At 40.2% G+C, this 144179-nt stretch overlaps 2 protein-coding genes across 2 annotated transcripts; one reads left to right on the top strand and one right to left on the bottom strand.

The window, feature by feature from the left end:
* Positions 1–25041: 25041 nt before the first annotated feature.
* On the top strand, positions 25042–37663 carry lto1 (LTO1 maturation factor of ABCE1). Its single transcript, XM_072381094.1, has 5 exons — positions 25042–25143; positions 33035–33140; positions 33260–33330; positions 34994–35111; positions 36840–37663. Exons 1-5 carry the CDS (start codon positions 25085–25087, stop codon positions 36909–36911), a joined length of 426 nt encoding a protein of 141 aa, XP_072237195.1. The 5' UTR covers positions 25042–25084; the 3' UTR covers positions 36912–37663.
* A 29103-nt stretch (positions 37664–66766) lies between these two features.
* ccnd1 (cyclin D1) lies at positions 66767–73301 on the bottom strand. Its single transcript, XM_072381093.1, has 5 exons — positions 72914–73301; positions 71343–71558; positions 70342–70501; positions 69796–69944; positions 66767–69702 (listed from the first exon to the last, which is right to left on the bottom strand). The coding sequence occupies exons 1-5, from the start codon at positions 73109–73111 to the stop codon at positions 69547–69549; spliced, it is 879 nt and encodes a 292-aa protein (XP_072237194.1). The 5' UTR covers positions 73112–73301; the 3' UTR covers positions 66767–69546.
* Between the last annotated feature and the right edge of the window lie 70878 nt (positions 73302–144179).

Here is a 144179-nt window from a genome sequence, read left to right as displayed (position 1 = left end):
CTGAACTTCTCAATCAGTTTAGAGACCAAGATTAGCCACCTTCCAGAGAAAACCCATTTGAGATGCTTGTGACTGTTTTACCTTGGATTTCACAAAATGGTCATAGTCATAAGTCAAGGTTAAGATCTAGACTGACTAAATTGTGAGCTTTGTATTATGGCACCAATCCCACTTTTCTTCCCTCCTTGGCCAAATTACCTAAAAATTATCTAAAACCAGGAAACAAAAGTAAAATAACTTCCCTTGGATCAATGATCACACTTAAGCCCTCAAAAAACTGAAAAATCTTAACATCAGTAAATCTGAAGTAAGACACAACGCCCTTAAGAATGAAATATTAATTGATCACAAAGCACTTAGGGATGCAAGATTAGATCCTAGAATAAAGTTTAAGTTTAAAGTTTATTATTGATAATAGATACTTTTCAAGAATCTGATGCTGAGCTGCCTTAAAAATTCCCAATTAATTTGATAAACTTTCTCAAAGTGTTCACAGACCTACTCACTGCCTTAATCATACCCTTGACCTTGTGCTGACTTATGGCATTGAGAGTGAACAGTTAACAGTGTTCCCTCATAACCCTGTCTTTTCTGACCATTTTTTGTTAACTTTCGAGTTTACATTACTTGACTATAAAGCTCCTGAGAAGAAATTTACATATAGAAGGGGTCTATCAGAGAATGCTGTCACCAGATTTAAAGAGTTAATCCCATCACCATTTTCTTTACTGCCTTGTGCAAATATGACAGGACAGCTACATAAATCTTTATTAAACATTGGAGATCGACCGATTATCGATATTTTCAGCATTTTGACGCATATCGGTATCGGCTTTTTCTTTAATCCGACGGCCGATAAGAGATACATTTCAAACCGGGTTACTTTGGCTCTGATGCAGCCGCGCCTCTCTGCCTGTAGTCTCGACTCTGTTTCCAGCATTGTCCCACCCACAGCTCCATCGGATTGGTTACACACAGAGCCAGGTAACAGCCAATCAGCAGTGAGAGCTGTGCACCACACTGCTCACACACGGCAGAGAGGAGCAACGGTTTTGTGGTGTTGGGAAGTTCGACTCTTTTTACTGACAGTACTTTTTAGAAACTAGCCAACTCTCTGCTGCCGTATGATTCAGGACTCATACCCGACTCCCAGTTCACAGGCAGCTCACAGCTCACTCGCTCTCCCTCCGAGCTGTAGGAACTCGCCAACCAGAGCTCTTAAGTTTTAAATGCAGGCAAGAGTGAGATCTCTCTCGCCCCCTGTTGGGCAGGTCGTAGGAATGGGGGTCTTTCATTAATAATAATATTATTAGTGTTGTTGTTATTAATAACTGCTCAGCTCAGACTCACGGGAGGCGTGCTTGTTTCCATAGCGATAGCGGCATGCCAGAGACATTTATATTATAATTTTTTTCAGCGTGAGAAATACCATGTGTGGCGTGTGAACTTTTTGAAACGCGTGTGTCTCACGCTCATTGCGTGAGACTTGAGTGTCCTGTTGCCAACTCTCTGGTCCGCTCAGTTCAGGACTCGTTATACCCGACTCGCAGTTCACAGGGAATTTATAGCTCTCTCGCTCCCGGCTTCATTTTGAAGGAAGCGAGAGTCATTCATTCTGTACATAATTATTTTATTCTAATGGTGCACTGTTGAATGTTAGAATATTGTTAATTTTGCACTATTGTTTAGGTTATTTAAATGTTCTATTTGTGCATAGTTTCATATATTTCATTATAATTTTGCACTGTGTTGCACTAAATGTTAATTTATTGACTGTGTGGGTTATTTGCATTTATTTAAAGAGAAAAAATAAATAAATATTTTGCCTTGGAGACTTCTTGATTTTTTTTTTATTTTTGAATGACATTGTCCCTGCTATCACATGTTAAAACATAACATTTACATAATAAACTAACTTTATAAGAGATGCTGCTGAGCCTTGGAACTCCCTATACTTTTTGTTAGACAAAATACATTGTTTTAAAATTCTAAGAAAAAAACCTATAACATATTCTGTTATCTGAAAATCTGTTTAATAAACATATTCTTAAAGGCATTTAAACAAATTTAAGTGTTGGCGTTTGTGTTATTCAAAATTTTTACTCATATTTACTGCAAATTAATATCGGCTCCTAATATCGGTTATCGGCCTCCTTGAATGTTAATAATCAGTGTCGGTATTGGCCCTGAACAAAACATATCGTCTATCTCTACTATATATATATATATATATATATATATATATATATATATATATATATATATATATATATATATATATATATATATATATATTTACAATAGAAATAATATAGAATTAAAGTTAATATTTAGGCTGTCATTTTCAACATCTACATGAATATTAAAGTCACCCACTACAATGACTTTATCTCTACTCAGCACTAACTGGGATAAAAACTCTGAGAATTCAGAGAGAAACTCAGAATAAGGGCCAGGTGGACGATACACAACAACAAACACAAGAGGTTTTTGTGATTTCCACTTTGGGTGGGAAAAACTGAGAATCAGAGATTCAAAAGAGCTAAAACTAATCTTGGGTCTAGGACTGATTAGTAACCCTGATCTGAAGATAGCTGCCACTCCTCCTCCTCTGCCTGTGGTTCTAGGAACATGAACATTTAAATAGTCAGAGGGAGTTGATTCATTAATGCTAACATGATCCTCCTGCTGCAGCCAGGTTTCTGTAAGACTAAATATATCAATATGATGATCACAGATCAAATCATTCACTAACAGAGACTTCCAAAGGAGAAATCTAATATTCAGCAAACCACATTTAATATGGTATGCTTATTATTGAATTTGGGTAGTGTGGGAGCAGACACAGTCATTATGCGGCTTTTGTGGGGGTAGCAGCAGGTGGGAAGCCACAGAAGTGTGTAAGACTACAACTCTGCATCCTGGTCTCAACTCGGGGTTGTCATGTTTTTGGATGACTAAAAAATTCATCCATATTTCTAGAAATGTTTGATGGATCTTCGCATCAGACCAGGTTTTCTCCAGAAAGATTGCCAATTATCTATGTAGTCGAAGTTATTTGCTGGACACCACCTAGGCAGCCAGTGATTGAAGGAGGACAAAGACTCAACATGTCATCACTGGTCAGATTTGGCAGGAGTCCAGAGAAAACTACGGAGTCCGACATTGTTTTGGCAAAATTACACACCGATGTAACATTGACCTCCAATTGGTGTAACTGGGTGTCATTACCATCGACGTGAATAACTATTTTGGATAGTGGTTTTTGTTGTGTTTTTTGATTTGCCGTTGTCGTTTTTCTTTTGCCATTGTAATTTGCACTTCAGGGCCACCATATTATTGGGCAAAAAAAAAAAAAATTCTTATAAATTCTCTGAAAAGCCTCTAGCTGAACCAAAATGCTGCAAGCACAGTTCTGATCAAAATGACTCCCCTCATATATATAAACATCTTAATGACCAAGCTTCTTCAAATTTAAAAGATCCCATAGTGTGATATTCTCCCAACAGAGCACTTCGCTCCCAAACTGCAAGTTTATTTCTAAAAGTAGAGTGGGAGGCAGAGCCTTCAGTTATCAGACCCCTCTCTTGTGGAACCAGCTGCCAGTTTTTTGTTCAGGAAGCAGCAGATACCTCTTAAGATTGGGCTTAAAACTGCATGGCCACAATTCCTGGTTCTGTCAGAGGTTTCTACCTGGTAAAAGAGATTTTTATTTCCACCGTGGCCTTAATCAATATGGGAGATTGGATTGAAAAGAAATTTTGGTGCAATCTGTTATTTTTCTTAGCTAGGCAACTTTATTGACTTTCTATGAATTAGACTAATTTGGAATTTTATGAATTGGGATTGATTGGAATACAATAAATTGGCTTGAATTTGGCTTCATCTTTGTAGTGCCTTTAGATGACATTTTTTTGTGATTCAGCACATATGAATAAAACTAAAAGAAATTGAAAACTGTAAAAAAAAAAAATCACCTTGAGACAATTTAATAAAAACATGTAATGTATTTCAACTGCTAACTTTAAACAAGTTATGCATGCTTTTTTCTATTCTATTGTCTAATTTTCTCAGTTATCAATCAGGGCTTTCTCCATTGTCGCCAACTGATTCCTGGGACAGAAAAGCATGAACACTTTACCGCTGTGCTTGCCTCCCTGCATTGGCTCCCTGTTAGATTTCATATTCATTTTAAAATCTTACTGCTCTTCTTACACCTAAGACTTACTGACCTAGTATGCTCACTCCCAACCATTGAGATTCACAGATACTGCCCTGCTTGCTACTCCTGGATCATAGTTTGTGACAAAGGGAGATCAGACCTTTTCCATTAAAGCCCCATCTTTTCCCACTGGATTCAGACCCACCAAGTCTGTAGCCACCTTCAAATCCCTCCTTCAGCAGTGTGTACATCAGTGCAGATGGCGATGCTGTCAGGGGCTAAATGCTAGGGACTCAAGGCAAATAAGTCTGGGTGAAGATCTTGATAGAAATTATACATTAGATCTCTCTGGATGAGAAAGAGATAATTAAATTGTTACCTATGTGTTACATAACCAATTGGGGCCAGCAAAAATTGATGATGTACAGGGGCCATTTAGATCCAGAAGAAGTAGTGATCTGGAGCAATGTCAGCTAATTTTCTGTTGGAAGTGTGGAAACCATAGGCATCCCAGTTTTCAGATTAATTTGATTAAAACAGCACAATTTGTTATACATATAGAACTATAAGATAATATTTCTATTTCCTGATTAATGCAGAGTTTTGCACAACTCTTTGCTCTTTGGTTTCAACAAGATGGACAAGGGTCAATTCTCTAGACAAGTCTCAGCTAATTATCATAGTAGTTCCCCAGATCTCAGCAGCTGGACAGGGAGAGACAGGATCACTGGATAATCGGCTGTCAACTGTTATAGTGTCTGGTAAGAATATGTCTAACAAATAAACTGGGTCATATGCACTGCATCTTCATAGTAAGCTGGGTAATATAATTTATGTGTATTACAGAGCCTTGGGGTGTCAACTGGAGTGAAAATAATTTCTCTAAGTGATTAAAGGTTACCCTTCTCTCTTTTAAACTATTACAATGGACTTCTTGAAAAGCCCATTTTTCTTTGCTTCCAACATTCTGTGAAAAGGCAGTGCAGTTCAGCTGCCGTTTGCACAGCTGTGTTCATCTGGATCCCAGCCAGAGTTTTTGAGTCCACACTTGCACAGTAGTAACAGAACACAACACATCACTCTCAGATACACACAGAGATTCACACAAACAGAGAGAGAGAGAGAGAAGGCGAGAGAAAGAGGGAAGAGTTATATTTCCAAGATTTAAAAACATTTATTTAAATCACTGCGATTTAGAACAGCCACCCCCAACCCAAACCTCATTCTATAAGGTCAATTTTCCACCCACCCTGAATCTGATTCTTGTTTAAAAGGAATTTTCTGAATTTATTTGTTGTGAAAAAATATAGCAGCAAACTCAGATTGGACATTAAATTATCTTCACAAAGGATACAGTTGGCATTTTTAGAAGTTGTCTTCTGTTAGAGAACTACATAGGGATTGGAATCAATGCAAATCTTGCAAATGGGGTTGGTTTTTATGTTGCTTAAGGCAGGTCCCAGTGTAACACCTGTGTTGGTGATTAGTTAGGTTTGAATAGTAGAATGCATTTACATTGCATTTTTTTAAAAGTTTTTTTAAGCTATATTTACCCATTCAGCGATTTTTAGTCTGTAGAATCTCACATTATTCTATCATACACACATGCAAATGAACGAAGGACATGTGCATCGATTGAACCACTGACCTGCTGATTGGCGGATGACCGCCCTTCCCAACGAGCTACATTTTTAGCCATCATGAACATGATCAAAGTAGGATTGAACAAGGCAAAACTGAGGCAAGATCAGTCTTAGATCTGGACTAAGTCCTTCATTTTAAACATGTTGATCAAATGGAAGACAGAGCAGACAAAAAATATGAACTTTCAGACTGTGCTGGAGGTGCCAATGATACAAAATACAGCCAGAATACAATGAAGAAAACAATCCTGCACATGGCTTTAGTACAGGCTAACTGTCAACTAATAGATGTCCTCACAAAGCGAAGTGTCACCCCCTGTCGAAAGTGTGTTCTCAAAAGTTACATAAATGTCACAGACCCTACTTACAGATGCCTCTGCTATCAAGCTGAGAACAACCGCACTGAAAACAATAGAAGCAGTCATGCTGGAAAGGGTGACAGTATGCAGTGCAGTCTGTCAGAAGAAGACCGCATAGCAGCTGAATACTGACAAATCAGCTGGTTTGATCTTCTGAGGGAAACCTGGAAGAAATGGTATGACTCTTGGAAGGAAGGCTGATGAAGAGTGGATATTGAATTTGTGTAGGGTTACACTAACTTACCTAAGTTTGCATTCCACTTTTGTTGTTGGGCCGTGTTTTCTCTGCCTATAATATGTGCCATTAAAACATCAATCTTAGATATAAAAAGGAAGTATTTTGTCTTTAAGTGTTGCTCAGGGGGCATTGTTTGTTCTCTATGGGACGTTGTGACCTGAAAGGAATTTGTGTTAAAACACTGATGAGTAGCCTGTGTCTTACCTGTAGTAGTCAGAAGCCAGACTACTTTAATTTGGAGAAGCTGAAGAAAAAAAAAGACATTTGAAAGCCCCCCTACAAGTCTGAACCTCAAAATCAGGCAAACACTTGAGCTCCCTTAAAGGTCTCTCCAGGTTAGCTTGTATTGTGTGCTAGTGGTGTATACAATAAATATAATTTACAATTAATTAGACTAACAAATTAACTAGCACATTGTCTGTCTTTGGACTTGTAGCTTATATGTGACTGGAGACAGACATAATGCAAAAAGGGTGAGGGAATTAATGGAAGCCTCAATAGCAGCTAGTACAGGTGACTAGCAAATCGCGTTCCAGACATTTATCTCTCATGTCCACTGCTCCACAGCCTGGTGCACGTGTCATTGCTTAAGAGAAATATTTACAGAACTCAATCATTAATCTGTGTTAATGCTGCTGATGGCTTCATATCCAAAACTTCCAGCTGTGTTTTCTCAGCTGCCAGAAGGAAAACAAGAAAACACTGATATCAACAGAAAACACTTCTGGACTTGGAACTGTTCAGAACTCTTTTATTCCAAGGTTAAACCCCGTCACCAGCACTCAGGACACACACATTTTCCTTTGAGAGCACTCTTTGAATAAAAAGGTCAGTTCAGCAGATCTACAACCACTAGTAAAACCTCATGCCAATTGTCTTACAGTGCCCTCTGCTGTTAGAAAATGAGTATGGCATCTTCTACTGTATTGATTCCATTTGATTAAAAATGTCCTGTTTGTACAGCCTCCTGTCTACTTATGTTATTCCAACATAAATCTTTTCCAGTGTGAACAACACCATCTCTTTAGAAATGCTACCATCACCAGGGTATATGGTAGTGTCATGGGACAACATTTTCAGTCAGTCAGTCTGGACCTTTCATCTCATCGAGTTCAAAAGTACTCAAAAATAGTTGTTTAGATGTATCAGGAGACAAAGTTGAGGAAAAAATTATCTCCTGGAGACAGCAATGTGCAAGCAGCGTGCATTTATTTAGCCATTATCAGAAATCCAGGGCAAACATGCAGATGGGACAGCCCCAGGGCTGACTGGCTTGGTTTCCCCACAGCTCTGCCTTTTATCCTCTAAGGGACTTTTCTTAATCACCTTCCCCTTGCTTAGATCTCTTTGTTTGCTGTCTGTGGCCTCATACATACTTATGATCAACCCTATTATTGTTCCATCCAACTTGCTACTTTTTTTTTTTAAATATAAAAACGGTATCATTACGAGTGTCCTCCCCGTTGGGATGCTTCCCACCATCTTTATTTACATGGTCGTAACAGGTGTCTCTATAACTTATCATCTTAGGCCATCCTCTAGAGTGCACACTCAGCACTTTCTAAAAAAACACCCAAGAATGTCTAATCAAGGTTGCATAATGTCACGTAGGTTGTGTGGCATGGTGGTGAAGGAGGACCTCAATGCAGATATTCAAATTAAACTTGATTTATTTCAAAGACTGCAACAAAAAACATGGTTGAGCCAGAATGCAAAAAACTAAACTGAGACTATACAAAAATTGGATTAAGCAAAACAAAACAAAACTAAATCTGACATGGACAACAAGGACAACCCTGATACACAGCATGGGTGACAGTGAGGATCTGGCAAAGGAACATGGATAAACTGGGAAACTAAATATGGAGGAAGGTGATTAGTGATCGACAGCAGCTGAGGGGAGAAACACAGGCGACGTGAGTGAAGCTGATAGCAGGGCAGCAGAAGCTGAGGCAAAGAAAACACACAGAACATGACACATAAGTAAGCATACATGAGCATGCATGAATATTCTGGACTCAAACTGTTAAAAAGGATGCGTATGACAAAATACATCTGTAGGGTTCATTCTCAACAGTAAACTGATTCATAGAGTTTACATAATTTGACAAGAAATCTGTCCATCCATTGATTTTCTAATGTTTATGTATTTATCAGACGCTTTTATCCAAAGCGACTTACAAATGAAGATATAACAAGCTATATAAAAAGCTAACAATAAACTACATAGAAGGATCCCACTAGTCTGACTCTGTCAGAGGTGACAGAGTAGAGATAGGGTGCAGGCATAGAAGGAAGTGCAGAAAGATAAAGTGCAGAGATAGAGGGGGTAGGGAAGTACAAGGTAAGTGCTAGGATAGGAGGTGCTCTCTGAAGAGCTGGGTTTTCAAGAGATTCTTGAAGATAGACTGTTCTGGTAGCGCTTGTTAGGTCATTCCACCATTGTGGGACGACACATGAAAAGAGTTTGGATTGTCTTAGGCGTGGTGTAGGAGCTGCTAGACGACAATCCTGGGACGAACGGAGGGACCAAGTTGTGACATAAGCCTTTGCAAGAGCATTCAAGTAGATGGGAGCCGTTCCATTAAGCACTTTGTAGGCTAATATCAGTGACTTGAATTTGATGCGGGCGGCTAAGGGTAGCCAGTGGAGTTCAATGAACAGAGGGGGGGCGTGTTCTTTTAGGCTGATCGAAGAACAGACGCGCCGCCGCGTTCTGGACCATCTGCAGAGGTTTCATAGTGCAGGCTGAGAGACCAGTTAGGAGAGCATTGCAGTAGTCAAGGCGGGAGATGACCATGGCCTGCACCAGGAGTTGGGTGGCATGTTGGGTTAGGTATGGTCGGATCTTTCTAAACCCACTTAAAGTTGCAGTTGGTAGCTTGAATAAAAGTAGCTTCTTTTGATATTTCCTAAAACTGTCTCTATGCCCAGGCAGTAAGACATGAGGCTTGTAATCTGTTTTTAAAAAAAGCAGCTCCATTGTACCCACCTACTCCAAAAACTGAATTTACCGCGACCGAGACAAAACAACCAATCAGAGGCAGAGCAGCATCTGACATCTGTCAATCACTACTCACACTAACAGAACAGCTCTAGTGAAAGCTATGGCGGAACAACAGCCACCAGCAAAAGAGAAACTGCCCATACTTGTCACAGTTTAGTCATCCAACCATCAGTAATTTTCCATTGATCCTGCTTCTGCCCCACTCAGCCTGTCAGCCACACACACCTCATCAGTTCACTCCACTCACCTGTGCACACAGCTGCCTCTCATCACATGCAATCAGCTCAGCATATAGTCACCAGCTCCACACTCTATCCTTTGCCAGATTGTTCTTTGCCATGCATGTCTTTCCAGCGTTCTCCTGCCAGCTTTACTGGTACCGACCTCGCCTGTCCCTGATTCCCTGCTTCGTCTGCCTCCTGGTAATTCTACCCAGCTTTCTGTCCCTGACCAAGAACTTTGCCTCTCCTCTCCTGATTTCTGTTTGCCGGTTTCTAAACCGTTTGTCTGTCTGCCAGAGTCTCAGTAAAGCCTTGAACTTTTTACCACTGTCTTCTGACTCCTTTGTACTTCAATTGGGTCCATACACCACCCGTTACAGTACAATCTGGCCAGATATGGACCCAGCAGGACCACCCTCACCACAGGATCGGTTTGAGAGGATTGAGAACGCGCTCATGCAACATCAGCAGAGAATGGAGGAGGCTGATGCACACGCCAGACGAGCTGCCAGACGAGCTGCAGAGGCCAACATCAATGCCTTTGCAGCCCTCTCCACCCAGTTGCAACAGCTGATGTCCACTCGCCCTCCTGCAGTTCCAGTTCCCACACCGGAAACTCCTGCTCCAGCTCTGCCACAACCCAGAATGATCTCCGAGCCCAGAGTGGGGAACCCCTGAGCGATATGATGGAAACCCTGAACTCTGCAGTTCATTCCTGACCTCCTGCTCCTTACTCTTCGGCCTGCAGCCATACACTTTCGCCACCGAGGAGGCCAGGGTAGCATACGTAATTAGCAACCTGACCGGCAGAGCCCTCCTCTGGGGAACAGCAGAGTGGGAGAGCCGGACTTTCGCCTGTGCATCATTCCAGGCCTTCTCTAAAGAACTACACAAGGTGTTCGGGTTGGGCGCTTCCGGACCTGATACCGCCCGTAATCTGCTCTCCCTGCGCCAAGGGAACCAGTCAGTGGCTGACTTCTCCATCGATTTCCGGACCAGGGCCCGTCAAAGCGACTGGAACACTGCGGCTCTGCGCGATGCTTTTCTGCATGGTTTGGCAGACTACATCAAGGATGAACTGGTTTCCTATCCTCTACCTTCCACACTGGACAGTCTCATTGAATTTACTGTTCGGCTGGACCTCCGCATACAGGCCCGGAGAAGGGAGAGGAGACAGAACACTCCTGGTCATCTCGACCCAGCCCGCTGGCCAGGTTACTTCTTCTGCTTCTGGTTCCTCTTTACCCGTTATGGATAATGGTGTAGAGTCTGAGCCCATGCAGGTGGGCCGCACCAAGCTTACATCCGAAGAGCGAGAGCGCCGCCGTAAAGGGAATCTGTGTATGTACTGTGGACAAGCTGGACATTTTATCTCCCGCTGCCCGTTAAAAGACAGGGCTTCACCAGTGAGTGAGGAAGTCCTGGTGAGTCACACGGCAGCAAAGTCTTCCTCCTCAAGCTTACGCCCTCTGTTCCAAGTCAAGCTCCTCCTTCCTGGTGGTGCACACACCCTGCCCACTTTTATAGACTCTGGTGCAGATGACAACATTTTGGCCGAGAGCTTAGCCATACAACTCGGACTTAAGAAGATTCCACTTGACACCCCAATTCCTGCCAAAGCCCTTGATGGCCATCTTCTGGAGACTGTCACTCACCAGACTTCTCCTGTCCACATGCTACTTTCCGGTAACCACCATGAGACCATCCAGTTTCACCTCCTGTCATCTTCCAACATTCCACTGATCTTAGGCTACCCTTGGCTACGTCGACACAGCCCCCACATCGACTGGGCCACAAGGGGCATCCTCGGTTGGAAGAACTCCTGCATCCAGGTCTGCCTTAAAGAGGCCTCTGTACCCCAGCAGACAACGCACTCCAGTTCCTGCCCTGACTTGTCCAGAGTTCCTGCCGAGTACCATGACTTCCGGGAGGTGTTCAGTAAAACTAAGGCGACTTCATTGCCCCCTCATCGGCCATATGACTGTTCCATTGACCTGATGCCTGGCACTTCACCTCCCAAGGGGCGTCTGTACTCCCTGTCTGGTCCTGAACGGGAGTTCATGGAGTCTTACATCAATGACTCCCTGGCTGACGGTATTATCCGACCCTCGTCGTCTCCTGCTGGGGCAGGATTTTTCTTTGTAGAGAAGAAGGACAAGACCCTGCGCCCCTGCATTGATTACAGGGGACTTAATGACATCACTATAAAGAACCGGTACCCTCTTCCCCTCATCTCCTCAGCCTTTGAGTTACTTCAAGGAGCCATGATCTTCACCAAGCTCGACCTCCATAATGCCTACCACCTTGTCTGCATCCGAGAGGGGGATGAATGGAAGAATTGCCATTCGGCCTCACCAATGCCCCGACAGTTTCCCAGGCCTTGGTCAATGACCTCAGAGACATGATCGACAAATATGTTTTCGTCTATTTGGACGACATCCTCATTTTTTCTAAGTCCTGCGAAGAACATATCCACCATGTCCAGACGGTCCTCCAACGCTTGCTGGAGAACTCCCTTTTCGTGAAGGCCGAAAAGTGTGAGTTTCACTCATAGACTGTGTCATTCCTGGGTTACATTGTGACTCAGGGTCACCTGGAGATGGATCCTGCCAAAGTGGACACAGTTAGGTGCTGGCCAGTCCCTGAAACCCGTAAGAAGCTGCAGCAGTTCCTGGGTTTTGCCAATTTTTACAGGCGCTTCATCCGGAACTATAGCTCCATCGCTGCCCCTCTCACAGCCCTGACATCCTCCAAGACTTCCTTCCGAAGGTCTCATTCTGCAGATGCAGCCTTTCAGACCGCTTCAGTTCTGCACCCAACCTCCAAGTTCCTGACGCCGAACGACAGTTCATCATAGAGGTGGATGCATCTGACATGGGTGTTGGGGCTGTGCTGTCCCAGCGAGCAGCCAGTGACCAGAAGATCCACCCATGTGCCTTTTTCTCTCGGCGTCTTTCCCCAGCCGAGAGAAATTATGACATTGGTAACCGGGAACTCCTCGCTGTTAAACTGGCCCTGGAGGAGTGGCGGCACTGGCTGGAGGGAACCAAGCAGCCCTTCCTGGTTTGGACGGACCACAAGAACCTGGAGTACATTCGAACCACAAAGAGACTCAATTCTCAACAGGCACGATGGGCCCTCTTCTTCACTAGGTTCAATTTCACCCTCTCCTACAGACCCGGCTCCCGCAACGTCAAACCTGACGCTCTGTCACGTCAGTTCCAGATGGAGGATGATGGCACCAGTGCTCCTGATACCATCCTTCCGTCCCCATGTGTTGTGGCATCCCTGACTTGGGAAATTGAGGAGAAAGTGAGAGCTGCCACAGAGGGTCAGCCTGGTCCAAGTGCCTGCCCTACTGGTTGTTTATTCGTGCCTGCAGCTCTGAGGTCGGATGGACTCCAGTGGGCCCATGGTTCTAAGTTGACCTGCCATCCTGGGATCCAGAGAACCCGGGAGGTCCTTCTACAACGTTTCTGGTGGGCCACGTTACAGGAGGACACCCGAGAGTATGTCAAAGCCTGCCAGACCTGCAATCAGAATAAAACATCGCGTCAAGCACCATCTGGCCTCCTGCAGCCTCTCCCAGTGCCACATCGCCCCTAGTCCCACATTTCAGTGGACACAGGCCTGCCACCATCGAATGAGAAGACGGCTATTCTTACCATTGTGGACCGCTTCTCTAAGATGGCACACTTTGTGTCCTTGCCTAAGCTCCCGTCAGCTAAAGAGACAGCCCAGCTGCTCCTCAACCACGTCTTTTGCCTTCATGGGATTCCTGTTGATGTGGTCTCAGACAGAGGGCCCCAGTTTTCATCAGTGTTCTGGTGGGAGTTCTGCAGCCTCTTGGGAGCCACGGCCAGTTTGTCATCCGGGTACCACCCGCAATCTAATGGCCAGACTGAGAGGAACATCCAAGAAATGGAGACGGCCCTCCGGTGTATGGTGTCACAGAACCCATCCTCTTGGTCCCAGCATCTGTTGTGGGTGGAATATGCCCACAACACCCTTACCAGCTCCGCTACCGGTTTGTCTCCTTTCCAGTGTTTCTACGCTTACCAGCCTCCTCTCTTCCCAGCCCTGGAAGGGGAGGCCTCTTGCCCTTCAATTCAAGCCTTCATCCGTCGCTGTCGTCGGACCTGGAGCCATGCTAGGGCCTCCCTCCTGAAGGCGGCAGACCGATACTCCTCAGCAGCTAACTGTCATCGCTCTCAAGCTCCACAATACCAGGTGGGCCAGAAGGTTTGGCTCTCCACCCGTGACCTTCCTCTGCGTGTGGAATCCAACAAGCTGGCTCCCAAGTTTGTTGGGCCCTTCGCTATCGAGAAGGTCATCAATCCTGTGGCAGTCCGGCTCAAACTCCCTCGGTCTATGCGGGTGCACCCGACATTCCATGTGTCCAAGGTCAAGCCGGTCAGCGAGAGCCCGCTGGTGCCTGCTGCTCCACCCCGCCCTCGCCTTATTGAAGGGGGACTCACATATGCAGTGCGCCGCATCATTCGCTCTCGCCGACATGGAAGGGGCTGCCAGTACCTCGTCCACTGGGAGGGCTACGGTCCGGAGGAAAGATCCTGGGTTCCTGCTCAACACATTGTGGACCGGGGTCTCATCCAAGTCTTTCACCAGCAACATCCGGACCAGCCCTCCCCCAGCAACATCGGCAGGGGCCCTCGCCATAGGACGCCTGCTGCTGGCCCTTCCACTGCCCCGGACCAGTGGGAGGATTCCCTGTCGGAGGAGTAGGCAGTGGACCCGCCGGCGAACTCGCCTTCCTCACAACCTGATGATGGGGAGTTTTCGGGTTCTCCCGAGTTTTTGTGGAGGACAAAAAAGTGAAAAAGAAAGAACTTGACCGAACCAGAGATAAAACAATACCGGAGTAGCTTTTCAGAGGTGGTGGGAGCTGCGTGACCTGAAAGGGTTTAAAACCGATTCCGAGTTGGCAACGTTTCTGCTTGACAGAAACCCCTGCTTGATTTATATATATATATGTTTTGATTTTTTTGGGGGAAATTGTTATAGTAAACCTCTACGGTTGCTTCGCCTACCCGCCCGTCTGCCGGTAGAAACAGAGGGGGTGTAGTCAGAGCCCTGCGTGGGATTGTTTTCTCCATCCCGCTCCCGCTGAATTTCTGACCACTTCCACCCGCACCCACAAAACTTTGAGAATGTATGCCCGCACAATAATAGAAATGCATTGATTTTGTGTCTTCTCCCGTCCCACAGGAGAAAACACTAATTTTATAGGCTATTAATAAAGAGATTCATGGACAATTGAGAAACTTCTCCAAATGTCAAATCACATTCCAAACAAGTCCACAAGTCCTCTTCCAAACGCTGGGAGAGGACGCTGTTCGCCGCTTCTCCAGCCGAGCCAAAGAACGAGTTACAAATAAGGATCACACTTTTAAATTAGCAATCTTTTTAAAGTAACCTTTTTACTACCTGTGCCGCAGACCAACTGTCCAAACCTTTCGTTATCAAGTCTCAGCTGCCTACCAACCTGTTGCTTGGAGACACCCTAAATCTGCATTATCACCGCTACCACTGTGGTCGGAGAACCTCCGTTTTGAGTCTTGTACTTGACAGCCTGGATCCTGCTCCTCCCTACCACTGTGAAGTGCCCCTGGGAAAGCATGATGCCATCCATTGCTATCACCATCACATAGCTGGAACTCCACGTAGCATCCTTGCTATCAGCTACGTGGCTAAAAGTGAGTGACCATGACATCGAATATGAAAAGATGAGTGAATTCTGGCGCGACCTCCACTAGCTCACCTGCTCTGCCTCGGCTTTCAAGCCTCACCTGGACTTGCTCACCTTGACGCCTAAGTTGCCCGTTTACACGCCAACAATGTGGTCCGACAGGCTATACATCTGGTCCGTGTTTGACGGGACTCACCTGTCGCTTGCTCGCCAGCCTGTGACGGGACTGCTCCAGTACTCCACCTACCCGATCCTCCGCCAACCGCACTCCCTCTCCACCCGGACATCGCTTTCCTGGCCCGTCTGAGATACATCCACCGGGGGTCCCGCCGGAGCTTCCGAGTGGACTCTTCAAAACCAATCAGGTCCATCTGGTCCAACTCCCGTCACTCTCCACCTAAAACCTGCCGTGCTGTCAACTACAGCGTGCTAGCCAGCTTAGCCTGCGCGGCCAACACAGCTGTTAGGTACAACACCTCCACTGTCCAATTCGGTCTGTTAAACATCCGTTCACTCACAAACAAGGGACATCTCATCCAGGATCTCCTCAGTGACCATAAGTGTGACTTCATCTGTTTAACTGAGACATGGCAGCAGCCCAATGACTTTTCCCAGCTCAACAACTCAACTCCTCCAGGGTTTGTTTACATCGGCCAGGGAGGAGGTCTCGCAATGATTTATCGCAATACGTGGAAAGTCTCGCCGCTGTCTGTCCCTGGCTTTAGCTCCTTTGAATCCACTCTCTGTCAACTGCCTGGACCTACTCCTACAACTATTGCAACTGTTTACCACCCCCCGAAACCAAACAGCGAGTTTATAAGTTACTTTGCTGCTTTCAACACACACCTATCCATCCTCTCCCCAAACACAATACTACTGGGAGCTTTTAACATACACATGGACAATACAAACCACCCTCTTACCAGAGACTTTACATCCTGCCTTGAGAGCTCTGGATTTCAGCAGCACACCCACATCCCTACACATTCCAAAGGACACATCCTGGACTTATGCTGCTCTGGTGTCACCCCCACTGACTGTGCAGCAGCTGAACGCCCCATCACTGACTGAAGGAGCCATAAATGTTTTCTTTATATTTTTGATTTTCATTATGATAAATTTTATGTGTATTGGTTTATTTTGATTTGGGTTTTTTGTTTATTGGTTATTATGCGATGTGGATGTGGTGCTGGGCGTGTGTGGCGCACAATTAGAAGTCTTAATTAGTCCTACCTGACACCTGCGCTTCAATTCAGTTTGGCGTGGGGTGTGCACGGGGGAAGGCTATTCTTTTGTGTACTGCACTCGCACTTCACACATTGCATGGACTCACTGAAAAGCCTTGTTTTGCTCTATCTTGCACTTAAGGCTATTGGAGTGTAGAAAGACTATTGGAGTCTTATTGATATGGAGAGCAATAAACCAAAGAAACCGGAGCGAGCGTGTGGACATTGGATTATTCAGTGCGCGTAAGACAATTTGATTTGCCCCTGGCTTCTGAACAAAATTGGTGAGTTGGATCTGATAGCCGCATTACTGACCATTTCCTCCTCTCATTCAATGTGGACCTCACTCTCTCCATCACTAAGTCCATCACTAAAGCCAAAGGCCGGCAGCTTGAGCGGCTTCATTGTAAAACTAGACTGACTATACACAAAGAAATGTACAAAAAACATTTTCTGCTTTAGCAGGACTGCATTTCTAAATCCAAATCAAACTATTACTCCAGTATAATCTGTTCAACTGTACGTAACACCAAGTCACTGTTTTCACTGTTCAACAACATCACCCGATCCTCAGTTTCTATACCACTTCATCTGTACTCAACTGATTTCTGTAATTCTCTCATGTCCTTTTTCAACAACACAATCCAGACAATCCATCAGGATCATGGTTCAAACTCCTCCAGTGACAGTTCACAACTCCACTTCCACCTATCACTCAACAATCTGTATGAACAGTTCCAGTCTGGTTTCCGTCCACTCCACAACACAGAAACCGCACTTGTTAAAATCACTAATGACCTCCTCATGGCAGCTGATTCTGGTTTACTCACTATACTCATCCTTCTTGACCTGAGTGTGGCCTTCGATACCATCAGTGACCCCACCCTCCTCAACTGATTACTTTCCATCTGCATCACACTCAACTTGACTGGTTAAGATCCTACCTCTCAGGCCGCACTCAGTTCATTCAACTCAAATCCTTCACATCCCAGTCTTCTCCCGTCACTTCGGGTGTGCCCTAGGGCTCTGTCCTAGGGCCCCTCCTCTTCATCATTTACCTCCTTCCCCTTGGTAACATCTTCCGCAAGTACAACATCACTTTTCACTGCTATGCGGATGACACCCAGCTCTACCTCTCCAGTAAATCCACTTCCACTCTCCCACCCTCGTCCCTTGCAGACTGCCTAACCGACATAAAATCCTGGTTTTCTCCCAATTTTCTCAAATTAAACAGTGATAAAACTGAGATTCTCCTCATCGGTTCCAAATCAACACTATCCAAAACCGACAGTTTCTCAGTTACCATCGACAACTCCACTGTCTCCCCCTCCCCACAGGTTAATAGTCTGGGTGTCATCCTCGACAGTACCCTATATTTTCATTCACATATCAATAACATTACCCGGTCTGCATATTTTCACCTACGCAACATCAACCACCTCCGCCCCTCCCTCACCCCCCATACATGTCACTCACAAATCCCTCCATAAACTCCAGCTAGTCCAGAATTCAGCTGCCCGCATCATCACAAGGACCCCCTCCACCCACCACATCACCCCTGCCCTACAGCAGCTCCACTGGCTCCCAATAAAATTTTGAATTGAATTCAAAATCCTCCTGTTAACATTTAAGTCCGTTCCCAGCCTTGCTTCTCCCTATCTATCTGACCTTGTCCATGTTGCCACGCCCTCCCACACTCTTCAATCCTCCTCCTCTATCCACCTGACTGTCCCACCTGCCCGTCTCACCACCATGGGGAGCAGAGCGTTCAGCTGCTCTGCTCCTCGTCTTTGGAACAGTCTACCACCGGAACTCAGGAACACTACTTCACCCCCACACTTCAAATCCAAACTCGAAACCTACCTTTTCAAACTTGCCTTTTCCCTGTGTTTTCATTTGCACTGTGTAATTTTACACAGTCATTGCTTGTGTTACATTGTTTTTAACCTATGTACGGTGACCTTGAGCGTCCAGAAAGGCGCCTATAAATAAAATGTATTATTATTATTAATAAAGAGATTCATGGCCAATTGAGAAACGTCTCCAAATGTCAGACTTGCCTTGCTTTGTCTGTGTGCTGTAAAGACCTTTGAGTTTCCTTTCCACATTATTTATTGACATCCTGTCGCTAGGCTACATCCCGATCCCGCAGTGTTTTTTTTTTTCAATCTGCCCGCTTTCGCCCCCAGCAAAGTTCATACCACCCGCTCCTGCGAGATTTGAGACCCAATCCCAAATGCAGCCCTCTAAGTGTAGTCTTCATCGCAGCTCTGCCGTTCGGTCTTAAAACTCTAACCGTATCAACAAATACACGTCCCTGAGTCATTTTGCAAAGTAACAAACGTAAATAAGCTTCTCATTTACTGGCTGACAAACTACTGTAATAATGTGCTTGGCTAAATACTTTGTGTAAATAGCGTGCATAACAAAACAGCTGCCAAAGCGTGTGAGGAGGGCCACACCCATGACCATCAATCTGTAAGGTATATAAAGGTTTTAGTGCAACATATGCTCCAATCCAGTTTTTTTAAGGGAAAGCCTTGTATATTTCAGCAGGACAATGCTGAACCACATACTGCAACAGCACAGCTTCATAGGATAAGTGTCCAGGTGCTGGCCTGACTGCAGTCCAGAGGGGTGTTCCATGAACGCAGCTAAAGAAAACCAGGCTGTATCGGGAAAGCCTCGCTTAAACTAACACCATCTCCCAATTAAGCCTCAAGTCGTTCCACTTAGACATTTCAGCTGCAGCTAATCGAGGCTGATTCAAGCGAGACTTACAAAGCTGTGCCCGAGGAACTTAAGACGCCCTGACGAGTAGATGATAGAAAAAACAAAGATGGCTGAAAAGGAGAGCAAACCAAGAGCTGTACTTTTCTTGTCAGCTGAACAAAAAATACTGATGGAGCTGTATGATGAGTTTAAAAGTGTAATCACCAGAAAAGGTAATACAGCTGCAATAAATAAAGCAAGGGAAACGGTCGCAAACAATGGCCGACAGACTAAATGTGTAAGTTTCATACCATTTTTACATGTTTATTTCACTGTCCTCGTGTATTTATGCTCTCCTCTTTGTGTTATATCTTTTTTACATAAAGCATGCTGAATTGTCTCCATATGAGATGTACTGCACAAATATACTGGCCCTGCTCAGTTGATTAATAACGCAGTAATCAACACGCATCATCATACTTTGTGACTATATGATCGTGAGTCTGTGACCCACATATTAATTCTTCACTGTTACATCTCAACAGGAGCAATCTTAACAGCCAAAGTGAACCTGGCAGTAGGTGAAAGTAAAGTACAAGAACAGAGTGGTAAGTAGCCTTTGAAGAAATGTTTGTCCAAAAAATGTGTTGAGCTGTAAATATGTTGCACTGTAGCTACCAAAAAAAAGACAAAGCCCTCTGCCACTGGTGGGGGTCCTCCACCCAAAAATCTCACACCAGCAAAGGAACTTGCTCTAACCAGCAATCGAGGGCAGCCTCTGGTGGAAGGAATAGAGGGAGGGACCTCCTTGGGATATGTTCCCAAAATTGTGCGGGATTAGTATGTAGAAGGTGTTGATCACTTTCCCTCAAAATGTCATTCTCTCAATTATAATGATGGTGTGCCTATATCTGTCAGTGGTGGGAGACGCCATCTGCCTGCTTGATCCCCAGACCACAGAGGACATCCCTAACCCATGGGTGAGTACTTGTATTCAATTAAATATTCTTTAGATGGAAATACTCTGCATCTCATGCATCCCTGTGATCTCCTACTTCAATAACTGCAGCGTTTCTCCGTTTGCAGTTTGATGGCCCCAGCACATTTCAGGCAGTCGACGATGAAACTGTGTCTGTAGATGCATAAATGCCACAGGTAGGCTATTTATTATCCAAAATGTGAAACGGTTTAGATGCGTCTGCAGTCTACCTATTCTATACCAATAGGCCTAATTATCACCAGTACACTTTGCTGCAGGTTACAAAAGGAACCCAAATTCCAGCAGCAAGGAGTGAAGTAAGTAAGTCTCCACATTACTATCACTACCTACATACTACATCCCTTAATCCAGTTTTGTGGAACACCCCTCAGGTCTGTTGAGCAGCTAAAAGCCTAAATCAATCAAAAATAGGACTACATTCTTCTCCCAAAGCACCAGCAGCTGGTCTCCTCGGTTCCCAGACGTTTACAGACTGATGTTAAAAGTAGAGGGGATGCTAGTTGTAAACATGGACCTGTCGCAACTTTTTTAAAACATCCTGCTGCTATCAAATTCAAATTCAAGATGAGCCGATAAAATGGTAAACTTTCTCACTTTCAGCATTTTTCTGTTTCTAAGTGTTATTGCAAACAAAATATTGATTGATAATTCCTTTAAAAAAGACTGAAGGTTCCATCTCAGCTCTCTAATGAGAGGCCAGTAGACATTTCATCAGATGTTTGTAAGATTACAGAAAATTAAGTCTTTACTTAATGCTTTACATATTCTGTAGAAAAAGGAGGCTCACAGGCTATGGGGATTTCTTTTTATTGAAAACTATATATTGAAATGATCATCTGTATGTGATTATGGCAATGCAATATTTGCTACCACCTCAAAAACTATTAGAAAAAGTTAAATCCCATGCCAACTACTGGAAGAAAGCAACAAGAAGCATCTACTGGGGCCCGCTTTAAATGGCTTAAAGCACAAGATCCAACACAAGTGGTAATACAGCAGAGCAAAGTAGAAGGCATGAGTTGTTTTCACACATACACTGCAGTCCTGAAATGTTTGTGGTTGGGAGGAAAGTGAGAAAGTGTATGTCCACAAACATTCTGTCCATGTGTGAGAACATTACTCCCAACACATTCAACGAGTTTAAAGATCCAAAACATCAGACAGCTAGGATGGTTTCATTACTTCAACACAAGAAAATAGTTTCAGACCATGTGTGAGTTTATATACCACATCATTGTACTTTGGGGCCTTCAGTGGGTTGAGGAATATAAACCGGGAAACATATTAATTTGTTCTGATTCGGCTTCAGTTCTTAAGGTCCTGATATCTGTAACTGCAACAACCACAATAACCTCTAAAGAATTGCAAGAATATTCCAGATTACATCAACAAGATATGCAAACAAACTTCATAGATTTTTTTTAAGTTGAAGTTCCATTACTCAAATGAGAGGTTAGCGTCATTGTTTAAAGAAAGCAAGAAGCGTGGCAAGAGAAGATGAGTAAGTGGAAAGTTTCTGTACAGTAATGGCATAAACAACAAGGCTATATAAAAAATACAAAAAAAAGTGGTCAAGAAAGAAAGCTTTTTTTCAACTGAATATGATTTGGTCATTTCATTTTAAAACACCACAAAGATTAACAAGAAAGCTTCTAATAGTGAGCACTGGGACCATGGATACACCTGTGACCTTAGCGTGCAGCAAGCATGATTAAGAAAGACAAAATTGGAGAAAACTGAGGAAAAGTTGAGTTTAGGAACTCAATATCAAGAATTTAATCAATCTGTTCAGAGTCGACTGCTGATAAGGAAGCAATGGCCCACTCTCCGGAGCAAAGGGTGGCGGTAATGCAACTGAAACTCCTGTGTAAATAGTTGTTAAACAGCAAAGAAGAAAGAGCTCTGGTGGTGGTTTGGCAGAACAACTAGCCCAACAGTTCTGTGGACAACAATACCAAAATGGATGTTACAAGAAATGAATGTAGATTTAAAAATGTGGAACATTAAGGAAAGAAATAAAGCAGCGGACCTAATACAGGAATTTTATAACTATGTAGAGGTAAAATATAGAGAATATGTGTTATATACACTGATGGGTCGAAACAGCAGGTAGCAGGAGCAACACCAGCATCAATGCTCGGATCATTTAAGTATATATGCAGTGGAATTATGTGCAGTATTGCTAGCAATAGAATGTATGGTGGGTGTGAGGGATAGGAGAATAGTTATATGTAGCGATTCATTTTCATCACTCTTAAGTATTAAAAATGCAACAGCAAAAACACATCAGGAAATTTTATATGAAATACAGTTAAAAACATCCAGGTTAATGCAACAGGGGAGGGAAATAGTGTTCATGTGGGTACCAGCTCATGTAGGAATAAAAGGAAATGAAAAAATAGGGAGGGAGCAAAGAAAGAGGAGGTGGAAATGAAAGTAAAATGATCAGAAACAGAGGGGAAAAGTTTAGTATGGAAAGAAATAAACAATCAGTGGAATCAATATTGGAAGAATCAGGAAAAAGGAAGACATTTATATAAATTACAAAGTGTAGCACGAGAGGCAGGCTGTTATGGACAGAACAGAAGAGAACAAGTCATTATTAGCAGGATAAGAATAGGTCATTGTAAACTGAATAATACACTTAAGATAATGGGGAAACATCCAACTGGGCAGTGTAGCTGAGGGAGACAGTGGAACGTGTGATGGTAGCGTCATAGATATGGAAGGGAGAGGGAAAGGATGAAGATAGGGCTGCAGAGGGCAGGAATAAGAGAATGCAATCTTAGATATATAGTTGAATCTGGGAAATCTAAAGGGGGGGGGATAATGAGTTTCCTGCTGTCAACCCTTAAACAGGCAACGTGCACCACGAGATACAGACTCTTTAACATCCTGTAGGGGATGTGCTGGGAGGTTTTCACTAATCAAGTTAGCATGTATCAAAAGTCTTGTCTGGTATTAGCATCAAGGTCACATGATTTGGTTCAGGCTATCTTTCATTGTTTCGTCAGCCTGATCAGAAAACATCTTGGCCGCCAGTGGTAGAGAGCCTGCTTCCTTGGGGGTAAGTAATCATATATTAGTCATACTTATTTTCAATAAAACAGCAATAAAAATTCCTAAAATTAATTAGGACATTTATCTAAACATTCTGATGAAGAAAAAATGTTCCAACTGTGTTTGTGGTGTTACTTAGCAGCTTTTGAAATGTACGTATCCTCTGAGATACGTTGCCAGATTAGGGTTAGAAATTTGGTCAATGTGCATTATTCAAAATTTTGTTTCAAACTGGAAGGCATGTCAATAAGTGATTTGGAGTTGGAGCCAATGTTGTCACTCAACTCTGCAAGACCATTAAAAATCCATCAGAGTGTGTTGTCTACTTTGACAATTTTTTCACTTCACTCCCACTCATTGTGCATCTGAAGGAGTCCATTGGTTTGCGAAGTCTGGGAACCATCCGCAAGAACAGGCTTAAAGGATGCACACTTGAGGATGACCGTGCTCTGCTGAGGCAAGGAAGGGGCAGCTATGACTACAGGGTGGATAATGAGGCAGAAGTGGCTGTTGTAAAATGGTCTGACAACAAAGTTGTCACCTTAGCTTGCTCCTGTGCTGCAATCAGCCCTCTCAAGGAAGTCAGGCGTTTCTCCAGACAGGAGAGAAGAAGAGTTGCTGTTCCCTGTCCAAACATTGTGTCACAGTACAATGTCCACACGGGAGGAGTTGACCTTGCTGACATGATGGTGGCCTTGTACCGCACCCCTGCATAGTCCCACCGGTGGTACCTGTGCCTCTTTTGGCAAATGGCTGATATAGCCATCAACAATGGATGGCTGCTGTATCGCCGAGATGCCAAAAGCATTGGTGTGCAAAAGCACAAAAAGCTCAAGGAATTCAGGCTGGAGGTTGCAGATGCCCTTATCCACAGTGGAAAGAAGAAGGGAAGGCCTTCCAGGGGAGGGGAGGAGAATGTGCACAACCCCACCAGGTACATACAAAGGCCAACAACCCCAAGACCGATGGCTGATGTCCGCCATGATCAAGTGGATCACTTCCCAGCTTTCACAGAGAAGGGAAGGTGCAGGCTTTGTCCAGAAGGACAGACAACAATCTACTGCACAAGATGTGGTGTTCGTCTGTGCATCGTCACCGGGAAAAACCCGCGCAACTGCTTCCAAGCGCTCCATAAAAAATGAAATATACTTAGGAAATGAGGGGCATTGTTCATAGAGTTCCCACCAAAATGAAAATGAAATTGCTGTGTTGTTTTGTTTTTATGTAATCTTCAGTGCACAAAAAGTTCATCATGAAATGTTCCGTTTTTGTGTCACTTTTTTATGAGATTGCTAAACTGGATTGTTAAAAATGAATAAAACCAACTTCAAAGTGCTATGTGTAATGTAAATGACTAAGGAATACAACAATGTATAATTCATCTTCATCAAACTGAACATTGATATGTTTATCATGTGGGCTCTCTTTATACCTTAATAGGGCAACGTATCCTGGCAGATACAACTCATAAAATCCAAAATATTGAATATATACATATATTGAATGTGCAAATATTTTTCCTAGGGCCTAAAGAGATGAGTGATAACATCAAATAATTTTTTGCAACTTATTTTCCACTCCTGTCTGTTTTAGGGTTAAAAGAATATAGGAAAAGAAGAATAAGAAAGAAGTTAAGTCCAGTAGATGGCGGCATATGCAACATCAAGGATGCCAGCTGCCATTAAAAATCAAAGAAGAAGAAAAGCTCTGGTTGTTTCCTGCAGTTTATTTTGCGTCAGTTAATCTGAAATGGCACGCGGACAGGGGACGGACGATCTATTTGATAACATTCTGTTGGCAGATGAAAGGTGAGTTTCCAGGACGAGTGCTGTCTTGTTAAACAGGGCGCGTGCTCATGGGGTGGGAGACGGGTTTCGCACAGAGCTGAAACACACAATAATAACAGTATTTCGTTTAGGGTATGTTCACTTACCGATGGAGTTGATACTCCGTGCGAGGAGCTCATACGCGAATGTTGTCACGCAAAGAATAAACTCGCATCATCTCGCGGGCGGAGGGTTACAGAAAGGTACCCAGCTGAATGACGGATTTACGGTTCGGGAAAGCTGGACAGATATTCCCAGATTCGCAGTTCCCGGATCAATAGGCTACCTCTAAAATGAAACGTCTTCATAGAACAAATCATACACTCCCAAACTATGACGGGATAAATACTAAACTACACGATTTTTTATCTAAGTGGACTGTCCGAATACCATTACGTACAGGGGCCGTTCACACCGTGTAACCACGCTACAAAAGTAAAGTATTCAGTAAGCTATTCTACTGTCACCAAAACCACTTTTTTGCTGTTGACTCTTCAAACACAGCCTGTCCTTAATTTGGGGTTGGTGTATGAGAGAGTGCCTTATTATGAACTAAATATTTAACAACTTCTGTATTATTCTTATTAGTACAGACTGTAGTGTCACCAAAGTCACCACACACATCAGCTGGTTACACTACAACACAGAGCCTTACACAGTGAGAGTTACGAAGCTCCCTGAACTAACCGAAACACGGTCACGTGGTTCATGTAGCCCCCAAAAGTTCCAAACAGCTCAGCGCTGCCAATCGGTTTGAATGGGCTGCAGCGCAAAAACGAGCTACACTTTGTCCTCCTATATACTGCCAGTGGTTCAGAGCTCTACTCCAGCTTACCCTCAGAGCTGCATCCTTCAGCAAAGCAAGCGATATGACTGTCTGTTCCCAGGATTTACTCCCAAACACTCCATCTGTTGAAGATGTCCTTCAGTCTGTCTGTTCTAAATTATTTTAAAGAAGCTTTAAATGAGCTGGGTGAATTCTTTAAACCAAACATTTTATTACACAATATCATGGAAAACGTAAAACAAGCCTTAATAAATAAGTTATTTACTGCTATTTATACTGTTGGGTAGTTTAAACTGCAACAACAATGAACTGTATTTGATCAAATGAAAGGGTTTGGACATTGTAGAAATGTGCTAATGAGGGTTGATTGTTGGCAGCATGACAGCAGCGACCATCTGCTGACCTCCCTGACAACAACAGCAGAGAAACATCGTTATCTCAGTTGCAAAGTCATGCTTAAAAAAAGTGGCAATATGTGTTGCTTTGAAGGAATTAATTCATGTAATCGGAAGAAAATGAAATAAACTTCTTTGAAGGGCGACCGATCTTACATTCGGGCTGAAATTAATGAGTGATTCTGATCAAATGAAAACACCCAGATTACTCTGGAAGGTGCTGTAGGTGTTCACCCAACTGTCAGAGAACCCCAGCCCTCATTTATTTCCGTTTCCTTCCAAGCAGCCAGACTTTCCTGTAATCTTTAAAGTGTCCTGATCAACAGTTCTTCAGCTTTCTGAAGCTCTTTCAGAGTTTTTCTTTGGACATTTTCTGCTTTTTCACTCATTTTCAGTCCAGTCCCTGTACCTGAGCTTTTTTTAGAGGAATGTGTTTTTTCTTTGTTCAGCCACTGAACTCTGACCCATGACTCATTCAAGCAGAAAAAGGGCTCCTAACTCAAGGGATGAACCAGTGTTGTGTCGACACAGAACAGACCACAAAGAAAATGAAATGTATAAAGAAATGAGGGGTGCACAGCACTGTGTCAGCAAACACAATTCAGATTACTTTACATCATTATTTCATCTTCGTTTTAGTGTTCACTGTCGAAGGAAGAACGAGAAAAGTTTATAGTCTAATTGTACATATTACTTTTTTTTTTTTCATGTATACTTATAACATCCACATGTCTGCTGCCGTCTCTCAGGTATTTGCCTGTCAAAGGATGTATAACTCAAACTAAATTAACCATCACATCAATCTTGCAGATCAAAAGCTAAACATGTTTTCTAGTTGAGATAGGTCACTACCAGGAATTAAAGGTACTGCTACAGTCACCATCAAAGAAAATCTTTATATGAAAAAAAACTGCCAATAACTACAATAAATTTGAGATAATTGCAGGCTTACTGACGATGTCTACAGTGGCTTAAGTCGTGCTCACATTAGCTAACTGCAGTTAAACTACAACTAGCTGGTTAACAGGATTAATGAATTATTTACTGGCTACATGAAATGACGCTGTTGATTTAATTTGTTTCAGAGCAGTCAGATTTTATGTCTACGAATGCAAAAAATGTTGTACTTTCATCAATTTACCAGAGAAAATACTTCAGAAACACCGAGAATGAACGGCGTTCAATGCTGGAACTGCTGGTGTTTGGAACTATCGGCAGCTCCGTGACCCACGTGACTTCTGCATTCCTTTCTTTCTATAGAGGTCTGTGGGAGTGTCACCCTTCTCTTTTTACACCACTCTGCTACAACAAATATGTCAAGCTGAAAAACTGAGGGCTTGATTTTTCTTGTAATACTTAACATTATTAACACAAAAATTAAGCCCCAAAATTGAGTGGCCTTAGGACACGAACTGTAACCCTGAAAAGGGTTTTAGTAGTCAACTAGATCAGAAAAGTGCTGTATAAATAGTCAATTTACCATTTTACACATTACCATATTGCACTGCGTAAAATGATTAAGAGGCTACGTTGTGTATGATCTCAAACATCAGTACTACAACATGTTGCACCTGCATCACAAAAATACCACAATGGCTGTCCTCTCTCTGGAATGTATGGCTTATTTTGCCGGGCTGCCATTTGATGTTAACCCAGTCCTCCTTTCCAAATCTGTTTCTGCGCATCCTGCAGTACTGTCTACGGGATCAAAGAGGGGAAGAAGACCGTGAAGTCAGTTTGTATTTTCACTGGTTTACCTTAACGAATCACTCACTTTTTTATTATCCAGCTTTTCATATTACCCAAATAAGGATCAACCACATAAATGTGGTTTGAAAGAACATGAAGGTACAAAAAGGGACATAATTTGATGTCATCTTAAAATATATATCACCAAAAATGTAATAAACAATATGCTTAAGTCTTATGCTTAATGCTTAAGGGTTTCCATTGTCCGGTAAAATCTGCCGAAGTCCGGAATTTTTCTAACCCCGTCGGTCAAAATGTTTGTGAAAATATTCCCTCCAGGTCCGAGCACAATTTGAATGTAAACAAACACACACACACACACACACACACATCTACCCTGAGTGGGCTAAAGTGGCCAAGATAGCCTCCGAGATCGCCGTCTCCAGCGTGCCTCTCTGCAGAATCGCATCAAAACTGCACAGCGAAGACGCCTGGGGGAGACCAAAGTCACACGACTGATACGCATTTCAAGCTGCGTGGAGACACTGCACACATTTGATTTTAAGACAGGAAACAGCACATTTCTCACACGCGAAGATGCGTAAAAAGTAAAAGAAAAAAAGAGAACGTGTCAAGACATTTTTATTTAGTTTGTTTCTAGAGTTTTTATTGCAAAGCAGTTGACTTATTGTTATTATTATTACTATTATTATATGAAGTTGCCAGCACGCCGCGTTGTAATGAAATGAGCCAGTCCAGATGTGTTTTGTGTTTGTTGTATTTGAGAATAGGCCTTCAGTTTCTTTTTGTTCTTTATGTAGGCTATGAGCGCATGCTTGTGCAATATTTATATTAGAATTGACATGGTCAATTGAGGGCACTCATTTCATACTTGTCAATGAAAAGGATTATTGATTGATATGCTTTGATATAATTATTTTATAACCTGCATATCAATTATCCTTTCAAGCTCAATAAATTCAGACAATATTTAACTGGTAATTTCGAACATTTGTCCTGTAAGTTGAAAACCTGGTGTTTTTTTCTAGCGGAAACCCTGGCTTGAGTTGTGTCAAACTTCAAAACCACACTTTAGAAATTACATTTGAAACATTTAAGATCACACCCATGGTGTAGTGATTCATGAGGAACAGTCAGCCTCCAGCATCCAGTGTAACATTCTATTGCCTTTTGGAGAAATTGCAGTTGCAGTTATTCCTACACAAATGCCTGTATTTGTATATGTGATATAGAAGCTATAGAAGTGATGCCATGTTTATTTTAGAGAAGGATACTGCAGTTTTTCTCGGTAAACTTCTTTAAACTAATACTCAATACCTTCTGGCTCATGTTATGCACACAACTCATTTTCACATCTTTTTATATATATATCAATTTAAATAGACAAGTTTTGAATAAACAATCTGGTAGAATCATAACATTACATGCATTTAGTGGAGCTTTTTAGCCAAGGCAACTTTTATAAGTTTAGAACATTGGGGCAAAGTGGAGTTCAGTGCACCTTGCTTAAAAAAAATTATAAATTAAGTTGCAGTATCTTTGCACAAAGGCACAACAACATTTTGGATTGGCAAAGTCAGGAACAGTATTATTCATAAGTAGTTTAAATAAAATACTTACTTTTGCAATAATGAGTTAATCAGGCCTCAGACCTTTGGGTGAATTTCAGCCTCTGTTCAGGGTTTTTAACAGCCACCACAACTTCAGTTGCCTCGCTTGACCAAAGGATATCAAACTACAAGGGTGGAAAGAAAGAAAGTTAAAAATCACAATGATTTCAGAGACTTAGCTTTGTAAAGATGGCATTACTCTAGCTTTAAATAGTTTTATCCTGGTAAAGAAAACTCTGCCATTTCAACTGTATTTATGCTTATTTTCATACAAAAATGTAATTAAAAATGTTTTGTATTGGATCTTTGAAGTTTTCCATGCGAGATGGACAGTGTTTTGGGGTGAACATGACAGTGGACAAATGTTCCAGAGTTTTTCTACTTATTTTTTGTGGTTTAAGGTTCTAGACATTATAAATCAGTTTTAATATGTCAATAGCATGCATTTAAAATGAGTTGTCATAAAAAACAAAACGGTACATTTGTTAATCTTAACAGGTTTACATGAACAGCAAGCATAGCACCCGAGCACAAGTAACTATGTTAAGAGCGACAATGAAATGTAAACTAATATAAAAGAGAACTTATGTGTAACCAAGGAACTGAACTGAAAACAGATCTTAAAAGTGCCCAAAAAAACTTGAAATTGTGTAAGATTTGATTCACTACGATAGTCGCTCCACAGACTTGGGGTGGAAGTAAGCCCAACAAACCAAGCACAATTGTGGAGATAAAAGAGGAAATATCGTAGATATTTTGGACTTCAAAAAGAATGAGAGCATTTTCTGTTGATTACTGATTACTCATTTCACCTGCGCTTTCCTTCCAGTGAGAAGTTAACATTTCTGTATTAAAGAATCAGTCCAAGTTCAATTCAATTCAATTCAGTTTTATCATCTCGAGGCACTTAAATAATATAATCCAATTCAAGACAGTTGGAGTTCAATTCATTGTAATCATAATCCAATTCAATCCAATTCATTCATATAGAGCCAATTCAAAAACAATATTCTATCTAAGGAAACCAACAGATTGCTCCGAAACTTCTCTTCAGTCCAATCTCCCGTCCTTAAGTGACATCCCATTCCTAATCCATAGAGTTTAATATGACGTCGGCCCACCCTTTGCAGCTATAACAGCTTCAACTCTTCTGGGCAAGCTTTCCACAAGGTTTAGGAGTGTTTCTGGGAGTTTTTGACCATTCTTCCAGAAGCTCATTTGTGAGGTCAGACACTGATGTTGGACAGAAGGCCTGGTTCTCAGTCTCAGCTCTAATTCATCCCAAAGGTTTTCTGTCGGGTTGAGGTCAGGACTCTGTGCAGGACAGTCAGGTTCTTCCACACCAAACTGGCTCATCCATGTCTTTATGGACCTTGCGCGGTGCGCAGTCATGTTGGAACAGGAAGGGTCCATCCCCAAACTGTTTCCACAGAGCTGGGAGCATGAAATGGTCCAAAATCTCTTGGTATCTGAGGCATTCAGAGTTCCTTTCACTGGAATTAAGGCGCCAAGCCCAGCTCCTGAAGAACAACCCCACACCATAACACACCCTCCACAAAACTTTACAATCGGCACAATGCAGTTTCCTGGCAACCACCAATCCCAGACTCATCCATCAGATTGCCAGATGGAGAAGCGTGATTCATCACTCCAGAGAACTCGTCTCCACTGCTCTAGAGTCCAGTGGCGGCAGCTTTACACCACTGCATCTTTGCATTGCACTTGGTGATGTATGGCTTGGATGCAGCTGCTTGGTCGTGGAAACCCATTCTATGAAGCTCTCTACGCACTGTTCTTGGGCTAATCTGAAGGCCACATGAATTTTAGAGGTCTGTAGCGACTGACTCTGCAGAAAGTTGGCGACCTCTGCTCACCATGCGCCTCAGCATCCGCTGACCCCGCTCTGTCATTTTACATGGCCGACCACTTCATGGCTGAGTTGCTGTTGTTCCAAATTTCTTCCACTTTGTTATTATACCACTGACAGCTGACTGTGGAATATTTAGGAAATTTCACGACTGGACTTGTTGCACAGGTGGCATCCTGTCACGGTACCACGCTGGAATTCACTGAGCTGCTGAGGCGACCCATTCTTTCACAAATGTTTGAATCTGAAATCTTCTTTATTGTCATTATACATGAGTACAACAAAATTAGAAGTTGGAATGTGAAGAGTTGCAAAGAATGGGCAGAGAGGGGAGAAAAGGGAGGAAAAAAAGGAAGAGGAGACACTGCGTCCAGACTATGGAGAAGGAGAACAATGTGGAACCAGGAAAAAAACCTCAGCAACATCAAGAACAGCAAACATTAGCTCACCATCCAACACATAACCTCAAAAGATAATCAAACATTTGCTCGCTTCACACATAAAAACGCAAAACAACTTGAAGGCGTGGGATGGGGGTAAGCCCAGAGAGTTGCTATGTTGTCAATCCAATCAGCAGATAGCCTGTTATGATGGTTCCGAATATGTAGATCCTCAATGTCCTCAATGGAAAGGATCGCCAGACACACGACTCTCCACTGCTCCCATGAGTCCCTCATGTAACCAGCCGCGAACGTTCCATCAGGACAGGTGGGTTCCCCTGGACCCGAATTTTTCATTGAGAAAATTCTGTCAATTGCGTTGAAAGACCAGTTGACCAATTCCATGATTTTAATTTTGAGAGCAATGCAGAGAGAGGCACCAAAGTTTGAGACAGGACAAGACAAGACATGAAGAGAAGCAGGGAAGATAAGGGAGAGGGAAGATGGAGAAGAGAAGAGAAATGCGACTGCCTTTGTTGAGAGCCGGAAGAGAAAGAGAAGCGGCCTGCTTTTTTAAAAAAAAAATTATAATTGGCTCTATATAAATGAATTGGATTATTTTGAAATTAATTAATAGGATTTCATTGGATTATGATTAGAATTAATTGAATTCCAATTGGCTTGAATTGGACTATATAATTTAAGTGCCTTGAGATGATAATTGTTTTAATTTGGCGCTATATAGATAAAACTGAATTGAAATGAATTGCATTCCTAGGTGTTTGAATTTATACACCTGTGGCCATGGAAGTGATTGGAACACCTGCATTTAATAATTTGTATGGGTGAGTGAACACTTTTGGCAGTATAGTATGTTCCTTAAGAGCCTTTCTCATTTTAGATGAATAGATAAATGAAAATCTGCCTTAATTAGACATTCAGATATTTTTAGAGAAAGATTGCTGATAACCAGCAAGCAGAAGAGTTGCCAAATGCTGCCTGCACTGAATCTAAGATCTGCATTCAAAGAAAGCTGTTGATGGCGTTGTAAGGGCATTTTTACTAATTTTTTTTCTCTCCCTGGCAAACAAACAGAAGATGTATCTTAACGTGTTGTTTTCTAGGTTCCGAGATGAAGGTTATCAGGAAGGATTTGAGAAAGGCACCCAACGGGGTCTGCGGGACGGCCACAGACATGGAGCTTCACATGGAGCCAAGCTGTCGTCTGAGGTGAGGAATCTCAGTGAGGATGGCAGATGATAGATATTGCATTAAAAGACCTGCGGGTTGTCAACTGTTAAGGAGCTTAACTTTACTTAATTGGTTTACTGTCTTCTTTTATCTGTCAGATTTCCTTCTATTATGGTTTTGCCCTGACATGGAAATGTCTCCTTCAGCATAACACAGATGAAAAATCAAGGTATGGTCTCAATAAATAGATCATGAATTAATTCAATAAGATATATGTCTTCATTGTACTTTACATACATGACATGAAGTGTATTTTTTACAGGTTACCATGGTGATAAAGTTGATGCAACATTTTGGGCGATTTTGTTCACACTGGGCAGAGTAATTTGGAACATCCTTTCAAATTAGGCTGTCATCTCTGCAAGTGTCCACATGATATGAATTTAATTTAATTATGAATTTGCTTTAATTTAAGTGCAGATTTCATTAATGTGCTGCCAAAAATATGTAGAAATATATGGATTTTATGCACTGCAGCAGTTGAGTAATGCATTGTTTTGGGAAGAGTTCATGTGACGATATCCACACTTTTAAAGTAAAATATAGATAGAGTTAAACTATTTGTAAGAATTTGGAACTGATGCTGCAGTGGTCTTATGGCTTGTCACTCAGTGCGGTTACATGAGTGCCATCGGATTAATGGCTAAATTACATTAAGATTGAGTTATTCAGTTCATGTAGACACCTTAATCTGACAAAAAACGGATCGGATCGGGTTACTCACGATCGAATTAAGACCCCGAGATAACTCGATCCAAACGTGCACTGAACGTGCATGTAGACGACAGTGGATCGGATTGAGCGTTCTGCGCATTCTCGAGTTTTTTTTCCCGCGATCGTCACCCGGAAGTCGAAGGAGACGATATTCCTGTTGTTGTCGCCGCTGTCGGAAAGATAAACAACACGATGGAGAATGCGCCGTTGTACATAGTGTTTATGTCATAACCAGCTCATCACAAACTAAATGTAGAGGGACGTAGCTTCATCTTGCTCTTCGTATGCCATCTTTCTCGAATGTCTGAGTTTTGTTGTTGTTGTTGGTGGTGAATAGGTCAACAGGAAGTGGCTCTATTAGCGATAGTTGAAATGGGGACAGCGCCACCTATCGTACCGGGGTATGACATGCTTTGTGCCTGTGATTCGATTCATTCACCACCATATATCCAAGGATAATTACCCTTGCTATGATAAGGAGCATAACCCAACTATAGCTATAATCGAGTTAATCTCATCATGTAGACCCACTGAGTGTTCCTCAGACGCATCCATGGGAGCCCTGTGTGTTCCTCTCGTTTTGATGCGACGGGCACTGCCCTCCACACTAACACAATCCATTAGGTCGAATTGGGACTTTCAGGGGATTCAGATTTGAAGGCATCATTAGCTTACAGTGAAGTACCATACATATATTTCTCTTTATCCCATCTCTTTACCAAAATTGTCAACCCACGTAGAGAATACGTCCTTTTTATCTAGAAGTGATTAGCAGCTGTAGCTCTGGAGGAAGAGCAGTTGTCTTGACTCCCCACTTCCTGGGACCACATCCCATCCTTGGGCAAGACACTCAACCCCATGTTGCCTACCAATGCATCCATCGGTGTGAGGATGTGTGTGTGTGTTAAGAAAAAAAAAGCTCTGTCTAGCCTGTAAAATTGTATAGATTGTATATGGGCATGCTATACGACTGTGTGAATATGACTTGTAGTGTAGAGGTGCTTTATAAGTACAGTCCATTTACCATATTGATTGTGAATAAGTGTGTTTTTCTTGGAGTTTTAGTGAAAGAACAAGTAACAGGGAAATTTGAATCCAACTTATCCATTTGTCATCAGAAAGCGTGTGAAGGCACTGGAAGTTCTCATGGGTTTGATCCAAAACTCACATCTTGATGATCCGCAGTCTGTGAAGCTACAGGACAACACAGAGAAGCTTCGAGCCAAGTTCAGGCAGGTACTTGATTTTTTTTTTTTGTCTTCAACGAATAATCTGAATTTCTAGCGTGCTCCAAAAACTTTTATCAAAGGCAAAACATGACAAAATGGTTGGCAATGGCCTGCAATATTATATTTAGAAAAAGTCAATTACACTTTGATCTTGAGATAGTCAAATAGTCCTACATTTCTCAGTTTATTGAAAATAATCAGAGCAATATTTCAGAATTTCTCTCCACAAAATGTGATTAATTTGGTGTTTTCTTCCTATATTAGAAAGGATACATTAATTTCTTCTACCTGTGTATTTCATTCGGCCTCACCATTGGTCACATTTGCTGCCAAGAATTCATTGTCCACGTACCAGATTTAAATTCTAGCGATTTGGAAGATATGATTCAGTAGCTTAAGTCTTGGTTCTTTTGAGACAAATCTGTCTTTAATTGTTCAAGAAAAGAATAAATATAATTAACTGCTGTCTGTGGAAGCTTCTCTCAAGTGTGTTGTAATCACTGTTCTGCTGCAGAAAAACAAATTAGATCTGGTAATCAGTGATTATGGACCAATTTCTAATGCTCTGTTTCTCAGCAAAAAACTGGATTGTCTGTCAATTCATTATATATAATGCAGTGCAAAACACCTGCGATTAAAGTGATCAGTGATCTCAAAATCAGCAATGACTCACAGGGACCCTCCATTTTAGTTCTGTTAGATGTCTCGGCTTCTTCACACTCCATTATTCAGTTAGCTTGAAATGTCAGTTTCCTCATTGGTTTTCATCATAGTCATAAGATTAGTTTTCTTGTTTCAGTTGGTAGTTTTAAATCAACAGAAAGTCAAATTCTTTCTGGAGTTTCACAAGGCCATTTCTGTTAACTTGATACAACAGGACAACCATCAGAGTGTATAAAGATTAGATCATCGATAACTTTGACCAGTGATGATCACCAACCAAGTCCTTTGCTAACAGAGACTTGGACGATCTGATATCCAGAAAAGTTTTTTTTTTTAATGTTTTTGTTGATGACATTATATTTGTGCCTCATGTCTGAGCACGAAATGGGAAACTTTGAGCGCAGAAAAGTATATTGTGCAAGAACACAAATTATGTTTTAAACATGAGTTGACAGAACTTCTAGTTGAGTAAACAAGAATCCAATATAACACCATATTTTCTCAGTTAAGTTATTTGTCTTTTTTTATTCTGTGTTATCGTGACTTGCTCCTGTTTTTATTGATTTGGGTAGTCTAGGAATGGAAATTGTTCCTCCCCTTCTTTCCCCTTTTCTTCTCCCCATCCTGTCATCCAACATACTGAACCAGCAAGCAAAAAATCCCTGTAGTACCCTGGCCTCTTATATAGAGGCACATCAGGTGATTGGGTGCTTCACGTGTGTATTCCCACTCTTATGAGAATCCCGCCATATACATCCCAGAACACCTTTAAATGTCCTATGAGCAAACTAATCTTAGTACTTTTACACATGTACTTGGATCCACTTGTGCTTGGATCACCCAGGGAGAATATTAAAACCTTAATATCAGGAAGTAGCTACTTTGCAAATAATAACACAAGATATTTGATGTATCAAACAATGTCTTTATTTCTACTACTGATTTAATAACACATTAAGATTTGTAACAAGATTGACTTTCATTTAATCTAATATGGAAGTCTTTTGGACTTGTTTATCCAAGGCTCTCCGGCATGAACAGAGCAAGCTAACCTTTATGTGCTACCTTGCAGGTTTGCTCAATGCTAAATGTCCCCACGGATTTCAAGGATTACATCAAAACAGCAGAGGGAACTTCATTCTGAATCTGAACTGGTGATGCTGCGGAGCAGAGCCAACTTGTTCATTCCATATGCAAGGAAGGGTAGTTGACCTCACATGAAGTGGCGAGTGACTGGTCTGCAGTGGAGTGGTTGGAATATTGAGAGTGGGAAGCTGTGACTGTGCCTGTCAGACATAGTCTTTGAGACATGTAGAAAGTCCATGGTCCTCACTATATGAAAAAAGTGTGCAGAAATTAAACGGTCTGCTGTGCTCCAGGTGAACTTAAAAAAATGGGATTATGAGGAAGAAATGGTTTTGTGTGTAATTGCTAAGAGTGAATTTATTGCTGTGACTTAAGACATTTCACACAACCTGTTCAAGGTGGGACTTTGCACCTTACCGTTTTGTTTGTCAGATGCAAAGACTTAATGGGGACATGTTGATATACCTCTGATTTATAAGTTATAAGTTATAAGACTGATTTGTTGTGGGATTATTTTTGGGTGAAGAGTACTTCAGCATGACTCAGGATGTGGCATGAAATCAAATGATCTTACAGAAACAAAAGACTGGTAGATATCTGAGCAATGCTTCGGTTATTAGAGAGCTGTGGTAAATGATTAGTTTGAACAGTGTATGAATTAGATACTTTTACTCGTATGCATAATTGCACTCAAGGCCAAATATAAGGAGAAAGTTAAGAAAATGTGATGCATTGTCACAAATGAAAGACAAATCAAACCCATCAACTTTGCTACTGTACTTTTTAATAAAGTAACATTTTGTACCTGAATTTTCCTGATTGTTTTTTCAATTTTATTTCGCTAGGTAGTGCTACTGCTACTGAAAATGCCACAGTAGTTAGTGAGAGGAAGAAGCAGTTAACCTACCAGGAAACAGGTTACAATTCTGTTGGATTTTTTTGCTGTTGGAACCATGCTATGCAAACAATGGACAGACTAGTAAATTAGCCATCCATCCATTTTCCACATCTGCTTAATCCAATTTAGGGTCATGAGGGGACTGGAGCCTATCCCAGCTGGCACTGGGCGAGAGGCGGGGTACACCCTGGACAGGTCGCCAGTCCATCGCAGGGCCACACAGAGACAAACGAAACACACAACCATGCACACTTAAACTTACTTCTAGGGTCAATTTAGAGTCACCAATTAACCCGATAAGCACGTTTTTGGACAGTGGGAGGAGGAACCAAAGAGAGGGAACACTATCACAAGGAGGTGTCTGTATCGGCAGGCAGCCCCAAAAACTCGCCTGCCCGTACCGGAGCCGTAAGCCAAACCCAGACAGGTCAAGGAGCCAAACACCACCGCAGCAAGGTGGATGCATGTACCCACCAAAGTCTGAGGTGAGCGGCCCCTGGGTCAGTGTCACAGCAACCAGGGCCAACAGCAGCCCCCGATGCAAAGGGCTCCCTGAGGAAGTATTTCTGAGGAAATACTGGAGATAAAAACTAAACGTTAGCTAAAATGGGTCACATAAAAATCCTGTCATATAAACTGGGTAAAATGGAAATAAATATATCAAAGTAAAATTAAATACTAAAAAACCAACAGAAATAAGTCCTATAAATAAAAAAGATAAATTGAAAAGGTGGGTATTTGAGACTGCTTTTAAAAACGCCAACACATTCTGCGGCCCTGAGGTTCTCTGGCAGGCTGCTCCACAGATGTGGGGCATAATGCTGGAGGGCTGCCTCACCGTGGGCTCGGTGTAATGAGAACCTGCTTTCTGGTCCTCGTCAACACGTGAGCAGCCGAGTTCTAGAGCAGCTGAAGGTGTGAGATAGATTTTTTGGAAAGACCTAAAAGCTGGGCATTACAATAGCCAATGTGAATGGAAATAAAAGCATGCATCAGCATCTCTGTGTTAAACTGAGATGGAAACGGGCGGACTCTGGCTGTTAAAAATCACATGAGACTCCACCCTGTCTGGACCACACCACGCCTCCGGAGGTTATAAAGACCCACCCTCAAACTTCAATCTTTTCCCTCCACACCAGATAAAGGAACCCACTGACGTCTCCTCTTACCTTACAACATTTAATTTTGGATGCATTTATTATAAGTGAGTTAAGTTTAAATGTCCTGATTGATATTTTTTAAATTATCCAGCACCTTTTGTTCACCTTTGTTCAGCTACCAAATAAATTTACTGAACTGATCTCTGGATCTGGTGTTTTAATGTGCACACCACATGGATGTTCTGTGAGCCAATACCACCACTACTAACCCCCAGTGTAGTTTCTTCATGGTCCTTCAAGCCAGATGCGAACATTCATGCTGGAAAATGGATCCACGGACTGTTCTGCACCATGAGAGGCGAGAGCAAGGAGAAAGACCACAACGGGAGAGAATGCCTCCAAGATATCTACAGGATTATCAGACTGAACATTATGGCAAGCCTCTCCAACAACCACAGGCCAGAGCAGCGCCTGTATCAGAGCCTCCTGAAACTTTCTTGCTAAGGCAGGAAGTTGATAAAAAAGAAACTAAGATGATAAAAACCTGTTTTAACCACATGCTTAAAACTAAGCTCAGAGTAAAAAATGACGCAGGTTTTTTACTTGATCAGATGTCTTTAAAGACAATGCATGTAATTTTGACAAGTGTTTCTCTCTTAGCCTCTGGACCGATAATTAAGACTTAATTTTTGTCCTGGTTGAGTGGAAAGACAATTTCTGCAGTCCAGGACTTAATGTCTAATATGCAGTTAAAAAGGGCATCCATTGGCTGTGTGTCTTCAGGAGACATGGCAATTTACAGCTGTGTATCATCAGCACAGCTGGGAAAATGAATGTGATGTATTCTAATGGCATCCCCAAACGGAAGCATATATAGATTGAAAAGCACTGGGCCTAAAATTGAGCCTTGGGGCACACCATAACTGATTTCATAGATCCCTGAGGAGCATATATCCATACTTACCATACTTATATGTGAGATAAGACTTGAACCAATTAAAAACAGTGTCAATCATGTGTCTAAGTCTGTTCAACGGGATGTGGTGATCTGTTGGATCAAAGGCTGTGCTTTGATCCAGTATCACCAATTTTAAGTTGCACCTCAGATCATTGACAAGCTTTAACAAGGCTGTCTCTGTACTGTGGTTCATCCTAAAACCAGATTGAAAATTTTCACCAACATTATTCTCTGTTAAAAATTCATTCATTCGTCTGAATAAAAACAAGTTTCTCTAAAATGTTGCTTGAAAATGGGAAATTGGACACAGGCCTGTAGTTTTAGAAAAACATCAGGATTCAGATTGCTCTTCTTCAGAAGAGGTCTCACGCCGTTTTAAAGGCAGAAAGAAAGATAGCCGTCTGAAGAGAGCAATTTACAAAGGATTCATAAAAAGTTTTCAAAAGTGTGGAAACTGGATCTAAAAGGCAGGTGGCTGGATGTACTTGGGAGAAAACTCTACCAAGCATCTTGGCATCAACCGGACAAAACTGTGCAGTGTTTCCTCAGGTAAAAACAGTTTTTTGTTCAGATAAAATGCTGGATCTAAAAAAATCAATTTTGCTTCTGAAGTTGTCTGCAAATTGTTCACATAAAAATGTATTTGTACAAGGTCTATATTTATTAGACCTATATTTATTAGACACAGGGAGAACATGCAAACTCCACACAGAAAGGCCCCAGCGGGGATTAGAACCGTCTTCCTGTGCGGTGATGTGCTAACCGACTATTCAATTATTATTTATCTATTTTTATATAGAGCCTTTTGACAAGAGAAGGCCTTTCAATTTACTTTACAAAGATGGCAAATACTTTCAGTTCAAGTCCAGTAAAATACAGTCAAATTCAATATAATTTTTGTGTAAATTAACTTAATAAAAACCTAGTGCAGCTAAAGATTGTGTTATCTTCATTTTGATTGAGTCCAGAAATGATCTTGCATCAGATGCTGGGTGACAGTGGAGAGGAAGAACACTCTTGCAACAGGGGGAGACCTCCAGTAGAACCAAAGTCAGAGGGACACGACCAGGCAAAAAGGGATAAGTATTACAGGAAAGATGAAATTAATGGCCACAATAGTTACATAAATACAGGGAAAAAGAAAGCGTAATAAGGGGTAGGTGTGTTATAGCAGGTCTCCAAGCAACAGAGGTCTATAAGAATATACCTAAGCGGACTGCTCTGTGTTATCTGTACCATCAAAAAAAATATTAGCCTGGAGTTTGAGAGACAAGTGCTATGGTGAGAAAATATTTCCCCACCTTACAGTTAGGAACTATGAGGTATTTAAGATATGGTTAACTTGGTCAACAACGGCTTTATGTGTGAAGAGAAGGATTTCTGGTTGTGGGTTAATCAGGAAGCCAATGAAGAAGCTCAATATTTTTTGGTGGGGTGGGTAATGCTAATTCTTGCATACTGGTGAAAATTTATAGATCCTGTATTGGCCAAGAATTGTTGATTCTGAGCCTTGTGAGACTTCATTGTTCATGAAGGTTTCATTCCAAAAGAAAACATTTGCTATGTCCCAACTGCAGCATCCTAATTGAAAATTGGATCCAGTTCAGACCTGGTGCTAACGTCTGTCCTGGGTCATCCGATCACACATAGACAGCGCTATGTACATCGGTGTACACCTGGCTTTGCAATCCCTCCTTACATGTTTCCTGAGTGACCACATGTGATCGGATCTTAGTTACACACTGAATAGAAATAATCACATATCCTACATCACACAGTCAGATGTCGGCAGAGGAACACAAACAGAACACCATATAGTTTAAGCATCTCTAAACAAGCTTGTTCGGTTGAGGTCTGTTAAAGCTGGACTCACTGCTTTGCTCAGCCTCTGTTGTGTGGATAATTCATCCCATGAGTACTGACACTCCTTTTTGCAAACAATTGTTTTCACAGGCAAATGGTAGAGCTAGAGAACATTCTGTTGGTAAGTCTGCTTGTACGTAGGTCAGTAGGTGGTCCCAGAATGTGTTAATGTGTTCCCAGGTTGGACTGCTTTTAGATTATCATGAGAATACAGACAGAAGTGTCATTGACCACATATGAATGTGGCCTGAGTGATTGGATCTGAATGCATGCTTTTATCTGTTTTTAGTAAATTCCCACCAGTGCTGTCCACTTGTGATCAGATCACCCAGAACAGATGTTAGTGCCACGTCTTAGCTTTAATTCACCTGAGGACAAAATACAAAAACTTTATCCTGTCTGAATTCTGAAGCAAAGATTTACAGCTAATCTAAGTAATTCGTTAACTGTTTTTTTCAGCTTCATGGATAAATATGGCTGGCTATCAACAGCATAACAATGGAAATACACGCTGTGCCTTTTGGCAACATGAGGCAAGGGATACATGTACAAAGCCCGAAGTATTGGGCCTTTCATAAAACCAGGCAGAAGTGTTACTGAGAGTGACTGTGTCCAAATTTATGTTTATATTGTTAAGGCGGGGTTGAGAAGGGTGTAATGGCATTTTATCACTTTGGTATTCTGACTAAATCATGTCACAGACATTTCATTAAGACATGAGGAAAGGTGTCAACAGCTAACTGTAGAAGGCAGATGGAAAGCTAGCTATTCTTTAGTTACTGGTATACTGAGGAGCCATGTCTTTGGGAAGTTAATTGTGAGTTGGTGTTTGAAAAAGCTAAAACTGCTGTTTTAAAAACAACTAACAATGGCTACGTTCATTAAAAGTGAACAAATGAAGTGTTGATATTCAGGAAAGAATATCTTTCCATTTCCATGCATTGGCTCTGTTTTTCTTTTCTTTTTTCTTTGAACACACAAAATTATCTACATTTCAGAACATGTTTTATTTCAAATAAATAATCTTTGTTGCAGAATCAATGATGTATTGACCAAAGCAAACTAATGAACATGAAGGAGAGACTAGTTTCTCTTAAGATGTCAGTTTAGACCCAGCTACACAGTTTAGACCCATGCACCTCACTACCACACCTTAATTTTTATGTTTTGTAATATATTAGTGCATGTATAATTGCAGCAAGTGCAGTAGGTAATAGCTGAACACTCAGATTTGTCTATAAGTTCTCTTTACAATAGATAGTTTTTAAAGAAAATTATATTAGTACTTATTTTGAATTAGTTCTTGTTTCAGTATTCAGTCATCCTTACTATATCGGCCAGCACGCAATCTCCTCCAGAAATCCTTTTCCTGTACAAAGAAAATTTTGAAACTCTAAACATAGAAGGAGGACTGTCTTCTTTTTACAGTGGATTCATGTGAAGGTGCTATCACTTTGAAGCCTGTTTAGCGAAACTGATTATTATGACCTTTGGATATGTTGAAAATAAACAGAATCTAAACATGCAATGTGGTGCATTCTTTATGAATCATGGATGCCACAAGGGGACAGCATAGGACCCCTTAAAACATATCTATCCATTTCCTATACCCACTTAATCCAATTCAGGGTTGCAGGTGTGGGGGGCTGAAACCTATCCCAGCTGCAAGAGATCGGGTACATCCTAGACAGGTCGCCAGTCCATCACAGGGCCACAAAGCGACAACTATGCACGCTCACGCTCACTCCTTGGATCGGTTTAACTACCAGTTAACATAACATGAATCCTTAAAGTCAAATTTAATCTGAAAACAAAAAAAATATATTGTAATTATATTACTGCAAAGGCTGTGCGAAGCAGGACTAGATTCAATTCAATTCAACTTTATTTATATAGCGCCAAATTACAACTATTGTCATCTCAAGGCACTTAAATAATATAGTCTAATTCAAGCCAATTGGAATTCAATTAATTGTAATCATAATCCAATTCATTCATATCGAGCCAATTCAAAAAATGATATCCTAGCTAAGGAAACCAACAGATTTCACCGAAACGTGTCTTCAGTCCAATCTCCCGTCCTGAGCGTGCCTGTGGGGACTATGGAAAGGAACGACTCCCTTTTAACAGGAAGAAACCTCTGGCAGAACCAGACTCAGGAAGGGTGGCCATCCGCCTCGACCAGCTGGGGTTTGAGAAGACAGAAAAGAGGGAAAAGAGGGGGGAAGAACACCATAACACCATTCAAAGGATAACTGTTGGAACAGGAAAACACAAGTTAATAACCACAATAATGTCACATGTACATAATATCAATTGAGAAATTAAACAGGGGAAAAAGAGAGCAAAGTGAGGAAAGGTGTGACAGATGAGGTACCCCAGCAGTCTAAGCCTATAGCAGCTTAACTATGGGATGTTTCAGGATTACCTGAGCCATCCCTAACTATAAGCTTTATCAAAAAGGAAAGTTTTAAGCCTAATCTTAAAAGTGGAAAGGGTGTCTGCTTCCCGGACATTTACTGGCAGCTTATTCCACAAGAGAGGGGCCTGATAACTGAAGGCTCTGCCTCCCATTCTACTTTTAGAAACTCTGGGAACAACAAGTAAACCTGCAGTTTGGGAGCAAAGTGCTCTGTTAGGAACATATCTTACAATGAGATCTTTAAGATATGATGGAGCTCGGTCATTAAGAGCTTTATATGTGAGGAGAAGAATCTTAAATTATATTCTGAATTTAACAGGGAGCCAATGAAGAGAAGCTAAAACTGGAGAACATGATCTCCCCTGTTAGTTCTCATCAGAACTCTGGCTGCAGCATTTTGGATCAGCTGGAGGCTTTTCAGAGAATCTGTGGTACAGCCCAATAATAAGGAACTAGAAAATTTCTGAAGAAATTTTGATGGTTGCCAAGCTGCTGCCCGTCCACACAGAGACACAGAAAGGCTGCACACAATGGACCACTTTACATGGTGGCAGCCATTATGTTTACCTGATTAAGGAGGAGATTTTAAACAGCCAATCACCTGCTCAGTTACTGGTCTTTTAGCCAACCGAGTCCCCTTTTGGGGGGTTGAAGCAGAGATCCCATCTGAACCAGAGGAGGAGGACAGTAAGTAATGTTCAGACATACTGACAGTTTAAATGTGTTTATTTAGCAACAACAGCTCATTATAATTCAGTCAGTTTTTAAACTGATAAACTTTAACATGTCACAGTCTATAAATGTAGATACAATGAAACAATGACAGAAATATGATTGGAAAACAGAAACTGATGATCCTCATGTCCCTCCAGGCTCTGCTCTGCGTGTGGGGGGGTCCCTGTGTAGAGAAATATCTGAAAGCATTCACCATCACAGTAAGAGGAACATATGAGGATATTAAACCCAACAACATTCAAATCTTACCTCCGTCCTATGGTGATAGAAACTCCTTCTTCATCGGAGTCCTCGGTCACATCTGTGGTTGCTGAAGGTTGTTTGGGTCACTGCAGCTGATGGGAGTCCTTCTCTGCTTCATAAGACAAAAAGAGAGGAAACCAAATGTTGAGTTTCTCATGTCAATGTAGATCAATTTTCTTGTTTTTGATTCATCACAAAAAATATCTAAAGTACAATCAATGTATTGAGTACAGATAAAAACTCATCTTTTTTTATAGTTCTTCTCCTTGGACACGTCACGATGCAGTTTGAATCCTCCTGTTGAAGCGTAGGGGTTCGGTTCAGCAGGACCTCAGATGGAAAGCTGGACACATAATCACAGCATTAATCATAAACACATACATCCTTACTGTATGTGAGCGGTGAGGGGAAGTTTCAGTACTTACTTTAGACCTTTTTGTCTGTCTCTGCAGCATCTGCATGATGACTGTAGTCTGGATTCATGCTGGTTTCCATCTGGTTGCTCATGTTTTAAAAGCTGGAGACAACAATCATGAAATTAGCACCAAGCACACATGATGAAAAGCAACCTATTGGTTTCATCTGTTTTTTTTTAAGTACAGCTGAATATCATCAGCATAACAATGGAAATTTATGCCATGCTGTCTAATAATGTTACCTAATGGAAGCATGTACAAAGTAGAAAGAATTGGTCCAAGCACAGAACCCTGTGGAACTCCATGACTTACTCTGGTGTGTGAGGAAGATTCTTCATTTACAAGAACAAACTGGAATCTATCAGATAAATATAACTTAAACCAGCCTAATGCAGTTCCTTTAATCCCAATAACATGTTCAAGTCTCTGTAACAGAATGCTGTGATCGATCGTATCAAATGCAGCACTGAGATCCAACAGGACAAGCACAGAAACAAGTCCGCTATCAGAGGCTAAGAGGAGATCATTGGTAACTTTCACCAGTGCTGTTTCTGTGCTATGATGCACTCTGAATCCTGACTGAAACTCTTCAAACAGATTATTTCTATGTAAATGATCACAAAGTTGAACTGCAACTATTTTTTCAAGAACTTTAGACAAAAAGGGAGATTGGATATAGGTCTATAATTAGCCAACACTTCTGAATCAAGAGTAGGTTTTTTAAGTAAAGGTTTAATTACAGCAACCTTAAAAGTCTGAGGTACATATCCTGTCAACAAAGACAGATTGATCAAATCCAATATGGAAGTGTCAATTAAGGGGAAAACCTCCTTGAACAGTCTGGTTGGGATTGGGTCTAAAATACAAGTTGCTGGTTTAGAAGAGACTATTGCTGTTGTTAGCTCAGAGAGATCAACTGGGCCAAAGCCGTCTAAATATAAATCAGGTTCTAAAGATAGTTCTAAAGCTGCTGCACTTGATGATACATCAGTGATGATAATGGGAAGGATTCTATTAATCTTCTCTCTGATAGAAACAATTTTATTGATAAAGAATCTCATGAAATCATCACTGCTCAGAGTTAAAGGAATACATGGCTCAACAGAGCTTGGACTCTTTGTCAGCCTGGCAACAGTGCTGAAAAGAAACCTGGGATTATTCTTATTCTCTTCTATCAATGATGAATAATAAGCAGTTCTAGCTTTACAAAGGGCTTTCTTATACGTTATTAAACTATCTTTCCAGACTAATTGAGACACTTCTAAATTAGAGGAATGCCACTGTCTCTCCAGCTTTCTTGCAGTCTGCTTTAAGGCACACAGCTGTGAATTATACCAAGGAGCCAGTCTCTTCAGACTGATTACCTTCCTTTTCAGAGGGGCAACATTGTCCAGTGTTGTACGCATTGAAACTATAGTGCTGTCAACAAGAGAGTCAAGTTCTACTGGAGTAAAACTTGGTCCTCTGTCATATCTGCACATGGCAGTGAAGAAAAGGATGAAGAAATCAACTCTTTAAATCTGGTTACAGCATTCTCTGATAGACACCTTCTATATGTAAAGTTCTTCTCAGAAATCGTATAGTCAAGTAATGTAAATTCAAAGAGATGAATGCTCTTAATGGGACGAGACAGGTGTGGTTCAAATATAGTATAGACCTCCACATGATGATGTTGTATTCAGAAAACACTCCAGAATGAAAAGTGTATTGTGGGATGAGACCTGATCATCACCCTCACATTTCTGCCTGGAAGTCCTACCAACAAATTTTATGAGAGGCCGCTTAGGAAATAATTCAGATTTGCTCTCACACTTACGATCATACTCCCTCACTAACACTACTATAGTCACACACACTTACTACTATAGTTACTCACACGCATACTTACTATCATAGTCTCTCACACATACTATCATACTCTCTCACAACCACTATTATAGTCACACACACTTACTATAATACTCTCTCACAAACACTACTATAGTCACAGACACTTACTACTATAGTTACTCACACGAATACTTACTATCATAGTCTCTCACACATACTATCATACTCTCTCACAACCACTATTATAGTCACACACACTTACTATAATACTCTCTCACAAACACTACTATAGTCACAGACACTTACTATCATACTCTCTCACAAATACTACTAGTCTCTTACACGCACTGCTATACTCAAACACACACACTACTATTGTGTGTGTATTGGTATAATTGTGTATATGAGAGAGTTTGGTAGAGTTGTGCAAGAGTATGGTAGTGTACATGTGAGAGTATGGTAGTGTGTGTGCAAGAGCATAATAGTAAGTGTGAGAGAGTTTGATACTAAGTGTGAAAGAGAGTATTATAGTAAGTGTGAGAGAGTATGATAGTAAAAGTGAGAGAGTTTGATAGTAAGCGTGAGAGAGTATGATAGTAAGCGTGAGAGAGTATGATAGTAAGCATGAGAGAGTTTGATTGTATTTGTGAGAGAGTTTTATAGTAAGCATGAGAGAGTTTGATAGTAAGCGTGAGAGAGTTTGATCGTAAGCGTGAGAGAGTTTGATAGTAAGCGTGAGAGTTTGATAGTAAGCGTGAGAGATTTTGACAGTAAGTATGAGAAAATATAACAGAAAGTGTGATAGTTTGATAGTAAGTGTGAGAGAGTTTGATAGTAAGCATGAGAGAGTTTGATAGTAAGCGTGAGAGAGTATAATAGTAAGCGTGAGAGAGTATGATAGTAAGCGTGAGAGTATGTTAGTAAGTGTCAGAGAGTTTGATAGTAAGCGTGAGAGACTTTAATAGTAAGTGTGAGAGAGTATGATAGTAAGCATGAGAGAGATTGATAGTAAGCGTGAGAGAGTTTGATAGTAAGCGTGAGAGAGTATAATGTGAGCGTGAGAGAGTATGATAGTAAGCGTGAGAGTATGTTAGTAAGTGTCAGAGAGTATGAGAAAATATAACAGAAAGTGTGATAGTTTGATAGAAAATGTGAGAGAGTTCGATAGTAAGCGTGAGAGAGTTTGATAGTAAGCGTGAGAAAGTATAATAGTAAGCATGAGAGAGATTGATAGTATGTTTGATAGAGTTTGATAGTAAGCGTGAGAGTTTAATAGCAAACGTGAGAGTTTGATAGTAAGCGTGAGAGAGTTTGATAGTATGTGTGAGAGAGATTGATAGTAAGCGTGAGAGAGTATGATAGTAAGTGTGTGAGAGTTTAATAGCAAACATGAGAGTTTGATAGTAAGCGTGAGAGAGTTTGATAGTATGTTTGATAGATTTTGATAGTAAGTGTGAGAGATTTTGAGAGTAAGTATGAGAAAGTATAACAGAAAGTGTGATAGAGTTTGATAGTAAGCGTGAGAGAGTATGTTAGTAAGCGTGAGAGAGTAAGATAGTAAGTGTGAGAGAGAGTACAATACTAAGTGTGAGAGAGCATGTTTGTAAGCGTGAGAGAGTTTGACAGTAATTCTGAGAGATTTTGAGAGTAAGTATGAGAAAGTATAACAGAAAGCATGAGAGAGTTTGATAGTAAGCATGAGAGAGTTTGATAGTAAGCGTGATAGAGTTTGATAGTAAGCGTGAGAGAGTATAATAGTAAGCGTGAGAGAGTATGATAGTAAGCATGAGAAAGTATAATAGTAAGCATGAGAGTATGATAGTAAGTGTGAGAGAGTTTGATAGTAAGCGTGAGAGAGTTTGATAGTAAGTGTGAGAGAGTATGACAGTAAGTGTGAGAGAGTATGACAGTAAGTGTGAGAGAGTATGATAGTAAACGTGAGAGAGTTTGATAGTAAGTGTGAGAGAGTTTGATAGTAAGCGTGAGAGAGTTTGATAGTAAGCGTGAGAGGTTGATAGTAAGCGTGAGAAAGTATAACAGAAAGTGTGAGAGAGTTTGATAGTAAGCGTAAGAGAGTCTGCTCGTAAGAGTGAGAGAGTTTGATAGTAAGCATGAGAGTATGATAGTAAGTGTGAGACAGTATAATAGTAAGCATGAGAGTATGATAGTAAGTGTGAGAGAGTATAATAGTAAGCGTGAGAGAGTATGATAGTAAGCAAGAGAGTTTGATATTGAGCATGACAGAATTTGATAGTAAGCGTGAGAGAGTAACCGTGAGAGAGTATTGTAGTAAGTATGAGAAAGTATGATAGTAAATGTGAGACAGTATAATAGTAAGCATGAGAGAGTTTGATAGTAAGCGTGAGAGAGTTTAATAGTAAGCGTGAGAGAGTATAATAGTAAGTGTGAGAGAGTATGATAGTAAGCTTGAGAAAGTAACCGTGAGAAAATATAAACGAAAGTGTGATAGTTTGATAGTAAGTGTGAGAGAGTTTGATAGTAAGCATGAGAGAGTTTGATAGTAAGCATGAGAGAGTTTGATAGTAAGCATGATAGAGTTCGATAATAAGCTTGAGAAAGTATAATAGTAAGCATGAGAGTATGATAGTAAGTGTGAGAGAGTTTGATAGTAAGTGCGTGAGAGTTTAATAGCAAACGTGAGAGTTTGATAGTAAGCGTGAGAGAGTTTGATAGTAAGCGTGAGAGAGTATAATGTGAGCGTGAGAGAGTTTGATAGTAAGTGTGTGAGAGTTTGATAGTATGTGTGAGAGAGATTGATAGTAAGTGTGTGAGAGTTTAATAGCAAACATGAGAGTTTAATAGCAAACGTGAGAGTTTGATAGTAAGCGTGAGAGAGTTTGATATTAAGCGTGAGAGAGTTTGATAGTATGTGTGAGAGAGATTGATAGTAAGCGTGAGAGAGTATGATAGTAAGTGTGTGAGAGTTTAATAGCAAACATGAGAGTTTGATAGTAAGCGTGAGAGTATGATCGTAAGTGTGAGAGAGTTTGATGTATGTTTGATAGATTTTGATAGTAAGTGTGAGAGATTTTGAGAGTAAGTATGAGAAAGTATAACAGAAAGTGTGATAGAGTTTGATAGTAAGCGTGATAGAGTTTGATAGTAAGCGTGAGAGAGTTTGATAGTAAGCGTGAGAGAGTATGTTAGTAAGCGTGAGAGAGTAAGATAGTAAGTGTGAGAGAGAGTACAATACTAAGTGTGAGAGAGCATGTTTGTAAGCGTGAGAGAGTTTGACAGTAATTCTGAGAGATTTTGAGAGTAAGTATGAGAAAGTATAACAGAAAGCGTGAGAGAGTATGATAGTAAGCGTGAGAGAGTATGATAGTAAGTGTGAGAGAGTATGATTGTAAGTGTGAGAGAGAGTATGACAGTAAGTGTGAGAGAGTATGATAGTAAACGTGAGAGAGTTTGATAGTAAGTGTGAGAGAGTTTGATAGTAAGCGTGAGAGAGTATGATAGTAAGCAAGAGAGTTTGATATTGAGCATGACAGAATTTGATAGTAAGCGTGAGAGAGTAACCGTGAGAGAGTATTGTAGTAAGTATGAGAAAGTATGATAGTAAATGTGAGACAGTATAATAGTAAGCCTGAGAGAGTATGATAGTAAGCGTGAGAGAGTATAATAGTAAGTGTGAGAGAGTATGATAGTAAGCTTGAGAGAGTTTGATAGTAAGCGTGATAGAGTTTGATAGTAAGCGTGAGAGAGTATAATAGTAAGCGTGAGAGAGTATGATAGTAAGCGTGAGAGAGTATGATAGTAAGCGTGAGAGAGTTTGATAGTAAGCGTGAGAGAAAATAATAGTAAGTGTGAGAGAGTATGATAGTAAGCGTGAGAAAGTAACCGTGAGAAAATATAACAGAAAGTGTGATAGTTTGATAGTAAGTGTCAGAGAGTTTGATAGTAAGCATGAGAGAGTTTGATAGTAAGCGTGAGAGAGTATAATAGTAAGCGTGAGAAGTATGATAGTAAGTGTGAGAGAGTTTGATAGTAAGCGTGAGAGAGTTTGATAGTAAGCGTGAGAGAGTATAATAGTAAGCGTGAGAAGTATGATAGTAAGCGTGAGAAAGTATAATAGTAAGCATGAGAGTATGATAGTAAGTGTGAGAGAGTTTGATAGTAAGCGTGAGAGAGTTTGATAGTAAGTGTGAGAGAGTTTGATAGTAATTGTGAGAGAGTATTATAGTAAGTGTGAGAGAGAGCATGTTAATAAGCGTGAGAGTTTGATAGTAAGTGTCTGAGAGTTTAATTGCAAAAGTGAGAGTTTGATAGTAAGCGTGAGAGAGATTGATAGTAAGTGTGAGAGAGTTTGATAGTAAGTGTGTGAGAGTTTAATAGCAAACGTGAGAGTTTGATAGTAAGCGTGAGAGAGTTTGATAGTATGTGTGAGAGAGATTGATAGTAAGCGTGAGAGAGTATAATGTGAGCGTGAGAGAGTTTGATAGTAAGTGTGTGAGAGTTTGATAGTTTGTGTGAGAGAGATTGATAGTAAGTGTATGAGAGTTTGATAGCAAACATGAGAGTTTAATAGCAAACGTGAGAGTTTGATATTAAGCGTGAGAGAGTATGATAGTAAGTGTGTGAGAGTTTAATAGCAAACATGAGAGTTTGATAGTAAGCGTGAGAGTATGATCGTAAGTGTGAGAGAGTTTGATAGTATGTTTGATAGATTTTGATAGTAAGTGTGAGAGATTTTGAGAGTAAGTATGAGAAAGTATAACAGAAAGTGTGATAGAGTTTGATAGTAAGCGTGAGAGAGTATGTTAGTAAGCGTGAGAGAGTAAGATAGTAAGTGTGAGAGAGAGTACAATACTAAGTGTGAGAGAGCATGTTTGTAAGCGTGAGAGAGTTTGACAGTAATTCTGAGAGATTTTGAGAGTAAGTATGAGAAAGTATAACAGAAAGCATGAGAGAGTTTGATAGTAAGCGTGAGAGAGTATAATAGTAAGCGTGAGAGAGTATGATAGTAAGCGTGAGAGAGTTTGATAGTAAGCGTGAGAGAGTTTGATAGTAAGCGTGAGAGAGTTTGATAGTAAGCGTGATAGAGTTTGATAGTAAGCGTGAGAGAGTTTGATAGTAAGTGTGAGAGAGTTTGATAGTAATTGTGAGAGAGTATTATAGTAAGTGTGAGAGAGAGCATGTTAATAAGCGTGAGAGTTTGATAGTAAGTGTCTGAGAGTTTAATTGCAAAAGTGAGAGTTTGATAGTAAGCGTGAGAGAGATTGATAGTAAGCGTGAGAGAGAGTATGATATTAAGTGTGGGAGAGTATAATAGTAAGTGTGAGAGAGTATGACAGTAAGTGTGAGAGAGTTTGATAGTAAGCGTGAGAGTATGTTAGTAAGCTTGAGAGAGTTTGATAGTAAGTGTGAGAGAGAGTATGATAGTTAGTGTGAGAGAGTATAATAGTAAGCATGAGAGTATGATAGTAAGTGTGAGAGAGTTTGATAGTAAGTGTGTGAGAGTTTAATAGCAAACGTGAGAGTTTGATAGTAAGCGTGAGAGAGTTTGATAGTATGTGTGAGAGAGATTGATAGTAAGCGTGAGAGAGTATAATGTGAGCTTGAGAGAGTTTGATAGTAAGTGTGTGAGAGTTTGATAGTATGTGTGAGAGAGATTGATAGTAAGTGTGTGAGAGTTTAATAGCAAACATGAGAGTTTAATAGCAAACGTGAGAGTTTGATATTAAGCGTGAGAGAGTTTGATAGTATATGTGAGAGAGATTGATAGTAAGCGTGAGAGAGTATGATAGTAAGTGTGTGAGAGTTTAATAGCAAACATGAGAGTTTGATAGTAAGCGTGAGAGTATGATCGTAAGTGTGAGAGAGTTTGATAGTATGTTTGATAGATTTTGATAGTAAGTGTGAGAGATTTTGAGAGTAAGTATGAGAAAGTATAACAGAAAGTGTGATAGAGTTTGATAGTAAGCGTGAGAGAGTATGTTAGTAAGCGTGAGAGAGTAAGATAGTAAGTGTGAGAGAGAGTACAATACTAAGTGTGAGAGAGCATGTTTGTAAGCGTGAGAGAGTTTGACAGTAATTCTGAGAGATTTTGAGAGTAAGTATGAGAAAGTATAACAGAAAGCATGAGAGAGTTTGATAGTAAGCGTGATAGAGTTTGATAGTAAGCGTGAGAGAGTATAATAGTAAGCGTGAGAGAGTATGATAGTAAGCATGAGAAAGTATAATAGTAAGCATGAGAGTATGATAGTAAGTGTGAGAGAGTTTGATAGTAAGCGTGAGAGAGTTTGATAGTAAGTGTGAGAGAGTATGACAGTAAGTGTGAGAGAGTATGACAGTAAGTGTGAGAGAGTATGATAGTAAACGTGAGAGAGTTTGATAGTAAGTGTGAGAGAGTTTGATAGTAAGCGTGAGAGAGTTTGATAGTAAGCGTGAGAGGTTGATAGTAAGCGTGAGAAAGTATAACAGAAAGTGTGAGAGAGTTTGATAGTAAGCGTAAGAGAGTCTGCTCGTAAGAGTGAGAGAGTTTGATAGTAAGCATGAGAGTATGATAGTAAGCGTGAGAGAGTATGATAGTAAGCAAGAGAGTTTGATATTGAGCATGACAGAATTTGATAGTAAGCGTGAGAGAGTAACCGTGAGAGAGTATTGTAGTAAGTATGAGAAAGTATGATAGTAAATGTGAGACAGTATAATAGTAAGCATGAGAGAGTTTGATAGTAAGCGTGAGAGAGTTTAATAGTAAGCGTGAGAGAGTATAATAGTAAGTGTGAGAGAGTATGATAGTAAGCTTGAGAAAGTAACCGTGAGAAAATATAAACGAAAGTGTGATAGTTTGATAGTAAGTGTGAGAGAGTTTGATAGTAAGCATGAGAGAGTTTGATAGTAAGCATGAGAGAGTTTGATAGTAAGCATGATAGAGTTTGATAGTAAGCGTGAGAGAGTATAATAGTAAGCGTGAGAGAGTATGATAGTAAGCGTGAGAAAGTATAATAGTAAGCATGAGAGAGTATGATAGTAAGCGTGAGAGAGTTTGATAGTAAGCGTGAGAGAGTATAATAGTAAGTGTGAGAGAGTATGATAGTAAGCGTGAGAGTATGTTAGTAAGTGTCAGAGAGTTTGATAGTAAGCGTGATAGACTTTAATAGTAAGTGTGAGAGAGTATGATAGAAAATGTGAGAGAGTTCGATAGTAAGCGTGAGAGAGTTTGATAGTAAGCGTGAGAGAGTTCGATAGTAAGCTTGAGAAAGTATAATAGTAAGCATGAGAGTATGATAGTAAGTGTGAGAGAGTTTGATAGTAAGTGCGTGAGAGTTTAATAGCAAACGTGAGAGTTTGATAGTAAGCGTGAGAGAGATTGATAGTAAGTGTGTGAGAGTTTAATAGCAAACGTGAGAGTTTGATAGTAAGTGTGAGAGAGTTTGATAGTATGTTTGAGAGAGTTTGATTGTAAGCGTGAGAGAGAGTATGATATTAAGTGTGGGAGAGTTTGATAGTAAGCGTGAGAGAGAGTATGATAGTTAGTGTGAGAGAGTTTGATAGTATGTTTGAGAGAGTTTGATTGTAAGCGTGAGAGAGAGTATGATATTAAGTGTGGGAGAGTTTGATAGTAAGCGTGAGAGAGAGTATGATAGTTAGTGTGAGAGAGTTTGATAGTAAACGTGAGAGAGTTTGATAGTAAGCGTGAGAAAGTATAACAAAAAGTGTGAGAGAGTTTGATAGTGTGTGAAAGAGTTTGATAGTAAGCGTAAGAGAGTCTGCTCGTAAGAGTGAGAGAGTTTGATAGTAAGTGTGAGAGAGTTTGATAGTAAGCGTGAGAGAGTTTGATAGTAAGCGTGAGAAAGTATAACAAAAAGTGTGAGAGAGTTTGATAGTAAGTGTGAGAGAGTATAATAGTAAGTGTGAGAGTTTGCTAGTAAGTGTGAACGAGTATTTTAGTAATTCTGAGTGTATAATAGTAAGTGTAATACAATATGAGAGTAAGTGTGAGAGTATGATAGTAAGAGTGAGAATTTTATAGTAATTTTTAGAGTATGATAGTAAGAGTGAGAGTTTGATAGTAATTGTGAGAGAGTATGATAGTAAGTGTGAGAGTTTATAATAGTAAGTGTGATACAATATGATAGTAAGTGTGAGAGTCTGATATTAAGTGCAAGAAAGTATGATAGTAACTGTCAAAGAGTTTTATTGTAGGTGTGAGAGAGTTTGTTTGAAACAGAAGTCATCTTAAATTCTCAGTTTTTGATTGGCACATCGTGGGTGTAGGTACCGGACATGTCTCTCCAGTGGGATCTCAAGGACAATGTTCTGCCTGTAATATGACCAATTTGCATGGCTGTAACATGTGAAAATGGTTGACCGGGACCGTGTCAATGAGGGAATTGGACTTTTAAGTAATATTTGAACCTCTTCCGATGTGAGTACAACAATGTTGGAAATTTCAAACCATCATAATCAACAGCCTTCATGTAGCGCATTTTGATGAGGAAATGCAGCGGATCTTCAGACCTGGAGCATCAGGTGTATCAGGGCAGAGCGTATCCTCTCAAGCTTCCCTTAATGGCAACCAAGCAAATCAACGTCAGTTTCAAACACAACAGTACCTTGGCGGATGGGCTTAACTTTTAAATAACATTTTAACCTCATAAAGGTTAGCTTGAGAGGATCTCTATCCTGATACACCTTAAATCACGTGACATTTGTGGTGTTACAGGTCAAATATGACCCAGCAGAGACTACTGGCTGTTGCATACATCACTTCAAAGCAATTTGTCTCACCACATACAGGCACCGTACCCCATCCCTCTCTTATGTGAACACAAACTTTCTTACAGAATATTGATACATTTTGACTGAAAATAAAAATTGGCGAGATTAGACTATTGATCAAATTGGTCATGAGAGTGATATTGAGGACACATAGCTAAACTAAACTGAGGAGGATGTGCTTGAGCAAGAGGATGATGTTCAGTATTACTCTGAACAAGAAGACACATCTGATGAAGGAGGACCCAGATGGCACAGATGCTCAGAGAGAGGTCTTCAAATCCAGCAAAGGTGACATTTCATGGTCATCAAGCCCTTATAATACCCAATGCAGAGCACCAACAGAGAACATCATCAAAATGACTCTGGGGCCTACTAGATATGCTGTGTTGCATTCCCAAGACTACGTTTGAGCTGTTCAGACCACCATCTCTTGGGAAGATCCTGCTTCAGATGATCAACTTGGAAGGGAGAATGTTTTTTGGCAATAGCTGGACGAGATCGACAAAACACAGCTGGATGCAAACATGGGGCTGTTGCTTCTTGCTGGGATGTACAAATCCTGTAATGAGGCTGCTGCCAGCTTATAGGATGGTGAGTCAGGCTGCCCTATTTTTCATGCTTCTATGTCACTTCAGACCTTTCATGTGTTGTCAAGAGTGATTCATTTTGACAGTAGGGAGACAAGAGTCGCTCGACATGTGAATGACAAACTTGCTCCCATTAGGGGTGTTTTGACAAATGGGTGGAGCAATTGCCACCCATTGCCACGTCATGTACAATCCAGTGCCAGAGGTTACCGTGGATGAATGGCTTTAAAGGCCGCTGTAGCTTTTGGCAGTATATGCCAAGCACCCCATAAAAATATGGAAAATAAATCCTGGATGGAACATTGGAAAGCTGTTTAAGAGGTGGCTTTTTCTAGAGGAGTTTGGGAGGTCTCTGGTAAATCCCCACAATGAAAGACTACTGTAGCGGCCCCAAACCCAAATCTTTGTCAGTTTGGTGAGAAAGCGTCAGGCTACACCCAGACTAGCATCCTGCACAAGGAACCAGACAGGGGGAGCAAGATGAAGAGGTGCCAGTCCTGCTCCTCCAACAAGGACAGAAAAACTAGCACTACTTGCCACACATGTAAAAACCCCATCTGCAAGAATCACACTAAAACAATCACTTAATGTGATTCATGCATGTAAATAACACACCACAGGCACACACACACACCATATTGTTTTTTAATGTTCAATTTATAGTTTAATTTTCAATTTGCACTGTTCTGAGTAAAATAAAGTTTTATTACAAATAAATTACCTGTTTTCCTTTTTCCTAACATAAATCTATTTGGGTCAATTTTGACCTGTAACACCATAGATGTCACTATAGTTAATAATGTTAATACAAGTTTTTGGTAGTTAGCTGTAACATTAGTCTATTAGACTCAAATAATATACTTGTCCATTGTCTTCACAATGAGAAATATAATGAGTGAATTCAAACAGTTTTTTAAACGAAAACGAGTGGTACATTGTAGGGGTGCAACCCACAATACGGTCCGCATACGGTTCGTTTTTTGGGCCACTGTTTCGGTTAAATTTTGGTGCATAAAGAGAACATTTTTCCCAAAAAATTCTCTTTATTTTGCTTGTCAGCAAAAACTGTAAACATACCAGTATCACTGATGTACTGCATAATATGACACTTTTCTTTCAAGTTAACAGTTACAAAACACTTTGAAATTGTAAAATTAAAATTCTGACTCGTAGTATAGAAATTCCGACATTCGTGTACACCTTGAATGCACCACTCGTCGCAGCACACTAACGCTGCCCTCTCAATGTGCGCTGCAATGTAAATGAGTCTAACTAACGGAACATTACTCCGCTGTTAGACTGTGAGCCCAGCCGTCCAGACGAGAGACCAGCCCCCACTAGACGGCCCACCGACCATCGGTAATTGCCGAGCGGGATAGTTCGGCGGCTAGAACACCGGGAAATGTCCTGGTGCTCCTGATGGCTAGTTCACCACTGCTCTCAACTACTCCGCTAGTGCTGGCCATGCCTCTTTGTTTTCTTATTTCCTTGTGCAAGTTGCACTTTGAACCCGCCTCCAGTTACATCAGTGTGACTGACAGTGGGTGCGTGGGTGGAGGCACGACAGTGATTGGGCATTAACTCGCGTCTCGCGGGGAGGGCTTTTCACCTGCCTGGACAGGCAGGTTCAGTGGCCTGTAAAGCATCAGTGCAAAACCGAAAACCCGCGGTTCATAAGGGTGTATGGTCCTGTGCATAGCGGATATTCAATATCTTAACGAGTACTTTTGCATCCCTAGTTTTTGTAAGATGAAAGGTTCATGGGGCCACATGTAAAACACAGTTTACGTGGATATGAATACATACGAAGTTAGCTATGAGATGAATAACAATATTTGATGATTAACAAATGTTTTTTGGATATTTTGGGCTGAGTTAAATCACGGGTCAAATTTGACCTGCTCACACTAAAGATTTGGGTACCTTTCTAACACATTACAAGGGTTAAACCAGTCATCAATGCATGTAAACTTGGAAATAGTCATAGTGTGAAAACTGAGAGGCATTTGAAAAGGAGAAGCATTCTAGAGATCCCAATGTGCTCTTTGGAGTGCATTCCACCCTATTGCTACTATTATTAACCTTAAGTCATAATGATGCCAGAGGTATGTTGTTGATCATGTAGTACTTTTTATTTCATCTTAAGGATGGCTCACAATCATCATTGTCCAACAGTGATGGACAGTGCTAATGTCAAGTCAACAGCCTCTGCTCTGGAAATTGTATTTACAGGGCATACACATGCCTATGCTTTCTCTACACACAACAGCATCAGGAGGCACCAGAAAGATCCAAAGAGACTTTTCAGCCTTTGTTTAACAGCCTGCTTTGGGTTCCATTTCCAAAGTCACACTGACAATAACCCAATAGGACTGTGTGTGTGTGTGTGTGTGTGTGTGTGTGGTGGGGTACAGTAGCAGCTGGTTTATGCAGTGTGAGGCGCCAGGTGAATGCTGTCTTCTAGTCGGCAGCTTCTGAGGGCAAACAGAAAAGGAGAATGAGGGAAGCAGAAGGAGGAGGGATGAGGGGGTGAGTGGGGCCAAATGAGAGAGTTGTTGCATTCAGATGAGCATTTCAGTGCAAATTGTACCCTTTCAGGGGAAAAAAAGGAATCAAAGGCAGGGATGGAATAAGCAATTATCACAGAAAAAAAATCAAAAGAAAGAAAAGGAATGAAATGACTGCAGCAGCATAGGGCTGTATGGAAGGAGTAAGTTGAGTAATAATCATAGAGGGATAGAAAGGAAGACAAGATGGTGGAGGAGGAGCTGAGAAAGATGAAGAAGAAGAACAGGAGGCAGAGGAGGAGGGACTGAGGTCTTTGAGAGAATGTAGAGGAATGTGGGGAGCAGGTGGTGAGTGGTGACATGAAAAGCAGTGGTGACAAATGCAGCCGGCTGACCGGCTGGCCACAGAAAAGCCCTCTGAATGAAATGGTGGCATCAGATTTCACCACAAGCACAGCAACAGCTCCATGAGGAGGAGGAGGAGCTTCCATGGAGAACAGCAGGTTGTCCTCCGAGTGAGCACACACAATCAAGACAGAGGTCAGAGCAGTTTTCATTCACTGACATACTGCATTTACACAATATTATCAACACAAGATTTTTTCAAAAAGTGGTTCAAATGTATTTATTGAATAGATAAATAGATGGAACTTTTCTGAACCCTCAGGAGGTTCCCTCTGCCAGCAGCAGAGCAGCACCATAAGAAAAAAAAGTAATAGTAAAAAAGAACATACAAATGAGCAAGTATATTATGGTATTTTGTAATATACAGTATATTACACAGTAATATATATATATATACAGTATATATACAGTATTTGTAATATATCAGTATACATTAGGTCTTATTTTTGCATTTTGACCAATCCAACAGAGATTTTGTTATTGCCTACAAAAAAGCATTATTTTGAAGGTCTCAGTGTGCCATTTGCTTAACTGACCAAACCTTTGCAAGACTGAACGTTGATGCTCCGTGGAGTGGTCACAGGTGTAGTTTGTTCTATCACTGAATTTAAAAAATCATATGAAAATCTAATAGAAACACACACAACTTGTGGAGCTTGCCTGAGCAGCAGACCATCCTTATCTGGTATGATTGCTTCAGCCATCATTGTGTTCAGTGTTTTATTGTTTTTTTTTTCTGGCAACTATAGATGCCTACGCATTTTTAAACATCTATATGATAATGATGATACTTTTATTGCCAAATGAATCTGAAGCTTACACACAGCAACTATGTTTCTAACATACCAAGATGACAAAAACCTAAATAAAATGTTTAAAAAACCTGGTGTCTTAATCTAATTGATCAGAGACTGAAAATGAAAAGAAACTGTACCTAAAATAAGTCTAAAGGTAGTAGTAATAGATAAATAAAGGTGCCATACAGCAACAGAGGTCAAAACTATGACTGAAAATAAAATGACAATATATCAATAAATAATGTGGAACGCACAATGGCACCAACTGCACGGTACATAAGGTCATTTGGACATGCAGAGCTACAAAGTAGAAAAACTGCCATAAAGCACATAAAAAAGGAAAGGCTGTGAAAACAGTTGACTGACATTTTACTATTTCATGCTCGAATGCTATGATTCTATGCACTTTGTGAAATGCAGCATCTATAACAACCAAAGGTTGAACACTAGTATACAACTGAGCAATGAAAATTGTGGAATGAAAGAACCCGAGTGCATTGTCATGTTTTTAAGAAATGTACATTTTATCATTTCATTAAGTGATAGAATTATCCAAATGCTTCTATAATCATTCAGGCTTTGTGCTCATTGGTATTGCAGTTAGATAGTTATCAGTAACGTTAAGAACATCTGATGAGAATGTCAAGGTGCCAATAAAAAAGCATAAAAAAGACAAAAGACAAAAACTATGTTAATTAGGGATTCTGAACTGACCTCAGGAGTGGGTGAGAGCTGGCGTGGTTGTTTGTGTTGTCTGTCTTGACCCTGTTATCAGCGATCTGTCCAGGGTGTACCCCGCCTCTCACTCGATAGGCTCCCCCTTGTCACAGTCTGCTCTTTCACAGTCTGTTTTATCGGTCACAGTTTGTTTAATCATGGTTTCAGTTATGTTCTAGTCCTGTTTTTCCCCTGCCTCCTCGGTTCACTCAAGTCACCTGGCTCATTGTTCACAGCTGCACCTCATTCACTGATCACTCCCTCCACAGTATTTAGTCTTCCGGTTTCCTTTCAGTCACTGCAGAATCCTCACTATCCCTTCATGCTTCCACGGAAAAAGATAAGTTTGATTGCCTGCCTCATAGCTTGTTTAATATAGCCATAGTCAGTGTTTTTTCATAGCCTGGTTTTGTTTAGTGTTTTTTTTTTTCATGTTAAGTATTTTTGATAATCTGGCTCTGCCGCGCCTTTTGTTCCTGCTCCCCGTTTTGTAAATAAACCTTTTGATTTTGGAAAAGAACTGCATCTGGGTCCTACCTCTCCGAACCGTGTCCTAATTCAAATAAGATTAAATCAATTTCAGTATTGTTATGCTTTTTGAGGTATTTCTGAGAGTGTGCTGCTTTTCTACTTTTTATTTTTCTTGACCTGGCTGTCAGTATTACAGTCCCGTTCTGCTGCTGGAACCTTAAGTTACCAGAGGGAGCCTCCTGGAGGCGTTAATAAAGATCTATCTAACAGGGAACACTGCCCTCCCTAACTGGAGCCCTGTTACATGTGCACTCAAACACCTGATGCTGCCTGAGGAATGCAACCTGCAGGTATGACTGTGGAAAGTTGGTTGTGACCCTCTTCCTAAAAGCATTAACGCTTTTTTGTTTATGGATAATGTTAGTGAAGGCCTTTACCTTGTCCTCTGTTCCATGGGAGATCCAACCAGGAGTAGGACAGGGGACTGTGAGGCGTTCCTGTGAGGCTAGGAGCAGCATAGGCAGTAATGTCGTTGAACCACTGAACTGTAATAGTGAGGCTTAAGTGAGTCGCAATGCAAAGCTTTGTGTTTGCGGTTTGGTTTACATCCTTCCTTGACCCTTTTAAGAGTTGTTTTCCATACACACAATGCCAAACCAGAAAAAAGATTGACACAGAAAACAAAATCAATTTTATAAAACGGACCATAAAATTGTATGCTATTTTCACGTTCTTTTAAACTATTTAATTTTTTTTTTCTTGGCATTGTTCTCATTCTATTACTTGATAGTAGTTTGTAATGTTGTAGGGACTGAAGCTGCTATTACTATTTGATGCAAAGGTATTTAATATTCTGTTTACCATCTCAAAGCATTAATGATCATAGAGTAGCAACTCAGAGGCTATAAACCACCACAGCAGCGTTGATACCTTGTCCATGTTTAATGGGTCTGCTCACTTCTGCAGAGGCCACAAATGCTTTGGAGTGACAGGACCAGGGAAGTTTATCACACGTCAAGCAAGTGTAATTTGATTCAGTGCTGATGCTTTCAGTTTCAGTGCAGACTGCCAAGCTAACACGCAGACCAACACCTTATATCTACTGCACTTCACTTTGACAGCTCTGTTGAGTACAAAGGATTGGTTTTTTTAGGTCTTCACTGAAAAAATATCAAATAAATATCATTTCAGCAACACAGCTGTTTTGGAAATCTCCGTAACTCAAGTAATTGAAAGTTAGGATCAAGATTTTCTGTTTAGGTTTAGGTTAGGCTGACAGCTTTGGTTACAGGCAAAAGCAGCTATAGTAAAAGTTGTCATCTATGCACATCTTCAGGCAATAAACACGAGTTAACATGTCCTCAGAAGTCACAAGCCCTTTCACACATGCACTGCTGTCCATCAGTCTAATAGCAGTTGAACATGTCAGTGTGTTGTGTGGATGTATATCCTGCTCTTTTCTGCAATACAATAATTGCAGAAATCTTTCTCAGTCAGATCAATTAACGTCCACATACCGCTTTCAACATGGCACAAACCCGCACGTTAATGTAAATGTGACCCATGTCTGCATTACAGAATGCTGTCACTTTAATGATTTGATAAAGCCACTGATGTTCAAATCTTATGTCTAAAAAGGTCATTAAAACATGTTGATGGACTTGCGCTTCTCCAGCATTGTTGACCGCTCAAACACTACAAGACACATTCACAAAGCACTTTTTAGTTTATGCTGTCACACTCCTCTCTCTCCTACACGCCAATACTTTGCATCTTGCTGGACAGTTCAACATGTAGACTGGGAAGGCCAGGGATCAAGCCTCTGACCTTCCGCTTGGCAGACAACCACTCTTCCTTCTGAGCTATTGCCATCCCAAATGTCTGTGTGTGTTCACGTCTGTGTGTGGAGGGCCTTTGTCTGCTGCTGGTTCAGCCGGCGCTGGCAGGCCTGTGGGAAAGGATTAGACTTTCACGCCTTTTCCTCCACACTGAAACCCCATCAAAGACATTCCTTGCATAACAAATCAAGAGTACTGTCACACACACACACACACACACATACAAATGCACACACGCACCTGTTAATCATTTGCTAAACAATAACCTCCAGGATTTAGATACAACTTTCTTGTTCTGTCCTTTAATTTGGGTAAAGTAAAAAATGTTAAAACTAATGTACATTTAGCCTCACTATAAAAACCATACAAAGAACGTAAAGTACAAACTCTGCAGTTCTAGTAAGAGTGTGAGTTGCTACTTCTGAGTACATAGACGTAGATCATTGAGCATAAAACTGCATTTAATCAGCATCTGAAAAAACATTAATCATTAAATAATTTATTAGATTAAGTAACTTGTCAATACTATTTTTACAGCAAAATTGCATATTCCCTCAAGTACAATTCATACACAAGTTCACTTAATCATCATATAGACCTAACACATCAGCATTGTGGGTCTTCATTGTGCTTCCTCTGTATTCTGTCTGTACATTACTTCAAAAAGTAACAAGGAGAGTAAATGACTAAAAGAAAAATCAACTGACAGCAGTTTTCCATTGACACTTGTACCTTACAACAGCATATTGTCTGTGTGAGACGAGCCACAACTTCCAGCTTGAAGGAGAGCAGAAGATGCAAGATTTAAAGCAAGAATTATGTGGTCGAAATGGTATATTTTTGCTTCCAGCACACCAGTAATCATGACTGTTTTTTTAACTGATTTCAAAAACCCTTTTTGATACCAGTTGGACGTTTTTGTTTTTGATGATGTTTTGCGTATTACCTAAAAGGCCTCTTCAGTTTTAACTGACTGATATATAACTCCAGTTCTCACATGCAGCCACTCTAGTGCATAGAAAAGCTAATATATTCCCAGGTAGGACAAGCCTTTTACATCCAAAATATGTTTTATGTTTTTTTCTATTACATGTACTTGCTTTTGGCAACTGACACTGAGTGAGTACATCACTACGTCTTATGGAGAGCTCAGAGACAAAATAACCATGCATTCTCACACAGACCATGCATATCTACGGGCTGTTGGAGGACTCTGGAGCACAAGTGCCTGAATATGAGGCAAATTGAATTATTTTATTGGTTCTTGAGGACACTTTAGCTCTCATCCAAAAAGAGCTTCCTCACTTTTCAGTGTCATGGTGAGTTTCTGGATTAGATTCTGTTGTTGGGAAATTCACACTCTGAGAGTCCCTGAAGTCACAGGGTTGTCACTGACCTACTTGCCAGTTCTTTAAGAACTTTTCAACTGTGAGTTGTTCATCGCCTGTTTTCTCCCTTTTAAAACAGATAGATTATTTTTCTCCTCTTTCAGACCATCTGTCTTCCCTGTCAATGATGTGGACTGAGGTGGGCTGCTAAGTGTTGACCTGAGACTGACTCTTGTTGTGCCTTACACTAGTGAAGTAGTTGTTTGATTTGACCTTATACAGAGGTCAGAGGGCTCCTCACTGCACGGGACTGGAGATGCAGTTTTAACTGCTCTGGGATGTTCTGTTTGGTGAAAATCATAGCTTCTCAGACTCTCCTGCGATGTACAGGATGACAATGTTTTTGCACCTATTCATATCCAAAGTTTTGATTTATAAATGATAGCTTTGAGGTATATTTAACCCAATTTTCAGGTTAGTCTGAAACTAATGGACATTGCCGGGGAATTTCAGTGTTCACACAGAGTGAGTTATACAATTAAAGATTGTTTTACCGCACAAAAGCAAATGATTGTCTCCAGGTACGATTTCCACGGTGAGGTAAGTTGGCTGAGAGCAGCAGGACTGCTACAATAAAGAAAAATATCACAATTTCAACACTAAAAGGCAATTGCAATATTAACTTGAAATTCTTGTTTCAACACTTATACAAAAATCTTGTAAATACCATAAATACTGATGGAAGATGCAATTGTTGGCACTTTCTATCGCAAGAGTAAGGGTTGTTGTTGCTATTTCATTTATGAGCATTTATAAATTCTGTGCCAGAGGTCATGATTTAGTATCACCAGCAGCTTTACAACCTCTGATGGCAAAGGTAAAAAGTGGAGAATATTAACCATAATTGAATGGGCTAATTACACACATTAGTTGGTTGATAGAATGCATGGAAGTTGCTTAAAATTAAAATGTTTAAAAATGAAAAAGCTACAAATCATGTTCACTAAAAATCCAATTAACATTATTTTAGTTGAAGGGAGGTTGAGAAATACCGATAAACAAAAATCAACTTTTTTTATTTTTGTTTATTTTCTTTGTTTGTGCTTCACATTGTTTTCAGAGGGATCCAAAGCCAGAATAGAGGAGTTTTTTTACATTTATTGGGGTATGGCTAAACCAAATTCTCATTTTGTATCACACCATTAGAACTGGTCTCTTCACACAACTAAACGTAGCATTAGCTTCAACATTGTTTGCGTGGGTAAATGAAGAAAGAAGAGGGAGAGCATGTAAGAGCAGCCCTACAGCAAACACAAAGCTTTTTGTCTGGATTAGTTACTTCTGTTTTGGTGCAGCTCTTTCACAGCTTGCACATCAGGTGATTCTAAATGCCTGATCACACGATCTGTTGGTCATTTTTTGATGTACCTGAGTCAATCTAATGAAGATAACAGGGATGTTTTTTGTTTAGGACAAATGCTTTGGAGCGCAAGGACATTTGACTGCTATAGACTAACATACCGAATTCACACTATTTGTATAATGACTTTAGGTCAACTTTAGTCTCATGTGCCCTGGTGATTTAACTTTTTACTGTGTATTGTTTTGTTTGTTATCTCTAATTTCTGTTCACTTTGAGATGTGATTAAAAGCCAAAAACATCACAGAACTGCAGTACTTACTGGCTTTTATGTCATTTCCAGAGCAACTGTTTATTGAGAAGGTCTGCATATTTTCAAGAGATCTCATCTCCATTTCAAACACGTTCCTTCGTGATAATAAACACACTGAATATAACTTTATGTCAATCCCACGCACATCATCTCACAGCAGGAAACATTAAGGGGCTTGACATCTTCTCATTTGTGGAGTAACACAAGAGTGAGTGTTGTGGTGTATCAACTGAAAGCAGAAAATTGATCCTAATCGATTGATCTAAGCTGTATTACATTGCAGCGATTGCTGCTCATTCTCTATCAAAGTGGCATGGAATTCAGTCTAATCACAAATCATTTTCCTCTGGACAGAAAACAGACTTGAGTTTTTTCCAGACTCCATCTAATTCATGTCTTTATTGTGTTGTTGACACAAAGATGAACACACTTTTTGTCCCAGTTGGAGGCAACTGGCATGAAGTAGACACAACTGTGTCGAAAGATTTGTGAAAACAACAAAGCAGTCTATGGCTTACTGAGCATGACACTGAATCTATTTACAAACTCAAATCAACTCATTGACAGTTTGAAAATTGGAGCACAAAGCTTTTTGTCTTTATAAATATAAAAAGGGGGGAGGAAGAATGGCCAGTATAGGCCTATGGGGGGGTGGGGGTAAAGTCTCTCTCACTGAGACAGCTTAACACTCAACAGAGTTATACATATCCCATTTTCTGTTATGGCACCAGTATCAAAGCATGCCCTAGACTTGCTGGTTTCCATCGTGATGATTCACCTCAAGCAGGTTTAACATAGCTGGTAGGCAACGAACCAACAAGTAGAATAGAATAACTAAACAAATAAAAAGACTAGAAATTAGAGATAGATCTTGACTGTCACATGAGGTATTGTGGATCAACACATATCTGTACACTGTCTAATTTTTCCTTGTTTTTTTTTTTGGAATAGTTTCGAAATTCATATTACGGAATTATAAACAAAAAAACTGATCACGTAGAATCTACACAAAACAACAAATGAGGATGTCAATAACACAATTTTCTATGAGAAAATTCAATCCTATGGCAATATATTGACATTTATATGTATAAAACAAAGACAAAAAAACCAAAAACAACCAAAATGTAGCAGCAAACAACAGGAGAAAAGCATTGTTTTAAAATCCTTTTTTTTGTCATCTTTTTTTCTTTAAACACGTAGCTGGGATTTATTTTCTATAGCAGCGGAATACAAGGAGTGTTTCTCTCCTACTTTCTATCCTTAATGTACAATCAGAAACCTAGTGTACAGGGTTCTTACACAGCTTGACACACTCCCAGAATTCAGTAAGTTTTCCACTCGTTGACTTAGAGAGGGCTCCATCCTGTGTAAGCGCCCTGACTTGAACTCTACAGCAATAAGACACACCTTTCGGTGAGCCTTCACCCTTTTTGCCACTTTTCACCCCTTGGTACTGTTGCCAGCTTTGCTCTCCACCTCTTTTAGGCAAGTCCCCAAGAAATGCAGCCCACGTCTTTTAGGTTTGTGCAAAATCACGTCAATAGCCTCATCACTCCTCTTTTTTTAAGCTTCATCCGTTTCCCATAATCCATGAGCAGTATTCAAACTGAGGTCGAGTATCAGGGGAGATGCTGTCCTGGTAATTAAGAGGCAAACCAGAGTTTAAGTTTTACCATGTTTCTAGACTGCAAGGCTGCTCTGAAGGAAGAGATAAGCTCATTGTTTTTGAGTTAAACATCAGTAGGTGGAGCCATGGTCAGATGCAAGCTATAAAAATAAATAACATGTTTTACTTTATAAAAATAAAGCGTTATTTTAACTATAAAAATGATACATCTTTTACCTCTGAAGTTTTAGCTTTTGGCTCTGCATGCTGAGGTTTAACTAAACTTACGAGAATGTCAGAGCAGCTCTGCTTGTATGAAACACTGCTGAAGTAAAACTCTACTATGAGACTGGAAAGGAAGCCAGTAGCTACGAGACTCGTGCCACGCAGCATTGTTTTAAAGAATGTTTCTGCCAGATTGACCTTTTCTTTGTCTCATTAGAAAAATCTGTTCCAGGTGCAACTGCATGCAAATAAATGCTGCACTACATCTCCATCACCAAGAGACTTCAGCTCAACCCCCCCAATCCATTTTCATATTCTTTTACCAACTTTATCACTGTGATTTTTTTGTCGAGCCAGCGTTGCTGACTAAAAGTGCTTTTTAAGAAACAACATTGGAATGGTTTAGGTCTAACTACTCAGAGAAAGAAAACATAACAGACCGTGGACTGATCCTTACGTATGCATTGATTTGATGTTATCAAATTACAGCAAGCTGAAATGGGTAAAATAAATGTTGTCAAGAAATGAACAAAGACTTCCATTAGTCCACATTAGCAGCCCATAGTCTCTAGGATCAGAAAAACAGAGCGTCACTCACTACACAGGTTTTAAAAAAACCGAAAAGCTGGAAACAGAAGAGGTATAAGACTAAATGATTACTAAAATAATACCATAAAGTGACTAAACATGAGCAAGCAGAGATAAATGAATGTCTGCACTACAAGACAAACATGGGAACTCGGGATAGTTTAAATCATTCTAGATATAATACAAAAGAAATGAAAACAAAACAGAATATCTGTTTTGATAAATGTCAGGGTTCAGGTGAGAGCCTGAGGACAGACTACAAGGACCTACTGTACATGACACTTTGGGATGTTTTAGTAGGCAAGTTGAGTCTGTGGTAATTTAAAGATTCCTAGTTTAATGTGTGAGGGAATAAGAAAAATACATTTACTAAAATATCTGTTTCTGTGGCATTAACTCCAGCCCACACAGATCAACAAGATTCATCGTCTTTTCTCTCTGGTACATTTCTGTAGCGTTCAGTTCTTTTCCCAAGAGGGGAGGGGACACTGGCAGAAAATGTGACTTGGGGTATGTTGCGCGGCGGTCGGGGGACTCTGTCTTGTCTTGGCAGCCAAAGTGGACAGTGGGTATGTGAGTGACATATTGGCCAAATAGCAGTCCAAAATGACGCAGGAGGAAAGAGGAGGGGATGCAGAGTTCAGATGAGACAACCCCCCCCCGACCCTGCCACGAACGCCTGCTGATCACAACTTCCCCTTGTTCATCAGGTTATGAGTGATGTAGCTGTTAGTCGTCTCAGATGTTGATGTCTCTTACATCTGTTGGCGTACAGGACAGGTCCACCTCCTCATCCACACGTTTGGTTTCTGTTGAGCTGCTGTGTTGCTGAGCCTGCCGCAGGCTGGATTCCAGCAGGGACTCTATCTGCTCCTGACATGACCGTAAGCAGTCCTGAGAGCACACAGTGTTAGATCATTACAGTCAAGACATGTGTGAGACACCTCCACAGTAATTGGCATTGGGAGAGTGTGTGTGTTTCCATACCGGGTCACTGCGAATGACCTGTGACAGGAAGTTGGTGAGGTTCAGGGAGGACAAGGAGGCATCTTGGCTCTTCAGGTACAGACCTTGAACAGCCGCCACCACACTGCCTGCTGCCACCATAGACGGAGGACTGGCAATGAAGTTGACATCTGTTGAAACAGCCCAGTCATTTTAAAAAACAGAACTTCTAAACCACAGTTTTCAATGTGATTCTAAAAGTCATTTCCTTCAAAAAAGAAGAAATATTAGAACTATTGAATATGACACCACATATTCTCACAATCGTTTGTTCTTGTAACAGACACCTGACATTTAGGTAACAAATACCGACTCCACACCAGACAGAAGCACCACTTAGTCCTTCTTACAGAAAAACACCACATTACTACTTCATGACTAATTACCTAAATATCTATTAATAATGGAAACGGTCATGGTGAGAAAAAGAAATAAAACAAGACAGTAAAGCAGATACATGTTAACCTATGTAAATACATACATTTATATGACCTGAATTTATATTAAGACGAAAAGCATACACCTCACCTGTAGCACAGAGGGCCACAAAGGTCTGAGCGTGTTTCCTGAGGATCTGCTTCGTGGAAGGGTAGATCTTCAGCTTGGACAGGAAGTGCTCAATGAAATCGTGAGGGGTAACTGAAGCCAGATCCCACTTGAGCTTGTTGAGAACCAGCAGTTCCATTTGCTGTGGATGGACCAGACCAGAAGCATTCATGCACTGAGCTACTTACTTGCAGAGAAATATATGCCTATCCTTATATTTGCTTTGACATTCAGTTTCTGTAGCCATGCTGCCATTTCATTCGTGTTTATGATTGTAGAAGTGAATGTGTATGTGTACAGCTGAACTTGGTTCTTAATTTCCTTAATTCTTATATACTTTTCTCTCTTAAAATACCGTGCAGCAATGTTCTAGACTTCCAACTTTCTATAAAAAGGAGAACTAATATTTACCTTCCAAGCAGTTATTCTAATACCTTGATTTACCAACAAACCTTCCAAAGGTATTAAAAGAACTGTATGCAACACATATTCTGTTAGAGTATGTGGTGCTGTCCATTCTAGAAAAAAAACTATACATGATTAAGTTTGGCTGAAATCTCTCCTCCCATCTGATAGATTCAGAACATGAGAAACCGCAGCACAAACTAAATGTCACATTGAACATAAAACTGTGTCACTGTGGCTCTCATTGTTGTCATTGCCAACTGTACACTTCTGTCCTAAAACCACTAGATGTCACTAGTCTGTTTTCTTTTGGCAGTTACTGAAACCATTCATGAAATCTGAGAGGCCTTCCAGTCGCCATGGGAAAGTAACAAGCAGCCATTCACATACTGCTGCACATTTTTACCTTTTATTTCATCTTCTATGCCATTTCAACGCTATCAATATATTCCAATCGTGGTGATTCTGGCAAACCAGATGACCCGGAAAACTCAGTATTCTGGTCATGTGGCCTCCAGTGCATGCTGATCATGTACTGTATGTGTTATGTAACATCCATGTCTGCAGAGCTCAATTACCAGCAGTTCTCCGGGCTGGACCGAGTTGTCCGTGTAGATGCAGAGTTTCTCCGCAGTTAAGGGTACAGTCTCCTTCATCTTGGATGCTAGAAACATGCATGTAGCTCCGAGCAGCTGTAGTCTTGTTTTCCTGGTTGCCTCCACTGATAAAAATCTGTCCAAATAGTTCATAGCCAGCGGGAAAACCTCCTCCTCGCATTTCTGTTCTTCGCAGACCTATGAGGTGAGAAACGCACTTAAGCTGTTGTTTGCACTAAGACAATCATATGCATTACCAAGTCTTTGCCCCCACTGGCTCCGTGTCACAGCTGCTTGCATTAAATAGCTCTGCTGACCACAATCATCCGTAACGAAATTAGAAGAAATAAAACATCTTACGATTTTTCTGCACTTGAATTTTGCGTTTAGTCACAAGCTATTCATAGTAAACTATTTTGCCATGGAGCCTAAATCATGTAAAGACATGATATAAAAGCTTGTTTTTATTAAACTGGGCAATTCAAGTAAGTGTTGTAGTCGTGAAAATAGTCGGGAATTAGTCTGCAGTCAGTTCTGACAGGGACACAAAGGTGGCGTCGACGCAAGTTTCACTCTAATTTCAACTTCGTCATCTTTTCAAAAAATATTTAGAAATATTTAAAAATTACCAGGCTGCGTCTAATTAACATGTAAATGATCCCCATCGAATGCCTGATCGGATGGTGATGAAATTTGTCGAATTGCAATTACACTGAATTTTAAAAAAAATAATTTTCCAGACAAGGTTTCTTCATGCGCTGCAGGCGATACTTCCCCCTGATCCCCAGTGCACACATTCAGAAATTAATAAAAAATATAAACCAAGAAAGAATTCAATCCAAAAGTTTATGTAAATGTTCGAAAACATGTAGTCTATCAAACCCGACAGCTAAAATCCATTGATTGTTTTTACACGTTTAAAAAATGTCAAATTTTCGTGGCGACCTTCACAGACAGCGTTGACTCCTCAGAGGCAAAACAAACTTTACCAGTTGACACCAGCCGAATAAGCGTTAGCAGTTAGTCTGTAAGCGACTCGTGCTAAAGATGTATTTCTGCTTTATTCAATCGCTTTACTGTCATTACTGGTGACATTATAGATTTTTAACGATATTAAAATCCTGCTCATACACGACAACAAAGATGGCGCGTAATAAGCTACTGGCACGGGCCAGACTGCATACGTGTACATTGCAGTTATTTTGGAAAAAAATCTCATCCTAATACTTTTCATAAGATTCTGGAAAACATAGGTAAAGAAATAATGCTTTAAAGGGTATTCATGGTGGAAAAGAATTTGGATTTGAAGACAATCTCGCCGCTATATCCAGAGGACCACCCAGCGCTGTTCGGAGCATACTTTTCAGAGCTTTTAAGTGACATGCGGAGTAAAATAGCTGGCAGTAACATCTCAGAAGCACAAACTTTCACATTAACGCATTAATGCAGCATGTGTTGGGGTTTCCACACAGGTCCACGCTAGCAGCAGACCACCAGTAAGGTTGGCTGCGCTACTTATTTACAGATGGAAAGTTAAAGTGAGGATAACCAACCTCTAACATCCAGGTGGCTAGTATTTTCCTCATTTTGGGTATAATTTCTTTCTGAACACACTTGAAGTAGTTTGGCGACGGTAGGTAATTTTCCTCTGCCTTCAGCATTGTCTGCAGAACTCGGTCGTTCAGCAGGTTGACGTCCTGGTAGGCTCTCCTGATGGAGTCCACCTCGCAGCACAGCAGCTGGTCCTCCATAATACTTCTGCTATGAATAGCTTAGAATGATCGCGCCGACAGTCTCGCCCTGTTAAAAATGTTCCCGCGTTGGAAGCAGAGCCGACAGAAGGCTGCAGTCGGCTACTTTTAAATCACTTTCTTCTTGTTGGGCTGCTGTTGTCTGTTACTACTCCTTCGGTGTGCGCGAGCCCTCTGAGGATCAGACGATTCGCTCAGCGAGACAAAAACCCTGCTCCGCGCTACCGAACACGCGCGCGCATATGCACACACGCACACACTAACTTTATCAGTGAGCGCGCACTGGGAACAAGTGGGCTCGGGGGGAGGTAGAGGGGTGTTGATGGGTTATGACGTCAGCTGTTGTTAAGAGGGGGGGTCAAAGAGACACGGAATCTGCTAAAGAGTGCGTGAGGAAGGGATTGTGTTATATATACGTATATGTATATATGTACACGCACACACTCACACACACACACAGATATTTAGCCTATACAGAACTCGCTCTATATATCTGTATATATAGATATATATGTAACAGGAGGTCCGTCTGTATATATATATATAGATATAGATATATATATATACATATATATACAGATATATAAATACAGAAGGACGCTGATAGACGGAAGACCTCCCCTTGCACCCCCCTCCCCCTCCTCTTGGTAGCATCTGCGGAGGAGGTGGGAGGTCCGAGGCCGAGTCTGGGGAACGTCTGTCGGCTGACCTGGAAGAAGGGGGGGGGGGGGGGTGTTATTGTCGGTAGGGGGCGATAACAGACCTCCTCCCTCTTCCTCGTCTGTCTCCATGAGACTGAATGAAAGCAGCAACACTCAAAGCTAACATGAGGTGAGCACATGGAGGAATAGTGAAAAACTGCTTTATTCATTCATCCTATTTACTCCACATATTGGGGCGGGGGGTGCTTTACATCAAGCTACACCTTTAACCCTGTTAATTAGCATCTTAGAGGCAATCTTTTTAGTTGTGTTTTGGTATACTTGTTTATATAATTACTTAGTGATTCTGTTAGTGTGTGAAAAATGGCTACAGTACACAGAGCAGGTAAATCAACAACCCAAACCTCTCCATTGTCGCTGGCTCTGTTGGAGTTTTGACAACTCGGGGTCAGTGAAAGGAAGCCCACTTTGTTGGATAAAATGTATGCTTGCATCTGAACTTGATGGTCTATGTCGGAATAAACTAGCTGAATTGGATTCCTGTGAGAATCAACATATTTGGGAAGACGTGTAGTTTCATGCTAGATTGTTAAAGCTTTACTCAGTGGAACTCTGGGCTGCTGTAGAACTGGAGTCCAGTTTTAGGTGGATGATTTCAGCATAGTCCAGTTTACTGAAAATCAATTAACAAATCAGTGAGGGCTGTTTTGTTTTATTTTTAGTGCAAATAGTGAAGTTTAAAGACTGTTCCTGACACACACACACACACACACACACACACACACACACACAGACGGGAGGAGACTGTTGCACCAATGGGAGGAACTGCTGTTACTAGGCAGATGTTGGTGTAACTCTTCATGTGGGGAAAAGTTCACTGCACTGGAAAAGTTGACATTGTATTGATAACCCTATCAAAGTCCTTTGATATAGACTTTAAACGAAACAATACAGATATTTTCAGTTGACAACTTTCTGCTGCTTAATTAATTCAAACCAGAAAAACCTTTTGAGAAAGTATGTATCAATGGATCAATACAAAGCATATCAGCCAAACACTGTAATTTGCCAAGTTATTAGGCTCTATACTTAAAACTTAAAAGTGTAAACTGAACACATTTTAATCTAGTTTCAATATGAATCAGAGCTTTTCACATTCCTGGAATTCCTCTCTGGGCTACGGGGTTGACTACCGTAATGCCTGCAGAGGGTTACACATCAACATAACATATATGTTTAACTTGAGTTTACATATGTGACGATTATATATGTCTTGATTTTTTCTAACTTTTTACCTTTTTACCTCAGTTTTTATTCATAAAACTTTAAAAATTATGGTTCACTTATATATTGCAAATTCATTTATTTTATGGGCAGTATTAATATGACCTGTGCCTCACAACTGGACCTAAACTCTATTAAATTACCTCAGATATACCAAGTCACCATGGTAACATCTGCTTTTTTAGTATTAGTAAAAAGTGTTTTAGTCTTTTTGTGTGTCATTCGTGAAACTCTGATCTTACTTTTATATTTGATTTCATTTTTATTTTGAACATTTATTCAGATATTGAGTTAAAAACAAAATGATTGATTTATCCTGCAACTCCAGACAGAAAAACTGAAACCACACACCTAATTTCCTATTTCCATGACTTTTCACAGCAGCATGTTGTGCCCCCTCCTCTCCTTGTGCACAGAGAGATAGAAGCCCTCTGTGGGAAACAAAGAGAGCTGGAGCATGTGACTTTTGAAGTGAGGCTCTTCTAGTAGCTTTATGGTAACAGCAGAGGGATCTTTAAAGGGACAGTGGAGAGCAGACATGAAGCTAGCTGATAGATTTAGGCTACTGATCACACTTCCAACCAGTCCATGTGTAGAAATATCGAGGCTCCGGTTTATCACATTCTGGCAATCATTTTTACCCTGGGGTTTGTTATTGTAGATTCTTGCTGATAATCTATTGATACATTTTCGCTTCAGACTTTAAAGGCAACAGGGTATGTTAGTACATCGTGTGGAGGTGATTTAAGGATTAGGAAGAAGCTTTGAAAATCTCCAAAAACAGAAGAAAGCTGTGAATAGGTTGTACGAGGGGGTTGTTAAATTGTCCACGCTCGTATTACACATTTTATCCTCCGCTTGGTTCTTCAAAGTGCTCTGTATTACATATTTGCACTCAAGATATGTAGCTACTACTTTTATTTACAGTCACACAGCATACTGAGGGAAAAGTGGAGGTTCAGCGTCTTTATGCTACTGGAGAAGTTGGAGATAGAACCAACAATCCTCAGATTGGAAAGCAACCACTCTATCACCGGAGCCATAGCCACTTCTAGGTCTTTATGAAATGCTGATGTAGGCATTGTTGCTCTTAATTTTTGTTTATTAATGTTTTGTTTTATGTCATCATTGGACAGTTATTACAGATGCAAAAGGATTTCCTGTAAATATAAAGCAGTGTAATAAGCTCACAATGACTGCCTGAAGAAGCTGATTTTTAGTCAATACTCACTTCAGTCAACGTATTAATACGCCTGCTTACAAAATAAGTTAGCATTTGTTGATTATTTATCTGTATCAGTGGGGTCTGAAAACTGGGAGCCCACTAAACTTGGGAGGTTGTGTACTTGGTTTATGGTTATCTTATGAACGGTAGACAGCACTGAAATTGAGATCACAATAGCTGTCTAATCTTTGGAACCTGGTAAGTGCAGTGCAGTATGTTTGAACACTCTAAAAAAATTGCACCGGCTCAACTTAGAAAAATTGTTGTAACAATTTGCATTTATCTTGTTTAGTAATTCCAACTAAGCCATTATTGAGTATTTTCCATGAGACTTTTATCGCTGGACTAACTCAATTAGTTTAGTGCGACCAACAGGATGTGTTTGTCCTCTACAAGCTTAATTATTTTTATATCAAAGTTTTAGTGTTAATAAGTGGTCAAATTACTCTAGTTTAAGTTGCTATAACTCCTTTATTTTACTTTCCTTCTACTCAGAAAAGTCCATGCAAATTCTTACCTCAAGTCAGAGTAAATTAGACATAACAATTCCAGTTTTACTGTCAAAATGTATTTATTGTAACCAACTTCATGTGTATGTCATGGTCCTGAAGAATGATCCGAAGTTTGGCTTAAAACATTGGAGCATCTGTATGTGAAAACACATCACTTAAAGAATTGCTCCATTTCAATGAAAAATCTGTCATATACTCACCCTGATGCTGGTGGCAGGTCGAGCAACTTTTTGAAGCCATACGATCTTTCTGGAGATTCAGAGGAAAACAGCGTACAGCTTTCTTCCACAAAAAGATCTCGATTGTGGCTACCAAAAAAGTTCAATTTCACAAAGTTACTTTGAAGACAGAAGCTATCTAGCTAAAAGCTGAGGACAAAGCACGCTGCGGACATTTCAATTTTAGTGTTGTGTAACTGGACTGAGTGCTGATAGTTACTTGCAGTTGCACATAAAATTAAGAAAATAAAAAAATACTCACGAGTAAAGCGAATCCAACCCTGACCTTCACGCCTTGCGGTGTCTCCCTGGCTGTTGCTGGTGCAGTCTGGCAGCATAAACTTATCCAAAATCAATTTACTTCTGAGTTAAGACATCTTTCTTCATTGTTAATTTTGATCAACTTCTTGAAATAAGTTATCAATTTAATAAAATAATGGCCATGTAACAAGTTGTATTTTTTATGCTGAAAAAGCTCATGTTTTTAAGTCATACTAACTAACCTCTTGAATCCTTTCTTAGAGTGAAGAGAGGCAGAGAGCATTGTGATAAAAATGGTCAATCTTTACATCTGTACGACCCAAAAAGATTGAACTATTGTAAATGTATCAAAACATTAAAATTGCATTGATGTTGAAACTGTCTTTGTAAAGACTAAATGCTTCAAAGGATACTTTCAGTACTCATCTCCCACACCCCACACCAGCCGCTGTGTCTAACCCCAGCTTGCCTTCATCTTGTGTACTTTCAGCATAATGCTGAAGCTTTTTTTCTTAACCATGGATAAGCGTGTACAAACAGCAGCGCTCGTAGACACACACCATTTCATGTTACATTTACTGATTCATATAAATATGTTGGCGACAACTGGTTCAAACAACGTAAACAAGGTACCTCTTCCCTGTGAAGAGGTTGCTATTTTGTCTGCTTTGGTGTAAATTATCTTCTTCATTCTGACTTCAACTGGTGTGTATTTTTGCCACTGATAAATTCTAGAATATACCAGTCAGTTCAGCTAACTCTTCAGCTCTAAGCAAAGCTGTGTGTGAGTTTGGAAGGGTGTTAAAGTGGTGACATTTGTCTTCATGCACATTCTATGTCCTGCTTTGAAGTCCTGATGTCTGTTCATATTCTAAATATGACCTCTAATAACACACACAGTGTGTGAGGGCTTCCCTCACACAGTGAAAGAGAGAAGGCAGAGAAGGAGGGTTTTTCCCTGTGAATGAAGCTCCTTTCTCAGCTGAGGGCAGGTCGACAATGACCCTGCAAAGATGGATAGGGAGATTGTCCTGTGAAGTGATCCGCGAACACAGATAGGCGGGGGTCGAACTGTGTGTGTGTGTATTTGCGTGTCCTGCACCACAACTGACCCAACACCACCTCCGTTCTAGCAAGATGGGTGGGTGCTCAGGGGCCGTATAGGGCCAAGGGCAAGGATAAGAGGAAAACACCCCCAACACAATGGGTCAGTAGGAGCTTGAGAAAAGGGGGGGCAGGGTGGACTGGAATGCATGCATCCCATATCACACACAACTCGAGTCTACAGGGTGCTGCTTTGACAAGTATCTATGAATGAGGCTCATGGCAACTACTACTCAGACTCTGAGAAACTAGTATTAACCTTGGGCATTTCAAAGATGTGGAATCTGGTTTCAGAATGAGCTTTAAATAGGCAGTAAAGACTGAAAATGGACATTATGATTTCAGTAATCTCTCATTTCTATCTGTGACTATGTTGCATTCTTTAAAGTTAACAAAGAGCTTCATTTGGTTTTTATGCCTTTAAGAGATTTCTCTTCTGACAGACAGGAAATGGCGTGTTGTGTGTTGCTTTAGAATGTGGATTAAAATAGTTACTGGTTAGTTAGTGTCATGAGCCTTAGCCTTCATGGGAGAACATTACATAGTGTAAATAAGGACTAGGGGCAGACAACAATGGCAAAGGTCCTCATCATATCATATTTTGCTCATTTTAATATGAAAATGGTCATTGGTGGGTTTACTTTCTGCTCAGATGTTAATTCATTGGTTTTGTGTAGATATAAAAATGCAAATTCCCTTTTGGAGTTGAGAGGATTTGTTATGCTCAAAATGGGGGAGGTAATCTTTCATTTTTAGAGACATCTTTCAGCTGGACCTGATCCTGCACTGCTCATGATACACTGACCTCAACCTCCAGATAGGTTCTGTTCTTGTTTGAGTTGGCTATGGTCTCTTAAAGATAGTTTTTAAGACACGATGATCATTTAAAAAATCAAACGCACTGATAGTTATTCCATATTAGCATATTTTTGCCATTTTTCCTCTGGATTATGATAAAATCCATCCTGTTGTCGGCAGAGTTCTGGTGTAAAACTCCGTCTCAGTGTTATTGTGGAATGAAGCTGCAGTTACTGAACATTGCCTTACACAAATCAAGCTGGTATCGCAGAATCAGTTTAGCGACGACAGCACCATTGTTTAAAGTGACGAGTTCTACGATACTGGCTTGACGCAGTTACTTATCACATGTGCTTATGCTATATTGTAACTTGGTTCAACCCAGTCGACTCAGTTTTGTCTGGTTCATTGGGTTCACTGGATTGTTTTGCCTCTGTTACGACCTCTCTTGCCAGTTCAGAGTCGTATCAGTGGCTAATCAACTTTGACTGCCAGTCTACCACAGCACTTTCACACATGGTGCAATACAAAACTAAAGAAAATCAGTCCAGGCTTGAAGGGTTTCTTGAAAGAGACTTTTGGAAAACAAGGAAATATTGTACCTCAGTCCTGCTGTAGAACCATGGTTGTCATGCCAACAGATGATGATTTACTTTGATCAATCCATGGCCTCCAGTGTTTTCATCTTGCTGTTTAATTTAATTAAAAAAACTGTTTTATTTATAAAGCGCCAAATCACAACGTTATCTCAAGGCAAATACAGTCCAATTCAAACCAATTAGAATCCAATTCATTCTCATACAATCATAATCCAATCAAGTCAAATTAATTAAATTCCAAATTGGTCCAATTCATACAGGGCCATTTTCAAAAAAGTTGCTTCAATGAAAAAAAAAAAATGCTTTAATAAGGACACCAACAGATTGCATAGAAACTTAATGTCAATCCAATCCCCCATCCTGAGCATGCACAAGGTGATGGTGGAAAGAAAATACCCCTTTTAACAAGAAGAAACCTCTGGCAGAACCAGACTTAGGAAGGGCGGCCATCTTCCTTGACCAGCTGGGGGTTGAGAGCGCAGGAAAGAGGAAACAACAAACATAACAACAGACCAGGGTTATCTGCTAAGAAAGAGAAATACAAATTAATGACAACATTAATATTCCGTGCATATGGAGAGTAAAGAGAGCAGAGTGAGGAGAGGTGCATCATGGGAGGTCCACTAACAGTCTAGGTCTATAGCTTAACTATGGGATGTTTCAGGGTCACCTGAGCCACCTTTAACTATAAACTTTATCAAAAAGGAAGGTTTGAAGCCCAATCTTGAATTTAGAGAAGGTGTCTGCTCTCTGGACATATACTGCCAGTTGGTTCCACAGAGAGGGGCCTGATAACTGAAAGCTCTGCCTCCCATTCTACTTTTAGAAACTCTGGGAACCACAAGTAAACCTAGAGCCTGAGAGCAAAGTGCTCTGTTGAGAAACTATGAGGGGAACCAATGAAGAGAAGCTAAAACTGGAGAAACATGATCTCTCCTGTTAGTTCTCATCAGAACTCTGGCTGCAGCATTTTGGATCAGCTGGAGCCTTTTCAGAGAATATGTGGTACAGCCCAATAATAAAGACTTACAGTAGTCCAATCTTGAAGTAACAAATGTATGCAGTAGTTGTTCTGGATCTCTGTGAGACGGGATGAGATAAAAGAAGGCAGTCCTTAAAATATGTTTAACATGTGAGTCAAAGGACAGTTCCTGGTCAAAAATAACTTTAAAGTTTCTCACTGTAGTACTAGAAGCCGAGGAAATGCCATATAAAGTACATTGCTAGACAGTTTCTTCCAAAAGCACTAAAGTATCATGAGCATAGCAATGGAAATTTATGCCATGCTGTCTAATAATGTTACCTCCTGGAAGCATGTATAAAGTGAAAAGAATTGGTCTAAACATAGAACTCCATGACTTACTCTGGTGTGTGAGGAAGATTCTCCATCTACAAGAACAAACTAGAATCTATCAGATAAATATGACTTAAACCAGCCTAATGCAGTTCCTTTAATCCCAATAACATGTTCAAGTCTCTGTAACAGAATGTTATGATCAGTTCAAATGCTGCTCATGTTTGAAGGTTTGATATTAATTGTGCTCACTTTTTGGAACCTTAACTGAAGTAGTACTACAGAAAATCTGATACTGTCTACAATGGAAAACTCAACAAACCGTCCAAGTTACAATATAGAATTAGCAAATGTGATGAATAATTGGTGTCAAAATCCCAATAGCAGGTGGGGCACATTTTCAAAAATATCAGTGCAGTCATTATTAATTGTGTTCAGACCAAACCAACATGAACATTTTTCTTACTTTATTTGTGCAAATTCAGCCCAGGAGTGTTCTTGCAGCAATTTGCAATGCAAATCTTTGTATCTTTGAAGGTTACCTTCAAGATACTTTTTTAAGTGTTTGGAGTTGACCTGCGTCTTTCAGTGTGACTGTATAATTCACCATGATGATGAAGATGATATTTGGCCAGTTTGCCAGAGACTTTTAAATTCACATGCTTTTTATTATGTAAGATTTTGATCTTGTCTTATCTTTACAGATAAAGATAGTGCATAGTGTTCTATTAATGCTAAGACACACAAGCATGTCAACATGTTAATTTTCATTGGCAACATTTGAGACAAGAGCAACCACTTCTCTTTTCTAAATATTAACAAGTATTGACAATAATGATAATAAAAGGTACAAAATATTTGTCTGCATTGATGTGATTACAATGTAATGGCTTTTAACATCTATAAATGCCTGAGTTTGCAAGAGACTAAAGTGTAGGTATTTGCAAGAAACAATGCTCTATGAATGCCTGCTCTGTTGAATCAGGTAGTTTCTTCACCTGGGATATTAGTGCTTAGGGCCGGACTCTGCACTCTGCATTTTATTTGCATAACTTTGCATAAACTCTACATTGGCACATAAGTATTCCTGAAGCAATTCTGATAAATCTCCACCATATCACCTGCAGCATTTGATTTCAACAGCATGGAAAACCCCTGGAACCTGACTCTATTCAGGATATTTAACTCTTTAGTGGAACTTTCGGTTCCAATATGGTAAGACAAATCCTTTTTTTCTAACAATCTCACAAAAGACCTTAGAGCATGTTCTTTAATACAATTATTCTGCCCACTTGCATGGAAAAAACTAAGAAATGTATGTCTCTGGGCATTAATAAACAGTCTGAAACATTATGATTATATACATATATATATAATACATATAATGTGTTTGCACAATAACAACAAGCAGAAGGGAGGAGTAGCTGCAAATGCTTTCCTGTGTAAATGCTCTCCTAAAGCCTGTCAAACAAACTGAATGAAAAGTAAAAGCCATCTGTACTCATTGTACTCTAGTAGCTCTTTCTTTGTGACTCACTATGATGTAACTTACCTTTTTTTCAAATAAAACCTTTGCTAAATGTTGTCCAAGCTCAGAGATGAACTCCAATAAAGTTCCCTCATGTCTGTAACCAGTTCTGTAACCAGAAAAACAGGACTAACAGCAGTGCATGTGTGTGTACAGGCCTTTGTGAAGACCAGTCTGAGGTTTATATTTTTGACACCATCTGAGTAATTGAAGCTATTTTCATCACTCTAAACAATGTGGTTACCGTCAGTGCACCGGTACCTACATTTCTGTCACTGCTCCTAGTGATAACCCTATAGATAACTGCAAAAAAAGGGATCACTTCTAATTATCCTAAATTATGTAAAGCATTAGTTTATGAAATGCACGACTTTCTGAGAGACATAAATATCACAAACGTAGGTTAAGAGTTGCATCAGTTGGCAGTTGGCAGACCTGTAAAATAGAAATGTCTATTTTTGGGGCTGCATGGTGGTGCGGTCGTTGGAACAGGAAATGTCATTATGCCTGACATAATGACATTTCCTGGTTCAAATCCTGGCTGGGGTCTTTCTGTGTGGAGTTTGCATGTTCTACCCCTGTATGCATGGGTTCTCTCTAGGTACTACTTAACTGGTGTCTCTAAATTGTGAGTGTGAGCATGCATGGCTGTGTGTCTGATTTGTCTTTGTGTGGCCGTATGATGGACCTGTGACCTGTCTGGGTGTGCTCTGCCTCTTGCCCAGTGGTGGCTGGGCCCTCCCACGACCCTAAATTGGATTAAGCGGGTATAGGGAATGGATGGATGGATGGTTGGTTAATTAGTGTCTCTGACTTGAGTCTAGGAGTGAGTGTGAGTGTGTGTGGGTTTTGTCTTGTTTGTCTCTGTGTGGCCCTGTGATGGACTGACGACCTAATGACAGCTGGGATAGGCTCCTACAACCCTGAATTGGATTAAGTAGGGATAGAAAATGCATGGATGGATGGATGGATGGATGGATGAATGGATTGATGCCTGGATTTTGATGTGGGTTTATGCTCCTGTAACTAACACAATGATAATGAATAGTGTCAAGGGATGGGAATCAAGGCTCTCAGTAGTTAAATTCCGTGGAATCGTTAATCCACCTGCCTAACGATCCTGTTTAAAGGTTCTGCTAACGTCTGACTGGGCACTCACACCAAAAGCGACAAAATCGCCTGCAGTCGCTCATGGGCGCTCACACCAAAAGTGACTTGAGCGACCAAAGCGACCGAAGGGGCAGGTCTTTCAAACACTTGGTATATATAATAATCTATCTTTGTGTTGCATCTGAATATTTGTGATGGAAACGCAGGGCCCGTTGAGGTCGGTCCATAACGTCCTGAGAAACCAGCCTCTCCACGGAGAATTTTACCGGCTGAATTAGGAGCTCCGCTTTGATGATGTTTGGTTCCAGCACTATTGGAGCTATAAAGCATCATTTTTCAATGCTCACGACGCATCACTCAACTCGCTCACAACGCAGGTCGCTCACAACGCAGGTCGCTCTGGTCGATCATCGTTGCCAGCGTACAATGAAAATAAATGGCAGCTGGCCGCCGTGGTCTCTCAAGTCGCTTTTATTGTGAGTGCCCTATGACGCATTTGTGCGATGATGTCATGTGCACACTTCGTATTTGACCACACATGCTGAAACATTTGACCACACAGCATGCAGTTACTTTGCACGAATGTAAAGTCTTTGACACGCTGCTAAGCGATGGCGGCAACTCTTGCGGGGGAGCTTGTGGCACACCGTCTCAAAAGTCCCAGGTAATGCACAGCTCAAGTCTCACAAATTGAGCGGGACAGTCATGCTCACGTCTTTGGTCATGCACTCCTGCCACACTTTGTACTTCTCACACTGACAAAAAAAAAAATCATAGAATAAATTTCTCTAGCACGCCGCTATCGCTATGGAAACAGCAGGAAATAAGCATGTCTCCCATGAGTCTGAGCAGAGCAGTTATTAATAACAACAACACTAATAATATATTAATAATGAAAGACCCCCATTCTCACTCTTGCCTGCATTCAAAACTATCAAGGCCTCAGGACACAAATGCAGGGTCTTTTCAAGGCAAAAGGTGTTTATTGATAATAAACAAGGTAGTCAAGGATCTCCACACAGAGCAAACTAAAGGGCTATGAAACTCCTGAGCACTCCCCTCAATAACTATGGATGAGGAAGGTGCAGCTATGAAAGTTATCCAAAACAAAAACTCGCTCCACTCTAGGAGGAAAACAGAACAGGCTATGAAAAGATAACAAAATAAACTTAAACAAAAGAAGCTCAAAAGAAGCTCTCTCGAAAACAGAGGCACTATGAAACTTTAACAATTAGCTCTACTTCAACGGAAGCGTGACAAGATCTCTAAAACAAAACACAAAATCACTCCACCAGTGGAGGCACTATGAAACATTAATCAAAACAGAACGAAACGCTCCTCTAATGGAGGGGTCTATGAAAAGATTACAAATCAAAATCACTCCCAAAACGGAGGAACAAAACAGACTATGAAGCTTACTGTGATTTTAAGCTAGAGGTAAAGAATAAATTATCAAAACAAAGAATATGCTCTGCAGGCATATTCTTGAGCACAAGAGGAGCCAAGAGGATCAGGTGGAAACACTTTGGGAATCAGGGAAGACAATCAGACACTTGACACAGGAGGAAGGGCAAGGTACCTGAAACGAGAGGGAAGTTAAGACTTCAAAATAAAACAGGAAATGACGAGACAAGAGATGAATCAAAACGTAAATCGTGACAAAAACTTGAGAGCCCTGCAATGTAAAACTTCCAGGTCCTGTTGATTGTGATAATGTTAGCGACATACTGTATGAATAATTTCCATCTGATATGAACATTTAGTTGATGAGGACTGCAAAAGTGAGGCAGGCTCAGAGGCAGGATCAGAGGTAGGCTCCTGCATACCTGTAGCTACCCCTTTCATCGAGGCAGGGAAAAGTAAAATGACAGATTAAATCAAGCAGTTGTTTAAACTACAAGCATAAGAAATAATAATAATAATTACAAACTTTATTTGTAGAGCACTTTTCAAAAACAATGGTTGCTGAACAGCAACAGTTTAAAACAAGCATACAAAGCCCTGACCACAAAAGCCCGGTCACCTTTAGTGGCAAGTTTGGACTTGGGTACTGTGAGTAGGCCTCTGCCTGAGGATGAAATAAAAGCATGGATGACCTCGTCAAGATCAGGCCGTGAAAGAAATGACCTGATCCTAGAGATGCATCTTAAATGGTAAAAAAAAATGCCCGCACAACAGTTGAAATTTGTTTCTCAAATGTGAGATCACTGTCAAATGTAACACCTTGGTTTCTGGCAGTAGGTTTGACAGTGTATGACAGGGATTCAGTAGTAAAAAGTTTTGAGTCATCCAGGATTTTATATCGGCTAAGCAGGACAAGAGTTTATTAAAATTGCCCTTTTCACTGGTTTTCAGTGGAAGACAGATTTGTGTGTCATCTGTGTAATAGTGATATTGCACATTGTGTTTACTGATGATTCGACCCAATGGAAGCATATAGATGGAAAAGAGCAAAGGGCCAAGAATGGAGCCCTGGGGGGCACCACATGTTAGAGGGGTCACAGATGATGGGGCATTTCCCAAGATCACTGTGAAGGTTCTGTCTGAAAGATAGGATTTGAACCATTCCAGGGCTGTGTCCCTAATGCCAACCAATTTCTCAAGCCTGTCCAGTAAAATAGAGTGATCAACAGTATCAAAAGCAGAGCTGAGATCTAAAATAATTAAAATTAAAGAGCTCAGCTCAGAGAGCTCAAAACCTTTGATAAAATTGGTAATTTTGAGATTGGTCTAAATTTGTTTTGATTGATAGGATCAATATTTGTTTTTTTTTCAGTAATGGGTGCACAACTGCATGCTTAAAGCGGGGAGGGACACAGCCTGTGGCCAATGGACAGAATCGTGGGACGAATACTGTTAAAAACCTCTGACAAATCTAGGAGGGATGCAGTCTAAAGGGCTAGAGGATGGATTTAGAGTAGTCGTTGTGTCTTTTAAAGTTTAAATTGCAGGGCAGAGGTGGAATTTGTAGTATCAGAGACGTGACCTAATTGAAGTGTAGGTCACTTATTATTTATTAATTTATTTTTGTGGTAAAATAGCCTGAGAACTTCTGGCAGTTCATGGGGTAGCTTCAGTTTGATGCTTTGGAGGATCGACTACAGATGCAATGGTACTGAAAAGAAGGGTTATGGCCCTTTGTTGAAATTATGTTGGAGAAGTAAGTGGACCTGGCTTCTTTTACTGCCTTTAGATAACTTAGCATCTGGTCCTTCATAATTTGGAATGAGACTACCAAATGGTCCTTTCTCCATTTCCAATCTGCTTGTCTGCATTTCCTCTTTTGCTCTCTGGTAATGTTATTTAATCAGGATGTGCTGCTAGTTGATTTAATTTTTCTGACTTTGACAGGTGCAAAAGAGTCAAGTATGGCTTGACATTTGGTGTTAAAGTTATTTAGTAAATCCTCAGTGGACATATTTGACATATTGGACTTCAGGTAGTTGAGATTGGAGGGTGCAAAGGCAATTGGCATTGTGGAATCTCTCGGCCGACTTTGAATTCAAAACACGGGAGGATACATAGTTAGGAGCTGTGGGAGGTGAAAATGGGAGGACGGTAGGGTTGTGACGATACACTCAGCTCACGAGACGAGACACGATATTGGGTTCACGAGAACGAGACAAGACGAGATTTTAAGAAAACTACAATGATAAAATATATGACTGGACCAACAGACTTTTATTTAACCAAGTTGCACATGCATTTTTAAATGTTTTATTTGAATTCTTTACGTGCATGATGTAAGCATGAGCTATTAATAAACTTTTTCTTCCATAAATTGAAACAAAAATTTATAAAAGTTAAAATGAAATAAAATATTTCTTTCTTTTTATCAAGTGAAAACAATATTATGTGCAAAATCAAATCAAAGTTCCACTCTGTCAATACAGAGTGCAAATAGTGCAAACAGAGCTTAACAAAGTATGTCAATGACAACTGACAACTTATCAGTCACTCTACTGCCATTTTTAATTCCGGCCTGGTACCCAAAATGCTGCCAAACAAACGATTTGAAAGTGGCGGGGGCATCTTCAATGGTAATATCGGTATTTTCCGACGTCATTCTGGCTGTTTGCTTCCCCTCCTTCTACTCCTCTTCTTCTTTTCCTTCTCCTTCTTTATGTTCTGGCATGCTAGACGTATCAAATGCGCATTACTGCCCCCACAGGTCACAAATAGAACTTTAGATAGCTCACAAATCAATATCACAAAGAAATATAGTTGAGTTTAATCTCACGAGATCTCGTCACACCCCTAGAGGAGAGTCTTAAAAACAATAGCTTTATGGTCAGACAGACACAGGCTGGCGTCACAGAGATCAAGACTGTCAAAAATGACAAAAATGAGGCCTTAAGAAAGAACAATATCCAAAGTGTGTCCTTTTAGGTGCGTGGGACCCTCAACAGACTGAATAAGAGTAAAAGAATGCACTATGTCTAAGAAATCCCTGGAAAATGAGGAGTCAGAAGGGCAGCAAATGTGAATGTTAAAATCACCTAAAATCAGTACTCTTTCAAATTCTGGCATAATTAACATTTAAAAGATCTGAGAATTCTTGAATAAAGCCACTGCATGATTTTGGGGGCCTATAGATTAAAACACACAGTCTTCATTTTTTGCCATTTATCATAAAACCGAGTGATTCAAATGAGGTAAAATGTCCAAGAGAATAGGGAGAACATTTGATGTTCTCTCTGTAGATTACAGCAAGCCCACCTCCACGACCTGAAGTCTTGGGTTTTTGGACATGAATAAAGCGAGGGGGACATGCCTCGTTCAGGACGACAAAGTCTCCCGGGCTTGACCAAGTCTCTGTGAGTGTCATAAAATCTAGCTTCTCTGAGCTGATAAAATCATTGCAGAAAGTTGATTTGCTGGCCAGAGATCTGATATTCAGCAAGACAAACATTGTCATCGTGAGAAGTGAAGATGCTGCTGGGGCGACCAGGTGATCGGGAGATGGGGCAGTGTATTTTACAGGTGTCACGATTTACGTTCTGTTTCATGTCTTGTCTCGTCATTTCCTGTTTTATTTTGAAAAAGCACTGACCTTCTCCTCTCGTTTCAGGTATCTTGCCCTTCCTCCCATATCAAGCGTCTGATTGTCTTCCCAAGTGTTTCCACCTGTTCCCCTTGGTCCCTCATGTGTTGAAATAGTTTCCCTTGTCTTGTGCCAGTATGTTGTCTCTGTCACAAGCTACATTACTAGCCTTTGTCTTGAGCCATAGTTTCACAGTCATAGTTTCCACGAGTCTGCAGTGAAGCGATCCTCCTGCAGAGCCAACTTGTTTTGTAATTTATTCTTATTCATAGTCACAGTTTATTTATTCAAAACAGTAAGTTTCATAGCCTTGTTTGGTCCTCCATTTTTAATGGAGAGATTTTTCGTTGCAACCTTTCATAGTCGCCTCCGTTAAAGGAGAGCTTTAAGTTTATAGTTAAAGTTTCATAGTGCCTCTATTTTTTGAGTGTGTCCTTTGTTTAAATCCGCCTCATTAGGAGAGCGTGTCTTTGTTTTGTTTAATTGTTCATAGCGTTTCTATTTTCCTCCTGAGTTGGAGCGGTATATGTTTTGTAACTTTCATAGCTGCGCTCATCCTCCGCCATAGTTACTGAGGAGAGCGCTTAGGATTTTCACAGCCTTTGTTTTGCTCTATGAGGAGATCCTCATCCTGCCTTGCCTTGCTGTGCTCTGTGTTTATTTAAGTAAACCTTTTTGAATTTGCAAAGACCCTGCACCTGTGTCCTGAGTTCTGAGGTTCCTGACAACAGGGATCAGGTTGTCAGGATTTACAGTGTGACTGCACTTTTGAGTGGGGACCAAGTGTGGTTTGCTGAATACAGTTATCTTTTGTGAGTAATGCTTTGGTCTGATAAGACTGGGAATAGGTTGAGGGCAGTATTAATCTTAGGAACATCTGATCCACAGGGGGGAACCGGCAAGTCTAAGTGCGAGAATTTAAGCCCATCACAAGGTTGAAATGGCATAGATGTAGTGAGACCACTACACAGGTAGGGGGAGCTGTATGGGGTTACATAATTTCGTGATACAGCGAGTCAGGCGGTACAGGAGCGTTGGGTCAGTTCAATGTTGGTTGAAAGCATATCTCAAAGACCTGGATTACTTTGAATTCTCTGCTTCTAAAGTCAGACAAAACTGAAGTCATTGTCTTTGGACCCGAGTACTTTAGGAAGAAACTGTCTAGCAATAGACTTACTCTACATAATATTTCGTTGGCTTCTAGTACTACAGTGAGGAACCTTGCATTTATTTTTTACCAGGATTTGTCTTATGACTCACATATAAAACTGATTTTTAGGACTGTCTTATGTTTATGCATTTAGCAGACGCTTTTATCCAAAGCGACTTACAGGTAGGCAGATAGGGTAAGGGGGCCTTGCCTAAGGACCCCTACTGGAGGTAATACCTTTAATGCAGGGGATTTGAACTTAGGTCTCCCACATGGAAGGTGGCAATCATACCACTACACTATCCAGTCCACAGTTGTTTTCTATGACCTTTGCAACATTGCCCAATCCTGTCTCAGATTGATGCAGAAAAACTAGTACATGCATTTGTTGTCATGACCTGTGGTTTTCTTGTTTGTGTTCTTGAGCCATTGGTTAAATTGTTTTTTTTATTTTCATTTTTTTAACTCGTCTTGATTTGCCTTTTCATTTTTAGTTACTCCATGGTTTTGAGTTTCTGGTCATTACTCCTCGTTAATCCTCAGTTTGTTTATCAGCTCAATTCCATACCTGTCTCCAACTCAATCTGCCACAGCTGAAGCCCCTTCCTTGTTCCTTCTCCCTCAGTATATATACCCCTTTGTTCAGCTCAGTTTTTGTCAGATCCTTAACATTACCGCTGTTACCACTGTGGTCTCATCCATGTTCTCTTCTTTCGTCATTATTCAGATTTTCCCCTTCTCATGTGGTTTTATTAATTTTGTGTTTTTGTCGTTCAAATTTAGTTATTGATGTTTTACAGCTCAGCTGTGCTTTTTGTTTGTTCTACAAATGAATACATAGGCATTCATCCATTGCCTCCAGACAGCTGGTTTCCACATTTGGGTCCTTAAAACCATTCACTCTGTATATTGTGATATTTGTTACTTCAAGATCGGACTACTGCAATTCATTCCTATTAGGTTGTCCCAAACATTCTCTGAAAAGCTTTCAGCTGATTCCTCTCGCATATAAAGCTCTTAATGACCAAGCTCAATCATATCTTAAAAATCCCAAACAGAGAACTTCGCTCTCAGGCTGCAGGTCCTTTTTGATAAAGCTTATAGTTCGAGATGGTTCAGGTGACCCTGAAACATCTCATAGTTATGCTGCTATACGCCTACACTGCTGGGGGAGCTCCCCTGATGGACCTCTCCTGACCCTGCACTCTTTACTCTCCATGTAAACATGACATTACTGTTGTCATTATCATTATTTTGTGTTTTTATCTCTTAGCAGGTATCCCTGTCTGGTGTTACGGAACTTGTTGTTTCCTCTCTCCTGTCCTCTCAACCCTCAGCTGGTCAAGGCAGATGGCCGCCCTTCCTGAGTCTGGTTTTGCCACAGGTTTCATTCTGTTAAAAGGGAGGGTTTTTTTTCTACCAACCATTACATCATGTATGCTCAGGATAGGGAAATTTTGATCCAATCTGTTGATTTATTTAACTAGGCATTTTTTTTCAGTTGGCTTTGAATGAATTGGAATTAATTTGATTATGATAGTATTACAATAAATTTAACTTATAATTGGCTTGAATTGTACTGTATTTTTGAAGTGCCTTAAGATGACATTTATTGTTATTTGGCACTATATACATAAAACTGAATTATATTAGTACTATAAGAGGTTAAGAGAGAGCTGAGCTGGAAGATGAATTTTTCGATTTACTGGTCCATCTTTGTTCCAACATTCGCCTATGGTCAAGTGATCTGGGTAGTGACAAAAAAAAAGGTCATGGATACAAGTGGCTGAAATTAGTTGTCTATGGAGGGTGGCTCCGCCTTAGAGATAAGGTGAGGAGCTCAACTATCCTAAGAGAGCTCAGTGTAGAGGTGCTGCTCCATTAAAAGGAGTCAGTTGAGGTGGTTTGTGCATCTGATTTGAATGCCACATGGTTGCCTCCCTTTGGCGGTTTTTCAGGCACCTTTCTACTGGAAGTAGGCCCCAGGGTAGACCTAGAATTTGCTGGAGGAATCATATATCTCTTTGGCCTTGGGATCTCCAGAAGCATTAAACAATGTGAGTGAGGGATGTCTGGGTTTCCCTCCTGGATTTTTTGCCTCTGCAACCCAACCTGGTAAAAGCAGATTATGATGGATGGACAATAGAGTAATGTTACTGTTTAAATTGACTAATTAGATTACAGCATTACTGCCCTTAGTAGGCAAGGCAAGTTTGTGGGCAGAGAACAATTTGTACACAAGGCAATTTAAAGTGCTAATAAAAAAAATGATAAAAAAACTTGCATTATCTTTGTTTTACCAATACAAAAATTCCTTTTGCATTTCCTTGTGCATTTTGGTTATAATATTAGCGCATAAGTACTTTTCAGTGCGATATTGACTATTTTGTTTTCAAGTAAACTTTAGATCAAACATGTGGGGCCCAGTGTCAAGTTATAAGGATTTTATGAAGTATCCTAACTCTATAGTTAATATTCGTTGGATCTTATCTATAACTCGCAGTGGCAGCTTCAGTCGAGTTTCAAGGTAGCTGTTGGGGCTGTAGCATGGTGAGCCGTGCTTATTGCGTAAATACTTCTATAAATCTGAAGAGCAATTCTCCTGTGCTGCTAACAAATGCTTGTCATCATCCAGTCACACCCTATGCATTTTACTAGGTTTCTATCCCTTTCGCCTACAAATTCAAAATACCTTATCATACTATTACTCATAAATGCTGTCATCTCTGCCGTCACATGAACTGAATAAGCTGCACATGATCAGAGCAGCACTGCTGCTTGCTGAGGGGTAAGGGAGACATCTTTGTTTTGTTACTGCACCAATCAGAGGCAGATATGATAAAATGCCAAAAGTAGCAGATTGCAAATTTAACAAAGTGACTAGTGACTAACTACTTAAATGGCAAAACTAACTGTTATGTTACTAATTATAAGAAAAAGAAAATTTGAGTACTGTAACACATTACTTTACTTTCAACAATGATTGCAAATGGCAAAAAAATAAAGAGAAAAAAGCAACACCTAGAGGGGTAGGATGGTAAGATACCTTATGGTAAACAAGAAAGGGCATAACATACTTTCTTTTAGCATTACATATCTAAACTCAGTCGTAGAAAAGGTTTTCAATAAGATGCAGTATGGTCAACGAAAATTGGGGTGTTCGGAATTTTACAGCGTATTTTAAAGTGTTAGGGTTTGAGTTTTTTTTTTCATGTCTTGGGTTTTCTGAACTTTGCCTCTATTCTGTTTTCTTCTTAAGTCACTCGTTTCTATTAGGGTTTTTTGCAGTCTACATGGTCTAGTCTTTAGTTGTTTATCATGGTTGTGTTTGCTTTTCAGTCAGTAGTCTTGTCTTGGTTTACTCATGTTAGCTTCTTGTTTCACACACTTACCTGTGTTCAATCTTCTCAGCTGCACCCATTTACTAATGACTTCCCCACAGTAATTAAGCTTCCTGTTTTCCCTCAGTCATTGTCAGATCCTCCCCGTTGTCCCCTCATGTTTCTCTATTCAGTCGTAGTTCATGTACTTAGTCAGAGTCAGGTTTTGTTATTTGCTTGGTTTTGTTTTTCACAATGTTTGGTGTCCTGGCTTGACCATGCTTTTTATGTTTACCTTAATAAAACAAGTTTAGTTTTTCTTTACATCCTGCCTGAACTGTGTGTGCATTTGGGACTGTCTGATGAGGTTGATCAATGATTAGCATTTATGCCACACCACCACCACAGGTCTAAAAACTGAGTACAAACAAAGTGTGAAAATAAACAAGCAAAGAATAATGTAAGATCAAATGCTATTTTTCCAATATTGATTGCATGTAGTATATGTGTAGTGATAACACTGAATGCGTATGCATTTTCTCACTTTTACTGCATATGCAGCAACAGGAAAAGGGGTGTTTTTGACATTAGGTGGGATTTTGAATGAGACTGTTAATTTGTTTTTTTTTTTGTTTTGTTTATTTGGTTTTGGACAAAATATTTTTCATGTGTATATTATCCAACACTATTTAAAAGTCATGATGATGACATGCATGTAGCTACAGTGGTTATGCTTATTGGCCATATAGTAATTACCTAACATTCAACACTGCGGAAAAAGGGTCCTTTGCTCTGCACCCACAAAACCTACCACTGCCACACACAGTTTCAACAAGGTAAAATTGCAGGCCTCAACACATGACTTTTAAGAAGAGAGGAACTGTGGAAATGTTTTGGTGAGAAAGAAAAAAAATTTGCTTGTTTATCAGTTATTGTGGAGTTGTTTGGTGGGCTGCAGTACTTATGGTTTAATGGAGGTGGATAATAGGTTTACTTCCTTCTAATTTGACTTGTCCTTAAACACCATTATTACCTTGTACACCATGTTACAATGGTTTCTTCTTGTTTGAGAATCTTAGTTAAAGTAAAAAGCAATATTTTGGATGGTATATGGGGTATACAGGTTGTATGTAATAGATCCTGTCTGAGATGTCATATCACATGATCTTTATTACATTCCTGTTTGGTTCACTTGTCATGCCCATGAGTGTTGATAGTATTTCCTTTTTGAAGAAACTTCCCCTTTTTAACCTCTCAAAAAGCCCAGTAATCAACTTGTCCTTCTTTAATGCCATATCCTAAAGCTCCGAAGGCACACACACAGTTGAGGAACCTGGAGTACGTTTACAGTCGTATTAACATGAATGTGTTTTACAAAACTCTACTAATATCTGTATGACTTATAAACTCATCTGCTACATCCACATTTTGTAATGACCACACACATGCACACTCAAACACAAGGTGAAAATAATTCAAGCTTTTACATCATGGGCGAATGCAGACTGTAGATCTTTATGTGATCACAAGAATGTGTTTGTCTGCTATTTGGGCGAGTAGCACAGAAGCACACACAGATGAGAAAAGGCAGATTGCCATCTTTGCTTGTATATAGAGGAATAACAACAATGCTGATGGCACGTGATGGCATATTGGGCTGCACAGCAGTGTGATTAGCACTGTCATCTCCCAGCAAGAAGGTTTCTGGTTTGAATTTCAGCTTGGGCCTTTCTGTGCTGAGTTTACATGTTCTCCCCTTTGTGTGCATAGGTTCTCCCTGGGTAGTCAGACTCCTTCCCACAATCCAAAAGCATACATATTAGGTTTATTGGGAATTCTAAATAGACCTCATGAAACAGTGTGTGCATGCACAATTGTTTGTATCTATGTTAGAATAATTATGAAATCAACACAAATAACTAAATGGAAGCAGTCAACTTGTCTATTTGACTGGACTACAATCTTTGTCCAGGATCCGTCTGCATCCTTCCAAGAGCTACGATAAAGCCCAGGAAGGAGATGGTGTTGGCATGGAACTAACTTTTTCTGCTTTTACATACAGGTGATTATCAAGAAGTCGTTTAAGTACTTGGCTAACATGGTGTCTGAGTGTCAAGATCAGGTGAATAAATTGTCATCAAGTTAAACATAAACAAAATGATCAAAATCTCTGAGTATATCATTAATCATAGCCTGGAAGATGGTAGGAGCATTTGTAAGTCCAAAAGGTATAGCTAAATACTCATCATAACCGCTGGGAGTCTTAAACCCAGTCTTCCACTCGTCCCTCTCTGTGATTCGGACCAGATAGTAAGCGTTTCGTAAGTCTAACTGGATAAAAATCATGGCCTGCTGAAGCTGGCCAAAGACAGAGGTCATTAGTGGAAGTGGGTATTGATTCTTTATAATGTCATTTAGTGGACTATAGTCAATACGTGACCTCAAGGAGCCATCCTTTTTACAAAGAAGAATTCGGCTCCCACAGGTGACGATGACGGACGGATGAGCCTCGCCTTCAGTGATGACTGAATATATTCCTTCATGGCCTGACGTTCGGGTCTTGACACGAGTACTTTAGGAATGGTGGAGCCTGGAATGAGGTTGATGGCGCAGTCATAAGGCCGATGCGGTGGAAGGGACGTGGCTTTGGTTTTACTAAAAACTTCCTTTAGGTGGTGGTAACAGGTGGGAATGGAGGTCAGATCCAGGTACTGGGACTCTGTGACAGGGTGAGCAGAAACGATGTTTAATACAGTGGTGGTTTGTTTATGAAGTTTCTCCCTTAGACACTTTCCTTCAGTCTTTTCCCCATCCAATAATTTTGCCCGTACGCCAGTCTATATGGGGGTTGTGGCTAACGAGCCATGGATGTCCCAGTACTACTGTGCATGTGGTTGAATGATACAAAAAAAAGTTAATCTGTTCTGAGTGATTATCTATGGATATAACTGCAGGTTCTGTGATGTGTGTAATTGTAAACAGTGCGTCACCATTCAAGGCACTAGCCTTGATGGGTTGTGCGATAGTTTTGGTTTTTAGCCCCAATCTCTTGGCTAATCCCCAGTCCATTAAGCTTTCATCAGCCCCTGAGTCAATTAAAACGTCCAATGCTATGGCTGAGGCGTTGTGTTTTACCTGGATGGAGGTCAAAACACGGGCAGAAGAACCTGACACTGTGGATCAGTTATCTAACCGAGCTGTCTTGGCCGGGCAGGCTGCTACCAGATGACCAGACTCCCCGCAGTAGAAGCACCACCCCTCCTTGAAACGGCGCTGTCGTTCCTCCTGGGTGAGCCATGTACCGCCCATCTGCATGGGTTCCTCACCTCCAACATGAGGAGAAGAATGGCACTGATCAGATGAAGACCGATCGGGTATCGACAAGGAGACAGCGGGGATGTGCTGGGGGTGTTGGGGTGACTGCTGACGTCCTCCCTGGAGAGCCCTGAACTCCTGAAGACAGTTATCCGTTCGGATAGCGAGGGTGATAAGGGAGTCCAGGTCCGGAGGAAGATCCAGGGGCAGCGGTCGCTCTTGGATGGGAGTAGCCAATCCTTTCAGGAAAACATCATAGACAGCCTATAGAGTTCCAACCACTCTCCACCGCCAAGGTCCGGAAGCGAATGGCGTAGTTGCAAACCGATTGTCTTCCTTGTTTCAGCCCACTCAACTGCCTTGTCTTTTCTCGATCTGTTGAGACAGGATCGAAAGTCTTATGGAGACCCTCCTTAAATTCCTGGATTGAATTGCAGATTCTGGAACCCCCATCCCACTCTGCCGTGGCCCACGCCTTCACCCTTCCCGTCAGGAATTATGTAGGCCACTTTGGCTCGGTCTGTGAGGAATTGTTGAGAAGAGAGTTAAAAAAATGCATGTCCCTGTCTACGAAAAATGACTTCCAAGATCTCCTGAATATCGCTTGGGAGATGCCAATCGAGCTCCGGCATGGGCAAAGGTGGGACAGGGCGAAGTTTCAGGTGTGGGAGGTACTGGATCCTTCCTTTTAGATCCACCAAGAAGCTCCTGAATCTGATCAGCAAGACCCCCTATCTGGGCAACAACGGCAGCCTTAAAGTCATCCTGGCTGTGGGCCAAACCTTTGTCTCCTTGACTTAGAGTAGCCAGCTGCTCCTCCTGCAGGGAGAATTGAGCTCCCTGAGAGGCTAGAGCCGTAGCAAGTAGCTCAGACCCTGCTGCGTCCATACTGGCCAGTGTGTACTGTCACGACCCGGCAGGACCACCCCCGTGACCTGACCGACGGATTAAGTGGGTTTCGAAACTGGTTGGATGGACACTGCAGTTGTAACTATTCTACGACAGCAGATAGAAAGTCTGGAAATACTTAAGGTGACATGTTTAGTCATCTGACAAAATAAAGAGAAAAAGAGACTGTGGAAAGGAACGACTCCCTTTTAACAGGAAGAAACCTCTGGCAGAACCAGAACCAGGAAGGGTGGCCATCCACCTCGACCTGCTGGGGTTTGAGAAGACAGAAAAGAGGGAAAAGAGGGGGGAAAAACACCATAACACCATTCAAAGGATATCTGTTGGAACAGGGAAACACAAGTTAATAACCACAATAATGTCACATGTACATAATATCATTTGAGAAATTAAACAGGGGGAAAAAGAGAGCAAAGTGAGGAAAGGTGTGACAGATGAGCTCCCCCAGCAGTCTAAGCCTATAGCAGCTTAACTATGGGATGTTTCAGGATTACCTGAGCCATTCCTAACTATAAGCTTTATCAAAAAGGAGTTTTAAGCCTAATCTTAAAAGTGGAAAGGGTGTCTGCTTCCCGGACATTTACTGGCAGCTTATTCCACAAGAGAGGGGCCTGATAACTGAAGGCTCTACCTCCCATTCTACTTTTAGAAACTCTGGGAACAACAAGTAAACCTGCAGTTTGGGAGCAAAGTGCTCTGTTAGGAAAATATCTTACAATGAGATCTTTAAGATATGATGGAGCTCAGTCATTAAGAGCTTTATATGTGAGGAGAAGAATCTTAAATTCTATTCTGAATTTAACAGGGAGCCAATGAAGAGAAGCTAAACCTGGAGAAACATGATCTCTCCTGTTAGTTCTCATCAGAACTCTGGCTGCAGCATTTTGGATCAGCTGGAGGCTTTTCAGAGAATATGTGGGACAGCCCAATAATAAGGAATTACAGTAGTCCAATCTTGAAGTAACAGATTTATGGACTAGTTTCTCTGCATCACCCTGAGACAGGATGTTCTTGATTTTAGCAATATTACGAAGGTGAAAGAAAACAGTCCTGATCACTTCTGTGGTGGCTTATCAGGGCCATATCAGGCAAATAACATATCAGGGCCTGCTGATAAGGTGCCGCTGAGCCGGAATTCCAAAATACCTAAACTAGACCTGACAAAACAAAACCTGACTATGACTGTGAAAACCTCACATGGACCAGACAACAAGGACAAATCTGAAACAGCATGGGTGACTTGGCTGAAGGGAGAAACACAGGGGATGTGAGTGAAGCTGATGGCAGGTCAGAAGGAACTGAGGCAAAGAAAACGCACAGAACATGACAAGTCCACAGAGAATCCAATCCACTAATACCTTTAAGAATAGAGGAGATGGCAGTGGGGTGAGCAGGCAGGTACAAAGTGAGGAAGCAATGTTGAACACAGGTTGTAATTCAGACACAGTGAAGGGGTCAGCAGAGGTATACAAAGATCTCGAGAGAAGCACTTGTAACACAGGTAGAGGGACAGTTAGACAAGGAAGCTTTTCTATCAACAGTGAAGAACACTGGTAGGCCTGATTACCACAGAGACTGTGAGACAATCTGGCAAAGACTAGAGCTCCTGCAGATCCTTAAAAAGCCAGCTCTAAATGAACGCAGACTAGCAGCAAGTGTGCTGGCAAGAGCAGTCCAGACTCTGCCCCGGACTTCCTGGATACCTGCTAAACCCCGCCCGGAAGTCAGAACAAAGCCAAAACACCACCGTTTTGACTGGGCCATACAAACACATGAAAATGCTTTGAAATAAACCATTCCACTGTAGCTCTGGCTGTATGTTTAGGGTTGTTGTCCTGCTGGAAGGTGAACCTCTGCTCCAGTCTCAAGTCTTTTGCAGCCTCTAACAGATTTTCTTCCAAGATTGCCCTGTATTGAGCTCCATCTATCTTCCCATCAACTCTAACCAGCTTCCCCATACCTGATGAATAAAAGCATCCCCACAGCATGATGTTGCCACCACCACGGATTACGGTGGGGATGGGGTGTTCAGGCTGATGTACAGTGTTAGGTTTCCACCACACATAGTGTTTTGGATTCAGTTTTGGTGTCATCTGACCAGAGTACCTACTTCCACGTGTTTGCAGGGGACACACCCTACATGGCTTGTGGCAAACTGCAAACAGGAATTCAACAATTTTTTTCAACAATGGCTTTCTTCTTGCCACTCTTGCATAAAAGCCAGATTTATGGAGTGCATGTCTACTAGTTGTCCTGTGGACAGATTATCCTACCTGAACTGTGATAACTGTTCAGCTCCTCTAGAGTTACCATGAGTCTCTTGGCTGCTTCTCCGATTAATACTCTACTTGCCCAGCTTTTCAGTTTAGGAGGACAACCGTGTCTTGGTATGTTTTCAATTGTGCCATTGTGAAAATATCTCCCCATTTTCAGATAATGGTATAAACCGTTGTGCACCGTGTGATGTTCAAAGCTTGAGATATGTTTGTATAAACTAAATCCGCTTTAAACTTCTCCACAACTTTATCACTGACTTGTCTGGTGTGTTCCTTGGTCTTTATAATGCTTTTTGTTCACTAATGTTCCCTTACATACATCTGAGGCCTTGTCCTGAGATTGAAGTACACACAAGTGGACTCTGTTTTCTAATTAAGTGACTTCTAAAGGCAATTGGTTGCAATGGATTCTGTTTAGGGGTATCAGAGAAAAGGGTGCTGAATACAAATTCATACCACACTTTTCAGAAATTTATATGTAAAAAAAAACCTAACACAGTGTACGGTGCACTTCACAATTATGTGCTACTTTGTGTGTTTGGTCTGACACTGTCACAGTCTATACTTTGATTCATCTCTTGTCTCGTCATTTCCTGTTTTATTTTGAAGTCTTAACTTCCCTCTCGTTTCAGGTACCTTGCCCTTCCTCCTGTGTCAAGTGTCTGATTGTCTTCCCTGATTCCCAAAGTGTTTCCACCTGATCCTCTTGGCTCCTCTTGTGCTCAAATAGTCTGCGTTGCCCTTGTCTTGTGCCAGTGTGTTGTACTCTGTCCTGAGCCTCACTCTAGCGTCCTTGATCCACAGAAAGCCACAGCCACAGAATCCTTGAGCCTGCAGTGCAGCGATCCTCCTGCAGAGCATATCCTTTGTTTTGATAATTTATTCTTTACCTCTAGCTTAAAATCACAGTTTCATAGTCTGTTTTGGGAGTAATTTTGATTTGTAATCTTTTAATAGACCCCTCCATTAGAGGAGCGTTGCGTTCTGTTTTGATTAATGTTTCATAGTGCCTCCAATAGTGTAGTGCCTTTTTTTTGTGTGTGTGTTTTGTTTTAGAGATCTTGTCACGCCTCCGTTGAAGGAGAGTTTATAGTTAAAGTTTCATAGTGCCTCTGTTTTCGAGAGAGCTTCTTTTGTTTAAGTCCGCCTCATTAGGAGAACGTGAAAGTTTATTTTATCTTTTCATAGCCTGTTCTGTTTTCCTTCCAGAGTGGAGAGAATTTCTGTTTTGGATAACTTTCATAGCTGCACCTTCCTCATCCTCATCATTGAGGAGAGTGCTCAGGAGTTTCATAGCCCCTTAGTTTGCTCTGTGTGGAGATCCTCAACCTGCTGTTTATATAGATAAACACTCTTGACTGTGAACTGACCCTGACTCTGTGTCCTGTGTACTCGAGGCCTTGACAGACACATTAAATCCCCCAAAAATACTTTTAAGTTTGTGGTTGTAATGTGGAAAAGTTTAATGGATAAGAATTTTATTTTTTTTGTTTTTTCCTCCAAGGCATAGTACGTCTGAATAGGTGTTGTGTAATAATCATACCAACAGATTCAGAAAAAAAGTCTGGGTTTTCTGCCATTCAGAGAGACAACTGCAGTCAGGCTTGGAAATGTGGATTTGTTGTAAACCCTTTGTGTTTGCTATGTTGGATCTCTGACTAAATATCAATATTGTAAAATAACATGGAAAAACCATAAATTTGATAATCTATTTTGCATCCATTTCTAGCATATGCACCGTCAATGTTATTCTATTTGATAGAATAAACATATAATAATGCCTCTTTTGGCTACATTTTGGATGAGAGTTAGATGTTAGCTGGTTGAGACAACATTAGAGTAGAAATCCCCAACGAGAAGGCTCAATTAGTCCTGATCATGTTATGGCTTGACCTGCTCAATACAGCCCTCCTTATTGATCCTAGCAGCTGCCCCCTTTTCTACAAATCATGGTCTGTTGCGTAATCCTTATTACAATCACGGTAATATGAGTGATTGATTGTGAAGCCTAATTGAGGGACTACACACAAAGACATTCACCATCTGACAAAAACAAAGGATTGTGAAGAGATGTTGTCATTTTCTGCTTTTGCTATACATGTATCACATTTCCTACAGTCCCCTTGTGTTCCATGAAGAATTTTCAGTGACGTTTCAAGTGTGACAGGAAAACTTAAAGAGAACAGTTAAACAATCAATAACTGAGAATAAGCTTTTAATTCGCCATCAAAATAACTTTGTCTGCTTACTGTGGAGTATTTGTCTGAATGTTGTGGTTTTGTGTGTGTATCTTTGACATGTGCAGCTCCATGTAATTTCCCCCTCTCTCTGTCATTTTAGGTTTTGCCTGTTTCTTTCCCTTTCCCCCTATTTCCTCCACCCACAGTTGTTCCTCCATCACCTCATCAAGAGGTGGGGAATTGCAGCAAGTCACCTGAGAAAGGCACCATCAGGGGCATATGTTTTCTGCATGTGTTAGTGTACCAGATTCCAGTCTGTGCTGCACTGTCTTTGCAAAAAGGGAGATATGTTTCCAAGTATGATATTTAATAGCAAGGTATGGGAACATTTTGAACAGAATTTAAATAGTTCTCCATTAACAGCATCTATTTTGATTTGAGAAACTTATTTTCTACTTGTTGCAAAGATGATGTCCCAGGTGAAGCTAAAACCTGCAGGATTCACCAAAGACACCAATGGCACTCCAAATTGCTAATACACACACACACACACACAAACATGCCCGCAAAAAAAACATAATGGTTTGATGTTTTCACTGCAGTTGCTGGCAAAAATACAAACATTTGCACTGACTTATACAATTGAAGTTATTTCCAGAAATTAGACTGTCTTCAGTTTGATGTACACAAATAACTCAAAGTACGATTTCTTTTTCCACATCTGTGCGAACAAACCAATTGGGGCTTTGCAGACGTGGGCCCGATCCTATAAATACTACCTTCTGAGTCAGTGCTGACTCTTCCATGCATGGGCTTGTGATCAGTTTTCAATACAAATGTTGCTCATCTGCTTCTCATCTTCTTTCTCTAGTGTATTGTTTATCTGAAAGGAGGCACATGCGTAAAATGTGCACTCAGTCTGCATGGTTACAAATATTTGGGTTGCATGCAGTCGGTCATGGAAGGACCCAGTGGACCCATGGTGACTGGTGAATACAATTAGATTTACATCACACAAGCCTTGTGGCTGAGTGGACACACAAAGCATGTATTCCCTTTTATATGAAGAACAATACAGACACACTCTGCAACAGATTTAAATGCTCCCACCAACATGGGTAACTTCTCTTACAGCATAGGATCCATGTAAATTTAACACAAAAATATAAATGAAGTTTAGAACCATCTGAAAGCTCCCAGATTTACCCCGAAACAACAATGGTGGTCATAATGAAATAAAGCAAAAAGTCCCACTGTAAAGAAAGTGTTTGGTTTGTCCTTTCTGGGCTGCTATTGAAACATGGTGGGACAACAGGTGAGACTGGAGTTTGTGGATATGAATAACGCAGAAAGGAAATGAAAATACGATTTCTTTTTCTATGTTATTCTACACAATAATTAAAATCAAACTCTAGATATTACATTGTGCCTCACTCAGAAAGTAGTACTTAAAGAATGATTAGAATACTCCCTGTGCTGTAACAAATAACATTGCTTGAAATTTCAAAACAATTTCAGTATCTAAAAGTAGTTCAAACAATGATTATGTCACTTGTATAAAGTGATCTCTTTTAGAAATATTTTCAGCAATTCTTTCACTGATTAATAAAATTCATGATGATGAATGTAGGGACATCTCTTTACTACTTTTTGCTGCAGCAAAGCCGAAGACCCAGGTTGATTACAATCCCTTTCCATTGTACTCATTCCTTTTCATCGTTCCATTTCCAGGTTTGTTTCTGTTTCTGGAAAACGTGTGTTTTTGACAGTCACAGCTAGACGGCCCAGAATGCCTCTGGTGCGCCCACTTCCTTCCACGGTGCCCCTAACTCATGTATGGTTGGTCGTGCTCCCTTTCATCTCAACCAAGGTCCTAAACACAGTCTGTGTGTGTACACGTAAAATCTGTGCTTTTATTGTAAAAAAAAAATAAATAAATTAGCAGCAGAGATCTGGCAACCGCACCATAACACTAATGAATTTCTAATCTTTGATCATCAAAGAAGGTCAATTTCATATTAACAGTTTTCTAACTAAAAAACTTTTTTAATTTCTAACTGAGTGAATCAAAGTGTAAATTATTTTATTAATAATAATTTTCCAGGTGGACTCTGACATCAGAAGCTGAGGGACCACAGTTAACTCATTTGTTTCTACACTTCCTGTCCCAAGGGATTGTAATTTCCTATGCTAACACTCATCAATAACCAGAAGTGGTGCATGGACATCCCTTAAGTGTGTTTGGACTGAAAATAGAAACTCAAATAAACTGACCAAAGGCTATGCATTATTTCAATATATCAGTGCACTGTGTAGTTGAGATGAATACAGATGTAAGTGCATGCAGAATGCACTATAGTCAGAATAAATATGTGGGCCACTCTGATTTACAATTTATTCTCAGATCTCAAAATTGCAGGTGTGCTTAAATAATGGCTAAATTCCATTTTAGTGTGCCAAAGTTCAGGTACTACTGATCGTTTACTAAGACTCTTACAAAGCTCATGTTAAAGTGTTTGCTTACTAGACGTAAACTGCATTTTTGTTTAGAAATGTACAAAAATTCTAAGCATCATATCACATAACAGCTCACGACGCTCCTGATAATATTGTGCCTTGTTAAGGAAATTGTATCCTATAATTACTATGTGTCAATTATTAACATAGATAAATTGAATAATGTATTTGAGCCTGAACTTGTATGATTTTATTAACCTATATCATGTAGTTTTATGGTGTAAACCTTACCAAGAAGGGATAAAACTTTCATTATAATGTAATGATGTGTTGATGTATGACCAAGTCAAAGAAAAAAACACATAGTATTTAACAATGTGAAAGTAGTTGTAAAACACTGCATTTAAGACCTGACCATGAGACTAATATCAACCCTAACTAAGCAATGTTCTTGTCTAAATCAGCATGGCAGCCTAATTGTGACAGTATGACATTTTTGTACTGGGGACAAACTGTTGTGAGACTGAGCTGAAATGCCAGAGGGGATTTATAACACAGGATATCTGGTTTAACTAGACTGTTGAACTAAATGGGTTGGGGATTATTCTTAAAAGTTTTTCATTACAGAAAAAAATATCATCTTTTTTTGTGATCTGTGCACACAATTTATCCATTCATCCATCACGCAGCTTAATTGTGGAGTCATATGCGCAAAAAACATCTTTTAGCAATGATTACATTTAGTGGAAAAGAGCTAACATTCATCATTGATCCACTCTTACTTAATCATTTTCTCACCGCCGCTGATGAAAGACAACTGAGAATACCTAGCAGAGGTCATGTACAACTATCTAGTCTTTTTTAGCAACATATGTGTGGGCTAATGAATAATCAGGTCAGGTGGCCAAATAGAGGCCAGAACTGAACTGTCAGTCTGATGTCTATCTCCTCATTCACCTACTAATAGGATCAAAAGCAGGAGGGTCATGGCCCCGCAACCAGCGAGGCGTGGGCTAATGCCAAACGCGCGCCACATTTGCCCATCTGCCCCAGATGGACCACCAAACCCGTCCCTGGGGATTAGGAATATGACTCACTACTTTGTGTGTGCATGGTGGGTATGGACTGTATGTAATTAGTCAATGCTCCATCTTTGGTAAGATTTTCATTGTTAGCTCTCAACTTTCAAGATGACACATGCATGTGGATTATCTCCCCTCATGCGCGATAATCTTCAACAAGTTTACCAATGATGAAGCCCCTGGCTCTGTTCTGTTGAGTAAAACTGTGGTTGCTGTTAAGTATTCACTGTTATATCGAGTTATTTCCATCATGAATTCAATTTTCTCACGTTAAATTACAGATGCAATTTACAGGCTTAGGAAAAAAATCCTGCCTATGACAGAAAAGTGAAGTGCTGTGATCATGTCAATCAACATATATATTCAATATCAGTCTTTGAACCCTGATTTTATTTTTGTTTTGAATAAAATTTTAGGCTTTTTATGACCTCTGTCATCACAGTACAAGTGAAATGTGAGTTAACATATGAGTCATTTGATTATTATTGTTAAAGTTATTTTCATCCTCTCACTGATGCCCAGTTTGGCTTTCTACTTCACTGTATGCATGTTTCACATCTCCTGTCACTATCAGTAAAACAATGGCCTGAGGAAACACAGTCTGCATTGTTTAGAGGCAACTCCTATAATAATGGCCACATATTGTAATGAAACAATATACAGTAGAATAGACTATTTCTGCCACTTCTGACATGCATTGTTTCTCATTAAAACAGACATTACTGTTCTGGTAAGATCTGTCATTTGTGTTATGTCTGAAAAGAAAGTTCAAATTCTAACTATAATTAGTCTTGATATGTTTCCTGATGAATCACTTTGAATAAATATAGATAGATTATTTAAAAGTATTGTTTTCAAAAAGATTATGTCATAGTATCACCTCGTGTTTGTCCTTAATGGTCATGCAGGATATTACTGTGTGATAGCTCCTATAAACTCAGGAAGCAGTACCATATGGAAGCAGAGCAAAGAATCTTGACATGTGCAAATCTGATATTCAGTGTTCAGTGTTAGTTATAAAATAGTGGGCCTATAGAAGTAGTGATACACACCCTGACAGCAGGAGGCATCGCTGATACAGTATGTTCACATACATTAATCATCACAAACACAGACGGGAATCTATCAAATCACATTAATACCTCACCAAAAGCAGATTAAAGTTGTTGATCTAAAGAGCGAAGCAAAGGACACAAAGAACACAGATTTTGTTTTAATTAGCAGTGTCAGAGAATAAAATATATCTGGCTGGTTGATCTGGCTCTGGATATTGTAGTTGTTAAACCCCCTACAGTCAATTCTGTGACCACAGATGCTGGAGTTATTGATTATCACACATCCATCAATTCAACTATGTTTGAGGATGCACACACAAGAAAACATACACCCCTTTCAAAAGCAAATACCGAAAGCTGACGTGATATTTTGCCAGAATGTAGTCAACAACCATATAACTATGACTGAAACACAAATTTCTGTCTAAATCAATTCATGTTTTGAAATGGAATATGTCTATGTTTACATGCACAGCAGCATTTTTATATAAATCTGATGATACTTTCCAATGAATAAGACACTACTCTATAAAAAGCATTTTCTGATCACCATGACCCAAATACAGTGAAATAAACAACACCTTTGATGGTATACTCCTTAAACACACTTTTACACCCTACCAAAGTTTCCACAGCATCTTGTAACACACACTGCCGCTTTATAACACATGCCCTAGGCTTTAGCAGAGTCAGTGAGGAATGGACAAGCTGTAGGTAAAAAGAACACAAACTTCTGGAGTGACGGAGAAACCTGAGTAACACCCATTTTTGACAGATATGGATGTAATAAAAACTTTAGTGCGAACATTACAACGGCAAAAGGGAATGTAATGGGAGTGAGTATGCTCTGTAACTAGGAAACAGAAACATAAGTGGATTATACCATCTATGAATAATATAACTTCCCAAATCTTATTATATATTGTTAGTCGTTATTGGGCAAAATTCTTTTGGTTTTAGTGCAGCTGATTTATTTTGAAGACTGTGAACATGAACAGTTGGATAACTATGGAAGCTTTTAGGAAAAGTACATCCCAGAGCCAGATGGTGTTTGACCAAAACAAAATATCACAGCCATCAGCACTCAACATCATAACAAGACCACCTTTAACTGAATACCAGCAGTTGTACTAGAGGTAGTTGTTACAGGCTAATTAGAGACACAATTTTAATTTAAATATTAGTCAGTTGCTGTAAGGACATCATCACAAGTGAATAGGGGTCCCATTCAGAGGGATTCAAGATTTCCTGATATCTGAAATATGTAGCTTCCACTCGGGAGACACTTTCAGTAGTGTCTTAAAACATCCAGCAACATGGCAGAAACTTTTTAAAAGTTTGGCACAAATGTTACTGTTTCTAGGTGTAACAAAGTGGTGCAAATATACAGCAGCACGTTATCACTTCACTGCTCTGATAAAGCCACAGATTTCATATCAGCAAGTGTTGTAAGAGTAAAGGACAGCTTAAAAAGTTATACACAATAATCTGAATTCATTGTGATGTTCTCTAATAACGATAAAAATTCTCATAAAAACTTTATCAGTAGATATAATATTACACAACAAGTGAGATCATTGTATATTCAGTTGTCAGATTTACAACTGTGCCTTCATATTCTGTCCCATATGGTGGTAGAGGCCAGGAAACAGGCTCTTGGGATTAATGCTGCTCTTAGAATAACACATGGCTAATGAACCCCATAATCTATGATTATGGTTTTAGTGGAGTGAGAGACAAAGAGGTGAGAGATCTAATTCAAGTTGGGCTGGTCTTACCACTGTTCATAACCAAATGTTTGGGCTTAGAGATGGTGGCGTTCCCCTTGTTGGGATCCTGCAGTAAATACCAGGCATGGGAGTGTTAAACCCATCATTGTTTCTCCAACAAACACAGACAGTCTGAGTTCAGCTGTTTAGCTGCAGACATTGTAATTACGAGCAGATATTTTCCACATAACAATAGCTAGTCTCTGTTTTAAAACTCAGAAATATCTGACAAACTAGCTTTGACAGCTTGACTTCATAACACATTTTTTAATAAAAAAAAAAATCTATGACTTGATTAAAAGATTTTAGATATCAGATCAAAATAGAAAAATCATATTGCATGACATGTTACACTGTTTTATTATTCATTAACAAAAAAATTATAAGAAACCACTTAACCTAAATAGGGGTTGCATGCTGGTGTGGTGGTGAACGTTGCATCACAGCAAGGAGATTCCCAGTTTGAATGGGTTGGACCTCATGCCCATGTGAGTTCTCTCCAAATACTATGGTTCGTCTGACAGTCAGAAAACATTTTAGGTTAACTGATGATTCTAAATTGACCCTTGGAATGAGTTTGACTGTGCACGGTTGTTTGTCTTGTTTGAATCTGTAATAGACTGGTGAACTGTCCAGGATGTAGCCTGCCTCTTGCGCAATGGGAGCTGGGATAGGCTCTTGCAACTCCAAATTGCATTGAATGGGTATATAAAATGGATGGAAAGAAATTAAACTAACATATTTAATTAAAAGTTTAGTTCAAAATGCCTGTGTGGATTCTTTCCAAAAACTCTGGTTCCTCTCACAGGCCCAAAAAAATGCATGTTAGGTTAATTGGCAATTGTAAATTTAACCTAGTGATAGCTTGGCAGCTTATTCAGGGTATTCCCTGCATCTTGCCTGAAGGCAGTGTGAATAGGTTCATGTCTACATATGACTGGGTATGGAAGGGGGTATGGAAAATTAATGAAAATGAACCAAAATGCTTAAGCAGAGTGTAAAGAAACTCCCCTTTATTTGATAGCTTATAGAACCACCTTTACCAGCAATAACTTTATTTAATTGTTTTCTGTGTGATATTATCAGTCTTTTTGATCACTAATGAGGAATATTGAATTTCCTTGAATTTTCTTCGGGATCAATAAAGTATCTATCTATCGATCGATCGATCTATCGATCGCCACAGGGCTGTTTAAGACAACAGCAAACATACCATGATCCCTCTGTACATATGTGTCTCCCTGCTGATCATCTTCACACAGACTGTATACTTTACACACTGTGTATTCATACATTACAGGAGTTGTTGTTTTCTCCACCCTGATGTGATGTGAGAGCTACAGCGTGTTTTTACTGCTGGTTTATGATGCGATCATTTTTTGCTGGGCCTTTGCTTTGAACCTACAGAGCTGATTGCCCGTTACTTTTTTTTCAGCTTCAATGTTAGGTTCACTGACTGTTACTTTTTATTACCACTTCTGTTTAGTTGTGATGTAATGATGTCTTGCTATGCAAATGAGAAATAAGGGGAGAGTCTGCATTCATTCAAGGCTAAAAATGGGACTGGAATTCTCCCAACAGCCTTGATTGTAGTTTCTCAATGAAAAGGAGAACCATAAATACATACAATTTTTTAAAATCTTGCAGTAATAATACATGTGCATTGTTTTATGTGTATGATAAAAGCATAAAGTTCTTTTTGTTCATGTTTAGTCATAAACCTGTTTTTTGTGTCATAGTAATGCAGGGGAAAGAAAACATGCCAGCTGGAATAACATTATGATCGGGTACATTTTAGCAGCAGATTAAAGAAGAAATATTGGCGCTTTCTGAGTTAGTCATAATGTATCTTAGAGTAGTTACAGTATGTACGGCATGTTTTAACCACTTTGCCAAACATGCGGGATTAAAACAATTACTAAGTAAATTAGATCACATTTCAAAATCACAAGACAGTGAGTATTACTCTCTAAGGTGCTGAGAGATGTTTTATTGAGATGTTTATTGGGACACCTACCAGCTTTGGACTGATTATTTCAGCTAAATTGATGGTGGAACATGTAGGGATGGGGTAAGACTCAATCTAGTGGTCTCAGTGGTATTTTAGTGTGTTAATCCGAGCTATCTTAAGTAAATATTTGCCAAAATAATTGGTTAAAACTGAGTCAGGTGTTGGCATCATTCTCAATAATCACCATAGCTTTGGACAAAATCATGCTGCTTCTTTTCTCTTAGTAGATATTCACTCCTCAACCTCTGTAGTGTTATTGGCTCTTTACAGAATCAATCTACACATTATGTGTGTTGTAACTCCAGTGAGTATGTTACAAAATTGATCAAATTCTTCTTTGTCTTTTTATTCCTTGTTCCTATATATTCAATAATGAATGCAGAGTAATTAACTAGCTAGTTGTCAGATACACAGTTGAGTGGCATGGTTGGCTAATCGATTGGCTAATGCATTTGTGTAGTCTTATTTATGAAAGTACAGCATTAGGCAAGGCAAATTTATTTGTAGAGCACAATTTGTACACAAGGCAATTCAAAGTGCTTTACAGAGACATAAAATCACATGAAGGCAAATAAAATCATTCCATAAAACATAACAAATAATCATTAATTAATTAAATTAAAAGCGAAGAGTGCAGATAAAATACTTTCAGTTGTTATGCACAGCTAAATAGAATTGTTTTCAGTCTGGATTTAAATTGTCAGAGTTGAGGCCTGTCTCACATCTTCTGGAAGACTGTTCCAGACTTTAGGAGCATAAGACTGAAACTCAGCCTCACCTTCTTTAATCCTGACTCTGGGCACCAGCAGGAAACACCTCCCTGAGAGTCCCAGTTGGTTCATATGGCTCTATCATGTCAGAGATGTACTTTGGTGCTTGACCATGAAGAAACTTGTACACAAGCAGAACTGTTTTAAAGTCTATTCTCTGAGTGACAGGAAGCCAGTGAAGTGTCAGCTCTAGGTGTCTAGCTGGCTGCGGAGTAGTTATTTGTGTTGTGGAAATTATTGAATTTTTAATGCCTTGAACTTTGTCATTAAAGAATACACTTAGATGTAGAAATTAGTTCTAAAGGCAGTGAAACTAGAGAGTTTGTTAATTTGTTTATAGTAGCAAACAGGATACGAGAGTTATTACTGCAGTTTTTGATGATTTCAGAAATCTCATAATGAACCTGGAGCTTTAACTTGCACCAGTTCCGTTCAGCCCTCTGGCACTCCCTTTTCTGTGCCCTGACCTGACTCCTCTCTTCTCCATGGCGCCCTTTGCCTACTTTTAACCATTCTAATCTTGACAGGAGCAATGGTACCCAAAAAATATAAAAGACTTGATGTGTAAAAGTTCAACAGATCATCAACATTAGAACACGGGGTGTTCTCAAACCTAATCATTTTCATAAACTGTGTCGCTGTTCTGTTATTTATGAGTCTTCCCTGAACAACTGCATACCCAACCTCTGGTTTGGGTGTAACAGACAGGTCGAAGAAAACACAAAAATGATCAGATAATGCAGCATCGACGACATCCACATTTGAGATAACAACACCATTTCAAATGAGCACATCTAGGGTGTGCCCTCTGCTGTGGGGGGGCTCAGTCACATGCTGAGTTAGACCAAACATTTCAAGGACAGCAGTGAGTTCTTTAGCTTGCTTATTATGGGCTACATCCACGTGCACATTCAAGTCCCCTTTTATGACTAAACAATCAAGAACAGTGCACACAATTGAAGGTAATTCAGTAAAATCATCAATAAAACAATTCTGTGGTGGTTTGTAAATGGTGATATAAAGCATGAACGATTGTTTTACCTCCATTTTGAATGGCGGATACTCAAATGATGAAAAAAACCTTGAATGACAATTTGTGGGTGAGTATATTGTCCCTGAATATGGCACAAACACCCCCACCCCTCTGATTTTCTTGTGTTTCAGACACAAAATTGAAGTGAGGTGGACTAGACTCAATCAGGACTGCATTAGCTGTGTTTTTAGGCATTGAGTTAGCTTAAATCATTGATCCCTTGCGTCATGATCATCTGATTTTAGACCAGTCTGAAAACTTCTGAAAACTGTTTAACAGTCTAAGTAACATAACAGCATTAGTCCTGATGACTTGCGACTGACTACTCCCCACAGCATATTCTGAGATTGTAAAACACGTCAATAGTTGTGTTCCAGTTACTGGATAATGTTAAGTAAAGCTATCTTTCCAGAAATTTCCAAAATATCACCCTTTGTGGGAAAGGATATGCTGATGATAGTAGTGGTGGAGCCAAAGGGATGCAGAGAATTCATCAAAAGATCCTGGTTCAGTTGTTTAGTAAGACAAATATTCCAATTACTCTATTCTTAATGTTGCTTTCAGTCACCCTTCCATGGTGGTGTCAGGATGCTGTGTCCATTTCATGTTTTGTTTGCTTAACTGAAGTATGAACTGTAATCAGAAACAACTTCTTTTGAACTAATTTTCAAGTGTAAGTGAAGTCCGTAAACTAAAACCTACCTAAAATTGAAAATACCTCCTCCAATAAAATGACTTCATAGTCTTACTACATTATGTTTCTGAAAATGGAGAGCCATCTAAAGGATAGTTAGTTTATCTGTCCATTGCTCAACCCACGTTCACTGGAAATATAAGATTAATTTAGGCAGAGGCATCATTGAACCAAACAGCCAAGCAGAATTACAGTTATGGAGAATATGTAGGAATAAGAAAGAAACTTGATTATGTTAGTTTTCTGATCAATATTTTACATACAAAACTAAGCTAGGCTGATTCTGTTTGAGGAAAAAAAATCACTCATTAGTACCACAGTAGATGGTTCTGATTACCACAGTTTTACCACAGTTTATACTGGTAAATTATACTGCCTATGTCTGCCTTACTTCTGGTCTCAATGCTAAATGAGGCTTATGAGCTGGTGACTGAAGCAGTTCAATGCTAAGCTACGAATAAAGGTGAGACCTTTATTTTAGTTTTTCTTAATCTTATTCTAATATTACAGTAGTACATTTCTAACATATTATTTGAACCTTAAACAAACATTAAACATGGATGTATATTGTTTGCTTCTCTTTTGCCTCAGCACTCATGAAAAATAAAGGTGTCATTGTCTTTACATGCTATTATATTAAAATCTTATTTTGGTTACTATATTGATGTACAACAAATATAACCTTGAGGTTATGTTTGAAAATAATTAAATCATAACCTCAGTAGCTCTTTTAGCTACTGATCACATGCTAAGCTCTGTATTATGTCACATCAACATAACAAGGTGCAAGCAGCATTTGAATATTTATGTGGGGACTATCCATTGTTTCATTTATAGTTAGATGAAAAGAAAAGGCCTGCACCGGTTAATGTTCTTGCTTCTTTTTCGTGAGTCCATCTGGTTTGCCATGACACAGCTGAAAGTTTCAGATCTGCTGTGCCAAAGACGTGTGCCCACTGATTTGATTCATGTTGAATCTGGCTGCAGCTGCTTATGGGTTATGTAATTTGATGCTCCATATGTTCCACATGACTAATTACACTATACAAAAGGAGGTGGGGAGAAGGAGCGTTAGGGTAAGGCGAAGGGGTGGAGGGAAGAACAATGATGAAGAGGATAAGAAGACCGGACAAGTTTTGTGAGTTGGCGATGAGAAAAGAGGTTATGGGATTGAAAGAATACTATCATTAGTTCCTGTTCCTTCAGTTTATTTCAACAAGTGTGATCAGCCTTGCAGCCTCTGTCTCTTCATCTCCATCCCCACTGTTCTCAAATCAGTCCAAATTGATTGTGATAGCTACGGGCTTTGACCTACTTTGAAGAACAATAGCCCCCCATGGTTGCTAGGGACATTCTGATAGTTTACTTTGGAGGTCACCCAAGCTTGGACAGCATGGACAGAGTGGATGAGAAGGGTGGGGTGAAGCCTAAACCTTTCATCCTTTCAAAGGCTCCACCATCCTCTTTGACCCCAAGCAACAAAGACCCAAAGGGTCAAAACAAGCAGGTCGCAGGACTGTCCAGACAACGTTGGGCTCTACCAGCTGGCTCTTCACCTCTATCCAAGTACAGTGACATACACCTTTGAAGGTCTTAATCTGTCCTATGTGGTCTCATACTGTACCTACTTCTATTATTGAATTGAATTGAATTGAATTGAATTGAATTGAATTGAATTGAATTGAATAATGAATTTCACAGTTCTGTGGTGGTTAGCATAGTCGCCTCACAGCCGGGTTCGAATCCCGGCTGGGGACTTTCTGTATGTTCGCCAAGGGCGTAAATTTGCATAGGGACAAGTCACAACTAAAGTTTGGGAAAGACAGAGTTGTCCTTACCAATATTTTTGATAATATTCTAATATAAATTTTTTTTTATATCATGCATTAAATATAATATTTTTCACAAACTCATTCGTAGTATTAAGCATCTGTAGAGAAGTATTTTTCCGACGTGCCCTCTCATCGCAACGTTCAGTGTAACCTGCATGGCAACAAGGTTAGTTATGCTACCATTTAATTGGTTGAAGGTCAGCCCCTCTCATCACCGCTCCAGACGAAGAGACGCGTTGTGTAGCAGAGTTGCTGTAAAATGCAGGATTGACGGTAAAATATCAGATTGGCTGTTGCAGACAGGTTTGACGCCACACTATCGTGACAATAAATCCTCACATTAATATTTTGTTTGTTCTCAACATTTTTGCCTGTGTTTCTGCTTTGTAAATAGAAAATGTCACCGAAAAAGAAGAGATTTCGAAAGTTATTTCACCACCCAGAGAGAAAGTAGTAGCTAACTACCCACACAATGTGTTAAATGTCTAACTCACATGACAATGTGTTAAACCCGTCTAGGCTAACGCAAACACTCATTCTACAATGGAAAAGTGTTATTAAGGTGTTATGGTGTGAATGTAATGTAGGCTAGGTGGCTAGTTTTATTTTATATTAGCATTTTTAATCAGGAGATCTTTATTTCTCTCTATTTTTGAATTATAAACAAAGTTTGTTCCATAAAACCTAAATCTTGGCTATTCTTGTAATATTCAGAGGTGTTTTCTAATAAGTTTGAAAAGTGTAATGCATATAGTGTCATCAGAATCAGAAACAAGTTTGTTGCCAAGTAGGTTACAAGGAATTTGACTAGGTGCAGTTGGTGCAGACAATATAGATATATATACAGAATCTGGATATATATACACTACAGACGTGCGTTAATGTAATGCAGAAGGTCTGAAGGGGGGAGGGAGAGAGTCAGTGTCAAGCGGGGCTCCGGGCTATGTTGATAAGGCTTGTAGCAGATGGGAAGAAGCTGTTCTTGTGGCGTGAGGTTTTGGTCCTGATGGACCGCAGCCTCCTGCCAGAGGGGAGTGTCTGAAATAGTTTGTGACGGGGGTGCGAGGGATCAGCCACAATCTTCCCTGCACACCTCAGAGTCCTGGAGGTATACAGGTTCTGGAAAGATGGAAGATTGCAGCCAATCATCTTCTCTACGGAACGAATGACACGCTGCAGTCTCCGCTTGTCCTTGGCGGTGGCAGCAGCGTACCACATGGTGATGGAAGAGGTGTGGATGGACTCAATAATCAAATAAGGTCAACATTTTATTCATCGATGCGTTATTTTGAAATACATTCAGGAAACTCAGAGATCCAGTACAGATGTAGTGCAGCTGAGGAAACAGCAGCTGGACCGTCAGGGCTTCAATTGATCTAGTTCTTGTTCAGCATAATTCATTAACTTTTTTTTTTTTCCCTGTGTGGGTTTGGGGTGGGGTTGCTGGGAAGTGTCCCTACCAAAGCTAAGACCAAACTTACACCCTGTGTAGGCATGGGTTCTTTCCGGGTACTCTGGCTTCCTCCAAAAACATGCATGTTAGGTTAATTGTGTGACTCTAAATTGTCCCTAGGAGTGAAAGTGAGCGTGCATGGTTGTATGTCTCATTTGTCTCTGTGGCAACCCGTCCAGGTTGTGCATTGCCTTGCCACTGCCTTGCAGTTAATGCTGTGGGCAGGAATGACTGCATGTACACAACATACACTATACAGTCAGCTTCTAGTGATAAGTCTGTTTAGCTCTCCCAGTTGTTAAGTAGAAAGTGGCAGTTTCTTCCATGCCTTTACTTCTGAGTCTGTTAAGATGTCACACACTGGGAAGCATGGGTGCTTTCACAAACATTTAACTAAATTTCCTGAGCAAATCATAGTTTCTTCATCATTCTTCATTCATATTTCTATTTTTCTGTTTTTTCTTTCCATGTTCCTTTTCCCAGTTTAACCCCTGACCTTGTGTCGCCTGACTGTGTCTCTTGCACTCTCATAGGCTGTAGCTCCTTGCTGACAGCTCAGTCACAACACTTCCCCCGCCGACTGTTCCAGAAAATCTAGCATGCTGGATATTCAGTTGGAAGCTGGGACATGTCTCTCAAGTCTTTGGGGCTTTCATACACAGTGATTCATATCTGGAATCACTGATATGCCTCCCATCTGACATTCGTCTGGGACATGAAAATCAGGCTTCAACTCTTGTACTGTGAATGAGGCCTTAGTTATTCTTGTTCTTATTGGTAATTTTGGCTTAGCAAGCAACATCCATCCATCCATCCATAATCCTCGTAATCTGACAGAAAAAACTCAATTTAATACTAAATCATGTACTTGTATTGTCTCCTATGACTACATGTGATTGTGTGGGATTCATTGTGTCTACTGGTGGTGGTGGTATCTGACAGAGAAAGATTTACAGACAGGCAGTCCTGTCCCAGTATCTGGTTGAGCTAAATATCCCACATCCTCAATCAGCAGGAAACTACCCCAAAGAAGGCCCTGCTTTCTGCCTCTGTGAGTCTGAAACAATGAGTCACTTCCGGCTCACCACCAATAACACTTTGTTGAGACCAAAGCATCCTGGAGTTGTAGGGCTGTCACACAGAAACATGTACACAAGTGGGATGCCATGGGGAGGGGGATCTGCACCGGATGGTCATGAGAGACGCCCTGTACAAGAATGGAAATAGCAGAAAGAAAGAAAAAAGGAAAAGAAACGCCTCCATACCAGTATGGTAGAGTACAAACAGACAAAACAGCCACTTTAGAAAATAAACACGCAATCAGTAAGAAAGTATTGTGCCTGCAGTGATAAGGTTGTGAGCCTACTTTATGATATCCACAGCGGATAACCATGAAGACCGTGCACTATACTAAACCAGAATTAAGGTTTGCATTAAGAAAGTCATTTGACATGAAAATGATTCCAGATAATCAATAGTTTCCAGTGCATATTTGTCATTTCTTGAATATTTTGCATAGAAAATAGATTTTAGAGTAAAATGGTCAAAGCATATTTTTTGTGGATGACTTTCTCCTGAACACCGTTCTTTGCAGTCCAACTCACATGACTAATGATTTGGTGTAACTGTTGAAAGTTGGAGTACAGATTGAGATTATCTACAGATTATCTGATAAAGGACCCACTGGATAATTAAAAGTGATAAGTGAAAGTGAAAAAGGGGTCAAAGATGAAATTTAACAATACCTTAAAGTGACACAATAACTTTCATCACAATACTATTGGAAAGGTGTAAATTATAGGACAATGAAGTAATGGATTAATGCCCATTTTGGACACATTTATTCAGTCCTACAAGTAAATTGTGTTGCATGAAATCTGGGTTGCAATGTAACATAAAAATGCCTTGTTTTTCTTTTTTTTTAGCTACACATCTGCTTTTGTCACTAAACACTGACATTATACTTACTGAAACATATATTATATCCAAAACTTAAGGGTGTATGAAGCACTTTAGCTTTGAGTTAAGACAATTTCTATCATATTACTAAATGTTTATGTTGGTCCTTAGGGAGCAACCTGTGTGAATATGGTGAATGACACCACGGTCATCGACCTCATCAGCAGAGGAGATGAGACTGCATACAGGGAAGAGGTCAACAAGCTGGCAGGTTGGTGTTCTGAACACAACCTGCTGCTCAACACCAGCAAAACTAAGGAGATGGTGATTGACTTCAGGAAACACAAGGACGATCCAGGCCCACTGAGCATCAAGAGGGAGTGTGTTCAGCGGACACCCTCCTTCAAATACCTTGGGACACATATATCCAGGACAGCACCTGTTCACCCTCATGCCCACTGGCATGAGGTACATGTGCCTCAAAAGCAGGATCAACAGACTCAGAAACAACGTCTTTTCTTGGGCCATCAGGTCCCTGAACTCATGAAGAGTGTGTATGCTAAGTGTAAATTATGTAAATATGTATGTTCCTCATAAATCATTTATTATTCTAAGCTATATTAATTTATTCCTGTTTTCTTTTATATTTATGGTGCACTTGCTGGAGAAGCACTGCAATTTCATTGTATACCTGATGTGCAATGACAGTAAAGATTCTATTCTATTCTATTCTATTCTATTCTATTCTATTCTATTCTATTCTATTCTATTCTAATGTGATATTGATCTGATATTGGTTTTACATAATGAGTGTACAAGAACATTAACAAACACAGTTCCTCTGACACCAGATATCCACTAGATTCAGCAGGAATTTCGGCATGTTTTAGGTTCACCACACAATATAACATCTCCTTTACATGTGTTGAAAACTGGTGCTTACTAAGCACTTACTCAGCAAAAGGAATGAATTTGCTTTGCCAACATTTTGTTTTCTGATTTAAAAAAGACTGGTGGTGTGGTGGTCAGCACCATTGCCTCACAGTGAGAAGGTCCCAGGTTCAATTCCCAGCTGGGGCCTTGCATGTTCTCCCCATGTATGTGTGGGCTGTGGCTCTGCATGTTAGGAGCCCTGGGGAAGGAAAACCTTGCAGGAACAAACCAGGCCCACTTACAAGAGGGAGAAATCAGAAAAGAAAACAAACACCGAAGATGGATGTACTGGGCCCCTGGCATATAAAGGCAGCACTACGTCATGGAGACAACAACTGAATGTTTGCTGCTCAGTGATGAGCTTTATTTGTGATCATGATTCTGGGACTTTCTATGTGGCACTCTCATGAATACCACTAAGTCAGCATTTTTTACATTGCACTGAACAATGTGATCATTAAAATAATTCTATTCTAAAATTTGTAATTATCTATAAACACCAAATTTTGCTTTGAGATTAAGATTACTTTATTGTCATGTCACACGAAATTACTCCTCTGCCTTTGACCCATCCAGGTTGGCACCAGTTCAACACACATGCACAGGGTCACACACTCATGGAGATGGATGCCTTACACTGGAGCGGTGGGCAGCCAATCACAGCGTCCGGGGAGCATGGGGGTATGGTGCCTCAAGGGCACCTCGGCCATGACAGGGAGGTGGACTGCCACTTCTCCAGCTGTCAGTTTCACCAATCTTTTTTGAGCAGTGTGAGTGGGAGTCAAACCACTAACCTTCCAGTTATTGGCTAACCCACACTAACCACTGACCCACAGGCGCCCTTTACTCTTTCTGATTAAAGAACATTTGTTCCCCCTTTTTGTACAATTGATGACAAAAACATTTCTACCTATGCAGAATGCCCCACCGAAAAATAGTAATGATGGAGAATATTTTGAGTCATGTCTTGTTGGAATGCACTTGTACTTTTGAATTTGTTCACATTAAAATGAAAACAACAGGCACACAGAAAAAGCAAACCTTGATCTGTCTGTCTGTCTATATCCAAGAGCATTAACATTAATAACCACAGCTACCAAAAATTTAACAACTTCAAATTCACATTCTCTTTAAGTGAATTTGAATTTGTGGTATTTTCTTGAAAGGATATGAGGTGTAAAACTGCAGTTTCAGACACAACAGCACTCTTTTGTTAGATTCAGTGTGGTATGGAAAAAGGGAAAATAATGATTGTGCCTGCTAAGTGAGAAATGCATAGAAACCACCACTCAGCATGACACACACACACACACACACACACACACACACACACACACACACACACACTCCCTCACCTCTTCACTTTGTTCTCCCTTTAGGCTGGCTTTTTCATGAATGGGGTATCTGAGTGGAAGTCTCCCATTGGCTGACAGAACGACCAATCAGAGCAGTGACTGGGCTGGGCCTTGAGGCCATTCACAAAAGTTCCTCACTCACCCTTTTCTCTCCCTCTCTTTTTCTCTTGGTCATAGATAAGAAATGCGTTTTTTCTGAACAAAGTCTTTGTTTCACTATATTCCTTTGTCGCAGTATGTCAGAATCATTACAGCACAAGTCTGATATATTTAGTGCATGCTTCTCCACGTATATATCTACATTTGAACACACAAAAAGTTTTTTCTAGAGACAACAGTAGCAGTCAAAGGCTTGGACACATCTATTTGTATATTGAGTTGTCTTTATTTTGACTATTTATAGAAGCAAGGAAGGCATCCAAACTATGTGTTGGTTGGGTTAGAATCATGAGGTGTACTCTGTTTTACACATTGCTCCTGGATTTAGCATAGCCTTTTTCTTGTTGAACGATATTCTTACATCACACAATGTTGTCCATGTGCGGTTGTATTTACTTAACTCTGGTAAGTACCATTATTTGATGATTGTCTTCTATCATGCCCTGAGGTAACGATTAGAACTGAGAGAGGGTGTAATTTATTTTTTACACAACTATATATAAGGATTATATACATAAGACAACTTCAGAAGTCACAGATGACAACAAGAATAACTGCTAATGTGCTTAGTATCCATTGGTATTTGGTGATTAAAACAGAGTTTGAGGTAATGGAGGTAATGTTTTACATAATGTGTCTATTTTTTCCCATGGAATAAACTTAACCATGAGCCAAAGTTGTCTGTGGGAAAGCACATTCATTAACAAACTAAATTTTAAAGTTTGAAAAACAGTTTTTAGAAACTCTAGGAACTGCAAGTAGACCTACAGTTTGGGAGCAAAGTGCTCTGTTAGGAAAATATCTTACAATGAGATCTTTAAGATGTGATTGAGCTCGGTCATTAAGAGCTTTATATGTGAGGAGAAGAATCTTAAATTCTATTCGGAATTTAACAGGGAGTCAATGAAGAGAAGCTAAAACTGGAGAAACAGGATCTCTGCTGTCAGAACTCTGGCTGCAGTATTTTGGATCAGCTGGAGGCTTTTCAGAGAATATGTGGGACAGCCCAATAATAAGGAATTACAGTAGTCCAATCTTGAAGTAACAAATGCATGAACTAGTTTCTCTGCATCACTCTGAGACAGGATGTTCCTGATTTTAGCAATATTACGAAGGTGAAAGAAGGCAGTCTTAGAAACCAGTTTTATATGCAAGTCAAATGATAAATTCTGCTCAAAGGTTCCTCACTGTAGAACTAGAAGCCAAGAAAATACCATCTTGAGTGAGTATGTTGCTAGCAACTGGATAGTGCTGTGGTAATATTGTCAACTTTCATGTCGGTGATTGGGTTTCAAATCTTGACCCCAATGCATGAAAAGTACTACCTCCAGTAGGGGTATTTAGGCAAGACCCCTTACTCTACCTGCCTACCTGGGATATCAGTGTAAGTTGCTTTGGATAAAACCATCTGCTAAATGAATAAACATAAGTATATGTTATTCATTTAGATATATAGCTAGGCAGTTTCTCCCTGAAGCGCTCAGGTCCAAAGACATGAATTTCTGAATTTAAAAGCAGACAGTTATGAGTCATCCAGGTCTTTAAGACATGCTTTTAGTCTGACCAACCTAGTGGTTTCATCTGGTTTCATAGATAAGTACAGCTGAGTATCATCAGCATAACAATGGAAATTTGTCAAGTAAAGTCAGCTTTATTGTCAATTTGCTGTATATGCAGGACACACAGCTAAATTGAAATTTCGATCCTCAAGGACCCACGGTGCCACATGCAGAGAAATAATAAAATGAAATACTACTGAAATAATGGGCGGCTGTAGCTCAGGAGGAAGAGCAGTCGCCCACCAATTGGAAGGTCAGTGGTTTGACTCTGGCTTCCCCGGCTACATGTCGAAGTGTCCTTGGGCAAGACACTGAACCCTACGTTGCCTCCCAGTGTATCACTGGGGTATGAATGTGTGTATTAGAAAAAAAAAAAGCACGTAGTTAAGAATCTTCATCGTGCTGTGTGAGTGGGGTGAATGTGGCATGTAGTGAAGCGCTTTGAGTGGTCAGTTAGACTAGAAAAGCGTTAATGTTACTGCTATACAAGTATTCCAAAAAAAACAAATGCATAAATATACAGTAATAACAGAAGGTACATTACAGGTGAGGTGTGTGTGTTGGGGGCAGGAGGGTATAAAATGGCTGGTGCAGTGCAGTGTGTGACAGAGAGTGCACCCTGGAGGTCCCTGGATATGACAGGATCTCAGATGTTGAAGGGGAGGCAGGGGGGTGAAAGTCCAGAGTTTGTGTGTGCAGAGCGCAGAAGGGGGGCAGAGCAGGGAGAGAATTGAGTTTCCTGACAGCCTGGTGGATGTAGCTGTCCTTTAGTCTGCTGGCTCTGGCCTGGAGGCTTCGCAGTCTCCTTCCTGATGGCAGCAGGCTGAATAGGCTGTGAGTTGGGTGGGTGGGGTCACCTGCAATGGGTGGGATTTGCACATAATTATGGTGGTGTGGTGGTTAGCACAGTTGCCTCACAGTGAGAGTTTTCCAGGTTCAATCCCCACCTGCGGCCTTTCTGTGTGGAGTTTGCATGTTCTCCTGTGCACACGTGGGTTCTCTCCAGGTACTCCGGCTTCCTCCCACCGTCCAAAACATGCATGTTAGGTTAATTGGTGTCTCTAAAATTGTCCTTAGGAGTGAGTGTGAGTGTGCATAGTTGTTTGCCTTGTTTTGTGTGGCCCTGTGATGGACTGATGATGTTGGGTCCAGGGTGCATCCTGCCTCTCGCCCAATGACAGCTGGGATAGGCTCAATAAGGAAGCGTTGATTAAGGGGAAAACCTCCTTGAACAGTCTAAAATACAAGAAGATATTAGAAAATAAGGGGAGTTTTAACAGAGAACACTAACAACTAGTTATAAATAATGTTGCAGCAATGCTTGGTAATTGACTGTATGTATATGTGTATATGACTAAATATTTCACTGGAGTGGATAACCTGAATCTATTCCATGTAACAAGATAGTTTTGTGTTGGGATAATCAATCAGTGAATATCTAGGACAACTGATGGGTGAGTTCCTTAAATTTTGTAATTTGCCATTTAATTGCTGTTGGTGTTGTGTTGATTGCATCTTAACATGGGTAGCATCAATCAAATCATAAGAATCTGGCCCTTTCCACGATATATGACAAGCAGTTTTTTTGTTTTAACATGAAATCATTAAAATGAAAGCTTTTAAGAGCAACGTTAATATTTTCTGTCAATTTTCATCTGAACAAAGCATTTTTTTAACTGACCAGAGTAAAGAGAGCAAAACTCTTTCGTCAACGATTAAATGTCATTCTTGCACCATGTATCAAGGATGATGACTCAGAGGAAGTCATAAAAGAGTGATAAATGAATCATGTTTATGATCGCTACCTTATATTTCTTGTGTACATTTTGAACATTAGTTATACATGTCTTCAGAAATTACGCATAAGCAAGATGCAATATGAAGGTGACTAGGCAGTGTAAGGGCAAATGTTACTGGATATCTAATATCCTTAATTTAGGGCTTTTGAGTATCGTCTACAATGCTGTATCTGTTATTTTTCAGCCAAGATCTAAACTTCAAACATATGCTAACCTCTTTTATTGTAGTCCCTTTGGATAAAAGCGTCTTCCAAATGCATAAATATTTTATTGTGCCCAAGTTCATGATTTACATCCAGCAAATCCAGCAAATCTGTAAAGTTCAAATTCACTGGTGTTGTCCCTTATGAAATCCTCTGGTAAAAGACGTTAGCCATCAGTAGGTAAATGAACAATTTTGCTGAAAATAGAGCTAACCGTCTTCATGTGTGCAAGGTTAAAAAACAAGTATATCCTTGGACTTACTTACTGAACACATCAAAGTTTTATGTCTCAACCTTTCGCCCCACACTGCAATCTTTTCCTTACCTTGACCAAATCATTTTCTTTTTTTTAATGTCAATAAAGTGAGACTGCGACCGAAAAACACAAGTACCAACAAAGTGTAAAGATTTAAACAAACTTCCATCTTTGGTTCCACATGGGGTTCAGGTTTTTGTAATTTGACAGAGTGGGTTATAGTTATTTCTCCACCACATCCTACTCCCATTGTGGACCCTGAAGTACTTCACCTGACTTCTTGAAGCCTTTATGGCAGAAAATACAAAAAGCAAACAATGAAAGAATCTTTTGTTTTAATGCATATAAAATTCAAAGATAACTTTATCGTTACTAAAGAGGACTGCAGGCTGTCATGATAGTGATCAAACACTGCTTTTTACATTTACTGTTAATCACCATACAATTTAGAACAAGGGAAAATATCACTTGTTAAATCAACGCCAACTGACTGGTCTGATTTTTTTACATTCACAAAAAGGTATCTCATAGATATCAACCACTTCAATCCAACCCAGGTGGTTGATTAACAGAGAAGAAAGACAATTTTGCAGTTGTCTTTTTTCTCTCCTTATGTTATCTACTAAGTTAATTTGAAAATCATTATAATTCACTTGTCAGGAATTGCAACAGTGCAGATGAAATAGTAAGACTAGACTAAAACCCTAAAATATTGATACATACTGTAACAACATTCTGTTCTCAGCCAATACAAAATGTCTCTGCGGAATGATTATAGTCAAGAGAAATCATTAGCTCTATACATTATCAGCTGAATTGGAAGAAAATCTTTGATGTTGTTTAACAATTTCTGTCAAGATGATTCCCATGTGTAGTTTGGAGCAAATAAACTTGCTTTCTCATAAATTGGTGGTACTATCATCTGCCACTACTCTACAGCTATTCGTTGAAGAGCACAAACACATATTTGCATTTAAAGACACAACTACAACCAATCACCTTGGCTATTTGAACGAGAAAAAACGAGACCTTTCAGCACTTCTCTGTAATGGGGTGTGTTGTGATAATCGTTTTATGTCAGCAAGTATTGGCTTTGTTTACTCTTTGTCAGAACAGCTGAGTGTTTATATGATCAGACATGAGTGAAACGTCAAAACCAATTAGCAAAAGGTTTTTCCATCACCCCTCCAAACTCGTTTTTTTTTTTTTAAAAGTCAAAAATCAACTCAAAAGATATTAGCATAACTGAGTTTTTCCATCAGCATTTTCTGGAAACAACCAGTTTGTTTTTCATCAGTATTCATTCTGGCTCAGTGAAGAATGGTCAGTGATATCAAGCTTTTATTTGGGTCAAGTGCAAGTGGTCAAAAGAAAGTTGGATATAACTTACTTTATGTGTCAACAGAAATTGCCTACCTTTACCATCTTACCTCCAACTGAAAAATAAACCATACAGTCTAGATATATTTTGTTATTCTTTTTATCAGTGAAATTTTTATCAAAAAATGTCTTGTTTCCTTTATAGTTTTGCAATCTAACATCTAAACACAAAGTTACTGAAACAAAATAATGGAAATATTATTTAGTAAACCCTTTCTCTGATAATCTATGCAGAAGTGTAAAGAACTTTCCTTTTATTAGTGACTAAACAGGAAGTAAAAAAAATATGCAGATACAGCTGACTCAGATAAAATGACCTTCTGGTTATACTTAACTGACATTCAAAGCACTGACAACAAAACTAATTTTCCTACATCTGAGGGAGGCACATGTATTTAAATAACTGTCATGAAAGCTTTATCATAGGCTATTACCTGCATCTGAAAGAAAACCAGCCTTGTTAGAGCCTCAGTGTTGTCAGATATTGAAAAAATATTTCTGTTCTTTACCACACCTCTGGCCCAACTGTAGAAGTTGTGTGTTATCTGTGGTGGCAGCAACACGTTGTCCTCGCCCCGCTGTATAAGCTTACTGCTGATAACTAATTTCTGCTTAACTGAGGTGGGACAGTGACTAAAACATGATAACGCCAACTTAAAAGTCTTCCTTTGTTGTCTACAGGTTTGGCTTCTTTGTATTTTGATTTAAACAATGCAAGTTTTACGGGTGCATTACATGTTTCCCATTGACACAAGTCTGAGTCATTATAACAGTTTGATTTCTCTGAGCTCTGTTGAGACATGTTTTCCTTTGAAGGGGAAACATAAAATACGTTCATCTACTCACCAATAACATTTTGGTGACAGTCGGCGTTATTTAGCTACTGTGTGAATGAGTCGTTGTCCACGTTGTCAAAATCTGATATAAATAATAATAATAAATAATCTGCCATTTTGCACAAAACTAGCAGTAGCAAACTCTGTGTGAAGATAGCCGACTGTTACAGAGCAGGGAGTAAATAAGCTGTGCTTCAGCGGCGCATGTCGATGACTTTATCCCAAGTGACCCGGGTGTAGAAGGCCCCCAATAACTACAAGACGGCAGCTCTGAACTGACAGCGCAATAATATGCATTCATTCATTCATTCTTCTTAAAGTATTGGTGAAATATAGACAGATAATGCCTTATTTAGAGGCTGTATTGTCTCTGCCCGTTCACTCCTGTTATATGGATATGCGGATCTCCAGTGATCTAAATAACGTCCGAAGGACGCCGACTTTCACCAAAATGTTATTGATGGGTAGATGAACGCATTTTATGCCAGAAATAAGGTCCAGGTTTAAAAACCGAACTTCCCCTTTAACTCTTAGTGGTGATGATTTCATGAGCTGCTTCACCAGTAAAATTGTTTCTATCAGAGAGAAGATTAATGGAATCCTTCCCACTATTATCACTGATGTATCATCAAGTAGAGCAGCTTTAGAAGTATCTTTAGAACCTGATTTGTATTTAGACGGCTTCTGCCCAGTTGATCTTTCTGAGCTAACAACAGCAATAGTCTCTTCTAAACCTTCAACTTGTATGTTAGACCCAATCCCAACCAGACTGTTCAAGGAGGTTTTCCCCTTAATTGACACTTCCATATTGGATTTGATTAATCTGTCTTTGTTGACAGGATATGTACCTCAGACTTTTCAGGTTGCTGTAATTAAACCTTTACTTAAAAAACCTACTCTTGATTCAGAAGTGTTGGCTAACTATCGACCTATATCCAATCTCCCTTTTTTGTCAAAAAAAATAGTTGCAGCTCAACTTTGTGATCATTTACATAGAAATAATCTGTTTGAAGAGTTTCAGTCAGGATTCAGAGCACACATAAAAGCACAGAAACAGCGAACGGCGAGAAATGATGAAAGTTACAAATTATCTCGTCTTAGACTCTGATAGCGGATAGTTTTAAATAAGTTATTTATATTTGCATTTCCAGAACAGGAACCTTTTCTGGGATTCTGAATCTTTTTGGGGGTCCTTTCCTTGGCCCTATGGGCTAAAAAGGTTAGGGACGTAGCATTGTAATGTCGTAAATTTAGAACATTATTAGAGTTTTAGTGAATGGAACTGAAGACATGTTTCCAGTGTTTCTACACTGCAGTGAGACACAGCTGTGAAAAAACACTATGTTTCGCAAAATGCAGTGATATACTAAGCTCCAGAATGAGAGGTTACTCTGATTGTGACAAGAAAGCAATAAAATCAGAGTAGTAAAATGTAAGTCTCTGATCTTGTCACTGCAGTTATGCTCCAAAACACAAATAAAACATAATAAGAAATAATACAGAATAATACAGAAATATGTAAAAATGCACAGATTTTGAGTTAAAATGCTCGGGCTGCTCTGAACCATGGAGCACAGCAGACAACCAAGGCAGCAGCAGCTGTAATAACAAAGATGTAATTTAGAGCAATAAAATGTTAATGTAAAACTTTCTTTCCCAGCAGTAATGCTTTAATATACACAAAAAATACCCATAAAGTGTGTAACATGTACAGATTTTGAGTTAATACAACTGTTGCAGACTTCCAGGTTGCACACTAAGCTCAGCAGGTCAATGGTCAGACTCTCACGAGCATTCTTGGGGTGGAGCAAGCATCTGACTTGATTTGCCAAATCTACATTGAAACATAAATCTTGGTGGAAACAGACCCAGGGCTGAACTAGTCAATTTAGTGTTTCTTCAATGCTTTACAGCTTTCTGTTGCAATGTCCAACCTTACCCTCTGTGATGAACATGCAATGGTGTTCAAAGAAGGGGCAACTTATCTTAAAATTGCAGATGTCATCCATGTATCCTGTAATCCTAAGTATTGAGCAGAGTATAAGTTACTGATATTTAATCATTATTGGAAAAAAAAATCATGATTTATCCCCTTAAGGGTCACAGGTATTGAGGTCAATCCCAGCTGACATTCTACAAGTCCCATGGACAGATGGAACAAAGAGCAGTCTTTGTGAAAAGCTCCACAGACCTGCAGAAGTTATGTTTGCTTTCCACTGTGTGACAAGTTTATTCACATATAGTGGGCGGAGTGGGTAACTGTGATCTGATAACAAATGGTCATTCAGGAAGAATGTGAATTCTGCTCTCAGTGCTGTCCATTTGTGATTGCATCACCCAGGACACATGATAATACTAGGTCTGAACAATCTTTAAATGCCAGCAAGACCTTTCTACAACCCGCAACTACAACATCTCAACCCCCAGCCTCTGATGTTTGGACCCTTGTGAATGTTGAGAGGAGAGGATCTCTGCAGGAGCCTGTAACACTCCACTTGAACATTTACTGGCCACCTATTTAAAGGCAAACAGAGCATTTAAATATACTTAAAAAAATGTCTCCAGATGTGGTGACTACTTTCATTTGAACAGTAATAGATACCTTTTATTATAATTAGGATGCCTGAGAAAAGCTCAAACTGAGGCCTTTCTCACTTTAAAATAGCATATAAGCGTAGGTCAGTGAATCATATGGATGCAAATATTGGACTGTTAATTTAAAAAAAAGCAAAAATTTATGGACGTGGTCCTCCATATCAAAAATGTGTGGGAAAATAGATTGACAGATGAAAGATGCCTAAGTAATTTGATAGTTGTTTACTTGTCTTCATTATACTCAACAAGTAAACTGTTGGCTCCATATCTAAAATTATGCACAGATACACAGTTTGGACTTTTCATAATAAAAAAAGTTTTTATGAAGTTTTTTAAGTTTTTATTATTATTGATTTCACTCCATGAAATAATTCATTGTTAAGTATATCACAGACATAAATTTACATTTTCACAATAGATGCATACAAAGTACACGTAACAGATATTAGATATGCATGTTTGCTGGTCAGCAAAGGTACCAAAACTCTACAGTCGCACTTGAACATAATCTGTAAAGCGTAGCCATTTGACCGAGTGAATGAGTTGATGTGCAGGTGAGAGAATGTCAACAGGATTTGAACTGTTGAACTTCCATTTATGAGTCTACAAGAAAGTGGAAAACCGTGAAATCCTTCAAGGACAGACAGACTAAAACTGTGTTGTTATTCTCTTTCACTAAATTATTCAGTCTCACCTCTTTCTAACAGAACATACTTTTCAATCCAAGTGTGTCTGTCTTTGGAACAGCTACCAACAATTTTATATGTTAACAGACACATCTACAAAGTACTTTGTTTGAAGCATTCCCTGTCTTAGAATCACAGATTTACAGCACAGCTTAACATTAAAAATGTAATGACAGTGAAATTAAGATCCCTGAGTTGATTTAACTGTGTGATAAACTTATCAATAGTGCAATTATACATTCAAATGTCAGCCGACAGAAGTTTTTTGGCAGATCCTGCATCTATGATTTCCATAAGAGTAAAATTTAAGAGTAAAACATTTGGATTTTATTTGTCCAGGGTCTACCCTGGATCCAGCGCCTATACTCCCTGAATAGAATGAAGCAGGTATGTAACATGAATTAATTAATTAATCAAAATTGGACAAAAATAACAAAAGCATGGCCATTTGTAAGGTCAGCTGAACATTGATTAAGTACATAGCAAATTTCAATACTCACCTGGTGAGACAGGATGATGAAGCTGTGGATGCTAATACAGTTAGCACACACAAAGCAAAACACAATATAGCACATTAAAGACCTTTTCAAGTACGGTACCTTGCTCAAGGGCACCTTGCCCACGACAAGGACGTGGACTGACACCCCATCCAGCTTGTTTCACCAGTCTCTTTTGAGTTTTGAGAGTGGGAATGAACCACCAACCTTCCGGTTATTGGACGACCCACTCTAATCACTGAGCAATAGATGGATTCTATGCAATATCTTAGCCATTCCGAGAACTGCACTCTTCAGGACAGATAAATCTGATGTTGTTTCTGGGGTGTGCTGGAGTTGGAACTTCCAACTCATACTTGGCTGGGTTTCAGCTGAGCCATTCACTTAGCAGTTCATGACTGGGGACCATCTTCCTGATGTAGTTCTTGTTTCATCCTGGATAGTGGCTCTGACGTTCACCAGCCCGTCCTCCCTCCTTCTGCTTAGTATACAATCTCAGGGTGTTGGACTTGGGTTTAAACCCTCAGTGCATTGTCCTTTGGCCAGGTTATTATGTCAGTGGGGTATCTGATGACTGAGGGCGTATGTGTTGATGGCTCAGACTTTTGTTTTTTCCATTCAGCTGACTCTTCAACACCTGCCTTACTTTTTGTAGGTATTTGGTTGTGGCTGAGTCCGTTGCAGCCTCTTCATGGCACCTCCCCACGCATATGCCATCTCTTAATTTATTTTGTGCGTATTAGTCTGCTCCCACCCACATATCCACTGAACTGAACTGTTCAGCTGCACACATTCTCACAATTCTCACAGCTGCAGTACGGTTAGCACTTCTTTCTGTTTGTACACACACACACACACACACACATACTGGGATTCTCAAACAGACAAACAGAACAAAAAAGATATGTTTTCTGACAAGAGTTTATGCCCTTCGACCAAGGGTGGCATTGTCTATTAGCATGGTGACAATGTTGTCATGTGCTTGTAGTGTGCCCTGTTTTAAGGCCTGTGGTTATCACCACCAGCAAGTACAACAATCACACAATCTGTAGAGCCAAATCACAGCTACATGACAGAAAGCTTCCACTCATCTAAACTCCTAAACCTCCCAACCCCAGACCATAAATTGTAAGGACTTTCTCCGCAATTGCTGTTCACATAAGCACGTCACAGCAGGAGATTGTTTGACTGAAATGGCCTTTCACAGTGCGAAATGTGAGGAAGGGATGCCTGGATACACAGATAACACATTATACAATGCTAAAAGTATGGAAATCCCTGTGTTTTGTTTACATTACATCAAGAATGCAGGTCAAGCTTCTTGATTGCTTTTGTGTAGATATTAGCACCAAATCTATTAAAAAATATTCACAGGATTGTTGAGAGAGTCAAAAGAAACATACAAGTCAACAAAAAGGATTGTAACTCTTACCAGTAAGCACACCCTTTTCACAGTAAACTCCTAAGAACATTAACAGCAACATTCAAACACTGTCTTCTTGAAATATTACCTGGGAGCTGGCAGGAAAATCTCTGTCAGATATCTAGAAGACATTTGTGCTTTCACATGCTGCCCTCTCCCCTCCGCTTAGTATACAATCTCAGGGTGTTGGACTTGGGGTGAAACCATTAGTGCATTGTGAGGAACTTCTTCTCTTGATATCAGAGGCCTCTATCTCCTCCTTCAACTTGTCTCTCTTTGGCCACATGTATGTAGTCCAAATGACAACCAGATGTCCTTGCTGTATATTCTGCAGAGGTATATCAGTAAGTCGATGTCTCATTCAGTCCTGACATACAGCTTGATGTTGTCCATGTAGAGGAGGAACCGCTATCCATAGCTGATAGATGATGTTGTTGAGGGCCTATGCAGAACAATAGAGCATCCCGTTGGTAGATATTGCAGTTATCTTGCAGTTGGCCTCCAGGGTTGTTTCCCACAGTCCCATTGAGTTCTTGAGGATGGCTCTTAGCCACACAGGCTCCAAGTATCCAGGTTATCCATGATCTTCCATCTCACATCAGCTACCCTTGTGTCAAGGTTGTCGAGGCTTTCTAGTTAGGCTTGGTAACGATTCTTGGTTGGTCGGAGTGATAACGCATCACCCCTGACCTGTCGTCCTGGCTCCCCCTTGCCATTGCATCTTTGTTGTACCTAATTCAGTTCTAGTTGTGATAGCAGATTCATTTTCAGTACATTAGATCACTGGATTAGAAGTTATTTCTTAATTAGTTTAGATGTTGAGTTTTAAAGTATCCTTCAGTCCGATATCCTCTGCATGTCTCAGTTCTCACTAGGATTGCTTTTATAAATACACACATCATATCTCTATATCTACAGATATATCTATATATCTATCTATCTATAGATATATATATATATATATATATCTATAGATAGATAGATAGATATATATATACATACACTGGACATGGACTGGATGCTCCAGCACTGCTGTTTAAATAAGGATTCCAGGTTGAGTCTATCTGTAAAAAAATTCAAAGCTTATTTACACTTCTATGATGGCAGACTTAATATAGAAAAGTGCATTGACATTTTTGAGTGAAAGTGAAGATTTAATATGACAAAGATATGAACGACAAAAGTATACAAGTCAAATTGTCTTCAGTGTCTGTTTGCTCTTTAGGACACTGACAAAGACTGTGTGGAAATACTGGTTTATCAGAGTCATCTTGTGATTTCTGCCAGATGATCTGTTCAGACAGAGGTATCTTTACAATGAAGTTGAGAACTGAGAGCAGCTGTTTGCCGGGTGTGAATGTGATCTGTTTACTTTTACAGACATGTCAGTTAGACATGGAGAGCGTTACAACTTCCAGGTAAAAACACAACTTCCCTAAATGCAAATTTACCAGGCTGTATGTGTGTTTCTAATCTGCCACTGTTGGCATAACCTGAGTGTGTTTGTGTTTGGATGATAATGTAATTTACGCAGAACCTTCTCACTGAGATGTAGCCTCAAGTCAAAGAAGTCAAGGGTTTAGAAAGGAGCTCTGTAGTTCGCTGTCTTTGTAGCTCTTTTACTTCTTTATGCAATTCTTCGACAGCTAACTAATAAAAACAGATACTACTTCCTTTTTTTCCCTTGTCCAGCATTATGGCTGCAGAATTGTAATCTGAATACTGTTTATGCACCTGCCTTGTCAATGAAAGCTTTATGAATGTAAAGCTCCCCTTGATGACCAAGAACTGCTTATTTATTCATTTTTGATACAATACTTAACATGTAATAGTGCCAAACCTGACTGGGGGACAGGAAAGGAAAAGGAGCAAAGAAGAAGAAATGGAACAGAAATAGAAACAAACAACCATAGAAAACAATGAAAAACCAGACAACCAGCTGCTAGACCTGTAAAAACATAACAGAAGATAATCCACGGCCTCTGTGGGGAATCCAGCCTTAGCGCCTCCAGGAGCACCTGAAAGCAGACAAGCAGAGAAAAAAACAAACAAAAAAAAGGCACAAGTAGCTGCAATCACATACAACACAACTGCATAGCGAGCATGCAACTGGGCTAATGAATATGTGTGCGTGCGTGAGTGCGTGAGTGTGTGTGTGCATGAACATGCAATACACATGGCACAGGTCCCACATGATAACCATGCTTAGTTATGAGTGTATAAGTGCATAGGACCACGGTCCACAGCTCCCCCCAGCAATCAGAAGCAGGCAGAGAGGGCCACAAGACCCAGGCCACCAGAAGCCCACCAGCAGCCCACCAACAGATAATACTTCCAATGTTGTACACCAAACAGCCATCCCAACAAGAATCACCCCTTTTGGTCTAATCATTATAAAATAATAACCATATAATTGTTACACATCCACCACAGGATTGTCTGATTAAGGCCATGTTATACTTGCAAGATTAAAAAATCTTAATGTAGCTGAAAATAACGGTCTATAAGTATTTTTCAGTTTGTGAGTGCAGGATTTTTCCCTAAATTCTTTAAGGAATTTTTTTTAACTGTGCTTGTTTTCATATGTGGAACAAGGACTAATCAAAGTACTGGGGACAGTATCTTGCTCCTGAAAATAGTCCAGGTTAGGAGATGTCAAATTGGACGTTTTAGCTTGTCATGTTATATAGTTATGTTATAGCACCTTCAAACCTTATCTAGCTCCCAAAAAGTACTAAGTTAACTCATTCACACACACTGACCTTGTGCTTCATAATTGATCTAAGAGCTGTACAGAGCAATCTCCCAGAACAAGAACTAGTGACCATCATGGTAGCAGACTTTCAAGAAAGAGTCAGGTATGAAGAGCTCGACTGCACCAGGCCCTGACATCATACACGTACCTACTGTCACAATCATACTTGGCTGTGTTGTCCAGGAAGTCTGGGGTGGAGTCTGGATTGCTCCTGCCATCACATTTGTTCCTCATCAAGAGACAGTCTTAAGGAGCCAGATTTACTCACTTCACCAGTGGTAATTAGGCTGACTCCTGTGGTCCATAGAGAGTTATTTTGTAATACTTACCTTGCCCTGTTTTTCTTCAGTGCCGCTTCCATCTTCAATTCTCCTCACTCTGGATTCCCATCCTAAGGACTTAGCATTCATTGTTGGATTTCAGTTTCCTGAACCACTCAGAACCACAGACAGTATGCTCCCACCTGGACCTAGTAAGAACTGACTATACATTTGTCTCGACAAATGACCTTATTAGCTCCCACTAACCATCTTCCTCCTCTCTAAGTTCCATTTTTACCCGGATCCTTCCTCTGGCTTCCAACACAACACACCTGTGAATAAACTCTGTTCTAACTTTAATTCTGCCAGTGTTCTGCCTCTGCTCTAGGGTCCTTTTTATGAGTCGGCTAGGCACATAGCCGCGACACCCACTGGCTAAAGAGACTAACTGCACTTCATGAATACTAGGGCTGAGCAATTTTATCGATACTGCGATATATATCGATATTTTGTGTCCCGATAAAGTATAGATTTTTCAGCCGTGAGTATCGATTTTTTGTCTATTTATTTATTCATTTTTTAGCAAACTTTATTGAAAAGTCAGACGTTACAATTAGTGAAAACACAAAGCATTAACATAATACAAAACAATGCCAGGGGGGTCATATTTTACAAAACAGCGATAAATTAGTTCATAAAAATGTTATATAAAGTGCATAGCTCAGTGGTTTTGATGGTTTTTCTGTTTATAGAATGTAGGATTGTTGTAATGTATTGTTTGAGCTCCTTCTCAAAAATTTAAAAAGATGGCTTATGGTTAGAGAATTTGGATTTGTGTATATGGTATTTAGCAAGTAAAACAAGCAGGTTGATGGTGTAATATTCACAACATAAACAAAACTTGTGACATGTTTTTTTTTTTTTCCATTTGTGTGGCAGTGTTGTCCTTCCAGTTCAAAGGACGGACCACCAGTCCAATCAGTGATGATTCACGTCAAATCACACTGTCCCTTTAAAATCTTTCACAAAATGATGTGTATTAAATCGTATTGAATCGAATCGTATAAAATCGAATCGTATCGCTGAATGCCATGTATCTTATTGTGAGATTAGTGTATCGCTACAGCCCTAATGAATACGTACTTGTTGACCTAATGTTGGACAGCCTTGATCAATAAAGATCTCTTGAGAGGGGCAGTTCCATCCAACTACTGACCAATAACCTACCTTTGTCCAACATGAAACGTCCTGTCAGGCATCATAGCGGATAAGATGAGTGGGCACATGACTCAATATATGAGGGGGCCCAGAGGGAAATTGGAAGTAAGTAACACCAGAGCAACTAAACACCAGCTACTGATTGACTGCTGTCATTGAATAATGTAAGATCAGACATACAAATCTGTGCACCACCTAGATTGACTACTAGAAAGCCTACAACTCAATGCCACACACATGAATACTGGAATGCCTGGAATTCTACAACATCAACAGGACATGAAGAGTCACCATCAAGAATGAAATGGGACTGTGGAAGACAACTCTTGAGGCTAATTCCAGGCCAATTGCATAAGTGAGCATCAAGTGTAGTATCTACCAAGGAGATGCTCTGTTCCCACTGCTGTTCTGTGTAGACTCTGTATAAACCCCTCAGCCACATCATCCATCAGCTATGAATGGCAGTTCCAAAGTGGAGCAACCATCAGCCACCTCCTTTACATGGATGACATCAAGCTGCATGTCAGGACAAAGTGAGACATCGACTCATTACTACACCTCAGTACAATATGCAGCAAGGACATCTGGATGTCATTCGGACAACATAAATGTAGTCGAATGATATCAAAGAGATGCAAGGTGATCACTGCATACATACGTATATGTACAGAATATCTGGTGTTTCTCATGGCCATGTTGAAGCTTGTTGCACATGTACACTGGTATGTTTTATTGTTATGAGTATTAAATTAGCAGATTTCCTGAGGTCCTGTTTGACATTGTACATTTAGCTCTCTCTCAGAAGTTTTTCAAAGGACATTCAATAAGGACTCTTAGCTGGCCAGGTAAAAACAGTAAAGTTGAAGCCATAATTTCTGTATGTGCTATGTGTTGTTGTTCCATTGATAGTATGAGAACTTTTGGCTTAACATAATTCATTTGAAAATGCCTCTGACAGTCTCCTAATCACATATGATAGACACCCCAGTGAAATAATCTCCAGTGTCAAAAACAGTATTAATGTTCCAAAGCAAGACAGAACCAAGAACCATGTTTTACTGCCACTAAGGTGCTATTTTCTTTCTTAGCTGCATGGCATTGTCAAAAAATAAATTGATTCATTGCATTCACAAATAACTTCTTTCTTTTTTGCAGCAATTTCCTCTGTAGACTGTGCCTACTTACTTGACGCAGCATGAAGCTTTTACACAAACTAAAATCAATTCACCAGGTCCATTCAGTTAGTATGAAGCTCTGCCTAAAGAGCTCTCTCTAAAGTCAGCTCACGGTTTCTGTCTGCATAGGAGGCTTAAATGACGTAAATTTCATCATCTGCACCTATGCGCCACGGTCCACTAGTCTCATTGCAGTTGACTATGTGCAGCCCTAACACACTACTCACTGAATCATTCTAAAATTAGAAAAAAAAACAATGTAGATGCTTATTTTCAGGAGAGACATTGCAAAGAATTGCTTTTATCCACACCTATATAATGTACTTTAGTCTGAATACATGGCAATGCATGAGAATCTTCAGAACAACCGAAAGAAAAGACAATGAATAGAACAACATGCTCATCTGCAACATCTTAATCAGTGCATATGCAAACGAACACACTATGTACCCAGCCTTATGGGATCTTTTCTTTCAACAACACTCGCCATTAATTGCAGACCTCTCTCACTGAGTTTCTTATTTGCCTTGCTATATTATACGGTAAGACAACGTGAATGTGTACTGAAATACATTTGGTGACCTGTTTACTATTATTAGTATTTTCTACAATTTAGAATTATAGAATCGTATTTAAATGAAGAACTGTGTGCTGTACATTGACTTAGTCTTTGTTTAGTTGGCTTCCTATCCAGCAGTGACACAAATTCAAGGTAAACTTTGAAAATAGAAAATATGTGTGTCACTATGATAAAAATGAATACATAAAAATAGTAGCCTCCCATTTTAGTTTTAGGCTAGAGGTCACTTTCATTTGGAGAAACTACTGTTTATATCCATTTTGCTATCTTAAAGTGCAATACTAGAAAAAGCTGTTCCTGTGAAACAACAGTGAGAGTGCTGAAGAGCTGAATGGGGATAGCTGCCCATGCTAAAAAAGCTGAAAATAAGGAATTTTCAGCTTTTGTCAAGTGAGTAATAGTTAAAATGGCTTCAGTGTAATATGTAGCAGAGTGGAAGAGTGATGTCATCAGTGATAGGAATGTATGTAAGCAGCTGCGGCTTAACGATATCCCTCCCAGTATAACCAGCAGAAATGGCTGAATGGAAACTATGACCCCCTGTCAGAAAACTGTAAGAGCGAGGAAAATAATTTGAAGACTGTAAGAACCAGACGAGTTAGAGGAACGCGGAAATGTAGTTTTTATTTCAATGGAGAGAAAGATTTTTAAACGGCAGCGAGTTGAACACAGTTGAACCTGTCTCTGGTGTCAGACCAAACTTTCCAATGGTGTTAGTGAGATAATTTGAAAGGTTTCTCTCGCTTCAAGGCTTATAGCTGTGATTCTGTAAATGTGACCTTTTTAGTAGTTACATCGGCTGAAAGAGACAACTTTTCCTACATTTCAAGGTATAATTTGTTTCTGTAAGTTAAACTGTATGAAAGTTAGAGGAATTTGTTTGAATATCAGAAAAACTGAAAATGATCAGGGTGTCACTTTGCTGACTGCCCATTCATAAAAATCAAGAAGGAGCAAAAATATTCATGTTTTTTAAACTGTCATATTTCACAATTGGCTCAATATTTGAAGAACCTGAACCAATTGGTAACAGCTGAATGTCTTGTGACCTGTTTAAAGTTTGAATGGTGTCTCGAGCTGAAAGTATGCAGGAATAGTTAGGTTGGAAAGAGGAGGAAGAGCTGAAAGCATTTCCCATTCATTTAAATGATGGGAAAATTTGAATAAAAGATAAATATTTTAAAAAGTATCAAAGATATAAACACCAAAATATCTTCCCATTATCTGATGAACGAGCCGAACGTTTTGATACCACAATTGTTAAAATTGGTGAAAGTAGTTAAACATAAAAAACATACGGAAAAGGTAAGAAGTTGGAATAATAAAGGGGAACAGGAAATCTGTGATTTTGCTGGTAAGCTGGGTTGTAAATACTATGTAGGCCTAAGTGATAGATAACAGTAGCAATAGAACATAAATGCCTTACAATGTAATGGATGTCAAGCTAAAGAGTGAATTTGCAAATGTAAGGGCATAGTTATAGTGTATAGTTAAAATGGTGGACTTATAATATATCGGTGATCGCGATAATGAACCACAGAACTGTTTCATGTCTTTGTGAGCTAAAATGATATAAGTTATCTACTAAAAGATGCACATAGCGCCAAAAACTATGTTGAGCAGAGTGAATGTGTCATGTTATACTTTCTTGGTCTACAACCAAGAAAGTAGACTCTCTGCATTATAATAAATCAGCTAATAATAATCCTCCCTGGAACTGTCTTGGTGCAAAGAGTCATGTCTCCTGAAAGTGGGAGGACGAGAAACCGACTGGCCTTCACTCCCTACGAGGCAGAGGAGCTCTTCTACCCCTGTACACGGGAGGAAACAGGACTGGACATCTGTGAATGGGAAGGTTAACAACAAACCTCCAAAACAACCGAGTGTGAAACTGCAGAACAGATTTGCTCCAGGAGATGAGGCCCATCATCTTCAGTGTAACATAAGCATCACATTAATTTGCCATAACTGCTGAAATGAGTAAAAGTGCTTGCATATTGTTGTCAGAAGGATGGCCAGCTGTTCAACCGGCTGGGGTTTGTGACAGAGAGGACAGGAAAGAGGGAACAACAAGCACCATAACACCAGGCAAGGAATACCTGCTGAGAAAGAGAAACACAAGTTTATGCCAAAAATAATGACATAAAGAGAGCAATGAGGAAAGGTACATCTTGGGAGGTCCCCCAGCAGTCTAAGCCTATAGCACCATAAGTATGCAATGTTTCTGCTTCACCTGAGCCATCACAAACTATAAAGGAAGGTTTTAAGCCTAATCTTAAAAGTACCGAGGGTGTCTGCTTACTGGACGTACACTGGCAGCTGGTTCCACAAGAGAAGGACCTACTAAATCTGCCTCCTATTCTAAAAACAAGAAACCTTAAAAAGTCTAAAGATGTTTAATATTTGGGACTTTAAATTTAAGACCAAAAAGTCATAAAAACGCCCAGATTTTCATCCAACGTCTTAAATTTAATTTAGTCAAGTCCTTATTTATTTATTTATTTTTACTTTTGGTCATTGTCCAGAAGCCTTGGCCACACAAAATACAATGAGTCATCATCAAAAATTTATTCTGTGTCATCTGTCTTTCTGAGGAGCTCTAATCGCTGCCTGTGTTGGTATGTGGTGATTAAACTACAAATCCCGTGATAACTGCAGGCAAGAAATGGTTCAGTTTGCAGCTGTTTGTAGCAACCCCCCGCCTGTTCAGAGTTACTTTGGCTGCTTGTCGTATAAAACATGGGAACGTGTGTTTTCAACGAGACTTGGCTTGATATCAGCAATTTTCACACTTGGGTATAAGCGGTCCCCATCGATACGAAGCTTGTTGTAAGAGGAACATCCAGTTAGGGACCTCAGGTATGAAAGCGCTCGAGTCCCACTCTAAGGCGGAGAAACACCAGGATGCCACAAAAAGCCTTCAGTGGGCTCAAGCCATCACCCAGTTTTGTTAGTCACCCCCGACATCTTCGTCAGTGCCCGGTCCCTCCGGACTCTGTCACTACCACTTCGGATTGAGATCTGTGCGTCGGGAAGGTTACTTGGGTTAGGACAGTAACTGTTTAGTTTATTTGTTTTAATACTGATTTATACATATATATATATATATATATATATACATACACATATATATATGTGCTGTTATGCGGCTACTTGCGGCTATAGGAGAGGGATTTCTACACAGGCACTCTACTGGGACTACTTCATCCACACGCCCCCCTGGAGCACAGTTTATTCACTCCGTGCTCTGTGACAGTCGGCTTCACACAGAGTTTGCTACTTCTAGTTTTGTGCAACATGGCAGGATATTTATCAGATTTTGACAACATGAACGACGACTTTGAGTAAGATGGATGTTCTTACCGGAGTGAATGAGCTGTGCTGTTGCCATGCTGTCGATGAAGTGGTCCCAGGAGAGGAGTGTGTAGAAATCCCTCTGTTAGCTCTCTTATAGCTGCAAGTAGCCACATAACAGCACCTATGAGCTAACAGAGCTATAGTACACGTTCATTCATTCATTCTTCTTAAAGTATTGGTGAAATAAAGACAGATAATGCCTTAGTTAGAGGCTGCATCGTCCTTGCCCCATTAACTCCGTCATATGGATATACGCCGATCGCAAGTTTTCTAAATAGCTTTCGAAGGACGCTGACTTTCACCAAACGGTTCTCTGTGAGTAGATGGACGTATTTCATGCCAGAAATAAGGTCTAAGTTAAAAAAAAACGGAGTTCCCCTTTAACAAGACAATCAAGCTGTGTGGGAGTAAAATTTGGATTACGTCCTCTGTTGTATTAATCATGTATGATTCAACATCTACATGAATTTTAAAGTCATCCACTACAAAAACTTTATCTGGTCTCAACACTAACTGAGATTGAAAAAAATTCTCTGAATTTAGACAGAAATTCAGAATAAAGACTATAAACAATAACAAACAGAAGATGTTTTTGTGATTTCTATTTTGAGTCAGAGATTCAAAACATCTTGAAAAATATCTTGGGTTGAGGACTGATTTGTAACCCTGATCTGAAGATAGCTGCCACTCCTCCTCCTCGTCTACCTGTGGTTCTAGGAATGTGAACATTTAAATAAACAGAGGGAGTCGATCCATCAATACTAACACGATCCTGCTGCAGCCAGGATTCTGTAAGACAACATATATCAATATGATGATCATCAATGAAGTCATTTACTAACAGACACTTGAGCAGGAGAAATATGATATTCTGCAAACCACATTTAATAGTTTTGTTTTTGTTCGTTTAAATTTCTTTTTTGGTTTTCAGAATTTTCTCCTCTTGTTTTTATGGATTTATCAAATTTGGATGGCCTGGAAGGCTGTGATTGGGAGGAATGACTTCCTCGAAGAGATTCTGGTCCACCAGCCAGTGTCTCAGGGGGGGAAGCGGCTCACTGTCAACACTGTGTATGGTGGGGACAGGGCTCTGCTGACCTCAACTAGGTACGTTGTGAGTCGGTGGGGGGAATACTTCTCAATCCTACCGACACGCCGGCACCATTCTGCCAACACGTATTCAGAGGAAGCGGAGTTGGAGAGCTCAGAGACAGTGCCTCTCATTTCTAGGGCTGTTGTTGCCAAGGTGATCAAAAAGCTCCTCGGTGGCAAGGCCCCAGGGGTGGATGAGGTCCGTCCTGAATTTCTCAAGGTTCTGGATGTTGTCGGGCTGTCTTGGCTGACACGCCTCTGCAGCGTCGCATGGATATTGGGGACAGCCTCTGGACTGGTAGATTGGGGTGGTGGTCCCCCTCTTTAAATAAGGGGGACTGGAGAGTGTGTTCCAACTACAGGGGGATCACACTTCTCAGCCTTCCTGGTATGGTCTATTTGGGGGTACTGGAGAGGAAGATCCGTCGGAGAGTCGAATCTCAGATTCAGCAGGTGCAGTGTGGTTTCCGTCCTGGCTGTGGACCAGTGGACCAGCTCTACACCCTCAGCAGGATCCTGGAGGGTGCATGGGAGTATGCCCAACCAGTCAACATGTGTTTTGTGGACTTGGAGAAAGCATTCGACCGTGTCCCTCAGGGAGTCCTGTGGGGGTACTCCGGGAGTATGGAGTGCTGGACTTCTTGAAAGGGGCTGTTTGGTCTCTGTATGATAGGTGTTAGAGTTTGGTCCACATTGCTAGCAGTAAGTCGGACGTGTTTCCGGTGAGGGTTGGACTGCGTCAGGGCTGCCCTTTGTCACCGATTCTGTTCATAATTTTTATGGACAGAATTTCTAGGCACAGCCAGGGCGTTGAGAGGGTCCGGTTTGGCGACCTCAGAATCGGGTCTTTGCTTTTTACGGATATGACCTTCAGCTCTCACTGCAGTGGTTCGCAGCCAAGTGTGAATTGGCTGGGATAAGAATCAGCACCTCCAAATCCAAGACCATGGTCCTCAGCCACAAAAGGGTGGAATGCAAGGCATGTCCCACTGGGAGGAGACCTAGGGGAATACCCAGGATACGTTGGAGAGACTATGTCTCTCGGCTGGCCTGGGAACACCTCGGGGTCCCCCTGGAAGAGCTGGAGGAAGTGGCCGGGGACAGGGACATCTGGGTTTCTCTGTTCAAGCTGCTGCCCCCTCGACCCGATCCCCGAAGAAGCAGCAGATAATGGATGGATGGAATTTGGATTGTCTTGGAACAGACACAGTCATTATGGGGCTTTGGGGGCTAGTTATGTGGTGCTAAGTAGAGCTTCCAAATCAGACAGCCTCCCCTCTAAAACTACAAAAAGACTTAATTTTTTAGAAGCTCCATTATAGCTAAAGGACACAGATGACTAGCTAAACATCTGACACATGGAACAAGTGAAAACAGGAAATTGAGGGAGAGTACTAGTAGCCACTCTAAGCGAGCAGACTTCCGATGCACCAATAGAAGAGTACAAACATGTGGAAACACCAGAGAGCTATAGAAATCTTTGCTAGAACAGAACAAAAAGTGTGTTATAGTGAGTTTATAATGTGAAATGTGTCCCTATAAGAAGAAATGTAGTGATATTTAGTAGAGTAGTAGATGTGTTTTTTTCAGGGCTGATACAGATTATTAGTAGTCAAAGAGGCTGATAACTGTAATGCACGCTCATTCAGATGAAGTTCAGAACAGAATACAATTAGAAAAAAAAGTCAGTGCAGTAATTCTCATTCTGACCTTTACCTTTGACTACTTTTTTCATAGGCTATCAGACCTGCATCACAAAAAAAAAAAGAAAAAGAAACACAAGCTTAATTTTACCAATCCTTCTACAACCCCATACCATTACAGAGCTGGGCTTTTGGAAATGCTGCTGATAACAGCGTGGATGATTCTTTTTTATTCTTGGTCTGGAGCAAGTAGAGCCTAATTCTTCCAAAAGATTGTATACTGACTGGTCTGATCACAACACACATTTCCACTGTGTGATTGTCTATTCCAGATGCCCCAGAACCCAGAAAAGTAATGGCATCTCCGGCCAAGATTAAACCTTTTCTAAACTGGGACTGATGCATCTTAGTTGGACATCATGTCATGAGAGCACAGAGTAAAAACAGCGGCCAAAGTTGATCC

The sequence above is a fragment of the Leuresthes tenuis genome, unplaced genomic scaffold (assembly GCF_036924035.1).
Source record: "Leuresthes tenuis unplaced genomic scaffold, fLeuTen1.0.hap1 SCAF_2, whole genome shotgun sequence".
NCBI lineage: Eukaryota > Metazoa > Chordata > Actinopteri > Atheriniformes > Atherinopsidae > Leuresthes > Leuresthes tenuis.
Note: the sequence above shows the minus strand (reverse complement) of the source record. Positions and strands in the feature narration are given on the sequence as shown.

What these genes read in the sequence shown, in the direction of transcription:
- lto1 (XM_072381094.1), top strand. Translation starts at nt 25,085, where the DNA reads ATGGCACGCGGACAGGGGACGGACGATCTATTTGATAACATTCTGTTG. An exon ending in ATTCTGTTGGCAGATGAAAG is followed by an intron (nt 25,144 to 33,034) that starts GTGAGTTTCCAG and finishes GTTGTTTTCTAG; the next exon opens with GTTCCGAGATGAAGGTTATC. An exon ending in TTCGAGCCAAGTTCAGGCAG is followed by an intron (nt 35,112 to 36,839) that starts GTACTTGATTTT and finishes GCTACCTTGCAG; the next exon opens with GTTTGCTCAATGCTAAATGT.
- ccnd1 (XM_072381093.1), bottom strand. Translation starts at nt 73,111, where the DNA reads ATGGAGGACCAGCTGCTGTGCTGCGAGGTGGACTCCATCAGGAGAGCC. An exon ending in TAGCCACCTGGATGTTAGAG is followed by an intron (nt 71,559 to 72,913) that starts GTTGGTTATCCT and finishes CTCACCTCATAG; the next exon opens with GTCTGCGAAGAACAGAAATG. An exon ending in TCCAGCCCGGAGAACTGCTG is followed by an intron (nt 70,502 to 71,342) that starts GTAATTGAGCTC and finishes GTCCATCCACAG; the next exon opens with CAAATGGAACTGCTGGTTCT.